Below are 115553 nucleotides of genomic sequence, written 5' to 3'. Positions count from 1 at the left end.
GGGAAAGGCAGCACCGGCCCCGCTGCTGGTCCTGGGCAATAAAGCCATTCCTGGAGCCGTTCCGTCCCAGCAGGGCATCGTCTCCAGCCCCGGAAGGGTCCCAGCCCCGTGTCCTTTCCATCCTGGGTTGTCTCATCTGTTCTGGCTGGAGCAGCTTCACGCCCACGTGCACGTGCAAACGCACCTGAGATCACTGCAGTCCCTAAAAACCAGGGTGTAAAACATCCCAGGGGGACGATTTGCTCCCAAAACCCGTGCTGTGTCGCTGTGAGAGCATCGGTCCCTTGGGCTGTCTTTGCTTTCAGCCATGATTTTCATTATTATTGTTTTGATGATCCCAATTTCATCATTGTATTTACACCGAGGTTTAGTTTTTGCAGCCAGACTATGACCTTGTACTCAATTAAGATGTTTTGTCTTTTTTTTATATATAGGCTGTCCAAGAAGGAAACCCAACTATTTGCAATGCAGCTTGAAGCGGCACTGAGGTAAAAGTTAATTTTTATCTTTACACAAAACTAGTTTTCATTTCTCATCCCTTTATCGCCCAGACCTAATTCTTCTGCAGGAGGTTGGTTGTATTACGCAGAGTTTCTCCATTAACATTTAGCAAAGGACAGATTTAAACATTTCCGTGCCATTCAGCCATTTTACACCTTTTAACACTGTTCCTGGATTAGCTCAAGCTTTCATTCGAAAATTTCTCTGCGATAACTGGCCACACAATTCAGCAGACATCGCTTTACAAGAGACCTGCTGTAATGACCCTGCCCGCATGCAGAAATACTGCCTGGAACCACAGCTGTGATAAACCCCATCCCCGCTCTTCCTGGATATAATTATTTTTAATAATATCTATTTGTACCTCAAATTCTTTCCTCTTCCAGCTCATGCATTTTTAAATAAAACAAGTAATTCTGCCATATTGTTACAAATTGTGGTCACTGAGGTCTGCCTGCTCTTCTGCACATAGTGGCTACGAGAAACTTTCCTCTGACAGGAAGGATAAAGATGGGTTCTCCTGTTTTAGGTAAAAGAAACGTTCCTTCTACTCTTTTCATTAGCAGAAGCTGGTGATCTTCAACCCACAGCCTGAAGCAACAACTAATATTGCTTGCAGCAAGATTAGCAGCGGGTTAACAACCGGCGAGCGGGAATTATTGGAGAGGAGTTTGCGTTTTGGCAAGTGTAAGGTATAACCCTCCCCGCCGGGCTTCACAGGGAGTTTGCTCATCTGTAAATCATCCCACGGCTTGGGTTTTTTCCATACGCTGTTGCTGTTTCGCCTTCCAGCTTATTTTTAGCCTGCCTGTTCCAGGTACCGCTGGGATACATGACCGGCACAAACCCGAGGGACTTCACCCTGCAAACGGTCGTGCCTCCGCTGCCCTTGGCCAGCGGGAAGCCGAAGGACACAGGGACCTTCAGACTGGTTCGGCTTCCTGGTGGGGTGCAGTAGAGTTAAGGATTGACCCTCTTCCCCAAGTTCCACGGTAGCCCCTTGCTTCCCACGCCGTCGTGTCTCCCTGTGCCCCGTCCTTTGAACGGAGGCTGCTCCGGGGTCGCGTGGGTGGGATACACCGCAGGTTGCCCGCGGACCAAAGGGATGAAGTTTTACAAGCTGTTGCTGAGGGTTTGGAAGAAGGAAGATGTGAGGGCGATGTCACGCTGTTGGACCAGAGAGGCTGTTCTGGTACGAGCAGGGGGCTGCCAAAAAAGATGTTGGCAACTGGTGGCATAGAGCTGGCAGAGCTGTCGAGCCCCAGTTGCACAAAGAAACTGTGGGGAAGTTTTTCCCATGGTGAAACATCTCTGGAAGGAATGAATTCCCAGCCCTGGATGACCTACAGTCCTTTGAAGAGGAAGGAAAATGCCCAAATCCTGTCCCCCTTGGAGATGGAAGTTTAGGTTTCCTCCTCTCTGGTCCCCTCCTGACCAGAGTCCCCCCCTCCTTCGGCTAACGGTGCCTTTGGTCGCTAAATGCTTTTCTTTTTTAACGTAAATATAAAAGATTAAATGAGAGCGGTGTGTGTCGAAAGCAGCAGAAGCCACCTGATCTGATACAAAAGGAATCGGGATGTTTTAGCCAACTGAGCTGGTAAATGGAAAATGCAGCTGGATGTAGACGAATTAGCAAAATGCTAATTGGGGGCAGCGAACGGAAGGAGGGTGTGGATTAGCGGGGGCATGTGGAAAGTGTAACAGCCACGGAGGGGAGGAAGGGGTCACTGCAAAAAATCCTTGGAGTGATCCACCCAAGGCGGGGTGGAATGGAGTGAAGCGCTCCCGGCCCCCAGGTACGTCAGCAAAGGCACCGGCGAGTTTGCGGAGGTTTCCCGTGTACATCTTTGCTCTGGCACCTCCTTTTAAGTAGCGAACACGGCTCGTTTCTCCAAGTGTGTTACAAATGTCGCTGAGTTAATTCGTTGGCTTTTGTGTGTGTGGAGTGGCGAACAGGAAAGCAAAGGGGTTCAGGTTTGCCTGCAGCCACCTTTTATGGTCCCATCAGCCAAATTTCTGTGTAACTATAATAAATCACAGCAACAGACACATGGGATGGCGTTGCCTTTATGTAATTATTCCATAAACCGCCCCATTGTCTCCCCTAGAAAGCCCTTCCGATTCCTTCCCTTTGCCGGAGAAGGTTGTTATCCTGAACACAATAGGACAAACGCACTTGAAGAACTTATTTTGTAAGCAGAGGGTAAAGAGATGGAGCCTGCTCCTTTTTCCAACGCGCGGCTGTTTGCTCCAAGGGGGGATTTGCAAAACGAGGGAAACAATCTTACAGCTCGGGAAATCAAGCGTGAACTCCAGGACTGAAGCAAAAGCATCTCGCTGAAAAGCCAGTCAACACAGAGCTGAGCTGCCAAGGGCGGCGATGGGGAGAGCAGCCGGCAGGCTGGCGGGACGGGGGACGGCAGGGGCCAGCGTGGTTCTCCCTCCGCGTTTCGTTTCGCCTGGGCTGCGGGTTAGCGATGTCTCCTGCACTCCGTGTAATTAGCTTCATCGTGGCATTCGGCTTCTCTGCAGAAAAACACTTTCTTTTCTGGTTTTTTTTTTTTTCCCCCCACGATAAAGTTTGAAGTCCCTCGCTGCGATGACAAAGGCAAGCTTTTGCATCTTTACGTTGTCTCTGCGCAAGCGACATTTTAGGGCACGTTGGCTTTCCAGCTGCTGCAGATGACACCCATCGCTGGCCAACAAAGTCACCTTGCTGAGCAGCACAAACCAGCCCAGCTCCTTCCTGCAAACGGCACGCTTTGCCGCAGATTTGCTTCTGAGAAGCTTTTAATTCTCTTCTTATTCCTTTTCCATTCCCATCCCCTGGCTAACTTCTGTTTCAGACTGCTTAACAGTAAGCACGCAGAGCAGGGCCGGTTCTGCCTGCAAGGAGCCAGATAAACTATTCTCCTGTGGGCACTTGCCGTTATAAAACCCACACAATTTGTGTACAGCAAGACTTTGGGGACCTCTTGGCTTGGCTAGTGTTTTGATAACTGAGCTTGTGTTGTTTCTCCCTCCCCTTGCCCTGTAGAAGATACTGTTTAAAATATAGCAAGTGGGAAGAGAAAAAAGAAAAGAAAAAAAAAAAAGAAAAAAAGACCTTTTCCCAACAAGGATATAAAACTTCCATCAAATCGGCCATGCCACTAGAGACTCAAAGCTAATAAGTTCATCTTACATCTGTACAATAAACTCATTTATTAGGTTTTTATTTTAAGAGTTGGTGGTATTAATTAGATTGATATGGCCCATAAATCACTTGATTTGGCTGAGCCCTCAGATACTTGTAATTTAAATTAATACAAGTGCAGCTTAATTAATCTGATTAAATCCTGGGACAAGCAACGTACTGTTTGCAGCATCCAGGAGCAATTTACAGGGAAAAGGAGTATTTTAAGGGAACGCAGCTTCTCCATCGGAGGGTCAGATCGGCTCAGCGGGTGTATCAAGGTACAAGAGAGAAGACGCAGAAGATGCAACCCAAAAAACCAGCGCAACGTGCAAGGCGGGAAGCTAGACCTGCAAAGCCAAGCATCTTTCAAACATTGTAAAGCCCGGCCGCTTGCAGGGGCTCCGTGCAAAAGGCAGGCGCGGTACGGCCGCTCTCTGGCTCTGCCCCGAGACCTGGCAGCCAGGCAAAGCTCATCACAGCTTCAGGGCCAGGCGAGGAGCTGAACTTCACAAACTCACAGCAACCGCTCTGGTTTTGGGGAGTCCTGATCCTCTTTGATCCGTTGGCACCAAAAAATGAATTCGCCAGAAGGTGAGTTTAAGCCTTTAGTGAGCGGAAGCCGCAGCCTGATCTCCTTTACGGTCACTGTCTTGATATTTCTTCTCCCTTCAGTGCTGCTGAGGGGAGAGAACATTTCTTTCCAGGAGTGAATAACTCGTTAATTGGTTCTTCCTTGCCCAAGGGACTACGTCCCTGCCTCGTTCCCCAGGACACCGGCAACGAGCAGACCAGGAGGAGCGAACAGAGCGGGCTGATGCGGAGGTAAGTCGATGTGCCCCATCTGAGACATCTCCCTTTCCAATGCGTATTTCTCCTCTGGTGATGTTTCTGAGTCGTGGTAGTTGGGATTTTATTGTGGCTTACCTGTACAGAGGGCTGGATGCACCCTCCTGTGGGATATACATTGCAGGGTGTTCTCGCTTCCCGGTGTTGAGGGTTCCTAAACCTTTACCAGGCGAATAACACCAGATACTCAACGGGTGTTTCCATCTATTTTTTTTCCAGAATGGTCTGGGCTGACAGCTCTGAAGATTGATGTTCCCTGTCTGTCCAGCCCAGACAGCTGCTGGGCAGCCTTCTCCCTACACTCCTGCTAATTTGCCTTAATCCCGAGTTTAAGTGAGGTCCCCAATGGATAAGAGTGGAATTCAGACCCCGTGGTCCGCCCCAGCCTTGGTTTCTCTGTTGCCCACAAGCAAGTCCACATGGGACGGTGGCACAAGTCTGATATTTACACCAGTTCCCCAGAAGCCGGATGAAAACTCCTTCCACGGAGACCACGGCACGTTTAGCAGCAAAGCACCAGCCCGGGGCTTGTGCAGCCGCAGGTTGTTTCCGTTAGAGTACGGCTGCCATAAAATATGTTTTCTTTAAAAGCAGGAGATAATGCTATTATAGCAGTTGGATTAATCTAATATTCTCCTTCATCTTCAAAAGGGAATTCCCTAAATAGCCAGAGAGAGACACATTTTATGAGTCCTTCTTAAGGGCTATCAATCAAACTTTCCAAGAAAGGCATTGATGCCCTTTTTGCTCACGAGAGGGAAATCAGATTCCCCACGGCTTTGCTTTCAGCCTGCTGTAGCCATGCAGTGTAATAACTGCATCGCAAATGGTCTGGACATCCTTTTCTTCCACTTGTACGGGGGGAAAAAAAACCCCCAAAACCCACATGGAGGAAACCTGTAAGAAGAGAGGGAAACCAGCCCAATTAGAGGCAACGATCTCTTAGCTCTCTGCCCTCTCTCCCCCCTCCCCCCAGATGAAGCAGATGTAAAACAATAGCTTTATTTGTGAAAATTTTAATTGGGTAGTTCAAAGGAAGCAGCGGAGGCTCTTTTGATCTCTCGGTGTGTTTGAATGCCACGTTGCAATGGTGCCTGCTGGCCACGGTGGTGACCTCTTGTGTTAATTAGTGTTTATCTGAAATCGAATTAGCTCAGAATTGGGAGAAAGCAGAGTGAAAATCCGAGGATAATCATAGATTCGTGTGATTCTCAATTGGAAGTAAAAGCAGGTCTTTGGCTGCAGCAGTTGACATTAAAATAACTCTGTGAACATTACGGGTTTTGCTTTGTTTTTCTAATACTCTTCGTCAGATGGTACTATTTCTCTTACTAATACCCCGTGCTGCCTTCATCTTTGCTGAGTCTGCTGGTCCGCGATGCTCATTGGAACTTAAACCATAAACCAACACCGAACAATGATGCATTATTTATAGCAGACCGAATGCTGTAAGGTTGACAATAGTGCAAAGCTTCTCTTTCTTGTGGTCAGTAATCCATAAATAAATACATCATCTATTTAGGTTTGCGGAACTGTCTGACGGATGGGAATAGCCTGCATTATACAACGAGGGCACTGAGGATGCTGTGAAGGCCGGCACCTGCTTTTTGGTGCAAACTGGCCATTTCTGAGTAACAGCATTAAAACTCTTTATGTAGACGGGGGGTGGGGGGGTGTCAGAGCTGCCCAGTCACCTTCCTGGTGCCCATCTGTGAAGGTAAAGGGCAAGAGGGGTTCTCAGTGCAGGAACAGAAATGCATAAAAGCATCAGGTTCTCTGTCTCTTGTGAAATATTAGCAAAGGACAGCATTTTATAGCTAAAACTATCTCAAGAGGCAGGTATATGGTCCCAGTTTCTGAGTAGAGAATAGCCAGAGACATGGAAGTCAAACATCTGTCCACGCTGAACATCTGCAGACCTTCAGCGTGTTGGACTGAGATGAAATCCCATCCTCAGAGCAGATCCAGATCCCAAAGTTTCCAAAGTGCAGGAATGGTTTTATTCCAACCTTGCTTTTTGCTCCGAAGCCAGCTCCAACTGACACTAAGTTAGAGGTGGACCTTGCCGCTTGCCCAGGCAGCGTGCTCGTCAGCCTGGAGCACGGCACGCCGAAAATAACCTGGTGGCTTTTATGCCACGTCCTTGGGCACACATTGCTATATTTTTATATTTTCTGGGGTTAGCCACAAGAGGGTGGCATGATGATGTGCACCAGGCAGCCTCCCTGCTTCGGCTGTTTCGCTTCTAGCATGGCATTTTACAGCCAGCTCTGTAGATCTAATAAAACTTCGGAACAGATCCTTGTTTTTGGCACATGAACACATTTCCCACTACAAAGGAGCCTGACGGGTGTTTCTGAAGGCAGCCCCGACGGTGCAGTATTCCTTGATGTTACATGTGTTCTTTATGCCTAAAACCAACCTTAGTTAGTAGGTACCGTAGCACCGTATAAAATTTAGACTATTTAGGGATCAAAACTTTTATTGGTACTTGGTAACTGCTGTAGGGAGAAGTCCACAGATGTTGTTTATGAGCAAATATTATTTTTCATAGTCATGCATGTTTACAAGACAGTGATGTTCTTATGCAACTGCTTTATGACACATCAGGATGTTTCTAGTGGGTCTTTATTTGATCATAGCTGACGGTGAACAAGCTGATTAACAAATATGCACAAAAAAGACTCACGTGACAGCAAGGGAGACTAACTTAAATGAAACAGATTCATTTCATCTAAAATCTGCCCAGCCTGGATTGTCTCCGCATGTTTTTCTAAATCAGACCGTCAGTATTCCAAACCCATGTCACTCGAATAATGAATCGGATGATGTGTCTCTGAGTAAGGCAAGTTAGCGTTTGATTTTGCAAAGCCTCGCTTGGGTGACAAGTCCCAGTAAGAGCAAGGAACAGGGCATAGGGGACGTCCAGGTAGGAATACAAATCGAAGAGACAAAAAAACCCCTCCAAGTTTTCTGTGCAAAGCTTTATAAATGCTAGAATTTTTTTAATGTTAACTTTAATGCGATAACTTTCAATATGCAGACAGACAGGTGATGTTGATATTTGGAATACACCTGAGCTTCACTGTTGTTTCAGAGCCTGGCACCCATCTAAATCAAAACTCCCCGCCTTGGATCCATGCAGTTTCTGCAGGGTGCGAGAACCTCCGCTCACTCGTGGCTCTGGCTGTAGGGCCAGGGCCCTTCTTTGCAGAAATCCCTTTGGCCGTGAACATATTTTAAATCCAAGCTTCCGAATCTCATTACTTGCTGTCTTTTCCTCTTCCATTCGTTTTTCTCCTAACAATGCACCTGCCAATATCTGCCCCTGAGCCCCATTTTAAGTACCACTTTCCATAGTTAATGTCACACTCTTGCTCCCTATCTATCTTTGGCAACTGCCGACCGCCTGCAGCAGGACCAGAGGAAGAGGGAAAGCCTTCCCTGGATATAACAATAACACAACACCCATTCCTGGAAGAATGATGAGATAGGCTGCGTAATAAATATTTATAAGAGCAAGCGTAATGAAATGAATGTGTAGTATACTGAGGCTCCCTTAGGGTTTGGTCATCGCATGTTTTTTTCCTCTTTTCTTTCTTCTCTGTTATACAGAATTGTCCTGATGTCCCTGGGTTGTTGAGCAAATTGCTTATTGTGTTGCTCACTTACACAATGCATGTTATTATGTGCAACCAGCTGCTCCTGTTTGGCATTGCTCGCACATACAGAACAGGAGGCTACCGTCACTTTTCTCGTCTGGAAGTCAACGTTCCCTCTAGCGCTGAAGTTGCTGCCAGACCAGAAGTCTGGCAACAAAGCGAGTCCTGGTGGTAAAGGTCCCTGAGAGACTCCTTTTCTGGGAAGACCGAGGTTGCAGTTTTGCAATGAGTTTGAGCTGATCCAGCTTTGTGCTGCCGTTGAAAGCTTCCTCGTGCCTCTGTCTGTATATTCCCATCACTTTTCTCGTGCTGGCGCTAACTCCTGGGTGATTGCACAGGGAGCTGGAGCAGGGGACTCATTTTGTTGTTACTGTTGTTGCCAATTAAGTTTTCTGCACCATCCTTTCCACTGTCCAGCTCTGGGCTCATTCAAGCACTAATGCTGTCACAAAGGAAAGAGCAGCCAACTCTTCTGGTAATTAGAGCAGCTTAAAACCATCACAAAACATCAACCTCAGTGTTGCAGACCTGTCTGGAGTCAGGGATGGTCAGAAACCAGAGCAAGGCTGTATTTCAGACTGGGAAGTTTAATCCTGCTTGAGAAAGCATGGTCCCAAACACACCTCAGGTACTGACCCCCTGCAAGATAGGGGTGGATAGCTGTAGGCAGCACTTCGTACCTGCCAAACTGGAGGGCACTAACCCCCGGGGGGGATGCTTTCACTGAGAAGAAAAGAAGAAAGATGAACCAGTGCATCCACAAAAGCTTCGATGTGCTCTGACTCCAGAGCTATAGGGTTTGGCAGCATGGGGATTTGTGTCTGAGCTGCTGTTCCTGATCAGCGGTCTGGGGGGAGCACGCTAAGTCTTCAAAGAAAGTGGCTATTCCAAATTTAAACTGTCCTCTTCAGTGTGAAGTGGATTAAACTGAGAGAATATAAAGCAGTCTTCGCCTGGAATAAGAACATCCTCATTGTGATTTTTAAAATAGCTATTCTGCTTTAAATTGCGATCTCCTTTAACATTGAATTAACTTCCATTTCTTGCATTAGCTTTAACTGCTCTGACCCTGGACCACAGCTTCTCGACGCTCTGAAGCCCACGGGAGGCAGCCAGGTAGCATTTTCAGCGCTAGGATTCAGACTGAACCTCGAACTGGGACAACACCGCACTGCCTATTTAATAAAAATACACAGTGTGATGTGAATCTTCCTTTTCCTCGCTGCTTTTTCTCTGAAACAGCTCTTCCCTGTTCTTCGTGTTTCTTTTCTTTTAGGGGGTCTTCTATAGGAGCAGGCGTTGTTCTTTACCTGCGTTCGTTTAGTGTCTTGCACAACTGGATCCGGGTAGTCCGAGTCCTACAGCTTCCAGCTGGAAGTGGACATGGGCCAGTTCGCGTGGGTTTGGATTCAGAGCCTGGAGAAATTCTGGTTCAGATACCTCTGTGACACGTGCTGTTGTGCTGTGAGGCCTCTTGCATCTGCACTAACTTTTCAAAAGCATGGATCCCCCCTTGGCTACAGGCATAGGAAAAGCTGCTGAGCTGGATAAATTTATAGAGGCTTTTGCTGGATTTCCCTAATGAGCTCTTCATTGCTGGGATCTTGTACAAACCAAGAGATGTGTACGATATACTGTCCACATACCTGACTCACCAAAGATTTTTTTTTTTTTTTGATCACAGAAATAACGTCTCCCAAAGGGGGAACAAAAGCTGAACTACAAACACCTGCCACTTGCTGCTGCTGCTCTTTGGCATTCGCACTTTCTCAGCTCAAAGTATCAGAGGTTTGCAGCTATCGAAAGGTAGAAAGAAACCCCTCACCGCCAGCAACGAGAACATAGGGGAGTCTGCAGCACATAAATGGGGGCTTTTGCTTGCCGTAAGTATCGGGGCAGAAAAGCCATTATCTGCGGAAGGGATGTCCCTTCTGTTGGCACAGGTCTGCTGTCACTTTGTTCTTTGGGGACTTACAGCCAGGGAGTTATCCCATCCTTGCCGAATCTACAAACTGGCTCTGTCTCCAGGCTCTCCTTCCTCCGTAAAGGCTGCAAGAAGTTATTTCATGCAGCACAGGGTATCCCTGCGGGTGGCTGCAGCAACTAATGCCTACCCGGGAGGTGTGTGTGACACCAGGAACGCCTCCCTGCAGCCCCAGGACCGGCTCCTGCGAACGCACACGTCAGCCAGCGTTGGCTTCAGCTGTAAAGGAGTCGCCCTGCGGGAACACCGGCTGCGGCGAGCTCAGTTTGTCTGTGCCGATGCGAGTGGGAGAGGTGGATGGTGGGGACTTGGTGTTACTCTCACAGAGTATGTGTGCCATCAGTGTGAAAGAGCTGGTGCTCTGGGTCATGTTACCGGTGCTTTCACAGTTCGGGGGCTGTTTGCTAAATCTTTTTATTTCTTTTTTTTTCTTTTCCCCAGGGATAGATATTCACAGAATGTATCTGTTGCAAGCTGAGGTTTGTCAAAATGCTGCTTTAATTCCTGTTTCCACTGACACATGGGAAGACAGAGAGGTGCCACGGAGGAATTTAGTAACACTGTAGTATCAGGCAGAGAGCAAAGACAAGAATTAGACCTGGGGCTTTCGAAGCCAGTACCTGCTTCTAACCCTGACCTGTTAGGGAGCTGGGCAGGGAGCTGGGTCAATGCCTTAACACAGGCCAGTGCCATTAGCCAGAGCAGGCAGTATTTTGCAGACCACTAGCAGTTTTCATTATTTATATCATGCCAGATTTGCTTGACTTTTAGGTAAAGGTTTCCTTGCTTAAAGAGAGGGAGAAATGTCTGGGATTTGATGAAAAAAGAGCAGGGGTGTGTCTGAAAGAAACCACTGGCAGACACAATGAGGAGACATTCCTCTACAGCCTCCTTACAGCAATTTGACAGCACCTTTAAAACCACCTCACGCAGAAAGGAGCAGGTGGGAAAGGCCCACAGAGAAAGGAGGGTTTGTGGAGGGTGTTAAGCTTTAGCTCCATGCTGGAGTAGTGCAGAAGGAAGCATGGCTATTGCTATCCCCTTTTCTTTCCGCAGGGAGGTAAGCGTACGGATGGTGCAGATACAGGGTCGGTGGGTTTGCTGTGGCCTCGTTGCCCCCGATGCCAGGCAAAGCCTCGCTGCACGTCTGTCCAGAGCAGGGGGCTGCTGGCTCCCAGGGCTTGTCTGTGCTGATAGTGCCAACTCATACACATGGGAACCCTGCTTCCCACCACGCAGCCTTTCTGGTTTCATTTAGGTTTTTATAGTTCATTATACAAGCTAATAAATAGGAGGGCCTGGATTAAAAAGGTTTCTTTTTTCATATTCTGCATAGCTGGAGCCCACATAGCTGTATTCCACACTGCTGCGATAAAACATCCCCATGTGCCACGCAGGCTCTTCTGCTTTTGGAAGCCAAAGCAGACCCCATCCTACCCGCTCCGGATGCGCCTGCCCTTCTGCTTGGCACCAGCGGCTGAAGGAAGGTCTTGGTGTCATTTGTCCTCAGGACTAGACCTGCACCTGCGGCTTTACGCGCAGCCGTGCAGCATGACTTTGTGTCTGGGACCCAGCCAAGCCGGGGAGGCAGCAGCCTTGGTCTCCATCTTTCAGCACCATTCACCTCCCCGCCTCATTTCCACTGCTTGGCTCAGCTGGTGGATGGGTCCTGCCTCTCTCCGCAGCGATGGAGTGTGGACAGGCTGCACCTTGTATTTTATTTGCTTTCTTTTTAAAGACAGCTGAGAAGCATAGGCTAGACTTCAATGCCTGAAAAGCCCAATGAACGATATATACCTGAAGGAGTTGTGCTTCGAAACGAGCCCCAGTGGGACTGCAAGCTGAGGGTGATATGGTCACTGGTGTGTGTTTGCCGCGCAGCACAGATAGGGCGGCAGCCTCATCTCCTCCCCACGGACACGGGCCTGCACCCGCCGAGAGCAAGGCCTGCGGGTGGGTGGCCGTCAGCCCTCCGGCTGTGGCGGTGCGAGCCGCTGGGTGGCTTGTGCCTGTCCGTCTGTCAGCGGAAAGCGGCAGGCAGCCGAGGGTGGGCGCCGCAGAGGGCTCCGGCAGCCCTGACGGGACAGAGGGGCTGGCAGAGGTGTCCCCCCGCTGGAGCACCGTCAGGGGGAAGATGACGGCTGGCGACAGCGCGGTATTCTCCACACTCACCTGCGGCAAAAAAGGGAAAAAACCCAAAACCCTAATGAGAAGGGGGAAAAAATTAATAAAAAACCCACATAAAATGTTTATAACCCCCTGTTTGCTGGCCTGGGGAGCTGCCGGCCCGGCGGACGAGGTCCGCACCTGCCGCGGGAGCCCGGCCCCGCTTCACACACCCCCCCCCCCCCATCAGGGAACGGGGCCGCTCCCCCCGCCGCGGGCTGGCAGCAACCTGTTGGTCCCGCCGCTGTCGAGGAGGGCGGGAGGAGCCCCCCTCGGCTCGGCGGCGAACCCGCTGACAAAGGCGGAGCAGCGGCAGGCCAGGGCCGCCCCCGGCAGCGGGCCCGGCGGCGCCGGCGGGCAGCGTGGGGCTGGGGCGCTCGCACAAGATGGCGGTGGGGCGGCGGGAGAGCGCGCTCCCCTCTTAGATGCGGCCGCGGCGGCCCCTGCTCCCGGCGCCCGGCGGGGCTTACATGGCGCTGGAGGACCTGCTTTGTCTCTGCTTCTCCGCCCTCGCAGTCCTGGCCGTGCAAGGTGGGTGAGGAAGGAGAGGGTGGTGGTGGGGGTCGGTGCCCCCCCGAGCCCACGGACGGTCGCGGTCGCGGTCGCGCGTGGGGCCGCGGTGCCACCTGCCCTTGCACTGCGCCCAGCCCGGCCATGGGCAGCGTCCGGCTCCCCGCGGGGATGCGCTCCTCGGCCGGGACCCTCTTCCCCGCCGTTTCTCGCTCCCCCCCCCCCCCCCGCCTTAGCAGCCCTCTCTCCCCCTTCATGACCGTTCCCCCCCCCCAGTCGCCCTTTTCCCCCCCTCAGTGGCCGTGTCCCCCCTCCCGTGGCCATTTTCCACACACCCCCCTCCATCCCCTTCTCTCCCCTAGCCACTTTCTGTCCCCCTGAGTCAGTCGACAGCCACGCTCCTGGCCGTGTCTGGACAGTGCCTCCTTTGGGGGTCACCTTTTGGGGGTGACACTGGGTGTCCCCTGCAGGGATACCCCCTCAGAGGGCTTGGGGGGGGGGAGCAGGCCAGCAGCAGCGACCCCCGGGCCTCCGCCTTGCCAGCGCTCAGCGGCAGTGCTCAAGTTTCCTCTGGAAACTGGCTGCTGTGCCAGGCTGGCCCAGGGCTGAAGCGCTTGTCCAGCGTGGGGCTGGCCCGGAGCAGGCCCAAGTGTCTGGCAGGGCCATGGTGGGGACCCTCGTCTCCCCTCGCCCCGCTCTGGCCAGGGCAGGATGCGTTGGTGGGCAGATGTCCTGTTGGTCAAGGAAGTGACCCAGGAATAGCCGTGCTCCTCGCGCCCTCCGTTTTGCAACGGTTACGCAAACAGCTCCGTGTGTGGGTACACGTACACTTGTCGAGCCGGCCGACTTTCTGTGTTCACCATTGAAGTTTGCATCGACGGTCGTTGGAGCTGCAGACCTTGGGGCGCGTGATTTGTTCCCTCTGCGTGCACAGACCCGCAACAGCTTTTGTCCTCGTCCCTGAGAAGGGGTTGGAAAGGTGTAGGCTGGCGGAACTGCACCGAGAAACGTGAGTCGTGTGTGTGCCTTGGAGTTCCTCTTGTTTAAAAGAGCCTCCTAAACGGGGGACTGCGGTGGAGGAGCCATCCCTATGTCATTGTACATTTTTATTCCTCTTTATGATGCATTCAGGTTTGGCAGAACATCATAACACCACAAAGGATGTTTAGTCTTTATAGCTTTAAAAATACCCTTTGGGGGGAGAATACAGCGTGGTGGGTGGCTACAGGGTTGTTTTCTTTTCTTTCTTTTTTTCGGAACATTGTGAGCTCCCATAAGGGGTAGGTTATCATTTGATATAGGTGCAGTGTTACGGTGGCTGTGTGTAGAAATGAATAACGGTCCGTGTAAATGGCCCATTGTCATCGGTGCATGTGGGTTTTTCTAGATGGATGGCGGTCTGTGACCCCACCAGCAGATGAACGGGTAAGCTGGGGTGGGAGCTGTGTCTCCTGCGTGTTTGAGCAAACAGCAAAGTGGATCCCGAGGCTTGTAATGGAGAACAATGATTTTTAAAAAAAAAAAAAAAAGCAAGGTGGTGGAGTGGATGTTGTTTTTCAAACGCACTTCAATAAGAAAACTTCAAATGCTTTGTGGGAATTTGCAGTTGTGGCTTCTCTGCTTTTTTTTTTGCAAGCAATTAGGCAACTAGTGAAAATTGTTTCTGTTTGTTTTCTAACAATGGGCCACGTATTGTGTAAAGAGGTAGAGAGTGCGTGCCCGCAGTCTGTGGATGTGCCACTCGGTACGTGCGGATGTACTTTCCAACAGGTGGGTTTGATTCTGAAAAGAAAAACATGGACTTGTTTCAATCTGAAATTAATTTGGCAGAGGGTTGAAATGGTTTTGGGAAAGTCTGCATTTGATCCCTAAGCCCATGTGTTTTGATCCAAAGTTCAGGCTTCGCTGGGTATGAAATACTTAGAAGTAGACTGGAAAACCTTCCCCCCCTTCTGTGGACTTGATGGAAGCTGTGCCAGTTCACACTAGCTGGGGATGTGATCCAGTGTTTTGAAAGCCTTCTGCCTGTCTGTCTTTGAGACTGTTTTCCCTGCAGTAGCAGGAAAGGGTTTAAGAAAAAAAACAAAACCCCAACAAACCCCTCTTCAGTTGACTCTGGCAAGGGGGTTGTGTGAGTTGCTTTCCTTGGGGCTCTCGATAAGGGACGTGTTGGTGGGAAGTGGGCTGAGCTTTCCATCTGAGTGATCAGCTGAAATCCATCTGGGGTTATGTCATTTGGATTTGTGGTTGGGTCCTCTTGCTGCAGAACAGATTTCTTTTTTTGACATCACCTAACTTTAGTTCTGATTTGTTTTATCCTTCTTGTCGCGTTCGTCTTGGCGGCGTAACCCCGCAGCCTGCCGTGTGCAGTTGGTGCCTTCGCCTAGGGAAGTCAGTGTTGCCATTGTTCAGGGATCGCACGTCTCTGCCGCTCCGGTCGCCTGCGCTTCGCAGGACGTCACCTGCATGCAGATCCGCTTGCCCCGTTGGCTGTGGTAGTGTAGTGTTGCCTGTCCGTGGGCTGGGTTGCAAGGAGGCAGGAGGAGTGGTGCAGGGAAGGGGTTTTTCTTATGGTCCCCAAGAAATGAGAGGCGCTGACAGTGCCAAACACTCCTAGTAGTGAGGTTTTGCCTGTATCGTGTTTCCAGGGGCAGTTTCCTTGTGCGGGAGCTTGCTGCCGCTGTGCTGTGGCTGTCATGACAGCCAGTCTCCAAGCCCTGACTGCAGAGGCTGCTCGAAAGTGGGGAATGTTTCTGCTCATGTGTCCCTGTTTGTCTTATGGCATGTGAAGCTGAAAGAGAAAACCAGAACCAAGCCTCAGCGGTTTATTTTCCCTGTTTTCCCTAGCTTTTTCCTTCTCTTTTTCTTTTTTTTTGTGCCCTCTCCTTTCACTACCTTGAAGTCCAAAGTGAAGCAGAACCTGCTAATTTTCTGATGTCTCCCCCATTTCTGCAGCAGACTTTCTCCTGGCAGCTGTAGAAAGTTTGATCTGCTGCAGGGGGCCCCACGCGGGGTGGGTGTATCGCTGATGGTTCGCGAGCCGCTTCAGAGTGGTGCAAGTAATAATTTAAAAAGAAAATGTTTGGCAATTTGCCTTTCCCTGGGGAAGAAGGGAGACGATTCTCCCTGCTGCGTGCTTGCAGCCTGATTTGGAGCTGGAAGCAGCTTCTGTGGTACGGCGCAGGTCTCTGTGCATCGGCGACACCAGAGCCACCAGCGTTTGGGGAACTGCTGGGGTGGGTTGGACGTTGCCGTGGCACACGGGATGTCTTGCTTGAGAGCCTGCTGTGATCCTGGGCCAGTTGCTTCATCTGCTCTAGTGTCCTCAGGGGCTATCTTTAGACAAAAGTAGAGATGTTGCGTGCTTCTCTGTCGAAGGTGTTGAGAGGGTAAAATCCATCAATGAGGATGAAAATCTATCAATAATTATTCTGCATGTATATAGTCTTTGTCACTATAGTGTACAACTATCCCGAGGGCAGGGTGCTGCATTGTCCAGTGCTGGCTCATGAATCTGTGACTCCTGAAACTTTATTGCTTGCCAGGTGATTTGAACTCTGCCCCCATCGGAGCAGCCTTCCCAAAGTCTGGCTGTTTTCCCAGGGAAAAAAACCAGGTGCTTGTGAACTAGTTTGAGCATTTGCAGCGCAAGAGATGTTGCTTGCATGATTTACACGCTCCTCTCCTGTTTAAATGGCTGCCTGGCCATTAAGCCTAGTCATGGTTATATAATTAGAGATGGGAATTAATATTTAATGTGATTGTAATTTGTCACTGGAATCCATCCCAAACTCTATCTCTGCGTGAGGTGAGTGGGTACCTGAGGGAAAACTGAGGCCAGCGTTACACGTAGGGGATTTTCTGCTTGGACACTTAAAATTATAGGATTGCCTTGGGTGATGGCAGAAACCCTAACCTTTACAAACCCAGAGCGATCATAGTCATTTTGTTATCTGTAGGAAGCAAATGTTTGCTTTATAGTCAGCTGTAATACTACAGGGGATATGGTAAATCCTTGTTATCAGTATTTGCCAAGTGCATGTTGGGCCAAAATCAACTCTGGTGCAATTTCGTTGCTTTCTGAAGAGCTGGATCTGCTTGTCTGCGGTATTTTTAGTTTGGTTTTCTAAGGAAAAGAGACTTAGGTAGTCATACCGTTTGGTTGTCTGTCCATCTCCCTTTTCCAAATAATTTTTGGACCTGCTGGTCAGTCACAGCTAGTGTGGATATGGATAATTCTGAGGTTTTGAAAAAAAGTGATTCAATAAAGGACAGAGACACGGTTTCTGCATGGACTGAGGCACTGGAAAACCCACCTAGGGAAGGAACCTGACATGCTTAAACTGCAGGAAGAGCTTTGAACAGAGCTTGCACCTTGTGACTGGATTACCCTGTCCCACCCAAACAAGACACAAAGCTGCAGGAAATCACAATGTCAATGTCCTTTTATCCACTTGTTTATTTTTTAAGTCTTTTATGCTTTAAAACATGCTGTTGTTTTATGGTTACACCACCATTCACGTCACAGGGCTTGGTAGCTGTTTTGCTTTCCTCTCTTCTTGGGAAGGCATTTTCCAAACACAGGACTTGGAGCTGCTGTGACATTGGCTGTTTCTGTTGTCTTTGTGTTGGTCACTTGCTGTCTTTGCCTCAGTTTCCTCGTTTGTTCCAACTGGGCAGAAGATGCTGTTGCACACTGTAAATACATGAACACCACCGTCACTCTAAGTACCCTTCTTGCATTTATTAAAATCCCATGAGTAAGTGACATCCAAGTGCTGCTTATGCTTTTCTGACTTAATGGCTTCTTGGTGAGAGGATCCACAGTTGTTAAAACTCAAATCTGCCATCCTCATAAAAAGCAGAGTTGAGCTGTGTTTTCGCGAGCCCTTCCAGAGATGCTAAACCCCACACCAGACATGAGGGGAAGGACTGCAGAGCTCCCTTCTAGTTTGTCTGACTTTTGCTGGTATGCTGAAGTCATCCTTGAAACATCATTGAATTTTCCTAGTTTCAAGGACTACAGAGCCTTCATAGGGACGGAGGGGAAGAGCTGGTCAGTGTTTATTTCCAGGAAGGTACATACCTGCTAGAGTTGCAGCTGTTGGGAAGAGAAATTCCCTGAGAGAACCCAAACACTTGTCATCAGCCTTTTTTGAGCATATCTAACGCTTTCTTGTTTGCAGGAGTCAAGACACTTTGCTTGTGAGCATGTAGGTCATGGTGCTTCTCCCTCGGATTTGTTTTCATTCATGTCACTGGTGCCCTTTGGTGTCTCTGTTTGAGTCAGATCCTCTCCTGCTCTTAATCCCTGGGATCCTGCTGTTGTGATACGGGCGTGCTTTATCTGAGAAGTCCAGCAGATGCAGTGTGTTATCTCCATGGGTAATAAATGTACTCTGTGGTGGTTATGATAAGCAATTACTGTATTCCACCGAAACTTTCATATCAGATGTTCTGGAATTATTTAAAAACCCATATCTGCATTTTAAACACAATTGCTTGTTACTGCCATATTAAATTTGGCTGAGCTATTGAATAACCTGGTTTATTCTATGCTTTCTTGTTTTTTAATGTTGTAATTTTTTTTCAAGCTCTCTCGTGGATTTCTTGTGGACAGGTCTTTAATATTAAAGGTGTGTTAATGAAATGTGAGCATCCCCAGAGGTTGCTCTCAGCCCAAATTGGTGGGAGGATTAAAACCTAGTGTGTGAAGCTATTGCACCTGTGCTCAGTCTGCTGTGGCCCCTTCCCTTATTCTGACTTCCCTGCTCTTACTTCCTGATTGGGTTGTTGAACCACATTCCCCTTGGAGTCAGGATGGCTTAGCACCTTGTTAAGTGTAAGAGTTTGGGAAATCAAACAGTTAAAACAGAACTCCAGAGAAAGGTGCTGGGTGGCAGAACTTGGAGCAAACCTGAGATGCAGAAGTGATGCCAGGCTGGCAGTGGGTCGTGGGGAATGAGATTAAGGTCCTGCTTTATGTTTCATTGCCTGTGCTGGGAAACATGTATCCCTGATAGTTTCTAAATTGACTGTCGATAGATGATCGAGTTAATTGGTGTGACCAAAAAGGTCATTACTTAATGGGATGGATTTCCCATGCTGTGTTGTGTTAATACACCAAGGGTTTAGGCAAAACCTGGCTGTTTATGCATGCAGGGCTTTGATGGATCTTCTCTTTCAAAAGCATCACTAGTGCTTATAGACTTCAAAATTACCTGAAGTTTTGCACTTAATTCAAGACTGTCCTCTCTGTGTCTCTTGGCTGGCTAATTGATCTGATTTGCAGAATGGGTGCATGTATTTTCTAGATAAAAAGGGAATTGTGCCTGATACTGAAAGAAAACTAGAAAAGTATTCACTGGTTTTATTTTTTTTTTTATTTGTTGTTGCAACTGAGAAGGCTTTTATGTTCCTCTGGAAATCTTTGTCCCTTTTTTGTCCCTCTTTTTGGAGGTGGTGTAGTGAAAAGCTCCAGTGTGCTCCTTGTAGTGCCAATGTGATGTGCAGTTACCTTTCTGGAAATATTAGTGCTGTAGTAAAAGGATGATACACATAGTCCTCTTAATCGTGTTGGCCCAGAGGGACTGGGCTAGTTGCAGCCCATTTCTGTGCCCTGCCAGTCCCGCTCGCCTGTTGGCTCTTGGCAAAGCCTTGAGAGAGCATGTAGGAAGGAGACATGGAGCTTTTCGTGACCAAAAAAGACAAGGGTAAGGGAGGGCAGAGAATTAACAGGTGTTCAGGTTGATGTCCAGGGGGTTTAGCGTGTGGTGTTGGGATGGGACCTGTCACTGTGTGGGAGATAAGGCTTGTGTTCGAGGTGCTGGGGCTTGCTTGAGGTTATCTTCAGCAGTGGGTAAGAAGTGTGGCATGGGGTGGAGGTTCTGAGGCCACAGGCTTGACTTTCCATTATTTCCTGCTTGATAGATATTTTCCCTGCCACAGAGGCTCAGGCAGCCCTGCTGTTAGAGAATTCCTGTTGCGATAGGAGGGCAATCGTGTGTTCCACAGGTTTGTGTGCCTTGCGAAGGCACTATGTGCTGTCGCATAGCAAGGCGTCTTGGCAAAATACACATAGAAGATAAAAGGGGAAAAAGAAACCCAGCATCTGATCCAATACCAACTCCTTTGCTGGGTTGGCAAAAATTGTTTAGATCCTCCTTCCCAAGAATGATTTTGTAAACATAATGCTGCCTATTAGCCATGTAAATTACTGTCATTGGTGGCAATTGTTGCGATGGAAAGATAAGTGTCTTGAAACTCTGGTTTGATTTACCCCTCCTGCCCCCCCCCCCCCCAGCTTGCTAACCAGTTGTTTATGTCAGCACTGATTGCGGCTTTTGTCAGAGAAATCAAAATATTGATCAAAATTATTTAGCTCTGTTTTTCCTAGGTCACAGTAAATGCAACTTTTCTTTTTTTTCCTTTGTACTCCTTTTCTCGAGGAGATGAGCCGTACGTTCCTGAAGTCAAATGTCACCCGCTTGAAGAGGGTCCTTAGGAGCAGACTTCGTATCTGGAGGCTTTCCTCAAGAGTCTGTCAGTTGAAAATCTGGCTAGCAGCATTACCTCAAGTACTATTGTGGGGTTTTCTTTACGTGCAAAGTGGGGAGAGAAGGAAGTTTCTCCCAGCTGCTGGCAGAGAATAGCTTCCCATTTACTTAACGCTTGTGGCTGCTGCCAGGATTTTCTGTTTAGCAGCCGAGGGAGTTAAGTGCGGGGTGAAAGGCTTCAGTAACACTTCAGCATCCAGGCACGAGGCTGAGCTGTCAAATAATTCTTCTCACTCTTTGGTTGGTTTTTTTTTGTGTGGTTTTTTTGTTTGTTTGGTTTTTTTTTTAAATACCAGTCAAGGCGCTTGGATAGTTTTGTAGGTTGAAGACTAGCGAGGTTGTGCTGGCTTCGTGTGTACTGCAAGAAGCTGAGAACATTTCTTGTTTCAGGTTTAACGGGTGTGCTTGAACAAGAAAGAGCATCTCTTAAAGAGCAGCACCTGCTTCTGACTTAAAAGTGTCTTGTGGGTGCTTGTCCGTCACAGCCCCTCAGTAAGCTGGTTTGATGTCCTCACTCACTAATGCGCACTTTCATTTAGTCTGAATTTACCTAGCTGGGGTTTATAGGTGTGTATGAAGACAGGTACTGGTGTGAAAAGCCTCCCTGTGAGTAAGTGTACACTGAGTTTCCTGGTAATCTGCTCTTTACTGAGCTGAATACGTGCAGATCCTTGAGTCTTTCACCTGTTTTCCATCCCTTAATCTCTGCCTTGTGTAGCTAACACTAGTGTATGTAAAAGCCCTGCTTTTCTCAGCGGTTAGGTGTTTGCTCAGCAGAGGAATTTCTTAGCTACTTTGATTCAGAGCCTGACTTCAGAACTGGACCCTGCGAGTCTCTGGGGGCACCTGTTCCCCCGCAGCTTAGGCAGAGCTGCTGTTCAGCTCGGACAGCTGGTGCTGGATGCGGCTTTCCAGATGTGATGGGACTGGAGCCAAGCAGAGGGAAAGGTAAAGAAACCTTCAGCTTCGAGAGTGCCTCTTTGGTGAGCAGCCGAGCTGTTGCCAAGGCAGATTTTGGATTTTGCAGCGGAAAACATGCAGGAAACCAGAGGAAGGATTGGAATGGGGCACGTACGTGCAGCTTCCGTATAGCTTTTAAAGAGAAAGGCTGCTATCTAAGCTGGAATCACACCATGTAGTTACACTTGTGTAGAAAAATACTCAGTCTTACAGCAGCTTTCACCAAATAACATCTCAGCCACGTCCTCCATCAGCACTTCAAATACAGGTGGAGCATATGGAGCTTTGCCCTCTCCTGCTCATAAAGATTCCTCTGCCCTTTTCCATGTCACCTACACAACATGGTTTTTATTTTCTTGTGTAAATGTCTCCAGCCTCTGCCCAGCTGTGTCCACGAAGCAGCAGTGAGCCTTCAGAAGTAGGAAACCAATAGTAGGACTTCTCAGGCTTTAGGAAGGAGACATGTGGTTCCCTGCTGCATGGCACACTTATGAGTGGCTTCAGGCAAGCCTCTGCATCAGAGTTTTTAATTTGTAAAATGAGGTATTAAAATTCCTCTCAGAGGAACTGAGCATGAGTACATTTGGGGTGGAGGTGTCCAGACGCTGCGGGGCAGCATATTTTAGATGGAGAGGCCTGTAGAGATGGGGGAATAGGTGCTGGACAAAATGCATCCGTGTACGTGGCTGTGCAGATGTGGTTGTGCCTGCCTGTCTGTGGTGCATCAGCACTGGATGTGTGCGGGTGCAGTGTGAATGCAGAGATGTGTACGTGGTATGTGCAGGCCTGTCAATGAAAAATCCTGATTATTTGTGTATGTATTTTAAAGTTTGTGGGTTTAAAAAAATACTGCCCTTGTAGGGAATATTTTCTTCTCACCAGAAACTTGTTAGACTAGAAATTTCACAGTATTAATTTTTATGGCATTTCCTAAGCTGAACTAATTGGGTATTTTGGAAGGGGGAAGACAAGGGTGTGGATGTGCGTTTTCATGTAGATTTCATTAAAAATGTGACTTGGATTATCCTGCTAACTGAGTGATGTAAAGGTCTCTGCTGGAAAATGCAAGTGATTATAGGCTGGTGACTAACAAATAATCCTTGGCTAATATGAGGTGGGCACAATTAATGTTAATCCCTGCTTAGCAGTAGTGAAAGTTGGATGAAGTCAGGGAGATTTTGCAAGGCTGTTACTGACCTGAACATGAGAATGATCACCCAGCACTCGCTAAAATGAAATTGGCACTTTGGAAGAGGCATCGTTCTCATCATTTCCTTCTTACACTAGAGAAGGAGCTATTCAAAATGGCCCAAAATTGCCTGGTTATGAAGATGAGAATTTCTCCTGCACTGATGTTATGTGCTGAGGCACACAGGACCTCATTAAAAGAGGAGCAGCAGGAATTAGTCTAGATTAATGGAAATAAATCTGTTTTTACTAACAAATGAGGTTGTTCCTTGGTCTAGAGCAGGCACCATCTATAGTGCTCATCTAGCAGTCTGATGCACAGAGACAAAACCTTTCTTCACTGTGGAGAGGAAAAAAAAAAACCACCAAAAAAAAAAAGGATGATTTGGGCGTTTTTGCTGAAATCTCAGTATACTCACAGGTGTTGTTTTTAGATGTGTTCTGGTGAAATAAACAGAAGTCCGGAGACAGCAGGGAGAAGTATCGCATCCGAGCTTGGACCCCGTTGATACAGGAGGGCCCCAGAATGGTGTGATGGTCCCCACAGGCATTCTGCTGCTTGGGTACCGTAGCGTTGAAAGCGTGTCCTTCACCATTTGGAAGCAGACCCAGTCCTTTTACTGCTTTGTCCTCAAACTGTCAGGTTTCAGCTGGCTGCAGCTTTGGAAAAAGGAAAGATTTATGTGCTCTGAAGTGAAACTTGCCCTGACAGTGGGTAAATGCACTGTAGATGTTGGAAAGTTAAGCAGCCAAGTAGGTGCAAGGGATTTTGGAACATAGGCTATTCAATATATTCATGTTACTGTGATGTAAGTAAGTTTAAATTTGGAAATGGGAGGGCAAATTCCCACCCGTTCTGACCCTCAGTCCTAACCGTCTTCAAAAGGTGGTACTGCTCCTTGTTTTCCATAGATACGGGTGTTTTCTTGCTGTTTCTCTTAACATGATCCCTGAGCTGTAAGAGCTCACTTTGCATTTTCAATAACTGAGTTTCCAGATCACAATCAGATACTGTCTTTTAAAAGTGGACGCGGTGAGAAGTTATGCCAGGAGGATGCAAAGTCCTGAGACGGTCAAGTCCTTGGTAAGATCATCACATTGTCTAGCTGTGGGCACTCCTTTGACTTACGCAGTTTAGCATCTCATATTTTATTATTTTCAATGTCTCCTTCTCAAACCTACCCTCTTATCTGCTGTTGTCCGAGTAAGGCTGGTTGGCTAGCTGTATTGATAGCGTACCTTTGTGGGTTAAGTGATAACAAAAAGGAGCAGAGCATGGCTAGATAAAGCTAGGGGTAATCCGCACCCACGGAGAGAGCTGGCGTCAGACGCTGCAGCCAGGCAGTGAAGCACAGATGGGGTTTGTGACTTCCCAGAGGCTGTGTGGTGGATGGTGACAGAGCTGTGCCCGGACAGTCTGGTGCTTTGTCTGGACTACCCACGCTGTCTGTTCTCTGCAAAATTAACTCCTGGGCTAAGCCCCGCTCACCTTTCTCTTGTGTTCCCATGCTGTGTGGGTGGTGTGTGCACTCTGTGGTCCTTGTGTCCTCCCACAGAAGCAAAACCTCTCTTGGGATGATGCAGGCTTGCAGTGGCAGTAGTCTGCAGTGAGCTATTAAAACATACTTTCCCATTAGTTTTCTTTGTTGCTGTTCTGAATTGTCATCTCTTCTCTTGTGTGCTGGCTCATTATTTCTCATTAATTCATGGTTTGTGCAATTACCTGGGAAATGCAGGAGAGTTGACAGGAGTTTGATGAGCCTGAGTTCCCTTCTCAGGGGTAGGTGACTTTGTAACGATACAGTGTGTGAGTTGGTTCTTGTCTTCTTGGAGCGGCAAGTCGCACACCGAGGCCTTGCTGCTGGGGTCCGTGGGACAGGTTGGCTGTTGTGGAGAGAGCTGGAAAGCAGGAGGAGCAGAGAGAGGGGCTACATATGCAGATTTCTTGGGTACCTGATAGGACTGAAACCAGAGCCGGTTTTGACATTTTGTGTCTGCTCTGCATTATGGCATTTTATACCCTGTCGTGAAGAGACGCTCCAGACTTGAACCCCAGCCTATCAAGAAAATGTGAGCAAACAAGGGAGGCCCTTTGCTTAACTTTAAAAAACAGAAATATACTATATAATAGTTCTAAATACATGCTAGGGGATTTTCTTTCTTGTGAAAGCTTTCAGCTCAGTCTGAGGAGTGCACACGGCTTGGGATGTGTCAGAGCAGTGTCACCACTGCAGAAGGGTTCTTTGCCCTTCTTCTTTGCAGACAGCATTTCAGGTAGGAAGAGAGATGTGATCTGGTCCCTTTTTGTGAGGAGAAAGCCAGCACACAGCAAGATAAAAGGGCTGTCACTGACTAAAACATCACAGTTTCTCTGCTTGTAGCTTGTGTTTTAGTGGCAAATATGTTGTGCCACTGGTTCCCCCATACAAGTGCTCCTCTTTTTTAGGGATTGTATTCATACGTGAACTTCCTAGCTACTAGGAAGGACCAGCTTGATGGAAGCTGGACTGATCTGTTTGATGGATGGTTTCACAGTTAGAGTGCAGGCTGTTGGTGGAGAAGGGGTTTTACCTGCTCTCCTCCTTCTGTTTTTATTTTCAGGTGAACTGCAGAATCTCACTACCAACGGCATTGGCAGGGCTTTGAAGATTTCTGCCCTAATTATCTTATTTGCGCTGTGAGTAGCAGTGAAATCCATGTGCTGTCAGGGAGATTTAACCATTGTGCCAGCTGTACAGAGGTGGGAGAGCAAGGCCTCATGAAAGGGGTTGTGTGGAGAGTTGGTTTCTGATGGCATGGTCTGGCTTGGGCTGCGTGCATGTTCCCCAGCTGTACAGGTGTTGTGGGATTTTCTGCAAGACCTGAGTGGGGTGAATGAGGTGCAACTGAGAAGTTACCATGTTCTGGACTCCCTCCGTGGCCCTGCAGATGCCTTTTCTGGGTAATGCTTATGAAGGTCCAGCTTGCAAGGTTGAATTCTTTCTTTGTCATGACTGTAAAAGTAGATTAATGTTATGTAGAATCTGCCATTTGGCTAAACATTATCTGCTGTCCCTGGAGAAGGTTCAGGCCTGCTTCTGTGTATGCGGCTCCCAATGGCTTCCTCAGCAGGAAGTTTTAGGTACCTTCACCTAATTACCAACACTCTTATGTATGGAGGGTTTTGGCAAACCGAATCTTCCCCTCTTTTCTATTCAGCTTCTATTCTATTTCTATTCAGCAACGCTGTAACCTTGAAAAAGGTAGTGGCAGAAGGAGCTTTGTTGGGGGCAATGGTCCACTGAACACATCGAGGGCTTGCAAATTCTCTTAGGATAGCCAGAGGCCACCTCTGGAACTAACAATTGGACAGGGCACAGCTGATGGATTGTGACAGGAAGTGGCCACAGATACCCAGGAAGGGAAGAGGAGATGTTTGCTGAGGCTACGTGAAGCAGTTTCACAAACTCACTTAAGGAGCAAAACCAAGATGGATGTTCCCAAAAGAATGCAAGAGGACTTCCCAAAAGTCCTCTTTTTGGGAGCTGAGGCAGGATCTTGGAGCCATGAGAGCTAGGCAGCTCCATCCTCGCTTTAGATGTAGATGTTTCTCTTCTGTGTCAAGGTGAGCCAAAGCGAGGTGGCAGCGGGGACAGAGCTGTATCTAGCCTGGGGGCTTTCCCCTTGCCTTGGGTAGAAAGTGCTGGGTGCTTCTGAGAGGTCTTCTGTGAACATGGGTGCCTAGCTGCTGCTGCAGAGATGTATCCCATTATCCCTCTCTCTATGCAGGGACTGTTTGGTTGTCGCATAGTTTTGCATGCTATGCCACATAACTACGAAGGTGGTGGGTGAAACATGTAAAGTTTCAGTGGGGGGTGTGTGTGTGAGGGCTGCGGTAGAGCCGTGTATTTGCACATCACCACCGAGCCTGTGGTAGAGTTGTATCTCTGTATTTGTGCTTGGGTACAAGGGTTCTTCTGCTGTTTGAGTGAAACAGGGGTCAAAATACTATTAATTCCAGCTATTCTCATTCTGAAGCTTTAGCAAAATGTTGCCACATCTCTTGTGTAGGCAAGGAATTTCTAAGGCAGATACAGTCTAAGTAACACTAAACGGTGCCTAGCAAGAGGGCAAGGAAAAGTAGTACAGGAATATTTGATGCCTTGATCATCTGTTGAAGGCAGAGGGATGAGAAAGATCTTTGATGATTAAGATCTTTAAGATAATGAAAAATTCAGGAACACTAGAATGCACTCCATCCTGGCACAGTTCCTTGGGTCTTCTTTGAGTCAGTATCTCAGTGCTGTCCTCTCCTTATGGGAACAGGCACAACCATGTCCAAAAAGCATCGACGATAGTAGCTTGTTTTTCAGATGTTACAGGTAATGGGTCACTGAGGAGTTTATAAGAGCTGTTTTCTCAGCTGTTGTTTGGGTTCAAAGTCATCTTCCAAGTTTATGTGCAGTTGTGGCTGGGTAGAAGGCAATCAATCGATCCTGTGGTAAGCTGACCTGGCACACAAGCTTGGCAAAATGCTGGTTCCCCCTTGCTTGGCTTGAGGGCTCTGAGTGAACCCTCCCTGTACTGCTTTGTAGGTGAAGCCAAGCAGTCTCTACAAGGCTATTGCCTACTCCTAATCACGCTCCGTTTTGGCTTGCATATCCAGAACACCGATTGCTGAGTAAAATGGGTGGGCAAAGTCAAGTAGTCCTTGCACATCTTGAGTATTGCTTTTCCTTTCTGTGGTTCCAGATAGCAGCTGGGAGAAAGTTGGTTTGGAAAACAAAGCTGTTGGAAACCGTTTGTTTAGACACAAGGCAAAATGAAAGTGGAAAACATAATCTGTCTGTTCCCCTCAGCCTCCCACCTTCTTTTTGTTTAAAATGTCCACATGCCATTTACTTTCAATAAACAAAAGATGTTTCTTATAAGCTGGTGTTTACTAGTAGGGGGATGTGATTTATTAGAGAACAGAAATCCCTGCTCGTGCCTGTGTTTTCAAACTGGAGCAAGAGTTCATAATTTTATAGACCTTTCAAGAATAGATTTCCTAAAGCAAACAGTGAGGAACTGTTAAATTATAGCTGTGTAAAACAACAGTGTTGTACTGTGATTGCTCAGTACTAATGGCTTTATTATTCTGTAACAAATAGGAGTGGTTTGGGCTGGTGGGAGATAACATGCCTTTGCTGAGATAACTTTGGAGCTGATTCAGGAGAAGCCAATTTTAGATCCTTGGGCAACTTTTTTTCCTTGTAATGTAGGAGATAAGGACTGTGTGGGTGTTCTCGTACCCTAGCTTTCTTCCAGGATCATGCAAAGAGGAGCAGCTTCCAGAAAAGCAAGGTGTGGTTTCTCTCTACAGTCTGAGAGCTACTGAAGTCTCACGCTGCCCCTTTGAGCTTGATAGGGTCTCAGCTTCCCCAACATTTGCTTGGGGTGTCTCTGTGACCTGTTTGCTGTTTAAAGGGAATAGGAGAGTGATGTAGACCCCCCCAGAATCATGGGTGGTGGGGGTTGTGTCAGTGCCTCTCCTCAGCCCTGTCTGAGCTCACGAGCCCCGCAGGACTCCTGGGCACTCGGAGCACAGTGTTCAGGCCAGGGGCTTGGGGACTGCTGAATTCTTCAAATCCCTAGGCATAAGCAGAAATGAGCTCGGAGTGCCTGGCACTGATATCTCTGGATCCTGTTGAGACCCAGGTTTGTACCCCATCTAGCCTTTTCTTTCCACAGCTGCTCACATGGAACTTAAGCAAGTTGAGGTGCCAGATGCCTGGTCTTGCCTCTGTCTTCCATGTGTCTGTCACCTCCAGGTGTTGGTGGCTCATTGTTGTGCTGACCTTGCTGTGAAGGAAGCTCCGAAAATAGCGGCCCTTTGAGGAGGGTGTGTGCTCCCTTGTATGGCTCTGCCAGCCATTGCCTCCTTGGCTCTGCCAGGCAATTTGCTGCTGCAGGTAGTGAGAAGCAGAAGAGTACGGCTGGTCTCAGCTTGAGCTCCTGCTTCCTGCAGACTTGCAGTTAGCATGTGTCTGAGGATGCCTGCCTGGAACCTGGATGGGATCTCTGACAGATACTTCCACGGTGCCCTGGCCCTCCTCCAGCTCAAAGTCATTGCAGTGACCTCTGCTGAGATACGTATGTTGAAAGGGACCGATCTCCTGTGTTTCTTGTTTTCTTTCTCCTGGTTCTCAACTTTTACATGATATATATTGGGCTCATTTCTGACTGCCCTACACATATGCATGCTGGAAAACCTTGTACCAGCTTAGTTGGGCTCTTGAAAGAAACTGTCTTTGCAAAGAGAGCTGTGGCTTGTAATGAAATAGCTTTGCAATGACATAGTTTCAGTGCTGCAGTATGTCTGTGCTGGCTTTCAGGTTGTTCCTGGGCTAAAAATACGGCCCATTAAGACTTCTGGAACAGGATGTAACTATATTTTAAAGATACTTTAGTCCTTATGGTTTTTTTGCTAAGTGATTTAACTAATACTGCATTTGGAGACCTACTTTGTAAGCTCACTTTGTCTGAAGTGGAAGTTAAGAAAAGAATCAAGTGTGTGTGTGTGTTCCTGATGGTGAGGAGGTGGTGCTGCCGTGGAGGGCTGGGAGCTGGGAAGGCACACTTGTGTCTGATGCCGACTGATCAGGGCCACTGGACCAGCTATTTCCATTTCTGATCTCTGCCCCCAGATGATAAGAGATCCAGAATTGCATTGAAAAGATTAGCATTAGGAGTTTTACCACCTACTTCATTTGAAACTAGATGCGCTTGAGATGTGTTGAACAAATGGACAGTGGCCTTTCTTCTCCCTGGGGAGAGCTTTTACATGGATGGGAAGCTACAGATGGGGCCCAAGGCAGAAATGCAAATAGGCAGGGCTGTGATACGAAGCATTTGGCAGCATCACAGGCTTAAAAGCTCCCTCCCCACGGCTGCTTGATCCTGCTTTCTCGGTTGTGCTGACACAGCTGGTTGTGGGCTGCACTGTGAACTGTGCGAGTGGAGCTTTGGCCTCAAAACTGTGGGATTAGGGCCTGTGCTGCTGGCAGCGTGAAGCTGGCCAAGCCCAGTCTGTCCCAGTGCTTCTTGGAAGAAGCCCTCAGAGGTGTACTCACATCAACATGACTGTGGTGATTATAGCTTGCAGAGAAGCATAGTAGTGAGTGCGAACAGCTAATGAGTTTTTATAACCCTCTTTTGTTTGCTTTTGAAGACAGGAGTCCCTCGTTTGCTTTCCTGGCTCCTGGATCGGTGTCGTGACAATGTCAGCATGAGTGTGTGAAGCTCATGTTACGCGGGGAGAGTTCAGACAGGTTTGGTTTCAGCACAGGTCTTGTCCCCAGGCTGTTCCAGCACTTTCCTGACAGGAGGCAATCAGTGCCAGAACAGGTTTGGCCCTGAGACTGTGAACAAAACAGTTTTGAGGGGCAGATCTCCCATGGCAATGAGTTCAGTGGTGGGTTGGCTGGGTTTTTTTTAGATGAAAAGGTCAGATCTGTTGCCTGGGTTATGTAGAAAGGTTTTGTTCTGGAACAGCCTGCTCCTGATCAGCTCCCGTCTCTGCTGAGCTGCCAGGCACTGGTCTAAGCAGTGTTTTTCCTACATTTTCCACGTCGGCAAGTGTTGGAGAGTTTGCTTTTTAGGTGAGTATCTTCATTTAAGGCTGGGAATTTCTGAGTTTGGATCAGCAACTTGGGTAAATTTAAAACGCCCCTGATTTTCAGCCTGCCCTACTTGGAGTTTGGTTTTAATCACAAGTTTTAACAAATTGAGTCTATTGAAAACATTCTCAGTGAAACGTCCTCTTTTTTTCTCAGAAGCCGTTAGCTGTCTTCAAGAAACAATATTTTAATTGAAGTCATGATAAAAGCCGAGTGGCAATGGTTGTTGTAAAGCTTAATTTATTAAACAGCCTTGTTTTTAATGCAAAAAAAATCTATAAAGAAAAAAAGCTATGTGCTTTCAAACTGTCAAAATAAAACCTACAACTTTGAAGTCTTAAAATACTTTGGGAAATGCTGAATGTTTTTGACTGGTTATACGGAACAGCTGAACTGACTTAACTGGAACAAAATTAGAGGAACAAAGAGGTTTTGTTTCCAGAGTGTATTCTTTGCCCTTTGACAGCACTGTCTGGCTCACACTCCCAAGTTAAGATACCCAGAGCAGGTCACTGTCAGCTTCCCTCCTTTGGTTAGGCTTTTCCACATAACCAGTCTGCTGGAACAACAGTAATACGCTTATAAATGAGTAAAAATCACAGGAAGATTCAGGGGCAAGAGCAGAACTTGAACCTCCTGTAACTGTTGTGGTTTTTTTGAGGGAGTCTGAGTCTCATATTGATGGTTCCTCTTTGCCAGTGCCACGTGTTAGTGCTGAGTTTGAGGATACTGCAGGCTAGCGGGGCTTTTCCTGGCTGCTGATTGATGTTGCATCCTACACAGCTAGACCTTCTCAACGTGGTCTCGAAGTAAGAGACTCACCTTCCATGGAAGATGCTCTGAAAGTCTCTCAGTGAGTGCTTCCCACATACACAGCAGCTTTCATCAGCAAAAGATGAGGTTTCTGTGCACGTGTGGTATCCTTAGCACAATGACTGGCACAGTGGTTCTGGGAGGTGTTCATGGGCTCTGTTCTTCTGTAGCCTATTTGCATGAAAACAGGCTCTCTGTAAAGTCTGTCTTCTGTTGGGGAAGGATCGACAGCAGGTGGAGATGAGCAGCTGAGAAACTGCTTGTTTCCATGCAAATATCCTATGAAGAACAAAAGAGGGCAAGAAGCATGCTCAGAGATGGGATCTGCAAGCAGAAAGGCTCCACAGTTGTTTTTCATGAAGCAGCATCAGGTCCACGTGAATGTAATTTTTACACTAGTATGTTGTGGGTCTCACGGGTGAGTCACAGATGCTGCTTGGGTTTTGAACTTCTCCAGAGCTAAATCCTCCACTCTGTTTGCGGGAATTGTGGTGCTGACTTCACTACACTAGAATTAGGGCTTTTAGGGTCTGCCGCTGAAATGATGCGAGTTACCTCTTCTTCCCAAATCTCAGCTTGTATAGGAGGTAGGATGTCACATAACACAAAAGTTGCCTTGTCTGCCCTGTGGCACTCCTACTGTGGCTGGTCCTGAGCATCCTGGGGACATATCTCACTGTCTTTAGGACTGCCCTGTAGTTTCTTTCCCAGTGCATTGGAGAGGACGTATTTCTTTCCTTGGCACCTGAGGGTGATGGGAAGCCCTGCATCCCAGCTAAGACCACCAACAAAACGGTGTTGTGACCACCATCCTCACTGGAGTCGCCTTGAGCTTGCAGCACTGCCAAGCTTGACGGTCTTTGAGAGGAGGTGGGACTGGAGATGGGGACAGCCTCGCAGCGTACTTGAATCAATGTGGCAGTGGCAAAGAGCTCTTGGGGACTGATTGGCATTCACTGCAGCAGACAGCTGGGGTGGTTTGAGACTTGGCTGCTCAGAGCCACCTGTCGCTGTGGTAGAGGGTACCAGCTTGATAACACAGGTAGCAGGAGCAAATGGATGTCTCCCTCTCCATCACGGCCCCGAGCAAGGCACAAACCTCTGTTCATCAGCATTCATGTCCTTTTGACCTAGAAGTATTGAGTTAGTTGCAAGCCAGTGCACTGCCTGAGCAGATGCACACTGAATTTAGTAGCTTGCTTAGAAATAAGTATCAGCAAGATGTCAGAGAGGTTAGGCTCATTACTAGATCTCATTAATTCCATGGAATACCCTGTAGAGAATATATTAATATTCTTATTCTGTTGACATATATTAACATATATAATAGTTGTATAATTGTTACTACTAATGGTGATAATAATAAGCTTCATCTCATAGACAGTCGTCAAAATGGATATTCAGAGGTCCCTGCAGGTACTCTTAAATCACCGCTGATGGACAGGAAGGTGCTGGTTTGTGTACAATGTGGTGAGAAATGCCAGTTTTCTGCCTGCTTCTGCTTGGCAGTAGTGTAAGCCTGGAGGCCAGATTTCACAGGTACAGTTGAATGTGTTTATTTGTGCTGGTTGGTTGGGTCAGGCAGTTTGGGTCAGGAAGTTCCTACGCTTTTAGCTGGAAATTATTGTTCCCTACCCTGGCATTTGTTGCCATTCAGCAGAAGCGCAGTAATTTGATGTGTGCATGCTCCTATGCCGCTGCAATGATGCAAAGGGACATTGCTTAAGTCACCTTCAGCCTGAAGCGTCAGTTTGGAGAAGCCCATTCTGCTTTGCCTTACAGAAAGATCAACGTCAGTGATAGTCTTATCTGGGGGTGTCCTTTCTTAAAGCACTCTAACTCCAGACTTTTCAGATCACTACCCTAGATGAGATAAAGCTCTTGGTTGTGCATGTTATGTTTGCCTATATAGTTGCTACTCTACTAGGCCAAATCTTGCCATTAATTATAAGAGAAACCCAGAGGATGCCCTGATTTTTAGATCATTAATAGAACTCTAAGACACACGGAACTCAAAAGGTTCTGCATTAAAATGTGTTCTCCTGTTTTCTTCAGAATAAAAATGCTAACAAGCACATGGAGACCCACAGCAATTACAATGCAAGGCTTGGCTCAAAGGGTATAACTCAGGGAAAATAATACCCTGTGGCATATTTGAAAGCCAGATACCAAGTGTCAAACCATCCTGATTATGGCGAAGTAATTATGGCCAGGGATGTCAAGGGCAGCAAGAAAAGCTTCTATAGTTATGTCAGCGATAAAAGGAATACTAGGGAAAATGTGAGCCCTCTCTGGAAGGAAACGGGAGACCTGGTTACCTGGGATATGGAGAAGGCTGAGGTACTTAATGACTTTTTTGCCTCAGTCTTCACAGCAAGTGCTCGAGCCACACCGTCCGACTCACAGAAGGCAAAGGCAGGGACTAGGAGAATGAAGAACCGCCCACTGTAGGAGAAGATCAGGTTGGAGACTAAGGAACCTGATGGTGCACAAGTCTATGGGACCTGATGAGATGCACCCGCGGGTCCTGAGGGAACTGGCAGATGAAGTTGCTAAGCCACTATCCATCGCATTTGCGAAGTCCTGGCAGTCCAGTGAAGTTCCCACTGACTAGAAAAGTGGAAACATAACCCCCATTTTTAAAAAGGGAAGAAAGGAAGTCCTGGAGAACTATAGAGACCAGTCAGTCTCACCTCTGTGCCTGGCAAGATCATGGAGCAGATCCAGTTTTCCTCCTGGAAACTATGCTCAGGCATGTGGAAAATAAGGAGGTGATCAGTGACAGCCAACATGGCCTCACTAAGGGCAAATCGTGCCTGACTAAATTGATGGCCTTCTATGACAGGGTTACAGCATTGGTACGTAAGGGAAGAGCTACTGACGTCACCTACCTAGACTTGTGCAAAGCATTTGACGCTGTCCCGCATGATATCCTTGTGTCTAAATTGGAGAGACATGGATCTGATGGATGGACCACTTGGTGGATAAGGATTTGACTGGATGATCATACTCAAAGAGTTGCGATCAACAGCTCAATGTCCAAGTGGAGATCAGAGACAAGTGGCATTCCTTAGGGCTTGGACAGTGGGATTGAGTGCATCCTCAGCTGACAACACCAAGCTGTGTAGTGCGGTCGACACGCTGAAGGGAAGGGATGCCAGAAGAGAAGCGTAACTACCTTCTCTTAGAGGGAGGGGATTCTGCCCCTCTGCTCCGTTCTTGTGAGACTTCCCCAGGGGCCTCTGGGGCCCCCAACATAAGACAGACATGGAGCTGTTGGAGCGAGTCCAGAGGAGGCTATGAAGGTGATCAGAGGGCTGGAGCACCCCTCCTTTGGAGACAGGCTGAGAGAGTTGGGGTTGCTCAGCCTGGAGAAAAGAAGGCTCTGGGGAGACCTTACAGCACCTTCTAGTACCTAAAAGGCCTACAGGAAAGATGGTGAGGGACTCTTTATAAGGGCAGGAAGTGACAGGCCAAGGGGAAATGGCCTGAAGCTGAAGGAGGGGAGAGTTAGATGAGATATGAGGAAGAAATTCTTCCCTGTGAGGGTAATGAGGCCCTGGCATAGGTTGCCCAGAGAAGCTGTGGATGCCCCATCCCTGGAAGTATTCAAGGCCAGGTTGGATGAGGCTTTGGGCAACGTGGTCTAGTGGAGGGTGTCCCTGCCCATGGCAGGGGGGTTGGAACCAGATGATCTTTGAGGTCCCTTCCAACCCAAACCATTCCATGACTCTATGATAATATTCAGGGTTGTCCAAAGAAAGATTAACTTTTCAAGCCAGCTTTTACTGATGCAAATTGACAGCCACTGTGTTGCAATAAAGAGTAGAAATAACTAAATATGAAATGCTGACTTGTAAAGGGAAGACATCTAAAGTGCTCTGTGTTGCAAGATTTCATGAAAATGGTTTTGAAACGTTTTGCTGCATTTACCTTACAGAGAGGCCAGTTCTGCCAGCTGGCAGGTGCTCTCGGCAGTGCATCATCCTGGAGATGTTCGGGGTGGAGCGTGTGCGCTAGAACATCCCGTCCGTCTCACAGGAGTCAAAACAGGTTTGTTCCCAGTAGTGCCTTTTAAAAAAAAAATAAAAAAAAAAAATATTAAAAGGGCTTTGTCCAGTGCAGGTATAAAAGTCTCCAGCTTGGTTTTCAGTTTCTTTTTTCTGGGCAGCAGTTCCAAATCACTACCTTCCCTGGCAGGGGTACAGCTCTCAAATATATCTTAGGGTTCTTGGTCTGTAGGATCAATGCAAGTTGCATTCAGTGAATGTCTCTTTCATTAAATTCATATTATATAATATAAAGGACATTTTTCTTCCTTCCTAGTGTGCCCCAGGATTCCCTTGCATCTGGTGCCCAGTGTTACAGCTCCTGTTTTCTTTATGAATTGCTCTTTCTGCTGCTTCCATTGTTATCCTTACCTCGTTTGGGTTTTTGTGGGTTCTGTCTGTGGTTTTGTTGTGGGTTGTTTGTTTGTTGTTTTGTTTTGTTTTTTTAATAGCCCACATTCAAGTTGCACACTCTTTGCAGCAAGCATCTTGGGCTTGATTTTTATTTTGTGTTTGTGAAGCATCCAGTTTTGCCTTGATTTTGAGCAAGACCACCCCAAGCAAAATAACGCAGCCTCCAGTCCTTACCTTGCTAAAGCTTAGAGGTTCCAATTTCCCTGGTTTTCTTCCAAGACCCTGCTGGGCTGTGTCCAAAAGGTGAATTCAGGCACCGCCCAGCTTCTCCAGAACTTTGTTTCCAGCTTCAATCCTTGCATCCTCTTCCCTTAAGTCTAATTAAAACCCACTGTAACAAATGCTGTGAAGCCAGCTGCCGTGCTTTGGCAGGTAGCAAATGCAGGGCAGTGAAACCTCCAGCTAATCCATCCATGCTATGAAGTCATAAGAATCTTGTTAATTTTTAAAAAGCCCTTGATGCCCACTAATCCAAATCAATTTTCATTTCTTTCATAAAGTCGTGCTTCCATTTAGGCTTCGGCTAAGAATTACAGCTAATTTGTTCGATTTTATAACAGTATAATTGAAAAAGTGATTTTAATGTCCTGGCAACCATATTCCCTTTCTTTGGTTGTTAATGAAAGAATCCATTAAAGTTAAATGATTTGGGCACAGATTCAAGTTGAATCGTCTGAATATTCTAGGGGAGTGTTTCTGACCATCTGCTGCTCTGTCATTGGCGTTTGTGTTGTAAATGGGACTGAGAGAAGGACTTCACAGGTCTTGTTTGAACCATTAAGCGTAAAATATCATTTTAATTTTCTGATCTCAGTGTAAATAGTGGAAATACTCAGGAGAGTTAGGACTGTTCTGGTCTGCGGTATCCTGCGCTCATAAATGTCGCTGCTGAGCTGTACTTCCACATCCTTTTCTGTGGCTCTCATGGCTATTTGTATTGATTACAGTACATCATTCAGCAGCATGTTTTAAGTTCCTTTTAATGACAGGCAAGACAACTGGAAGCGAAGCTTGTGAAGGGGAAAGTACACGTGATGGAGAGGTGTTTCTCCCACTGCCTTGAGTCACACTCATTGTTTCCGTCTGGTTGCAAATGGAGCAGTACGTCCTAGTGCAAGGCTGGTGAGCGTGAACAGAGACAACTAATAAATTAGAGCAGCTGTTGTCATCGCCTTCCTTCTTTGCATATTGCCGTGGTGGGTGATGTAAGGCTGTTGGGCCACGCTGACGCTTGGAAGCACAGGCCTCATTACCCAAGCAAGGACAGAGTCGTAGGGCTTGCATCCTCCTTTCCCGACGACACGCTCTTCCTCTTTCCTTTGCTGCCGAGCTTTCTCGCTGTCATAGAATCACAGAATGGTTTGGGTTGGAAGGGACCTTAAAACCCATCCAGTTCCAACCCCCTGCCATGGGCAGGGACACCCTCCACTAGACCAGGCTGTCCATCCAACCTGGCCTTGATACTTCCAGGGATGGGGCATCCACAGCTTCTCTGGGCAACCTGTTCCAGTGCCTCACCACCCTCATAGAGAAGCATTTCTTCCTCATCTCTCATCTAAATCTCCCCTCCTTCAGCTTCAGGCCATTCCCCCTTGTCCTGTTACTCCATGCCCTTGTAAACAGTCCCTCTTCAGCTTTCCTGTAGGCCCCCTTTAGGTACTGGAAGGTGCTGTAAGGTCTCTCCGGAGCTTTCTCTTCTCCAGGCTGGCCAACCCCAACTCTCTCGTGGTCCTTGGTGATACATGACATGGCTGACCTGCTGGGAAACAAAACTGACAATGAACCAGGCCGTGAAATCCAGTGGGGATGGTGCTGGCTCTCATGGGGTTTGAGCCCGTGCCTGGGAGGTGGATGAGTCTTTGGGTCGTCCGTTTAAAGCTGGAAGCACGTCCGTCTTGCTAAGGATAGCTCAAGCAGTCATCCCCTCGTTGCCACCTCACGCTGCTTATCACAGGGTTAATACACTACCCACTCAGCCAGGGTGGCTCTTCATCCCCCTTTCAACAGCCTTGCAATGTGGGGGGGGGGGGGGAAAATACAGGTGGCGTCTTTCTTTGGAAATTACAAAGCTTAGCCCGAGTTTCTGGAGGACTCTAAAATGAGGGAGGGGCAGGATATGTTCTGTCAGTTTGGTCCAGAGCTTTATGCTGCATTTTGCATGTAGAAGTTTGAGTTGCAAAGGCTGAAGAAGTGACTGGTAGAGAGGATGGGATTTATTTGCTGGGAAGTTTGGCTGCTAGTTTCGGACCTGCAGTGGGGATGCTGTTTCATTCCTCTGGGCATTGACTTTTCCCAAGGTTCGAAATTGGATATGATGCATTGTGTTTTTTATTTATTTTTTTCTCTGTAGGGTGGTGAGGAATTGACAGATGAAATATTCACTATGGGAGCTGAACATTATTAAATTTAATGTGTTTGTAATGTATCTTTGGCATTTACAAAGCCACTAATACCAAAAGAGCTACAAAATGTACTCAGTTTTAACTGTAGCCCACAGCTGAAGGATCTTTGTCTATTTTGTTTGGTGATACTAGCTTCTAGTTAAGTGACTATTCTCAAGAGTCACAGTTCTGAAGCATGTATCATATTGCATACTTCTAGCTTTCTCAGGGGTGGAGAGATGAAAGTGTATCCTAAAAATATGCTAAACTTAAATAGTTCAAGTGCAAAAATAGGTAACACTGTAACAGCAGATCTTGTTTCAGGCTCTCCTGTGTTGTTTGCAGATCAAAAATGTATATGATGCATGAAATAAAATCAGGAACTTCTGCATCTAACAAAAGCAAAATGACTGGGTTTCCTTTCCAACATCGGTGAAAAATGCAGGAAGTAGTTATGTGTTTAAATGTTGTCTGTGAAATCATGCAAATCTAAACCAGTCCTTTAAAATGGCAAATATCAGGCTTATTCAGCTCGGACCGCTGCTCAGCAGCAAAATTATAGTCGCCGTGGCAAATGGGCCCTCTAATGTTAACACCAGCAGATAACAAAAATAGCATTTAATAACTTTCATTAGAGTTAGTGTTTCTAGGGCTTTGGGGCTTTGCTCTTTCAAATTATTTACATAATTTGCAGGTACAGGCTGCTGTGCCAGACCGGCCGTCTGATTCTCTCTCTGATCGGAGCATACTAATGCACTTGTTTGATGGTCTGTTACCAATAATTACCTTGGATTGCATTAGGAGCATTTCCAACATTGCAGCTGGTCTGTATTTTTCACTAAGTGTATTTCAGGGCCCAATTACAGGACTCTGATGTGTTATTGTTCCAGTGCACTTGTTCAAGCTTGTAATTTTAATATGCTTCTACACTGTAAATTTATGAATGCAAACCCAAGGGTCTGTCCTGAGTTCCCCATGCATCCTGTGCTTGCAGCAGCTTCTGCAGAGATAGTCTTGGCTGTTCCTTGTCGACTTTTTAAGAAAGGAAAGATGACATCTAGGAGATGGAGGCTCCTTCAGAGATGTTTATAGAGCAAAGACTGAAATTTGGGGTGCTGCGTGCTTGGCGTGGAGTGGGTGGGAAAGGGACAGAAACAGCTCAGCCCTCCCTGGGACAGGCAGCGTGGGGGATTGTGAAGAGGTCTTCAGTGATTTTAGTGTTTAAGTCACTTTGGCACTTTAAATAAGCATCCTTCAATGCAAGGGAGGCTAGTGCTGATATTGCTGTGCACCCAGATGGCTCACCCTGTTCCGCTTCAGTAGTGCGAGACATTCTGGGGAGAAGACCTGAAAAAGGCTGAGTTGAACCAGTCTAGGTTTTGGCCTGCTCTAGACTTCAGCTGCTGTTTCAGAAGCCTTTCTGGGGTCAGAGAGGAGAAAATACAAAGGCTTAACCTTTGCGAAAGAGTCAAGCACTTTACTGTTATGATTGCCATTGACAATTCAAGACGATGAATAAATTATTACTGCTGTTGATTTGTTTCATCTTTCTGGACCATTTATTTGCAGAGAATACATCAGAATAATGCACATCTTGGTGAAGCTGAACTCAGTCCAGAGAGCTGGTTTTGTGTTTATCCCTATCTGCTAGGCATCGTCTGTAGATACAGATAAGATGTTTGGGCAAACCTGGTCCTCGTACAGAAGCGTGAGAGCATTTAGTACTTTACTTGGTTGCACTCTAAGGGTCCCCTCAGAGCTTCCAGGGTTACATCAGCCATGGGTTGGTGGCTCTGATGGTCTTGGGTGGCTGAAATGAGCAGCTGCAGTTGGCTTCAGCGTTAGGAGCATCAGAAGTGTCTTTAAAAATACTTAGAGACCTTTTCAGCTGTTTTATTTCCTTGATGCCTGGTATGTTTTATTTATACACAAAGATATTCATTTACACAGGGCTGTGGCAGCCTTTGCTTTTATCTAAGTGAGTCTAGTCATTAACCTGTTTACCTTAATTACAGCTGTAGATAATATCAGGCTCTTCAGGTATGGCCTATAAACAGTGATGTGGCATTGCATGTGTTTTAGCTAATGTTTCTTTCATGCCATCCCTTCTGCTCTCTTGTTTTTAACGGGGGGTTTGGACAGAGCAAAGACAAGAGGCTCTTGCCCAGCATCGTTCCTCAGGGAGAGCCGCATTTGGAGCATGCTACAACAAATGGATAAATTATGATTAATTAAACTTTTAAATGGAAGGGCTTAGTATACATATGAAAATATAATAATGGACCACTATGAGGTGAATGGGTTGGATCAATGCTCCAAAGCCACAAAACCTTGTAAAGATTTGTTAGATGCAAAGATCTTTATAATTAAGTGAAGTAGAGCTATAGGAAGAGGGTATTTTTGTGTGGGCAGCACACTCGCTCCACTGTTTTGTTGCAGTACCTGGGCTCCCTTTTGACCCTCCCAGGGATGCACAGCTCACCTGCTTGGACAGATGCAGTTGACAGAGCCCAAGTATGTTTGCTCCTATGTGACACTTTGCTCAGAAGGGTGTTTGAACCGTGACCCTCCTAAAACTTTAGAGCAATACATGTCACCCTGAGAGCATATTAGAAAGTATTTCTGTCTAAAATTCGGTTCTAGAGCTGTCTGTAGCAGTTGAGCCTGGCCTGGGCTGTGGGATGGCCAAGCCTATGCTCAGCAGCCAACTCCAGGGCATTCCCACTGGACTGTGCATGGATGGAGCTGCGCTTGTCCTGCCAGTGCTCATCCTGGGTCCCAATGTGTACCGGGACATGAGGGACACTACCGTGCTCCTGAGCCCAAGCTGGGGACTGTCCATGACACTGTGCACTCCTCCCCTGCAGCTACGTCTATGCAGGGTGTGAGGGGATCACTCCTGGCATGGCTCGTACCCTGCCGCTCGACGCGGGGATGGTGTGACAGCCTCTGAGTGCGGTCTCTTGCTGCACACAGTGCCGGTCCAGCACCCAGCTGCTCATGAAAGGCTGGGATCTGCTTAGTGACGGGGGATGATCTGAGAGTCCCTTGCTGCCAGCTGGATAAATATTCCTGCAGCAGTGGGAGACGCTGCATTATTAAATAAACCGTCGAGCTTGCATATATGCAGGATTAGGATAAGGCCTGCTTCCCACTGGTGAGCCACTCTGCTGTATGTGGATGTCAAGTGTTAATAAAATGGTCTTTCCAGCAGCCCTGGAGATAGTTTTAGGAGCCCTCTGTTCCAGAGACGCTAAATGCAGGCTGAAGGTGTAACTTTCTTATTCTTAGCTTGTTCCTGTTCCCATTACAAAGTGGAAAGTTCCAGTAACATCTGCTAACTGGGAAGGGAATGTAGGGATCTTGACCCCTCCATCTCACGGGCCTTGTTATGGTTCAGTCGAAGAATGTTTCCTGTTTTACTGTGTCATGGGGAGGCTGCTGCACAAGGGGATTTAGGTGCCCAGCTCCTCTTTCAGCCTCTTGTTCTGTAGAGATCGTGCGAGTCGGATGCTCCAACCCCAGAGCTCCTCTGGTTCTGCTTTCAGTGCTGGTGTTGCTGAGCACCCAGAATGCAGACTTCGTCAGAGACCTCCATCCAGATTTCTTTCTGGGTCACCACTTGCCAAGTGCAGTTGCCCTAAGAACAGGCTGAGACCAAGCTATTGACTTTTAATTGTCAATGCATAAAGTTTCCAAGAAGAAAGAGGGCTTTGTGTTGCTTTAATGGGGACGCACTGAAGTATAGTCGCTCTTTGAATTAGACAATGAGAACGTAAAGATTTTCTACGCTCTAAGAGGGTCTGAAGAGCATCAGCAGAAGGTTACATTGAGCAGAACAATGGCACAGTAGTTGGCTTGCTGAGAGGTAGGAAAACCCTTTGGAAGTAGTAACTCCACTTTTCTTCAGTGTTGTTCGCTCCTGATTAAATGAGATTAATTGTGCTGTTGAGTTCCACGGGTTCAGCATCCAAAATAAATACATAAATTAAGACAGGCGACAGTGCAGAGGCTCAACTGCAGTTTGAATTCCTGCCACCTCCTGCGGGATGTGGAGGGCAGAGACGAGCCCCTTCCTCTTACTGTCTGATATCCCTCAGAACACACATGACGACTGAGCGCTCTGCTCGCCTCGTCTGAGCCGCTTTCCTTGCTCCCAGGAAGGTTTTCTTTGGCTGGAGCTCTGCAAGGTGCACAAGCCAGTTCCAAAGTGCCAGATGTGTGTGGAATAGGAAACGCGCTGGCCGGGCTCCAGGCTGTGGGACCTGCAGCACAACAGCGGCTCCCCAGGAAAACCTCCGGCTGCCAAGAACTAGAAGTGATGTCAGCTCTGGAAGTGTGTCAGATTAGAAACCCTTGTACTTTGCTCTCTGTGAAGTATTAATCTCCCAAGGCCGTGCTGTAACGGGACCTGTCTGGCTCGGCGCAACTTTATTTGTTTTGGGCTGGAAGTGTTTGAGGTTTTTTTGCGCGAAGGCACTGGAAGCTGTCAGTGGTTTAGCTGCTTTGGGTTGGGTCCTGTCCTCGAGTTGATCCTGGGGCCTCACTCAGCTGTGCTGAAGATGGGCCTCCCCTGCCTTGAAGTGAAGGTCTAAGCCTTGTAATTGCCGGGCCGGGTGTTTGTAGGAATGGGCTGGGGTTTGTAGAATGATTGTGCCTTGGGACCTTGGATCTTTGTATGTGCTTAAATCTCTTTGTATTCCCCCAGCTGAATCAGTTTGTTGAAGAGAAGATAGTACATCTCCCCCAAATGCTACCTTTCTGTCTGCCTTTGGGTGGTGGCTTGGTTGGTGACAAGGTTGTGGTGTGATGGGGAGCTGCTGGGGCTGTCCTCACACCAGCTGGAGAAGAGCCTGAGCTCTGCTGCATAACTGAGATGGGTTTATCTGCTGAGTTTATGGCAGTGCTGTATTTGCAGCTGGGACATACATGTCTGTCTGAACCAGCGTGGCAGAGCTGCGTGTCCACGTGGTGATGTGCCGTTCGGGAGCTGGCAGTAAGGTTATTCATGGACCTTATCGGGGATTGCGAATCAACTCATTCCAGCTGTGCTAGGTACTGTACAAAAAAAAAAAAAATCATAGTTATGTCAGTGACTTACATAGAAATGCATCCCTTTTGGTTTATGCCTGTATGTTTTGTTTTTAAAGTGATTACTAAAACACAACTCCTCCTCCTCTGAACAAAGCCATTTGTCTCCTGTTGAACAGTAACCTTTTATTTGCTCGTGCTGTGTAATGGAGCTCAAGGACGTGTTTACTGCTGATAGCCAAAATTTCACCAGAACAAGCATCTCCCTTGTCTAGGTCTTTCCTCCTTGATTGAAGTGGTTAAATCCCAGGGAAGGGAAATAACCCTATGTACAAGGAGACAAGCGGGGTTTTGTGCTGTTCTCAGCCATGGAGCGCAGCTCCCAACAGATCTATGGGCTTGGAGAATTGTGTGTGCTGGATGTGAAAACACTGCTCTGAGAGTCTTGCCTCTGACCAAGTAATTACAATGTCAGGAATCTGCCAAACCTTGCTGTGTTGCTAGCTCACACTTCACCTGGTTATTTACAGTTTTGAAACTACAAAAATAAGAGAATTGATTCTTTTTCCCCTTTGCTCAGTAGTAAGTTGGGCTATTCCTGTTTGATGTAGGGGAGAGGAGATGATAGGAGTGGTTTTGGCTTGTGCGTTGAGATGTGAGATTTGGGAAGGGAGATGTTGGCTGGTTTAAGGTGGATTTTCAGATGCCTGCTTTGCATCTGGAATCAAGCCTGCTGCTGGCAGAGGCTGTGCTCCCGTTGAAGGCAGAGGACAGCTTTGTGCCTTGAAGATTTTACAGCCTTTATTCACCCGAAACGCCCTGGTTTTTATGCCACTCAACAGGAGACTTTTTCATTTTGTTCACTGGGCCTGGACCCCAGAGGTGGATGGCTGGCCGATGGAAGTGAGGAAATAGATGGGAGGAAAAAGAACGTTTTTCTCCTGGGCTGTTTTTGTGCATAAGGTAGCCTAGGGGTTAGCAATATGGCAGAGAATAAAATACCTCTGCAGAGCCTGGGTCAGAAAATACAACTTTCACGGGAACAAAATGCTTTTAACTTGCTGCTTCAAAGACCCTCCATTTCAGGGCATGCTCTACACTTGAATACATCTGCATTCCCCCAGAACTCTGCATATGTGAACGCATGTGTATGTGGTATATATCTGTGTGTAACTTTGTATTTGCACATACATTTATAATTGCAAAGCTGCTACTGTCCGCCTCGGAGTAGCTCGGCAGTTTGCTGGCCTTAGTGGAGTTTAGGATGAACTCTGCTGGTTACCTGGGACTGGATGGGCAGACACTGCGCTCATCCTCTCTCCTCACAACCCACTTGCTCTGCTTTTGGCCCCTTTTCCCTCGGAGAAGTATTTTGAGATGTTCTCAGTTGTGTCGGGTCGTTTCTGAGGAGTTGGTAGACAGGCGGTTTTGTGTGCTGTGATGTAAAAGCCTGCTTCGAATGTATATGTGATGTTGCTATACAGGATCCTTGGCCTCAATTTAGAGATCCATGAGCTGAAAACTTGCAGTTCTGCCAGGCTTTAATGTTTGAAGCCGCATCCAGGAGGAGCCAAAGGCGAAAAGCTCTCCAGCTCCAAAGCACAGATCTGTAGCTGAAACACCTGCCTTGAACTGATGCATGGAAAGACCTTCTGGCTTCTGACTCGGAAGCCCACCTCCGTGTTGTTATTGATGTTCATTGGAGTGGCTGTATTTGCTGCGTGAGGCGAGTGGCTGTTCTGGGTATTCTTCACTACATTCATTGCAGCATTACCTCCAGCAGGTAAGAGGGAGCAGGAGGCTGCGTGAGCGTGTGACTGTGTGTTTAAACAGGGTCGTATCCATTTCTGTCACTATACGATGAAGAATGGAGGTTGGAAATAGTCAGTAGCTTCTGTAAGCACTTAACATTCCTGATTTCATTTGTCTTTGATCTCACTTGGAGTAATTTTACTCTCTTCTGATCCTTTCCCTTGAAGGGGCTTTTATCTCATTGTCAGGCTTGCTAATTTAGTGCAGTGTTTTGAACTAGACCTCCTCCTACGTTTCCAGAGCCCAGAAGGTATTTTTTCCTTAATCGAGGAGTGTTTATACAATTCTTTGAACATTTTAGGACAAGAGTCATAGTGGGGCTTTTTGCAATGCCAAGTCTGGGTCCTGGGCCCTGCTGCTCCAACCTCTGTACGTGCAAAGGGCCTGTCCCCAAAAACTTGCAGTATTTTGGGGCCAAAGGGGCAGGAAAGAGGGCTGGATGATTTGGGGCAGGTCTGTGCTTACCTACCAGAGCAGCCTGGTGTCAGTCGAGGGGTTCATTTGCCCAGCTGGAAGCCTCCCCAGGCTGCATTAAGTGACAGTGATGGGTTGTCATGCGTGTTTGGCCTTGCCATGGTCTTCTGCCAGATGTTCAGTTAGAGCCCTGAGGGTTGTGAGTACATCTGGATTTTTACTTGGCTTCTTGGTCTAGAAACATTTTTGGTGCTCCTGGAATAAAGGGCAGTGGTTTAAGTATCATCACAAGCTCTCACCATCTCGTGTGGAGCCTGCATTGCTTGGCAATGCCATACACACTTGCGAGTAGAAACATATTGATACCCTGGAGGTTGGTTGCTTGTAAATGGTTTCTGCTGTTACTGGGTGGATTATGTGGTAGGAACAGGTTTCCAGGAAAGGAGTTACTATTGCTCTTTAAAGATGTTGTGCAATCATGTGTTTATCAGTGTGAAAGCATGAAAGAAAGCAACCTCCTCCTGTCAATAGCCAGTGAGTTGGTATTGTCGTGACCTGCTCAGCAAGTGCACCAAATGCTAACAATAGAAACAGACCGCTCTGGTTGCTTGGTGAAGGATCCTTTGCTCCTGGTGCATGTTCCTTGGTGAGCGTGCTCCCAGGCTGTGGCAGAACGGTCGCCTGTCAAGTCCGATTTCAAATGCGTTTCCCTCCAAGGGTCATTTCTCCTCTCTTTGTATGGCAGGGAGAGACCTGAACCAGGCTGTCAGGCTTGGCATGGGTGAGCTCTGCAGTCTGCACTGAGTTTTGTAACTGGCCCTTTTTCCTCTAACATACCAGCCAGAAGCTTGGAACCAGGTAGGGTTTGACTATGTGGAAAAGAGCTGGGTGATATTTAGGGGTATAGAAACATCACATGTTTTTAAAAAGCAAGTACTTCTTCTGCTGTGGTGCAAAGTATGGAGCTGTCTGTTCGTACTCCGCTGCAAGCAGATTGAGTTGATTTTAAGGGACTGAAGTTGAGAGGCTGATAATTGCTTCTTGCCGACCTGTGCTGGCGTGGGAAGCTGCACTGCAGATCTCTGCTCTATTCCTGGCTGCCTGAGCCAGCCAGCTGTCCCCTTGTGCTTCACCTTCCAACGAGAAGGAATATTTTCAGCAAAATACCTTTTTAATTGCTGTCTGAAGAAAACAGAAAATAGGACAGATACACGGGCTCTTTCCCCCAAGTAATGAAGAGGAGTGCCTGGCACAGAGCAGGAGCCCATGGAGAATATAGAGGCAAGAGGACAGCCCGTGTGTGCGGTGGCAGAGGGCACAGAAGACATCCAGTGTGCAGAGCCAGCTGATTCCACGTGGCCGTGCCCACCCAGCCCTGCTGCATTACGGGAGGGTGAGAGTAGGCACAGGCAGCGTTGGTGCCCATAATGCTGGTGCTGCACAAGAGCTGTCCCAGATGGGTTGTTGTGTTGTTACTGGCACTGACGTGTAAAGGAGGGGTTGAGAGCAAGGGCGCAAAGAGTAAGCTGGAGCCATTGGCTAAGGGGACTGACCTGTGACCTGAGTTAATTCCTTGTCGCCTCAGTCTCTACTTGTGCTTCCAAAGACAACAAATTTAAGGAAAGCTAAAGGATTAAGACTTTAGCCAACAAAGTTTCAACATCTTTTGAAATAAACTCTGCCTCATGCCTCAGCGTTTGCCTTAGCAGCCCTACCTCCCTGGAGGTGGTGTATACAGGCTGGCTAAGCCCCGTGTGACATGCTGCCAGGAGCAGCTGCTACAGGGAGATCCCTTCAGAGAAGTGTTTGGGGAGTTGCTGCTCCTCCATGGATGGGGGACAGGACAGCGTTGTGGCTCCTGTCCTTAGCTCAGCTGAGTTTTCCCCACCCTCCAACTATTAACCCTCTCCTGTGTTTGGACATGTCACCTTCTGCACATGTTTGCTGGTAACTTGTTATATGCTCAATTTCTCCCTATTTCATACTATTTTTTTGTGCCAGCTGTGTTGAATGGAAGGCTTCCAGTGGCAGAGTCTTTTCCAGAGCATTTGGGGCAGCCTTTCAGCCTCGTGTTCCCCTACTTCTAGCCTTCTGTGGAGCCAGTGAGTGAGTTTTGTAACTTGCCATGATCCTCAAAGGACTAATCTTCCCTAGGAGATGTTAATGGGCACAATTGCCCTTACAGGAGGGCATTTGGTGACAATCCTTGCGTAGTGGCGTTCCTCAGCTTGCTCCCTGGCCTGAGGAAGCTGGGCAGAGGAACCTGCTAGCACTGTGCTGGCTGACAAATCCAAAAATTACATCGCAGTGTATTCCTGTTGGGAGCTCAGTGGCTTCTGCTGCTTCTTGCTGTGCCTTCTTCCTGCAGAGTATGAGTTAGTGGCACAGCAGAAGCATCCGTGCAGGAAAACCCTAAATCCAGGGACTTGCAGGCAGCTTTGTGTCAGCCATAGCTGTCCCTTTGTCGTGGAGTGCCCGGCTGTTGCACAGTCTGCGTAGCATGGTGTGAAATGAGCATCTCTGCATCCTGCTGGGGTTTGGGGCCTGGAAGAGTGGCCCCTGGACGTCCTAGTGAAGATGGGGGTGCTTGGAGTAGGGTCTGTTCTGTCCCGTAACGATGGCAATTGACAGGCAGAGGACAGGCAGGATTCTTGTGTAGCCTCCTCGTCACTGAAGGAACATAGCTGGCCAAGTTCTTGGTTGTCATTCTGCAAACTGGCAACGAGGGCAAACCTGATGGGTCCCCACAGGCTTGGGCGGGCACCGAATCAGCCCCGCGCGTGGGCAGGGTTAGGCCCTTTCTTTCAGGGGCACCTGCAGTTTCCGGCACACGCCTTGAAATAATTTCCATCTCCCCACATGTGTAATTTTGCGTGTCATTGCCCCTAATTGCATGCTTAACACACACTCTCTTAAAATGCAGCCCTTTTATCAGCAGTAGGTAGTAGCAGGTTTAATAGGGTGTTTGAATTCCTATAAAATTAATCTGTAGCCTTCTGCGATAGGAGACGGGCAGGGAGCCATGTGGTTCATATCCAGTGTTGATAAACTTGTTATAGAGGCAGGAAACATTTCTGATTGGAGCAGTGACAAAATAATTTGGAGTGGAGCCATAAAAAGAGTGGATGGTGATGGTTGGAGCACAGCAGAGATTGAAATTGCTGGTGTGTGGAAGCAGCGCTGCCAGCTAACATTGACTTAGTGTCTCTGGAGAACTCTAACGGCAAATGCATTTTATTAATGGCAATATTCTTTTAGGAAATGCTGAACCTTGTTGCAGAGGTGGAGCTCTCCTATGAGTATGTGGGTTTGGAAATTGGCCAGACCAAGACCTGTTCAGCTTAGCTCGCTGCTGGTCACTGCTCTGGCCTCTGCCTGCGGCAGGCAGGTTGTCTAAGGGCATGTTCTGGGTAAGACATCGTGTGACTGTCCATTTGCAGCTGGAATATCCTTTTCTAGTGGGGAAAATGCATCCATTCTCATTCTGGATTCAGTTATATGGGATAAAACGCTCAGAGACAGGAGGTCACATTTTGGCTGTTCTCTTGTTATCTTTCCTTTGAAATGAGTTTCCCAGTACATGAACGTCACCAGCAGGCACTGCCTGTCTGGGTTCCCAGCTGGGCTCCAGCTCTTACTGCCAGTTCCCCCGTTGTAACCCATCCTGCACCTCCTCTGGAGGAGTTTGCTGCTTTGCTCTCTAGATCTTGGGACCTCGGCTTGGCCTTGTTGCCGCTATGCAGAGTGCACTGCTCCAACCGGCATTGGTATTGGGGTACCAAGTTGGGCTTGAACATCTTTGTGCTTAGCTGTCTTGTGGGGCTTGATCAGCCTCAAAGGAGGCTCTGGTGTGCAGGTGTGTGATGGGGAGCCCTCACTTCTCATGGGCACCGGTGGCAGGTGAAGGAGAGGTTGGGGCTTTGGCTGCATCTTCTGTGCCTGCTCTTGCTGTCACTTCACCTTCTTCCATTTGTTCTTCTCCGCCTCAATCCAGCAGGGAAAAAACAAGTGTGGATAGAAGGGTTGGCTGCTGGGCACCATGGCGGGTGGCAGAAATGATGCAGGTTGTGCTTGCGGCCCTAGGGATGTGTGATGGAGAATGCAGTGTCTGGTCACTTAACAGGGCTGAATTTCACCTGTTATCTCCAACCACACTCATGGAGAACTGTGCTTCCTTCACTGTGTAAAACTGGGATGTGAATAACCAAGCAAAGCAACCCCCGCTGCAACACTGTCTTTTCTTTGCAGGGAGGCTGGTGGAAGGGGATTCTCTGGAGCTGAGCTGTAGTGCTGGTCCTGCAAAGGTGATACTGGAGCCAAACCAAATCGTGGTTTTGGACTGTAACCTGGCCCCTGTTGAGCAGGTCATCAATATCACGTGGAAGAAGAATGGGTTTCCATTAGTGGAGCAGGAGCATCTCCATGTGCTTCCAAATGGATCACTCTTCATCTCATCCCAGGCAAAGGACAGTAAATATCCTGAGAGGGCTGGCGCTGAGGGTAATTACTCCTGCGTGTCTCACAGTTCCCTAGGGGCTGTCACCAGTCAAACGGCTGCAGTCAGATTTTCAAGTAAGTGTTGGGGTTTTTTTGGTTGATTTTCTCCCCCCCCCCCCCGCCCCGCCCCCGGTGTTTATACAGACCATCTGCCTCCCAGAGAGTTTGAGATAAAGTGTCTATGAAGTGAAATTCTATTAATGCTGTGTAGGTGGGATTTGGGATAACCCACAAATAAGCAGTGGTGTCTTTCTATTATCCCACTGTTAACATCCTGTGAAACTCTCCCAGGTAAGTGCCATGAGCTATGAATTCAAAACAGGACCCTCATACCTCTCCAAAAACCAGTGCTTGTTTTTTCAGAGAACTTCACACCTCACAGCCCTGAGTGCAGCATCCTCTGCCTGGGGAGATGGCCATGGGGGTCCGGCTATGACAGCTCTGGCTCTCCTGGCCAAGGCTGTGATGGGCTCGTTGCCCCAGTGACATAGATAAGGAGCACCGCTCTAAATCTGTGAGCACCAGCTGAAACTAAGGGGCTGAGTGATGGGGAAGGGGTTGGGAGAAAGCACCCATTGCCTTTCTTCTGCAGGAATCACTTCTGGATGGTGTGTGCAGGAATGCACCCACGTTACTTGTGTGAGACAGCTGGAAGTACTGGCTGCGTTTGGGATGGGACCACTTGCATTGATGTGCTGTGTGCTCCCAGCTCAGTGGTGCTGAGCCCTTTATCCCATCCACACCCCAGAGGTGGCAGTGGGTGGCTTGCGACTCTGTCCAGATCAAGATCTGCCCTGAAGAGTGTGGATACAATGAGAAAAAGAGTTAATCATTGAGAGACAGTCAGGTGGATATGGGTGGTCACTTGAGGGGCAAAAAGCACTGGAAACAAGCCAGGCTGTACTCAAGTGGTCCAAGTTCCCCCTTGTCCTTGCTCTCAGTAGCTAGCTTAAGTCATAGCAGGCTTCCGGGGCACCTACTGCTCTCCCCATTTGTGACTTCTGGTGACTTTGACAGCTTTAGTGGTGTCTGAATATGGCCTTGTGAAAATGATAAAGACTGTGAACATAGTTAGGAACTGATGCACCGAGGGAGGTCTTGGGACCTTTCATCTTCTGCGCTGTGAGGTCCTCACGGACAGGATGTTGGACGTCTCCCCTTCTGATGGCTTTTGTTTCTGAAAGCTCAGCTCTGCCTTTAGTGCAGTGAGTGCAGCCGAACAGCAGAAGCTTAATCTTTGGCAAAGCAACTTATCTGACGAGAGTCCAGGCTGGTGGCTATGGTGAGCAGGAACGTTGTGGCTCTCCGTGTGCCTGGTGGGGCCAGAGGAGGTACCAGGGTCCCAGCACTGAATGTCAGTTCCCAAACGTGCTCTCTTAAAGCACAGTGTTGCTGTGCTGATTTCAGGTGTGGGAGGAAAGCAGGTAAGCCAAAACAGTTTTACAATGCTTTGGTGCCAGTGAGCGTGTCCCAGCATGGAAGGATGTGTCCAGCACCCTGCTTTTCAACTGCCTTATCCAGCAGGAGAGAGCACTGTGCTCACGGCTTCAGGATAAGGAAACTTTTGTGCGTGAGCATGGTCTGAAATGCCTATAGCAAGATCCTCCCCTCCCACAGAGACCAGACTAGACTGCGGCATTGGGCTTCTGCTCCCAGGCAGCCTTCTACCATCATCTCTTTCTGTGTCTGGCAAACCTTGCCAGGCTCCCACGGCTGGGCAGGACAGAGCTCCTGGCCCCACGGCTGCCTCTCCTCTCTGATGCAGGTCACTGGGCTGTTCTTGTCTTTGAATTTCTAACAGTGCGTTTGAGTGGTGTCGGCAGTGTCAGCACTGCAGAAGGGGGAGTTTGAACAGGAATGGCCAGGCAGGGCAGGATAACCTTTTCTGATACCTTTTCGCTAATCTGAAGGTTTTCCTCCAGTCTCAGTTTGTGGTGCTGGGCCTGAAGCGCCAGTGCAAATCAGGAGTTGAACAAATACTTTCCCAGCCTGCCCTGCTGTGACAGAGTGGTCTGGTCCTGTGAGGACTTGGAAAAGCTCTTCTGTAAGGAGCTGAGAGCAAGTTCAGCTGGAAAGCTGCAGGGAGGAGGTCATAGCCTTGAGCAGAAAGGATGACAGCTCTGGGAATAGGCTGTAGGGCTCACAGACTGGATTTGGCTGTGCACACCAGCTCAGCTGCCTCCAGGTCACCGTCAGTCTGGGTTCCTGGGTGAACAGTCAGTGCAGTTTGGGAAAGAGCATGGAGGGGACTTGGGGAGTTCCATGCTGAGCAAGGAGAGGTGAGAAGAGGGCAGAGCCAAGCAGCTGTAGCTCCCTCGGTAGCTGGTGAAGGCAGTAGGTGCCACTGGGTTTGCTCAGATGTTCCTGCAGGCGAAATTTACCCCATCTCGGCTCGGTGCAGATCTCTAAACTCTGGGGTAAACTCCAGACAATGAAGAGCAGTGCTGGAGGCTGGGACAGACGCCTGTCTACATGACAAAGAGTCTGTGGCTCCGCTTATTGTCAGGACTGTCTTGTGAGGTGAATATCTCTTTATAATGGAAGAGAGGAAAGAAAGGGCTCTTCAGGCTGTTTTTTATTTTGGTCTCTGAGAAGGACACTTCAAGATCTGAACCACTCCAAGATCTGAGCCACTGAATCTTTGCACAGCATTGAAGAGTAAAATTCCTTTGTATTCAGAAATGGCTCCTGGAGCTATTTTAAGTGTGTGAGTGCGGATAGATAAATGATTCCTTGACCTACCAAACAAGTGAGGTTAGAAAATAATGCAAATACAGCAACACTTCTCTCTTGTGCAGCGACTTACGTAAATGTCGATGGATGCAGCTGCACAGCACACCATGAGACACAGACCTGAAATGCATTTCCAATCTAGAGAAATCAGGGCCAAGGTGCTTTTGCACTTGCTCAGAGCTGTGGTAGGTGAAGAGGGAGAGTGGATATCCTAGCACCCACTCCTAGCACCCCATGATGTATTTAACCTCTGGTACCCCAGGCAGGGGGGCCCAGGTCTGGCCAAGCGTGTGTTTCAGACTGTGAGCACTGTGCTGTAGAAACCAGCACTCCTGATGGCAGGTGAAGATTTTGCCAGATCAGGGGGAAATCTTTGACCTATGCAACGTGTCCTCCTTTTCTGCGCAGAAGATGTTCAGCGTGCAGCACCCACAGAGCTGGTCACCCATCCCTCCTGTTCCCCCCTTTCAGTGATTTGTAGTGCCAGATAAATAGCTGGTTCCAGTATTTCATTAAGTGAAGGAGCTCCTGAGGGCTGTGAAGATGGAGTCAGGGATCCTGCATGTGGATACTGTCTGAGGAGGTGGGGGACCTGGAGTAAAAAAAGGCATCATTAATCCAAGAGGATTTATTTGGATGCTCCTGACTCAATCCCAGCCACCCTAAATTAGAATATATTCCCTTTTAGGGGTGACTTGTTGAAGTTTGCCCCATGCCTCTTGCCTGGTGGCAATGGTTTGTGCCTCTGTTATGGACCTGGGTTTATTGCTTGGTGTCTCAGGAGTGAGAACAGTGGAGACATCTCAAAAACAGGAGACTGACTTAAATTGCCCTTCTCTACCCCTGGACTTTTCCAGAGGAGTGTACATAGCTGACGCATCTCCATCCTGTTCTGGATTTCTCCCAGAAATGGGAAATTTCAGGTGAATTCTCTCCTTGTGTGTCCCTATATGTCTTCTTTTATTACCATCTGCACAGGGAAAGTGCTGTGTGCACCTGACATAACATTCATTTCTGAATGGAGAGCAGCGAGGGAATTGATTAATGAAATACATCTCTCGCTTCGATTTGTTTTGTGGGTTGGGCAGAAACACTTGGTCCATTAGCATTCAGCTGGTGCAAATGAGGACTGTAAAGGCCTTTTTTTTTTTTTTTTTTTAATCCCTGCCGCTGAATACAGTAGCCTATCCAAGGCTGTTTAGGTATAGATGGTGTTATTCTTTGTGCTGATTGCCCTGGGTACTGCTGATGAGTACCAGCCAGTAGAAGAAAACCTGTTCAGGAGGTGGGATATATTAACCCTGCCATCAGCCTGTGCTTCTGACCAGCAGTTCCTTTCCCGGGCTGGGGATCCATCCATGGTTGGCTGTCCACACCTTGTGGCAGTGGTGGCCGTGGCAAACGAGGAGGAGCGAGTCTGTGATAGCTCTTGGTGTGAGCGTGCCTGTTAAGTGAACAGCCGCCCAGGTTGATGAATTAGGTTTGCGGGTTTCTCTGAGCCCTGCGTGCTCCCATGTGGAAATACCAGCAGCGTTATTTTAGTTGTGGGAAGGTGTAGGTTTCTACCTGTTAATAACTACATCTGTGAAGATTTGTTAAAGCTGTTAATTTAGCTTAAACATTTTGTGCGAGGGAGGTTCTAGAAAATTACAGTAATTGTGACTGTCAGATGAAGATGTTTGCTGTGCCTGGAAGGAACGGGCCTGCATCGCATGGCTGCTGGCAGCAATCAGAGGAGAGGTTTGGTGCATTGCTGCACCTGGAGGGACAGGCCACAGCTGGAATCAATGCATACGGGCTCTCCTGATCCACTCTCCACAAGGAGAGCATCGTTTCTCCGTGATGTGCCATGTGTCTGGGATTTGAGGAAAGGCAGGCTGGGATTTAATCTTATTTTAAGGATTTATTTTGGTGACTGTAGGAAGAGCCAGGCTGGGCAGGGAAACCTCTAGCAGACTAATGCACAGGCTCTGGACCATCTGCAGATGGGACTTTCAGTGCTGTTTCGAGTAGGTGGGGAACCAGCATCTTTGAGGAGGCAGGAGCAAGCCCTGTACGGGATAGCTGAGCAGCACAGGTCCTGTGCTGCCAGATGGTCCTGCAGACCGAGCGCTGGTCTGGCTCTGCCTCTACCACGCTGTCGGGCCGTGGCAAATCGCTCCCATGACTTTCTGTGCCTGTTTCCCTTCCTCCCCCTCCAGCCTGTTCAGAGGTGAGCCGTTTGGAGACAGGGCGTCTGGGCAGTGTATGAGATCTCAGTGGGAGCCGAAGTTGCCCCCAGCTTAGAAATACCTCCTAATAATTGTAAAAGATCCAAAGGGGACGAGCACATGGAGAGTCTAGGGGCAAAGTGCTGTGGGAGAGAGCAGCAAGCCCGTTTCAGAAGGCTGAATTCCTTGCATAGACTGCATTTTCTGCCTGGGGTGTAGTGTTGCTGGCTGGCAGTCTTTCCAAGCTCACGGCCTCCTGCACGGATCAGGCTGCTGGGAGAGGGGGAGGGTGCTGTGTTTCACCATCCTGCAGTCACCCCTGGGTTTGGGGCTAAAAGCCTTGGCACACACGGCTTGGCTCCAGCTGGGTTTAACGTGTCAGCAGGGAGAGAGCTGCGTGCTCCATTCCTGAAGGCGCAGAGCCTGGTGCTTTGGCGTGTTGCTGTGGGCAATTTTCTGTGAGGCTCCTCACCTTCTTGCCTGCAGTGGGTAATTTTTACTGAGTGGCCTATTAAGGTGTTCAGGGTAATCAGTGTAACAGGGCTGGGAGGTGTTTTGTGGTTCGGGATGGCTTTGCAAGCTAAACTCTAGCTGAGAAGTTGAAAATAATGTCCAGTATGTATCCGTCATCTTTGTTTCGTCTTTTCCCCACAAGCATCCTCTTTCCCTGCCTCCCTATGTGAAAACCTCTCACTTTGCAGCACTTCTGCAGTAACCCCTTCCATCAGAACATGTTTCTGGGAGGAGAACAGCCCCTCTTAAGGTTCCCAGTGGCCCTAGGGTGAGCAGTGTGTTGGAGCCTGTCTTGTGCTCGCTGTGACCCACGTGTGTGTCTGTGCAGTGCGTCAGAGCAGCAGGACCTGCTTTCCAGTCCTTCCCTTCCACAGCAGGCTTGCCTTGCTCTGGCTGATTCTCTTCTTTCCTCCCAGCGCCAGCTGTTTGCAGCACAGCTCTGAGCCTAGGTTGGGTCATGCTGTAGGTGCTGGATGTGTTCTGCCTTCTCCTTTCTGCCTTAGTACCCCTTGGGATGACAGAGGAGGAACACAAGGGATCGCAGCATGTTGTGGTCTTGGCCCCAAGCTGAGGCAGAAGGTGCTTGTGGAGCAGTGATGAGCTTTGCCAGCAATTCTGTCTCTGCCTGAACCTCACCAGTGCTGAGATCCAGGGTTCTTGTTTGGTCCCGTGTCAAAGAAACCTTTTCACCTTTCTTATCTTGCTTTGGTGTTGCTTTCTGTGCCCAGAAGATCCCTGTTTATGTTCCCTGTCCTCTCCTTCACTGGGCAGGCTGCAGGCTCCTTCTTTCAGAGCTTGCAGAGGTGATTTTTTTTCAGCCTGTCCTCAGTGATTCCCACTGTCCCTATCCTGATCCTGTAAAAGAAGAAAACAGCTGCTCAGCCTCTGAATCCCACCCCAGGAGTTATCACGAGAAGCTGCTAAGAGACACAACAAGGTTTGCTCTGTGTTGCCAGGGTTGGACCTTCAGCACCCACTGAGCTCTCAGCCTTTGCTGGCTCTACCGGGGAGCTGTGACTCTGCCTGGGAAGCCTGCCTGTTCCTGCGTGCCACTTGGAGCGGGAGGGACACTGAGCTCCCTAATCAGGGTCACTGTTTAGTCACGCTCCTCCACATCCTAATGAGAAATCTGTCACGGGTGCATTTCTTGGCTCTTTGCTTTTGAAGAGCCGTTCCGGAGCCCAGCACAGCAGGCAGATGGGGCTGGGTGGAGGTGAAGGGCAGGATCCGGTTCTCAGCAGGGAATTTCAAGTTTGCAGACACAGGTCTGGCAGGTGATGGGGAGGAATAGCCGACAGCCCTCTGCTTTGGGACAGGTTAGTGTCTGGGTAACCCCGGGGAGTCCGGGAGGCACCATCGCATTTTGTACTGCTTTGTGCTTCATGCCAAAATGTGCAGAGGTAAGCCTGGCTCACTAAACGTCCTGCATCTCTTACCAAACTGTACAACATGTACGTGCATGCCGTGAGGGAGAGCAAAGAGAGCAGGGAGCTGCCCACTGGGATTTACGGAGCTGTTGGTGACAGTGGCGTTGCTGTTTGTGCACACCATGTGCTACTTAGGCTCTCCCGCCTCTGGAGACTGGTCTAAAGGTTGTTTTGATGGTGCCATCCTGAACGTGCGCTGGCATTTGATGGATTTTCTTTTAAACTCTTGGGTTCAGCAAGTTTTATTAACATGAGCTTAAAAGATCTTGTAATCCGTAGAAATTACTCGGTGTTAAAGTGGTCTGTAGTGTATATTTGAAAATACTACAGCAGTTGACTGAATTGGGGCCTTACATATTAATGTCTCTTTCAGATTTTTCCAGGAAAACATTTTTCATTGTCATTTGTATTGAATTGAAAAACTAGACTTGGGGGACAGCTGGTGGGAGAATTCAGTCTGTAGCTGCTGCAGAGAGCAATGAGTTGCTTTAAACACGTGATAACTATTTAAATTAAAGAAAAAACACTAATGGCAGCTGAGAATATGCTGAGGTTAAAATGGGTCGTGTAAAAGCATTTAATTTTCAAAACTGTACATACTTTCTCAAGCTAACACTACAGTAAAGTGCGTATGTGTGTGCATGTATCTTTGTGTGTGTGTGTGATGCAAAGAAAACTTCAGTTTTGGAGTCCTGTGAAATCCAAAGCAAGCTTCTTGGGAAGTGGTGGTGGGACAAGCACATGATTGTGTTGGAGGACCAGAAGGTCACTTGGGGTCCTGCTGCACTTGGCGCAGCAGTCAAGCCTGTTTTCTGGGTGAAATTTATGTTTATTGTGCCACGTTCAAGATTTTTGGCACTTTTGTTATAATATTGCTGGATAAATTTGTACGGCAGGGTGGGTTTAACAGCAAAGGCAGTTTAACAGAGACTTATTGAAAGCAGGAGCCAGGTCTGGTGGAGAAGAATACAAGCTTTCTGCCCCCATCAAGGAGCCTGCATGCATATTCAAAACTCCACCGTGTGACTGAGATGCCTTCGGGTTATGCTATTGATAGGACAGATGCTGACAGCCCCAGGGGGGAGAGTTTCTGCTCGGCTGAAATCAGCAGGGTTTTGCAGTGTACTGGAAAGGGAGGAAGATCAGGCAGCTGTGTATGAAGGATGGGAAGGGTGCGGTCCGAGAGCAATCACAAACATTGCTTTGTCTCCGAAGCAAGTTCAGCCTCTGTAATACAGAAAGAAGCAGATAGACGGAGGTGAGCCTTGGAGAGCAAACAGGTGTCCTGGCATGTATAAAATCTGTGCTCCTCCTCTTAGCAAGGTCTGTATCCTCCTGGCTGCATCTTATCTGCTCAGGTAGGATGAAGTTAGTTTCTGCAGGCAAAGCTGTTCGCTATGGAGAAGGAGGATCATAACTCTTACGGTCTCTCGCCCTAGTCTCCAGCATTGCCAACCTGTGGGCAGTTGTTTAGTGTCAGTAACTTGACATCTGACTTTGTTCTTCCTCTTGCCTTGTTTTAATTTCCTGTGGCTGTGGGAATGCCACAAGGCAAGGGGAAACTCTCCTCTCTCAGGGTTGTGGCAGTTCCCCTCTTCTTTTTCTCATTCTACGTGTCCTTCCCAAACGGAGCAAGTGAACAGACAAGGAAGTAATTTAGGAAGGCAACTGCCGAAACCAGCTAATTGCCTCTCTTTTCTCTCACACTGTTGCCTTAAAGGAGAAAATGAGGCAAGAAGCAAATTTGCACATTGAAACCTTTCAGTTAGTGTTGTTAGGACTGCTGAGGGTCTGTAGAGCGTGGGAAAGTGAGGAATTGCATTTCAGGCTATCTTTAGGAGAGAAAGCCTTCCTCTTAACTCATGTAACAAAACAAGTTTGCATTTCTCAGCAGAAACACTGAGTTATTAACTTTTCTTCCCTTCTTCTTTCCCCAGCATTATCACGCTTTTTCCAACAGCCGGAATCGCAGACAGTGGAAGAAAATGGCATGGCCCGGTTTGAGTGTCGGATCGAAGGACTGCCCTCCCCTGTCATCACATGGGAGAAGGACCATGAAGCTGTTCCAGCAGAACCCAGGTGATTCCCTGATTGCTTTCTTGGGTCAGCAAACCAAAACCTGACCATTTAGGATGTGGAGATACTTCATAAAAAGGTAGAATGGAGAGAGAGAGATGATAGACCAGATTTGGACCTGATAATGAAGTGATGTAAGAGGAGGTGTTCAAATGCAAACAGGTCCAACTCAGTTCTCCAGTGGTCTGGAAAGGCTGTATGCAAAGCCGCATGATTTCAGCACAGTTTACATCAGCCATTTACTCCCTATCCAGAGCGTTGGAGGGAAACCAAGACTACGCGGAAAGGCAAACAGCAGCATAAAAGTGAATAGTGAACCTTGAAATTGTGCCAGTTCTTCCAGCACAGAACCTGCGCCCTGTGAAGGCCTGTGTGTGCATGGAACAGGGCACAGTGGGCTGTGGCGTGGGCTGCCTTTGGCTTGTCCTCTTGTGTGAAGTGAAGTGAGGTAGAAGTCTTTGGGGGATTGGGCCTGGCGTGAGGAATATTTTTCCAGCTGACTGTGAGGGTGGAGCACTGGGGATACTGGGCATACCCAGCTGAACTCCATGATGTGTTTTGTCTTTCATTTTGGTTGTGGTTTTAGAGACGGTCATGTTCTTCACTGTTTTCCCGCACAGATTTGTCTCAGGGTTAATGATTCTTCTAGAGCACTGCGTGTGCTCAGTAACCTGGGAGGTCTTTCCATTTGTTTTATTCCCATATTTAGAGGTCATCTAGAAAAACCCCTGAATTTTCTTTTTTTGGAGGGAAAAGATAACAGTCCTGCAGCATGGTATCTTTTCCTTAATGAAGGTCAGTTACAAGCATGAGAAGAGGATAAGCCATTAGTTGGCTGTTGGTCTGTAGATGTCACTCCTGCAGGGGATCAGTGGCTGCATTGTCCTTTAGTTCTTAAAAACTCATTTTCTGTTCAGCAGAAGGAGCTGTTTCCCTCCCAGGGAAGTTAAGCCAAGAGGCAGGAGGAAAGGAGGAAGGAGGGGTGGGGTAAGGTTTAGGAATAATTTTGCAGCAATGACTATTTCTGTAAGAATAACCGCTTATATCCTTGAGTCTGAAGCGTGGCATCTAAAGGTTTATAGGAGGCTGTTGCTTTGTAATGAGAAGAAAATTATTTAATTAAAAAGAAAGAACAAACACAAAAGAAAGGATTGCAGAGGGAAGTGTGCCATAGATAGGGCAATGGCTTTTTAATGAGACAGCTCGATGGATGTTGTGAAATTACTTGCTTGGAGATTGTTTTCAACACGGGCAGCCTGAAAATTGTTTTGCTTGTAAAAGCCAGACCATAATCTCTGGCTGCAGATCTTGCTTTTTAAATCATGTTTTAGCTAATGTGCTTTTTCAGAAGGATTTGCTTTTTTGTTGTTGTCTAGTTTTTGTTGTTGGATTTAATATAACCGGCTTTCGAAGGAATTAAGTGAATTCCAGGAAACATTGGCTGCCAACCAGAGCTCTGTTATCCTTACCCCATCATGCCTAAGGACCAGATCTCAGGCCAGCCTCTGATTACTGTGGACTCCCTCCTGCGCACGCATCTGATGAGCCTGTGAAAATGCAATCATTTGGATAGGTAGGTGTCAGGATGATGATTTCATATTCCAGAATAGCAAGGTTAGGTTTATGTACAAAATCAGGCTCTGGGGCTATGGATACAACCCTTGAGATAATGCTGCAACATCAGTGTTTATGATTTATTTTAGGAGGGATAGAATAGTCATGGCAAGCCAATACTGCTTTTTTTTTTTCCTTTTTCATTTTTTTTTCTTCTTTTTTCTTTTTTATGTTGATCTTGCCTTTGGGGTCTCTCTTCAGCCTTTGCCCTTGGGCACAGGTTCTAGCATTGTGCCACCTCTAACATGCTGATGGCTGAGCTTAAAAAATGCTTAGACAACCCAAAGGGTAGAGAAGTGCTTGTTGATGATTTCAGATGATTCCTGTTGAAGTTCAGGACAAAATCGAACTTTCATATGTGAGTGAGTAAGTCACAGAAGTATTTTGCAGTTCTGGCTCTGAAGTACTTTTAAAAACCATGGTCTTAAATCTGCAACAGCTGCTGAGAGGTGGCTTGCAGGATTTCTCTAGATTGCAGTTGCTTTGGGGTGTGTACCTCATCTCTTGGCGTAATCTCTTCTCTGGTTTAGGTGCTGGCTGGGTTTCACGCCAGGCTCCAAATTACTGTTTATTTTCTCTAGAGCCAAGATGAGCACTTGCTAAGAGCTGGAGGTCTTTGGAGGTCTGCACATAAACACGTACCCTACACATCATGTGGTCTGCAATCACAATATCTTTTTCCATGTTTTGGCTGAGGGTTTTATCTGTGTTGAGAGTTTACTTCTGTCATGTGTCAGGAGTGCCTTAGTATGGCTCTCATGCATGTACAGAGCTCCTGAGCTGTGAGCAAAAGGGCTTGTAGAATTTGAGTCTGCAACAAAGCTGCAGGTTCCTAACTTGTCCCGAGGACTGGTGCTTTAGTCTGTTTTGTGTACCTTCAAAAGGATGTGAGGAAGGATGTGCCAGCAGTTTGCTGGGGAGAAAGTAAGAAAGGGAACTGGGCTGTTAATACTTAAATATTGTCTGCTATACACACAGCACAGTGCACTGAGCTGTAGGGTTGCAGGGCTTCGACACAAGGCAGCGGTGTTTGATTTCAGTTCTTGAGCTGAACTGCCCTCACGTTGGTCACTGAAGTGGGCAGCCGTTGGTCCCTCTGCGCTCCATTCTCTGCCCCTGCTCTCCTGTATGAGTCTGCCTGGGGAGGAGCAGAGAGGGGAACAGCGACATGTCTGTGTCCTGTTGCACTTCATCTTGCTGCCTTCTGTGCCCACGGTAGTTGGGCCCTGGTCTGTGCGTGCTGCCCTTTAACCAGCTACCTGTGGCAAGTGGGGGGCCTGCCTTTCGCCTCCATTCAGGGTGGTTGTCTGTGAGATCCTGGCACTGTAGCTGTCAGTGGCAAAACTCCTGACATTGCCGTGGCACCAGCGTTTCTGTTTCTCCCAGGGTCTGTGTCCTTTGATTTTTGTTTTCTGCTTATTCCATAGTGAAGGTGAGCAGACAAAAAGATTTGCCCTTTGTGTGGTAGAAAAGCTAGTGCCAACTGTCTGCTCTGAATCATCAGGCAAACTTGGCATCCTTGCAGAGAGCCTGGGGATGGAGCAGAACGCCCTTGCAGGCTGCCTGGAGTCTTCTGGTCCAGGGCTGCTGGGACCTGAAGAGCTGGAGGCTTTGAGCAGCTGGGAGAAACTCTGGCTAGAGAAATCCTGCCTTTCTCCCCTCCTTGCTTCCCTGGGAGAGCAGTGCTCGCCATAGGACATACTGCATGAAGTAGACTTCTCCACTGCTGGTCTTGCCGAAAGGACCATCTTCAGCTATGTGTTGATCGAGTCTCCTTGCTCACTCCCCCTTGCCTCCAGCTCCTGCTCTCTTTAGAAACACAGTGGCTTGTTTTCTGCCCTCAAGAGAAGCCGGGTGTGTTGCTTGAGTGTGACCGTGGACATGGTCCTGAGCTGACCCTGCTCTGAGAGTGGAAAGAACAGACAATTTTCAGACGTCCTTCCCAGCCTCAGTGAATCTGTGATACATAATTGGAGTGTCTTTTTGTGGCTGGGAGATGCCTCGTCTAGTGTTTGAAATATGTTGATATTAATTACAGACTCAAATAGCAGATGCACGACAAAAATAAATATTATCGCAGTGGGAGGCTTTCCCTCCACAGAGCTGAGAGGATGCAAATATTTGTCTTCTTTCTCCTGAGTCCTGATGAGGCATCCTGATGAGGGCTTTCTGGGTACCACCTCCTCTGAGGCCTCTGGAACTTGATCCTGAGAAAAGCGTCTTTGTATGTAGCAGGAACGTGGCTTCAGGGATGCAGGGCAGTTGCCCTGGTGTACGTGGGAAGCTTCAGCAAGTCTGTGTCCATGAATCAGGCTGTAAGATTGTGCCAGTAGAGACAGTGTGGTCACTGGAGGAGCTCTGTTAGCTGTTCTGTCTCTTCATTAGCTGTGAAAAGGACGAGAAGTGATGAGCTCAGATTGCAGCAGCCGAGGTCCAGGATAGACGCTAGACTCACAGCAGAGGTATTTGTCCATGAAACAGACTGCTTAGGGCAGGGGAGGTATTTCCATTGCTGGAGATTTAGGATAAATGTTTGTCGGAGCAGGTGTGCTATTGGTGCCCATGGCTTGAACACAGGATGGGTGATCTCTTAAGGTCCTCCTGGTTCCATGACCTTCACTCGTGGCACTCCAGCTGTCTGAGCACCTGGACAACCACAGTTTTACTTATCAAGTGTACTTACTGGGATCTTTGTGGATGGAAGTACTGGCATTCATAGTTATAACTTGTCTTTGTGCTGTTCCCATGGAATAGCTGCTATCCCTCCTCTTAGCAATTGCCTTTGAATGTGTCCTCTTCATAATGAAGACTGATAACCCAGAGCTGCCTGTCAAAGCTCGGCAGCTCTGTTTATAGAGGCTTGCAATTAAAAATGGATCTCATATATAATTAAAAAGGATCACGTAGGCTTTGCGCCTTGCATTCAGGAATAAAGAGGCTGCCATCTAGGAATCCAGGCAGAAAATGGAGATGCTGACAGCCAGCTCCTACTTTTATGCTAATTGCTAATCATCTGCTTTGTTCAGTAGAATGCGGCAAGGATTGTGTTCATGTTGTGAGCCATGTAGCCATTTCACTCCATGGAAGTGTTGCCCAGTAGCACGCCATGGGCAAATAGGGGGATGCTGAATGCCCGGCTGTAAGTTTGTCAGCTTGTGAAAGCCAGAAACTCTTGGAAGAACAAAAGCAATCAACACAACCCAGGAATGGTGCAGCTTTACGTGGCTGTGTCTGGCTGCTTTGGGCCGTGAAGATGTAGCTATGTATCAGTTGGCCCCTTCACGTATTTGAGGTGCAACAGGAGAAAGATGTTCAGACTTCTTTGCAATGTATTTTTTCTCTGTCTACCAAACCTTTGTGAAAATGAAGTGGTGAAACTGGCTGTAGCCTGTGTGAAGGCACTTGCACATCTGGAGATGTCTACAAATCTGCACGTAGAAATGCGTATGTGTGTATGCAGTTGTTTTATACTGCGCAGTTGGCTTGTATCAGCAAAGCCTTGTTGGTCTGGTCTACCAAAAGCAGATCCCGTGTTGTGAAAACTCCAGTGCCGCAGATAGGTCTGTATCTGTTGCTTTTTAAGAACCATCAGTGGCGTGGCTCAAAGGTTTGTCGGTCCCACTCTGCTGTGGTTACCAGGGTCTGTACATGATACATCTGCAGGAGAAAAAGCAGGGATAAATGGGCTTTGAGTTGATGAGGAGCTCAGGTAAAGCATAGCCTGTCTCACACTCTTCCTTTTGGTCACTCAGGTTTATAACCCTTCCAAATGGTGTCCTCCAAATCGTGGATGTGCGGGAGAGTGATGCTGGGGCTTACCACTGCGTGGCAACCAATGCCGCCCGAAAACGCTACAGCAATGATGCAGTCCTCAGTGTCCTGAAAGGTAAGGGGCAAGCAGGAGTGTTGGGCTGGGCACATGTCTGCCAGCTAGCCATTGCGCGTGATGGCAAGCTGAGCTGAATTATCAGTGACAATCTCTCCTGCTGGTGTGGCTCTGCACATGGCAGGCTTTGTTTAAAACTTGCAGAGAAGGCATTTTATTAAAGATTTCTCTTTACCCTGATGGGGTAAACAGGCTGGCTTAGGAGGTAGTGCCACCTGGGAGTCACAGCTGGCTGTTCTGCCCAGCCCCAGGACCAGGCAGCCAGCAGTAATAATGGGGGTGTTTCTGTCTGCACCAAGGTTGGTTTTTTTTTGCAGGTGGATTGTAGCAGCAGGTGGATTATAACAGCCCTAGGCTCCTTTACGCTCTGGGGCTCTTAGAAGGGTTTGGGCACCCTGGTTGCACCTTGGGGAGGGGGAGGTGCAGGTTGTTGTAGTCTTGTCTCCGGTGGCCTTGGATGGCAAGACAAGCAAAGGAGGAAGACGCTTGCCCAAGCTAGCAAGAGAAACAGTTGGAGGCTGGAGTAGTTGGCAGGGGTGCGTCTACCCTGGGTTGCGTAGCAGTGTCCAGAGGAGGTTAGGCACAGTGATGTCTGGGTTGCTGGCTCTTCGCTGAGCTGTTGGGTAGGCTCTGGGGATCTTTTTGTGGTGTTTGGGAACAGCCTCAGCTGGGATTTCTTCTGGTGACACACACCATTGGAGCAAGGCTTTGGATCTGAGCTGTCCTTTGCCTCCCAAGCTGGGCCTCAGTCTCTTAGTGCATTTTTCTCTGTAAACCAAGAGTGCAGTGGGCAAGTCTGGACATGAGAATGTAGCTGAGAGCGTAAGTGCAGCGGAGGTCTCCAGACTCCAGCATCTTTCCCAGCACGCCTGGCTGCCTCCCCAGTTCTGTATAATCCCCGTCCTGCAAGTGGACAATCTCAGGAGGGCTGGGACACGGTGCCCTTCTCTCGGGACAGTGCCCCTCTGCCACCTCTATCTCCTGTTCGTGCTGACCCCGGTATATTTTGTAGGCAGCTTTAACCTTGAAAGCTCTGAAATCCTTCCCAGCCCTTTTTGTCTTTGTTTAGGATTGTGTTGCTTGGCATTCTGCTACCAGTGTATTTTCACAGAGATGGCTTTGCTGTTCATCCATCAGCAGGGAGTGTAATTAACTGTGGAGCCTGAGAATACACCTCTGATCAATGGATTGTGTCGTGGAGGTAATCTGTGTGGAATCTGCAGAGAATTCGTGAGCGGTTGAATGCTCTGTATCTAATTGCCAGCCCCTGCCAGATCCTCTGTGTGCTTAATGAAGCACGGAGGTGAGGGGAGCGCTTGCTATGGGCAGTTCCACACTCCGGAGACGGCTCCTGCGTTGGGTGTGGTTCGCTATCGATAAGTAACATTGATCAAGCTACAAAGGTGAATATGCTGTCCTTGGCATCATAACTTGTTCTGCATAATTGTATCTTGTAACTCTGCAATGTTTAATCTGCTTTGCAAATGGAGGCAATGGAAGAGGTTAAATGGGAAGCATTCCTTCTGGAGCACCAGCCGGCCCGAGCAGATTTCTGCCTGGAGTTCTCACCCAAATCTCGCTTCTGCAGCACCACACCACCCGCTGGCTGCAAAAACAAATATGCGAGGTTGAGTTTTTCACCAGATTGAGCCGATAGCGATGAAAAACATGCCTGTTAAATCTCTGGGGTTTTTTATAATTGGGGAGAAGTATCTCTGAGACAGATGGGAAACTGCAGTGACCTGTGCAGGCTGCAAACTCCTCCATGAGTGACTGGCATGGTATTGATCCTTTTTTGTTTCAGCACTTCACCATCAGAGGCACATTTTTGGATGCCTGGACTGGCTTGAGGGGTCTTTTCCTCCCTGTTCAGAAGCAGCTGATAGTAGCTGGAGTGAACTGGTCAGGCAGAAATCCTTTGCCAGTTGTAAAAAATAAAACCAAGTTAAACCAAAACAAACAAAAATTCCCAGGGGGAAAAAAAAACCACAATAGCCTGAAATAGAGCTATTTAGTGTTGCTTGAGTTGCTTATTTGGCAATTTTAGGGACTGACCAAACTCCTATGTGTCTGCAGGCAGGAGCAACTAAACTACTTCTCCCCTCCCTGCTGATGGGTAATGAGTTATTTGCTGAGGTAAGATGGGAGTCCAGTCTTTCAGTCCCGCTGCACTGCCAAGGCTCCTGGGAAAGGTTTCTGCAGTGGGGACCGAGTGTCTCCTTACCAACGGTGCCTGCAGCTTTGGTGTCCCAGTGACGGCACCGAGCAGTGCCGTGTGATGATGACTGAGTCTGTGTGCTCGTGATGGATTTTGGGGCAGTGCTGGTTATAACGCAAATGCTTCCACTTGTACTGAGTTGCCAGCGCTCAGGCCTGGGAATGTCTTGTGTTCATGCCTCTGCCCCTGCCAGACAGCGCTGGATTTGAACTGGCTGTGCATAGCAAAAGAATCCGTTTCCCTATAGCTCTTCTGCCCAGTTGTCCTTTTCCTCCCCCCTCTCCCCCTTGTTCCCGATGCGATGACTGGGAATTGTTCCATCTCCCTTATTAAAGGCCTTTTCCCAGTAGAGGCAGCAATTAGTATGACCCCCTTCCGTCATATTTGCATGGCCTAAAAACCCCCAAAGTGTCATTTCCCTTGACGGTGTGACTTCCCCATCGCGTGGGGAAGGCTGTGCGGTGTGTCAGTGGCTAAACTCACGCTGGCCTGACACAGACGGGGAGAGAGCGGCACGGTGGTGCTGTAAGTGCTGCAGATGTTTCGGCTGTGCAGACTTCATGGTGCAAATTTCCAGACGTTCCCTGGGGAAGCGGGGTTTTGAGTTGGAAGGGAAGAGAGCAGACGGAGAGGGGGGCTACAGTCACGCAGGCCTGAAACAGAGCCTGCTGTGGAAATAAGGATAACTTGGATTTTCCCCTTGGATCTCCACTGCTCCCCGGCGGACAGAGCGCCAAGCACATCTGGCAGCTCCGTCCCTTCACCCCTCACCTGGTCAGATGAATGCTGCAGCCCTGCTGTGCGCTCTGCCAAAAAGGGCATTAGGAGCTGGCTGCAGGATGCTTTTCCCAGGCACTCCATCTGTGTGTGCTGCCTTTGCTTGGGGTCAGGTCTCGGCAGGGCTGTGGCTTGTTTCTTGTAGCTCCTTTTTCTGGAAGCAGGCCCTGGAGCCCTACTCTGAGCTCGTATATAAAGAGTTAATTCCCTGTGTGTCCCAGTCATGCTCCCAGGTCCTTGACATACACAAGGAAGTGCTGCCATGCTTCATGAAGCGGCTCTCAAAGAAGAGTAGCAGACAGGCTTGGGGAACGTCATGTTGTGTGGTCTCAGCAGATCACCTTGCCTGTCGTTTCGCTTTTCCCTTCCACGTCATGCACATGGCTTGCTCTTTGTGTGTTTTCTTGGGCATAGGGACTGCCTCTTGCTATGTGTTTGCCCCTCATTTGATACAACATGGCTTACATCGCCGATGCGGCACATATAACCGTCAGAGGCTGTGCTTCTGCTAGCATGGTACGTTTTTGCAAGGACTTCTTCCATTCTGTTTTTAAATGACACAAGGAGCACGGCTCCCTCTAACTCCCATTACATCTTCCCCATTGAATGGATACTGGGATCTCTGTTCTCTGTAGCTAACCCAAATTTCACTTTCCTGTAGTTCATCCTATTATTTTTAGTTGCACAGTGCTGGGGATCTTGAAAAAAATCTTCTTCCTCCTTGTTTTTTAATCCCTTTGAGTATGTATTGGCAGCGTGGTGTCCCCTAAGTGACCTAAAGAAAGTTAAAGATCTTAGCAATTTTAGAATATAATAGTTTTGACAGGGCTGGGAGAAGTACAAGAGATTAAAACATGACCATCCATTTTGAGATCCTGATTTCACAGCTCCTTCCTGAGGATGTCAGTGTTTGTATCTCTTCACGTTCACAGGATGGTCCTTGCAGAAGAGTTAACCAAGTGTGTCCTGGGAGCCAGCACTCTTGGGTTCTTCTTTCCGCTCTGTTGTCGGGCTACAGAGGAGAATCAGTTCCTTAACACTTCAATTTCTGTCCCTATAAATAGGGATAATGTAGTAGCCTTGGAGTTGCCCTCTTAGAAATGATGCTTCAGTCTGGAGAGTGATTAACTCCTGATCCACGCGTGCAGAGTAGCTATGATTGCTGTGGTATGTCGCTCTGGTATATGGGTAAAACCTTTGCCTCAGACCAGGCTGGCAAGAATCAGAATGTGCACCAGCCTTCCCCCGACACTGACAAAACATCTGTGCAGTGATATTTGTGTGGTGGTCCTACAGTCGTGCTCCACGTGATCCTGTGCTGCCGGAGATGCAGGAGTGGGGAGAATGGATCAGGGCGATGGGCGTAGGTACAGCAGGGCTGAGCTCTGGGCTGAGCGTGCCACTGAAGTCTTCCAACAGATGAGCACGTCCCCCGTGAGTTGGGATTTAGTACTGTGTTATTAGAGATGACACTGCGAGATTGCCGTTGGCAGAACATCATTTACGTTGACAGTTGTAGCAGCTTGCTGCAGCAGTGTCCCAGGAAATGTATTTTTCAGCCAAATATTTGTATGAAATATGATAACAGGGACAGAGCTTGGAGGCAGTTGAAACACCTTCACGTTTTTTTGTTCTTTTGGTGTTTGTATTGTGGTGGCTTGCAGGTACCCAGGGAGAGCCTGGCTCTGGGTGCTGGGACCTGGGTGGTTCCTGCTCCAAAAGGCTGTAGGAGAATACAGCTATTGAATGGGATGAGCTTTGGGGATGGAAGGGAAGGTGGTGATGAAGTGAGCAGCACTCGCAGTTGGCCACCACCTCGCAGAAACAGACGTGCTGTTACCACAAGTAGATTTTCAGTCCCTGCATGTGTGAATGACGTGCTGGATGCTGGCTTGGCTCTCAGCCTGAGCCCTGACGACACGCGCCGTGCTCCCCTCGCAGCTTTGAACGCAGGTACCGTGCAATCTAGGGACAAGGCAGTTCAGATTCGGGTCAGTGCTGCTCTGGTCTGACCTCCCTGACCGCAGCTGGGAGTTGATCCCGTTGTGTGTGCTGCCAGTGATGGAGAAGGGCAGCGTTAACCAGAGTGGGGTGATGGTCCCACCTGATCAGGGATGGTCTTCCTCCAGCAGGACCCCAGGTGGCAGAGGCAATAGGGCCCTGCGGTGTTGTGGGGGCAGAGCTAGCCACAGCTGTGTTTGTGGCCACAGGAGACTGCTTAAGGCTGTGCTTTCTGGGAGGCTAGCAGGTCACGGAAATGCATAGGGAGAGAAAACATGGAGTGGGATAAGGCAGCTGTATTTTTGCTGTGAGTTGTTGGCTTAACCAGCAAGTGATGCTTCACCTCTGGAGAAGGAGGCATCCGAGTTCCAGCCTGCAATTGCTGCGTCCCCATTCCTTGTGCCTCCTCCGCTGGGCACAGACCTCTGTCGCTTTTCCCTCTCCTCCTTTAGCATCCTCCTTTTCTTTGCCCTCTGGTCTCTCGCTTTACTAGCAGTTAAGCCAGGAACTTATCTCCACTTGACATCCGAAAAGCTCAGCCATGAGGACTCTGTTTACGTGTGTTTCGAAGCTCCGGTTTCCGGGGCGGCAGGTATCTGAAGCTGTTTACACAAGCCAGCAGATGCGTTATGCAAAATGCTCTTGATCCTCGTCTGTGGCAAAGGATGCTAAGCGAACCAGAGTAAGTGTGAATTCAGAGGATGGCAAGATCAAGGAGGACATACACAGCATTTCTAGCTTAATAAATAGATCTTTAAAGCTAGAAGTGACTTCCTGCCTTATGTGAGCTGTAAACTTTCACTCCATCTCCGTTTTACTGAGCCTAGCAATGCTAGTGATTTCAAGCACGCACAGAACAGGACTGAGACCACAGATTTTGGGTGAAACTTGTGAAGGACTGGTGCAGACACGCGTCAGGCACCCACCCAAACACACAGCTCTCTCTTTGGCTGGAGTTCGTACGGGGCTAGCATGCATCACACCACTCACATCGCCGAGGAAAGCTCCTGCTAGCTCAAGTGTCAGCAGCCTGTTCCTGGGAGCCGCAGGGGGAGTTTCAGCTCAGCTGTCTGTGAAGTTTGGTGGGGCTATGATATGCCACGCTCCTGACAGCTCTAGCAGCCTGCGGTGACAGAGAGTTTGATAGAAAATTCAGAGCCCTCACCTTCCATTAAGCAGAACAGCCAAGCCCAGGCTTGGCACTGAAGTGAGTGGCAACAGAGGTGTCAAGGATAATAGAGCAGAGCAAGGGATGTACGGCTGGGAATAGGTGAGCTGTTTCCAGATCCTGAGGGGAAACCGGTCTCTCCCACATGCTGCGTTGGCTGTGCATGATGTTTGGAGCTGTCAGATCCGACCAGGCTGGTGTGTTACAGGCAGCTCTGCCTCCGACTCCTGAAGACTCGGGATGGCTGGATTCAGGGATGGTTTGCGATCCTCCGGTGTTCTCCACGTGCATCTCTTATTAATCCAGATCTGCTGCGCTTTTGCAGTTTCTTGAAATAAGAGCTGATGTTTGGTAAGGGTCGGTCTGAAGCAGGGTTTGAGCGGCAGGCTCGATTCAGCTCTCCTCTTGAGAGTCTTTTGGTGGTGGTGTAACCCTGTGGTGTGTCAGCACATCTGCGCTACAGGGATCACACCTGGTCTCTCCCGGAGGGGACTGAACAGGCTGTGCCTGCACGGTGAGGCTGGAAGGGAGCTAAGAATAGAGATCATAATTAGGTCACCAGATTGCGATGGGCTGCAGGACAGGAAGGTTGATGTGGTTGGGTTCCTGATGGCACTTGTTAATTATTAATCGTCTGTGTTACAGCAGAGCCTCAATAGCTCTCTGAGGTTGAGGGCTAGCAGTGCCCTACAGTGCTTACAGCATCCTAACAGCCGGAGTGAAGATGTTGCAAGTGTCCAAAGGCATAGCAAAGCTCATGGTCCTGTTGCTTTAGACATGGGACAGACGTATGGAGAAGGCTTTTCCCTGTCGCAAAGACCCACCAGCGTCAACAGGCCCGGTGGTGCTCAGGAACAAGAATGGGGTGAGTTGGCCCAGATAACCGGGGAGGCTGAGTCAAGAGCTGAGCCATGCTGCTCTCAGCCCTCGCTTGGATATCTCGGATGCCATGGATCGCTCGGAACACAGCTGGGAGTTTGCCTTCTGTAACTGAGAGATGCTTTTGCCCAACTCTGTTTCCAGTGCAACCGAGGGGCAATGCCACATGGATTGTGGATGAGAGTAAGGAGCGGGAAAAGAGAAGGAGGGGGTAAGGAGGGGGGGCAGGTGGTTGATATCAAACACCATGTCTTCAGGCAGAGCCTTAGACAGATCGGGGCTCTCTGCAGCACTCAGCAAGTGTCCAGCTGAAGGGCTTGACAGAATCTGTGGATATCACTAATGATCTTTCCCCATGGAAAGCCAGCTTTCCTTCCAGACTTTTCCTAGAAAAACAGATTTGCATTGTACTGAGTTAATGCAGATGCATCCATCTGCTTTTAGTTCTTCCTTCCAAGTTGGCAATCTTCATTTGCTGCCAGACTGTGTTACTGGAGCCTCCCAGCATGTTGTGTGTTCGAAGCGTAGCTTGTAGGAAGCATTCTGTGTACCTGGCATCAGGGAGACAACGCTACGAGGTGGCTTCCCATAATGTTTCTCTTTTCAAAGCCATGCATGACAGTAATGCGAATGGCCATCGCTGGCAGATGGAATGGGGCAGAGCACAAGCCCTGGTCAAAAAGAAAGCAGGTTGTATCCTTCTGCACAGCCCGGGGCCTCCAGCCTGCTCCCTCTCTGCTGTTGTGAATTGCAAATAGATCTGGTGTTGCAAATAAATCTGAATTGCAAATAGATCTGATGAAATAGGTGTCAGCCCCTGGGAAACATCAGCCTCTGAGCAGAAGGAAGAAGTTACTGGAGTGAAATGGCTCCAGTCACTGAGACAAGGTGAGGTGACTGAGTAGGGAGGAGTTTCAGGGCTTGTGACCTGTGAACCAGAAGGGTTTTCTGTTGACCCTGTCTCTGTCTCACTTCTGTGCAAGAGGGAACAGAGTATCTTTACCTGCCTTACAGCTTTTTTCTTGGAGGTTTCTCCTGCATCATCTTGGAAGGTGATGTGCTGGCCTAGGATAATGACAGAGCTGATGTAATGATCGTTACACAGGTGTGGGAATGTTCCCACAGAATCCCAGAGGCTGGCAAGTGTAGGTCACCAGGAGTTAGTAGTAGAGACCAGGGGAGACTCTTGTGAACCGCTGGACCAGAGCCTGGCCCTACTGGGAAGCTGGGATGTGGTCCTGGCTGGTCAGGGCTGAGGCACTGTGCTGGAGGCAGGCTGAAGGAGTGGACTGGAGCAGCACAAATTGCATCAAGGACGGGGTCTGGCTCTGCCCTTGTGCTGCTGAGAACAGCATGTTGCTGTAGCATCAGTGTTGTCAGCTGTGGGACATGCCTGCTGTAGTGTGGTGGTTCCTGTTGCTGTGATAGCTTTGCAAAGCATCCTCCTGCAGCCCTCAGCCTTCTTGTCTGTGTTCGTGGCAGCTGCTGGGGAATGGCTGGGGCTTGCAGTGCTTTAAGGGTGCAGCTTGAGTAACATAAGCTGTCTGGGTCTTAGGGTTAGGGCAGGGAGACTGCTCTGCCATTCTCCAAACTGCTTCAGAGACGCTGAGGTGCCTCTGCTTCTATCTTCACTTCTTGTTGTTGGCCTCTCATCTGATCTAGAGGCTTAACACTGCTGTACACTGAGTGACTTTCTTTTAAGGAGTTTGTTTGCATTGAGGTCTGTGGAAATGTGCCAAGAATGGTTAAAGGCTTGTTGATTAATAGTTATTGTCTAAAATGGTGGCATTATCAGTGCTACTCCCACATGGTCCTTCTGGTAGGTCTTAGTGTCCGCTGTGCCCTAGGCTTGGGTTTCCTATTGCCTCTGCCACGTTCCAGCTCGTGATCTGCTGCTTCTGCCTCCCAGAAACTCTCGGCAATGTATCTGCAGGCTTCCGAGGATTCAGATGCGTGGCCTGAAGTCTCCAACCCTTTGGCTAATTTGAGCCTCCGGCAGAAAAACCGAAGAGCCCTAATTCTCGTAAGAACCCGCAGCTCTCTGTGCAGCGGGGCAACAAGGCTGCATGGCCGCGGCTGTCGGCACAGCACCTCCTGTTTATTTTGCCTAGCTCCTGCTCGGAGCAGGACAGGTGTCGGTGCTTCCAAGCGCTCACTGGGGAAGCGAGCAGGAATTTGTCGTGCAGTCTGGCTCCCATCCCTTCTGGCGTTGTATTGGGTTCATTTCCCCACAGCAGCCCTCAGTGCTGTGCTGTGGATCTGTAGCAGCAAGGTGTTGGTAACACACCGGTGTTTTGGCCATTCCTGAGCAGCGCTGGCGCACATCAGGGCTGTCTCTCCAACATTTCCCCCCCCTCACCAGTAGCCTGAGGGTGGACAAGATCTTGGGAGGGGACCCAGCCAGGACAGCTGACCCAGACTGACTAAAGGGATGTTCCGTTCCATATGACCTCTGCTCAGCAATGAAAGCTAAGAGAAAGGAGGAAGAGGAGGAGGGGACATTCATTATTTACAACATTTGTCTTCCGGAGCAACCCCTACATGTACTGAAGCCCTGCTTCCTGGGAAGGGGCCGGACATCGCCTGCTGATGGGAGGTACAGAATAAATCTTTGGGTTTTCCTGTGCTTCTGCGTGTGGCCTATTGCTTTTGCTTTATGAAACTGCCTTTATCTTGACCCACGAGGTTTTTTTCCTATCTTATTTTTTTCCCCTCCCTGTCCTGCGGAGGAGGGGAGCGAGATAGCGGCTTGGTGGGCATGTGGTGTCCAACCAAGGTCAACCCACCACAGGCGTGATGAAGAGCAGTTCCAAATGCACGTGCGCAAACAAAGAGCTGATGTTGACAGCTTTACAGGAGGTGGAGTGGTGGGCAAAGCACACTCCGACTGCTTTGCAGCAGAGCTAAACGTACCCTGGGCATGTAAAACTCCGTACTCTGAAGGATCAAGGGTTTGGGGGTAGGGGAAGACCCCCCCAAAAATCTAAGGCAGTTCCTGGAAACCTTCCTCTTTCTTGGCTTCTGGTTACATATAGTTCAGGGTGTCGAGTTATGGCTCAGCTAGTACATTAAAGGATTTAATTCCTGAGCTGAAATCTGTCAGCTGTGTAAAGAAGTCGAGGGGAATGAAAGAGGACTGATTGCCTGATGGCCCCTCTGCCTGTCTGGACCGGATCCGTGTGCTTCCCAGGCTTCCAGACACGGGACACAGAGCTGGGGAAAATGTTTAACAGGGTATTTATCTCAGTTCCTAGAGCAGCTTCTCCTGCCACACTCGGCATGAACGTGTTCCATGGAGAGACCCCAGAAGCTGTGGCAGGTGCTGGTCTGAGGAGTGTGTCCAGGTAGTCAGTGAACACTCCTCATCCAAACTCATTTATCTCCTTTTTTTTTTAAAAAAAAAATTAAATCATAGAGTGTATTTCATCTATTAAATTCTCAAATTTGCATGTGCGTATATGCAGACATTAAAGGAGCAGGTTTTGTGCCTGCTATTAGAAGTGTAGGTTGCACTGTGTATTTTGGGATCTGTTTGCTGACTTCTTTGGGGATTTTGCGATAGTAGTTTGAGATACAAGTGCTGTATGTGGAGGCCTCTTAATAGGACTAAGAAAGCAATTGAACTTCTATATTTTAATCATTTATGCCTGTTTCTTTGTATTCTGCTTTAAAGATGACAACGTGTAGCTGCTCTGCTGCAGCACTAAGTAGGAAGAGAGACTCTGTCCCCATTCCAAAATGTGGAGATAAATTCTTCCCTGTCCAGCTTTTTAATTAAATCTTTGCATTGACAAATGCATAACTGCTTACAAAATGTTCTGAGGTTGTGAGGTAAAAAAGACAATACAAAACTGATTTACTGAGCTCATTTATGTTATTGAGCAGACCCCTCAGTGTCACTTGCACAATAAAAGCCGGGTTCCTTTCAGCCCCCTTCCCAGGATGACTCGTGTGTGCACCCAGGCACGCTGCAGCTGCCTGGAAAGGGGAAGAAAGAGGTATTTCTAATGAAAGAGGCTATGGGCACTGGTGCTGCCAGATTGCACTGGGACAACCTTTGCAGTCCCAGTACTCAAGCATGGTCCGTGCTGGAGTTTCTGCTGAGGCACCTGTATAAAAGCTCCTGGAAGTCTTGTGAACCAAAGCCCGATCCTCTGCAGAGGAGGAGTTTTCAATGCTGAGAAGCATCAAAGCAGTACCAAATGTTTGATGAATTCAGTCCTTAATCTTGTAACCAAAAGTCATCCCTCCCCAACTTCAGTGATGGAAGAAAACAGAACTTGGATTCAGACTGCCACAGAGACTGGTATAGCAAAAGCGGGGTGGGGGAAGACAGGTGGAGGTAATTTTCGGAAAGGACGTGTGGTTGTGAGAGCTGTGTTTGGGGAAGAGGCAGCGTTTGACTTGTGATACTTTGGGGAGTCCTGAATCGTAGGCTGTCGGAAGGGCAGCATCCAACATCTTCTGACTGTCAGCGGTGCTGGTCCTCTCTTGGCTGCTTTGCTTTCCTGTTTGCAAAGCTGTGCATTGCTGCGTTCAGATGAGAGCAGTTACAAAAGAAGAAATGTTTGTTGCTACGCTTGCTCAGGTTTGAGATCTGACATTGTTTATGTTGTCCCCAAAGCAGATATGCCAAAGCGTTAGGATACAGTTAGGCAAGTGTCCTGCCTAGAGATTTTACATGTGAGTTATTTCCTGTCCTGGGTCTAGCCCAGAAGTAAAAATAAATTGTAGATAAATTTCCAGGACAGCGTAAAGGGAGGGGAAGGCAGGTGTGGAGGATGTTTTTTCTCCTCCATGGTTGCTGTCATCTTTCTCCCTGAACAGTCCAGGAGGTCTGTGAGTTGTCTGAGAAAAGAGAGTGAGCTAGGGAGTGGGAGTAGGACATGCTCTGCAAACACAGCGCCTGCATTTTTGAAGGTGTGTGCTTTGCAATGGGTAATTTGCTCCTTTATTGTCTGCAGAATAACAGCAGTGACAGCATTGACTTTCTCTAATGAACAGCTGCTCAGTGCTAGAATCTATTCCCGGAGGAGGCTCACAGGGATGAATAAGGTTTCATGCTCCTCCTCCGGAGAGGGTGAGAAAGTTCGCAGAACAGAAGATTGTTGCTTGATTGTTGGATATCTCCAAATCTTGGACTGCTGACAGCTGAGAGCTGAATGTGTCACCGTGCAAGTCATGTTTAACCTTCCCGCACTCGTCAAGGCAGGGTGTTTATGGTGTCGGGAGAGAGGTGTTAGTTCCCGTCCAAGAAGTCATCCTCTTGTCACTGCAAACGACCGTCACAAATTGACTGAACAAAAACCATTTTCCTCCTGTTGCACTGCCTGAATTCTTTGCTGATGCTCTGCACTAACAAGAGCAGGGAGGCAGGAGAGGAGAGCTAATGAATTATGGATGCATTAGAGGCAGACCCAAGTTGTAAACTCTTAGAGTTTGAAATCACTCGTGTATGTTATAACTCAAGCTATAACTTCAAATAAACAGTTTGAGCTTTGTCCCCAGCAGCTCCCCATGGTGCCTCCTTTCACATCCCCTCTTACAGTTCCCCTTCACTTTGAAATGATACAGATTAGATTTTTTAGAGGTTAGCGTGCTCCCCTCCCCATCTCCTTTTGGTTTTATACTACACTTGATCATAAGCGATTTGTTGTAGTTCCTCTGTGCCTGCCCAGCGCCTGGCCCTGGAACCAGCTCTGTGGGTACGACGCCCAGAGGTGCCCGTGAGAGCAATGCTATGAAAAAGTAGGGCCCCCAAATTTGGCCTGACTTTCCAGTCTCATGATAGGAAAGTGGAAAAACGCATAAACTGCGATGTCTGCTGTAGTGAGTCGTTCATAAACAATAAAATCTGGGGGAATATTTTGAAATATTTCTACAGATTATTGGTAAGTCTTGTCTCTTGCTCTGTGATGGCTCCCTTGCCGTCTCCCTGTGCAAACACAAGCACACGCACAGGGTGATGAACTGTGCAGGAAAAGAGCTGTTTCTGTAACTCTTTCAGTGCCCAGAGGATTTCTCTCAGTCCTAGTGCACTACTCCGAGTCATCCCAGAACTGCGTTTGGCACCCTATGGGCATTTTTTTTCAGTAAAAGAGGGTAAAATTGATCCATCTGATTCAGAAGGGCAAAAAGCCCACAAAGGCCATCAGTGACAGCGAGTTTTGATAGGAATCCACGGGTTGTGCCTTGGGCTGTGCAAAGCTTTTGCCTAGAGCAGCTTTGCTGCTTGGAGAGACAAAACAAAGCTGGGTGGGGAAGAAATCTCAAAGCCGAAGTTTTAAATAGCAGCAGTGTAAAAGCTTTTAGTGCCACAGAACGGACAGCATGGCACGTGTGCATTCAGTGACCTGTTTTGTTCAGGCAGCGAAAGCTGTCTTGGAAACTGAAGCTCTCTTTTTTCTTTTTTCTGTTTTGTTGGTTTTTTTTTTTTCCCTTTGGTTCTAACAATATTGTCTCTTGACCTGAAATTATCTTAATGGCAGTGGAGGCAAAAAACCTCACGTTGGTTTGACACTTTGATGTTTGTTGGAATCCCCTGTGCGGAGGTTTTCATGGTAAGCTTAGTTCTGTTCATGGGAACTCTTCAAACCAAATGAAACCTTAGCAGTTTCGTAGCAGTTAACCTGTGATCCGTCCTATCCGACCAGCTATTGAGATAGCAGGTGAAAAATATACTCTAAAAGGGGCTCAATTTAAAGAGGACCTTGACTTGTAGACTTGCTGTGACAGACCCACACTGAAATACAAAGCTGGAGAGAAAAGCGTTTGTGTGTGCCAGAGGTATATGGGGCATTCATCCATGCACACACCCAGGAATGTACTGGGAAAGCAGGCAGAACTGTTTGGGTTTCTAGTATAATTTCAGTAATAATCAGTGACAAACAGACATGGCATCTGGGCTAATATGTTTTCCCAATAGTTTTTCAAGGCTGAAACCAGAGTTTTGGCGGAGGGAGAAGGAAGCAGAAATGGATGTTTGAGCTACAGATCCCTGTGGCTGTTGCCGCTCGTGGTTGTCAGAGAGACCTTGAGTTGTGCCCTTGGATGTGACTGCCAGGGAGCCCCAATATCAGCTCTCTTTATACCTTCTGCAGAGTAAGTATGGAGCCAGTCAGTAGCTAGTGGTCAGCCCTTCTGGTTCCTTGGCCACCAGCGAGCTCCTTGCTTTTTCCCTTCCCAAGCACCCAGGGATGGGCAGCACCAGAGAGAAGGGCAGCATGGGATGAGGGTGGTGAAGCGTTTTGTTGGTCCTTCCCCAGCCAGGAGAAATTCAAGGCCCCGAGGAAAGGTGAAGCTATAGGCTGTGCCTTTACAGCAGCGCTTCACGGTGGCTCTGCTATACCAGGAGACTGCAGAATCCTGCAATCCGGCTCCTGGGGCTGTTTCAGAGGGAGGGTTTGTGCAGCTCCTAAAATCCCTCTCCTAGTGACTGACAGCACTATAAGGCAGGTGTCGAGGGACCGAGTGATATGGGACAAGTGCCTTCACGTGAAGTTTCTATAAGCTGTGAAGTCCCTTTGCCAGCCGGGACCTGGTGCCACACATCTGAATGCAACAGGCAAGTGCTCAAGTCAGGTTTGAAGAGCTTTCTCTCTTCCTCTGCCCTAAGCTTGGTAGAGAAAGCTGCTTGGAAATCTGGCAGGGAATATATTGCCATCTGGCTGGTGTTATTTTTTTACTCTAGATTTATTTTTTTTCCCCCAGCACTGCAGAAAACAACAACTTTATGCACACAGACACATTTCAGCCATGTCCTGCCCAGCAGGTAAAGCAGCTCACTCCTGTGGTAGACTGGAAGTCTGTCCACATCTACTCCTGCTCCCAGGACCTGGGGTGTAGGCTGCTGCCCTCTTCATTTTCATCAAAAGCGGCTGTGGCCCCCAGTGGGTAATGGGTCTCCAGGGGGAGTGGGGCCTGAGCCTGTGGTCTGTGGAGATGTGCTGCCACGTCCAGGCATGCTGCCAGCCCCTCAGCACAGAGCAATTCCTCACCTGGCTCCTTTGCACCTCTTTCCCCAGCTCACTCTTAAAACCAACTTCACCACAACTTGTTGGGTTCTCCACTGTCTTCCTAGCGCTGTGGCCTTCCCTGTAATGGCTGCTGTAAAAGCCTTTTCCTTTGCTTCTGCTGCTTTCTTACGTGTTTCTTTCCAAATCCTGGCTGGAAAGCTCCTTCTCCTTGTTCTTTCTCCGATGTTGCCTCATCCCCCTCTGCCATATGGGGTAGAGGCCTTGCATTAGCAATGTGCTGGGCAGCCTCACCCATCCAGCCGGATCCCTGCGCTCGGTTGTTTTGCAGGACTCATGGATTGCTTATGGATTTCAGTGCTTTGTTGGACTGGAGCTGGAGTTAAAAGAAAGCTGCTGTTTGAAAGAGCCATGTGTTTCTCTGATCCTTCAGTTTATGTGCCTGTTGTGGAACCTCTTGTGCCTGATTTTACATTAAGCCCATTTTCTGTCTCAGTAGTTCTCAAGCCCAGCCTTGGTGCCACAGTTAAGACTGGCCAGGACTTTGATCTGTTTGTCAGTGAGGTCTCTGAATCCATAGTCTGATGCAGTTTCTTCTTGTCCCTATTCTGTCCCCCAAGTTGTCCTGGTGTGGCTGGACGTGATGGCTGTGAGGCTGAAAGTGTCTGTAGGCATGAACGACCTGAACAGCTAATGTACGTGAATGTTGCAAAGCCCTGGCCAGCCCACACCGTGCTGTAAGCACAAAAGGAGATTGCACATGCCTGTGCACACCGGACCCTCTGTGTAGCGTACTTGTTCCATGGGAAGGAGGATAGCTGGCTTGGCTTTTCCTTCCTGCCCCATGGCAGCTCTTATTGCTGGTGTTTGCCCAGGGCTGGGGTTGCAGTTCAGTGTGGTCCAGCCGTTGCCCCAGGTAGGAGACCGCGGGCGCTCCTTGGTCTCTGCTTCCATCTGCTGGACAAGGACTGGCTCCTGCTCTCTCCTGTTTTCCTTCAGTGCCTTGGGGATTTTACTAGCTCCTTTTAAACTGTGCTCACGTAATACTACAGATGGAAATCCCTTTCATGCACGTATGGACTGCAAGAAAATTTCAGTGTTGAACCAACTCTCTTTGGCAAGACTTCTGTGTGCTAGAGTAAATGGCAATGAGCCTGGAGATGGGCTGAGCGCAGTGCGTTCGGTGCAGCGATGTGCAGCCTCCGGCCATGCAGGCAGGTCGGCCTGCTGAGGCCAAAGTTCCTCTGGTTTATACTCACAAGAAAGTCAGGTATGAGTGTGTTGCTTGGATGCCACGTGGATGGCCAGCGCGGGTCAGGCCAGAGGTTCAGTCTCCAAAAGTGCCATCTCCAAAAGTGACCACAGCAGACGCTAGAGGAAAACATGTAAAAAAACCGGGCAGGGAGGATATGGTGCTTTCCTTGGACATCTCCCTCAGCATCTGACAGTCAGGGATGTGGGAACATCTTGGGCTGGGGACTGCAGTGAGACTTCATATTTAACAGTCCCGGTAAATGTGTCCTTCACAAGCTTGTCTTGAACCTCTTGGTTTTTGAACTCTGCAGCATCTTGAGGCAGTGAGTTTGTACTGTGCAAAAAGGTCCTGCTTTTATTTGTTTGAGACCTGCTGCCAACAACTTTCTCTGCTAGATCATGGGAGCACCTGAAGCAGGCCTGAGAACTACTTGGACTACGTGTCTCCTCTGCAGTTATCTCTCCCTTCATGAGGACAACAACAAAAGTGTCCCTCGGGGTTAAATGTATTTGGGCGAGCTGGAAGAACAGGGTTGCTACTGTTGAGGGTCATGAACAGTCTGGTCTGCACAAGAGCGCTCTGGTTGTTTTCATCTGACAACAGAAATTTGGCTGCTGCAAAGGCATTTCCTTAACCTTCCCCTAACCTCTGCTCAGCAGTGGGCAGACACAGGCAGAAGGTTCATTTCAAGCAAAAAAATCCTCCTCCCGTTCTCAAGACGTTGTGCAACACAGCCTATAGATCTTCCTGTAAATGTTGCTTGATTTACATGTTGGCTGTTCATCTGTGCACGTATAACTAAATAGTGCTCTCTCCTCCAGATGTGTAACGACTGATTTAGTCTTTGTGCCGTCAGGTGGAGGCCTGGATGCAGAGGCTTGACCTCCCTTTGTTGCAGTTTACAGTACAGTGCCTCGATGTTAGAATTTCTTTAACCAAGTTTCTAGATTCTTTCTGAGCTGTTCAGTGCCATGGCAAAGGGTGTGTTGTGTGGCTGTTGCTCTGAGGATAGCGATGTCTTGTTTCATCTCATTAACAAACATGCATTTAGCAACAGTCAATGAAGGCGCTGGGTTGAAACTCTACTTATTTTCCATGTGAAAATCCTGAGATTAGTTTTCGCTAGGGTTGGCATGATTCGAGTAAATCTGCAGGGCACCCCTTTGTTCATTTCTTTAGCAAAAATAGCATAGTCATGTAAAAGCAAGACCTGCTTTTCTCTTCCAACTGTGCATGAGTCGTTACCACACGTGAGACTACTCACAGCCAGGGTGTCTGGGCTCTTCATTCTGTGTTCTTCCAGGGACTTTGCAATTTGGAATGACAGACTTTTCTGTTTTGATTTTTGACATTAGGTTCCCAGTCAGCAGGAGGAGATGTCACCATCGTCGCCGCACCGGAGAACACCACCGTGGTGGCTGGGGAGAGCGTGGTGATGGAGTGCATGGCAGCTGCCGATCCCACCCCCTTCGTCTCCTGGATACGACAGGGTGAGTGCGAGGGACAGAATTAAGCTTTTGCTGTCAAGAGGAACCTGTGGACACTTTATTTTAAAAATCTATTGAAAGATGTAAAAATCTGTGGCACAGGAAGGGTGCTTGTTACGTCGGTACCTTATGAAGCAGGTGGTGTCACAGTGTAGGGTGTCCTTGCTAAACTGGAATTACTAATTAAATCTAGAAGGTTACAAAGCATGCAGCTTACTTTATAGCTGTTTGACCTGTGAAATATAGGAAGTTCTAGTGCCTGGATGCCTTTTGATCTAAATTAGTCATCCTTATTGTACGAGCTTGAGCAGTGAAGGTCGTGAGATGGGGTCAGCTCTATGCCACTCCTCCAGGGACTCAGAATGTTAGTGGGAATTCTGTGGAATCTGCCACTGCATTGGAGAAATAACTTGTATTATCTTGCAGGATTATAAAACATGATAAGATCTGTTAATCATCGGAGTGGCTGGGAGTGTTTCTGGGAGGGTTTTATTCAAAAACCTTGCTGTGGTCAGACTGGTAATGGAAGGATTGAGAAGATGCTTAGGTCTCGTCAGAGGTGTACAAATGAGCCAGACCCAGGGCTGATAGCCCAAGACACGAATAGGATGCTGGTGTCACTTCACCAAGTGTCACACGCATCAGATGCATTTCAGAGTGTCTGACTGAAGACGTTCTCAGCTCAGGAGTCGAATCTCCCCCAGAAAAGGCTCATAGTCATTTTCATAAATCCGGGTCACGATTTAAGACTCCTCTCCCCTGTAACCATTTATTGTGGTTGGTCTTCAGCCCAGACTTGTCCACAGGCAGTGATTTTAGTGTATACAAATATTTCCTCTTCCCCACAAAAAAGGAGAAAAAAAAAAATCTCAGAGGACACAGCTTTGGAAATCAAATCAGCAAGGATTAAACCTTCTGGCAGAAATGTTTCTTGTTTATCCTGTGCACTTCACAATTACAAATACTCAGCTTTCCCATGCTAGATCACTTACTCATTGTGTTACTGGGAGCTACTGATGCCCATAGTAGAGTAGATATTATCAGAGTTAATTATCACTATGAAAGCTTTTTGGATGGGGGTGAGGGGGGTAGGTTGGTGAAACAGTTCCTTGCCTGCTTTATTTTAAAGTGTTTGCTTGGTCCCCCTCTGCTTCCTGGTATGGACACTTCAAATTAGAAAAGATGGATTAACTGTGCTAGCAGTTCTGTGTTATACAAGCATGTTTCTTTCCAAGACTTCGTTAGGGAGCAGGCTGGGTTACTGGATGATTAGTCATGTAGGTAACACGGAGGATTGTACCTTCAGGTTGCCAGTTTGGCTCTTGCCAGCCTTGGTGGTGTCAGCTAATTGTCACCATCTGGAGTCAGATTTTCAAACCACTCCAGTGCAAATGGGGTGCACAGATTTTTCTCGTCCTCTGAGCACACAGCCGCTTAACTGTGAGGCCATCTGAAGACCCCCAAAATGGATGGAGGGGGCAGAGGATCTGATCTCAGCTGCATTCCCTGCTGATGGTGCTAAGCAGGTACAGCTGCTCACAGTGAAGGTGGACAGCCTGCTTCTGTCTCAAGATACAGGCTTAGCTGAATCTGTGAGAGGCAAAGGCAGGCGAGTACTGAGTTTTTGCTGTCTGAAAGACATCTGTGCTTCTGCAGGTGGTGAGGGACAAGGTCTGGTATTGCACAGGTCCTGCACAAGCCAGCCGTCTCTCCCAACCCACTAACTCGTGTCAAGAGCTGGCCTCAGCCAGCTGTGCTTGCCTGTCCCAGCTCTTGATTTTGCTCGCCCACACTCATTCAGAGGTACCGATGCAAGGGTCCCCATGCTTCTCACATCCGAGTAGTGCTGAGAGTAAGCAGTACTCAGCACCAGCCTACTGTCTTGTCCATGACATGCTGAGGAGCCTAGGGCTATTTGAAGTTGTAGAAGGATGGCTCAACTTCTGGCCAGTGGGCTGGAGCCACCTTTCCTCCTTCCCTACTCAGCAGTGCTGAGCATCTAGTCAGGAGAATGGGGAGAGGGCAGCTCAGGGCCCATGTCTCTGACCAGAGCCCCAAGGAGAAACAGATGTCTTCCTGATACCTTACAGATCAGGAGCCAAGCTGGGGGCAAAGAGTGAATCGGGAAGCTCAGTAAATTTGGGTTTGCCTCCAGGACCCGGAAAGGGAAGGACCCCTGAGTTGTTGGTGATTCAGTGCTCTTGCTGACATTTACATTAATGAGTGAGGGGAGGAGGTGTGTGTGTTTGTGCACGGGGGTCAGCAGGCAGATCCAGCAGCTTTTCCAAAATGTGTGTTAGCATAGCTTTCCCTTGAACGTGCTGTTCCTAGGAGGTCTCACTGCAGGCACACCCTAGGCATCAGAGACTATTTTAATCCAAAACAGAACTTTTTCAGTTATTACAGGCTAAACTACACCTTGGGCCAATGCTGGCTTGAGCTGGCTGATGCTCAGTCAAGCACTGAGGAGTGTCCCATCAGGAATCCTCCTCTGGGCTGGGGTTTGGGATTTGGGGGTCTCTCTGCTCCCCAGCTGTAATCCTAGCTCTAGTAGATGTATTGTTTACAAGCCCTCCTAAAGGGCAGCTTGGGGCTTCCTCCCACATTTGTGCACATTTCTTCCTGCAGATGGAAAGCCTGTTTCCACCGATGTGATTGTGCTGGGCCGGACAAATCTCCTCATTCCTTCCAGCCAGCCCCATCACTCAGGGGTGTACGTCTGCCGTGCTAACAAACCCCAGACCAGGCAGTTCGTTACAGCCGCAGCTGAGCTCCGGGTCCTTGGTGAGTAGAGAGCAGGATATATGTTCCAGGTAGAAATGCTGGCCAGGTAGCTGTGGATTACCTGGACCAATGTCCAGGAGATCCCTAAGAAACTGCGTCTGTGGCTCGTGCTGGGTAAGGTGGGAGCCAGGTTAGAGCCAGGAGGCCCTGGGTTGGGATAGCTCTCAGTGGGAGTGTCGCCTCTTTAATTTGGGGTTTAGTTCCTTGTATTTACTGAACCGTTTTATGCCTTATTCTTGTTCTCCAGGGTTTTTCCCCATGGAAATCTGTATCAGCAATTAACTTCCAGTATCGTGGAAGCCAGCAGGGAGAGCAGCCTAGGATCAGGGAACGCAGCACATGATTGATACAGAATTTATTTTTCCTTTTGGACAGAGTCTAAATTAAGCCTCTAGAGTCTGCCTGGCAAATCCTATCTTGTAAGCAAAGCTGCTACTGAATAAAACATAGCACCGAGCGGGGAGGAGAAGGGATTTGCTTTGCTATCTTTTCCTCCTCCTTCCTGCATTAATTTGTCCTCTCTCCTCCCAGCTACACCCAGCATCTCCCAGGCTCCTGAAACCATCTCACGCACCCGAGCCAGCACAGCCCGGTTTGTCTGCAAGGCGGAGGGCGAGCCAGCCCCGACCATTCACTGGCTGAAGAACGGCGAGTCCATCCTCTCCAACGGGCGGGTGAAGGTCCAGAGCAGCGGGAGCCTTGTGATCAATCAGATCGGGCTGGAGGATGCCGGCTACTATCAGTGCGTGGCTGAGAACAGCCTGGGCATGGCTTGTGCCACTGCCAAGCTCTCAGTGATCGTGCGGGAGGGTTTGCCCAGCGCTCCCAAGAAGGTGTCAGCCGTGTCCCTCTCCAGCAGCACAGTCCTTGTGTCCTGGGAGCGGCCAGAGTACAACAGCGAGCAGATCATTGGCTTCTCGTTACACTACCAGCGGGCTGTGGGTACGTGTTACCTGCCTGTGCGACACAGCCGTGTTGCAGGTGCAAGACACAAGGAACAGGTTGACTTTCTTCCCCAGCTAGTGACGTGTGAGGCAATTCCAGTTAGTTTAGCCCTTTTTGTTGCAGATAAAGGAATTTTCTCTTGGAGTCAGCATCAGCCTGTGACAGTGCCTGTGGATCAGCTGACATACAGTAACTTGTTGACCAGCAGTAGCGTGTCCGCGTAGCAGAGTTGTCTGGCTTCTAGTGGGACTGGGCACTCCTGGAAATTTATTTCTGTTCTTTACTTTTTCCTCCAACACATTGCTTTTATATGCAAAGGGTGTGATTATTAATGGAGATATTAAACAGCTACATTGTGTACAGGGGTAATCACTAAATTATTCACACTCAGGATCTGAAGTGAGGCACTCGAGTCTCTTGGGGTCTGTCTTTCCAAGCAGCCAACAAGCCAATATTCTTGCTGAACTGTTGCCAAAACTCCTCTGAAAATTAAGCCAGTAACTTCAGCTGCCTTAGCATGAATTAAGAAGCTTGAGTCAAAATGGGGATGTTAACGTTGAGGTATTGAATGTTTCTGCCCAAAGAGTTCACATAAGAGACAGGTTTTGTGCAGGTGCTGGGGAAACTGGAGAAGACATAGTGATTTTTAAGGTGGATTTACACTATGGACCTTGTGGGTTAAGTGATATTTTTCGAGGAGTGTCTTGGTAGTTCACTGACCTTCTGATCGGTGTTTCCTTGGCTCTAGGAACAGATAACGTGGAATACCAGTTTGCTGTCAATAACGATACCACTGAGCTGCAAGTCAAGGACCTAGAACCCAATACCAACTATGTCTTCTACGTGGTCGCGTATTCTCAGCTTGGAGCCAGCCGGACATCCTCTTCCATTATTGTTCAGACCCTGGAGGACGGTGCGTTGAATTAGATGGGTACTGGTGCCTAAAACATGTTCTTGACCTGTTTCATGGTGAGCGTTGAATATACTCTGGAGAATAGTATCAGCTCCTAGAAACCTAAACCTACTGCTCCTACAGCTTCTTCTCAAAAGCCCTTTTTAAAAAAACCCCAAACAACAGACCAACCAAAACCCAAGCACCCTGGTCTGATCCTCAGCTTGGGTGATGAAGAGCATGAAAATGGCCTCACTGACACCAGGGCCCGTGACAATCCTGTGGGAACTGCAGTCAGCTCCTCTGGGCTTTCACCTAGCTAATGTGATATTGCTCCAAACTTGACTCTGGGCCAGACTTGATTTTAGCTCAGAAGACAGACATCTATTGCAATTTGTAGGGGTGGGAGCAGCCTGGAGGTTGGATCTCTTAAGAACCAGTAGTTTGTGTTGAATTTACCATTTATCACATTTCATGAGCAATAAAGGCAGAGTGCCAGAAGGACAGCTGCCCAACAGGGAAGGACATGGACAGCTTTCAACAGACTGCAGGACAGAGGCAAGAAGCAATGGTTTTGGCAGACCTCGTGCAAGCCCCTGCTATGCTGCAGGGTGCATTATGTGCTTTCAGTACTCCTGACATAGTGAACTGCGTGGTCCCACGTGTATCTGTCTGAAGCCAGAAAAGCTGAGTTGAAAGCACGAAAGCTGCCTGCAGCGCAGAGCTGTGATTCTCGAGGGGATGGGGATTCCCGGACTGAAGTCTGGATCTGTGAGCTGTTTCCTTTAGTATCTCCTTTGCGCTCCACAGTACAGCGTAGGCCCACTAGCTGCTCTGTGCTAACCTGCCCAGTTTGCGGTCGACATTTTGCTTCCCTGGGGAGCAGTGTGGTGTGGCCAGCAGGCTCTGAGCAGCCTGTTGAAGCTGCGCAGCCCGCCATCGCCCCTCCCCAGACACCCTGTCGATGATCCGAGCTGCTGAAGAGCTGTGGGGTATTGGTTCCTCCTGTGACAGACAGCATGTCACCAGCGTCTGGGCAGGGCCAAGACCAGGTAGTGGCCTCCAGCCAACAGAGAGAGCTGGCAAAGATGTGTTGAGGTCTTGCCCCGGTCTTTGCTGACTTCCCATTGTTGCTTTTGTCCAGTTCCTAGTGCTGCCCCTCAGCTGTCCTTGTCGAGCATGACTCCTGGTGACATCCGTGTGACATGGCTGCCTCCTCCTCCACAGCTGAGTAACGGCAAGATAACAAAGTACAAGATTGACTACTGCACCCTCAAGGAAGGTGAGCGAAACACTGTTTGGGGGTTGTGTGTGTCTTGTGCTCCAGCAGTGTTAACAGATCATGTGGAGGGGAGGGGGAGCAAGGCTGAAAATGGAGGGACCCCTTTTTACTCAGGGGAGGAGAACAGTCCTCTTGTAGCCTGGCTCTGCCGGTGGTGGTCACAGCAGTGCTGGTGCCGTGCTACTTCACACCACGCTGAGGTGCCTTTTCCTGTGATTGTGGAGGAGCCTGTGCCCCCAAGGGAATGGCCCGATGTTGCGTGTTTGTGCTGCCCCGTGAATGTCTGCGTGAGCAACTGTTTGGTGCCATCTGTGCTGTGTGTGTTGGGGAATAGCTTTATGCTGGTTGGGTAAGAAGGGTAAATGCATTTGATTCCTTTAAAATGGAGTCTAATCAAAGTGATCCTTGTGGAGAAAAAGCAAGTATCCTGGCCAGGCTGTGTTGATCTGTTTCTGAGTTTTATCCGGTTTTATTTATATTGTCAGACACTCCAAGAAGCCTTCAGCGGGGATAGTAATGTTTCCCTATGCTGGATGCGGCTGTTCCAATTCCGCGTGTGCTTGCTTTTCAAATCCTTCTGGGTATTTGCTCTTAAAACCGTCAAAGCTCTGCAGCTTCTCAGTTGCCAGGGTCATGATTTTTACTAAGAGAAAGATGGGAAGTGTGATGAAGTGCGGGACATGTTCCCGTGTATTTGATCTGGATTAGTAGTCTGCGCTGTGACTCCTGAGCCTGCACGTGGCTCTGTGGCACTGTAAAACCTTGGAAACGTTTGCAGTCCAGGGATCACACTCAGCAATACACTGTTACATAGCAGGGACAGCGCTCCCAGCTGAGTTTACGCCAGGTGAAGCTGAAAAGCAAGACCTCTGCGTTCACCAAAGAGGCAATGTGAATCTTCAGCAAGACCAATTAGTTGTTACAGTGAAAATCCCAGGCTACTCTCGGGTTAAATTTCCTGTTATCTCCCTTATGAACTTGGGCGGGCTGAAGAGGGAGCGATAAAACCTCAGTCTGGAGTGAGTGAAGGTGTGAATTTTGCAGAAAGCAGGGCTGCTGGAGAGATCTGGTTCAAATTAAGGTGAGGATTTAAATACAGCAGAGAGCAGCACGGAAACGTACCATCAGCTGTGCTCGTGTTCTGCCATTGTGTCAGCAGCAGCAGCAAGGTTTGACGGCTCCCCTCCAGGCAGGCTCAGTGGTGCTGACGGTGACCTGCAGTTTTGAATGTGGTGAAGGGGGTTGTCAGTCAGGATATCGGCTTTGCCCCATCTTTAGTTCTAGTTTTTCCTGGCGGCATGAGATCACACTGGGCACAGCCAAGCCAGCCCAGGGCATGCAGACCATGTGGGGGTAGCTAGGCTTTTTGGCTGCTCAGTTGGATTTCCCTTTGACTGCGAAAACCACGTTTTCAATGGTGTCGCCTTGGTTCCAGCAGATCAGGTTACCTCCATTGAAGTGGGTGGAAATGAGACGCAAATCACTCTCTACTCGCTCCATCCCAACAAAGTGTACAAAGTTCGCATCGCAGCCAGCACCAGCGTGGGCTATGGGGCCCCTTCTGAGTGGACCCAGCATCGGACTCCTGACAGAGACAACCAGACGCACGGTAGGAGGCTGGGTGATGCCTGGGATTCGGGGTGGGGTGTGAGGGCATCGGGGAACTTGAGGCATGATCAGAGATGTTTGCTTTCACGAGGGAATTGTAACTGTTGGTTTTGGTACCCACCTTTATCTTTCTGTTGAGCAGCCCCTGTATGTCTTGCTGCTTGCCTGGTCCTCCCTCCATGCACAGCTGTGAAAATTCTTAAAAAAGAAAGAAACAAACACAAAAACCTAAACCCCAATGTTAGGACATTTGGGAGTGGATAGACAATTCTGCCAAACAGAGCTGAGCCCAGGCCAGACTCCAGCAGGGGTTAAAGATGGTGTTATCTCAGAAGATGTTGAGAAGTTCCCATAGTGGCTTTGTGACATTGTTTTTTCTTGTATCACCCAGCTGGTAAAGTCAACAGTATAGCATAACTGTACCACTGTCAGACAGTGGAGACATCCCACTGCCCAGGACAGCCTTTCCTCACACTCCTCCCTCACTGCCCATGACAGGGAAGATTCAGTAGAGCAGGGAAATGGAGACAAGCAGCTGAACATTTTTCTCTTGTCTTTTTCTTCTTCTAGTTCCATTTGCCCCAACAGAATTAAAAGTCCGAGCGAAGATGGAGTCTCTCCTGTTAACATGGCAGCCCCCAGCCAACCATGCCCAGATATCTGGCTATAAACTCTACTACCGAGAGGTGGGCCCAGAGGAGTCCAGCGAAGAAAGCCCTTTGGATGGTGCTGAAGATGAGAGCTGGGACGTAGGACCCATAAAACTAAAGAAGAAAGTGAAGCAGTACGAGCTGACTCGACTAGGTTAGCTGGTTACATCTTCTTAGCAGTTGGTGTGGAAACCCAGGGTCTGTCTCTTGCACTGTGTAGTAGTCCCAGGATGCTTCCAAGAGGTTCAGTTATCTGCTTGACTGCAGATACATAAGACCAGGACCATGTGAGCTTTTTAAAGAGCATCCAAAATCATTTCTGGAGTGGGGCTCTTGGGGCTTGTTCTAAGCAGAGTTTAACACACAGAAATTTCTGATGCCAATGTAGCAGGGATTGTATTTTTAACCAAGGGCTACTAATATACTTAGTGTACGCTAATAAGTGGATCTGAATCAATTAATGTTTTTTATTGTGTCGCTATGAATAGTGCCTAGATTAAAATCTCCAGTCAGGACAATGATCTCTCCTTCCCTGCGTATTTCTAAGAAGCTCCATAATTGAATGCTATTTGAAATCTCTCTCTATTAAAATGCAGAGATGGGTTAATTCACAGCATGCTAATTTTGGGTCAGTATTCTCCTCCACCTGCCCCTGAAGGAAAAGGGATAGAAGACTGAGTGTGTGTGGCTGGAGAACAGTCTGCATCACAGTCAGATCTGCCTGCCTGATCGTACTAATTAGTTGGTTTATCCGTTGATACAGGATGGAGAGAGAGAAGAGTGTCATGGAAGATGCATCCTTGAAACAGGATTCTGCTTCTTAGAGTTCTTCCATCCCCCACTGCATGCTTCATCCCTGGTACTGCCCAGTGAGCTGAAAGTGCAGGGCGAGCGTTTCTCATGCTGGTTCATCTTATACGTCTAGCATATATATTATGCATGGTGTAAAGGTCAGGCTGCAGCACCTGGAAAGACAGTTTGTGTCATCACTAAGTAGGTTTCCAGCCATTTTGCAGCCATCCTGCCACTGAGAGGGTGTTAACAGTTATGAGTTTCTCTGAAGAATTTAGGTCTGTAATTATTGCACCGAGGAAACCACATGTGAACATCATCACGTGCTGCACTAACCACTGGCAAGTCAGTTAGCGGAGGGACTCGGGAGTTGGCTGAATTGGTTCCAAATGCTCTGGCGCAATGATGCTGAGAAGGCTGCTTGTTCTTCTGTAATTACTTCCTTAAATTTGGGCATCCGTCAAGCCCTAATGGTTTCCGTATGATTCGGCGGTTGTGTATCGGCTATCAGTGTGTCAGGAAGAGAGTCTTGGGTTTCTTCCAGCCGTGGATGTTCTCTTTCTCCCCCTTATGCTGTTGAATGACAGGCTCTTGCGCGTGTACAGTAAAGGGGTCAGGGATCTGGCTGTGTGGAGAAAGGCAGGGGGTCTGGACATGAAAACAAGGAGTGATTGGGAGTTAGGAGGGTTTAGGTTTATGGCAGGGACCTACCCTGCGCAGGTACTTACACCTGCATTAGGGGTCTCGGTGGAGAGTGAGTAGCAGTCCCAGGAAGGGTTGGCAGCCCTAATGGGATCTACGCTTCTGCACATCAGGGAAGCAGCTGGGGGGATTTCCCAGCTCATGGATGTCTGCCTGGGAAGCACAGCAGCAGAAACCTCTCCTAAGATCCCTCAGTAAAAACAAACAAACGAAATACCCAACACTGTCTCTTGGGAGTATCTCTTGATGTAAGGGGGTTGTGTGTGGTGAACGGTGCTGTCTGGTGGGAGACAGAGATTTGCCCAGGCTGGCCCATGGGAGGTGGGCTGTTGAAGAGGTGTCATGGCTGAAACTGCAAATTGGGTTAAGAGCTTGAAGAGATACGGATAGAATAGAATGCTCTTTGTTTACATAGAACAGAATATTTCAGTTGGAAGGGACCTGCAACATCATCTAGTCCAACTGCCTGACCACTTCAGGGCTGACCAAAGGGTAAAGCAAATTAATTATAAAGGGCATTGTCCACATGCCTCTTAAACACTGATAGGCTTGGGGCATTGACCACCTCTCTGTCCTGCAGGCTTCCTCATCCTTTGCCTTACCCCCAACATCTGGCTTCTTGATTTTGCCTTTGGTAATGCCCCAGCTGTCTCCATTACCTGTCTGAAATAAAAGATGATTTTTCTCCTATGCTTGTGTTAACCTCTGGAGCAAACCATGTCTCGTTAGAGTGATACTGTTAATGATGTGCCTCGTATCTTGTCCGAGAGTTACGTGCTGAAATCCTGTGAGAGAGGTGGGCAGCTGTTCAAAGGCACATAAGAAATACAGGAATTTCATGAGCCCACAAAATCAAAAGGAAGCTGTACTGACTGAATCACCAGGAGGGCTTTTCCCTGAGAAATTCTCATTCATTTCCATCTACATTCTAGCAGTTAGTCTTTGTAATGGTGTGCAACTACCAGGGCCATATTTTACATGAAAAATAAATGGTAAGGATCTGATCCTGTCTTCCATATTCCCACAAAGGAAGAGTGCATTCCTCTGGGAGTGACTCCCTGGCGATCAGGGTATTTTCCCACTTACGGGAAAGTATGGCATATGGCATCTGGCCAACATGAACACCTTGAAAAACTGAATGAAACAACATATTTAGTGTGCTGGATATATTACACAGTCATCCAGATTAGTGATTTGAAATGATCTGGACTAGATTATTCTGCTTATATTTAATGTATGATGGAATGCAGTGAAATACATCTGTTTTCATGCTGCCTACTAGCTTCTTGACAGCTTGATAGAGCTTTATGTCTGCATGTTCTAAGAGCTTCAACATCTGGGCCTGTGTATAAAAATTGAAGCCAAGCCTCTGACTGAGAAATCCAAAATAACCCTATTTTCAGAATGTGAATTGCTTGATCTTGTGGTAGAGCTCTCCTGGCTTCACGTGTAAGTGGCTGCTGTATTGATCCGACCCAGAGATGGAGATGGAGGACTTGTCCTTTCCTTCCCTTCGTTCTCCAACAGGAGCTGCCCGCAGCTGTGTCACATCTGTGAGCTCTTCCTCACCGTTTTCAGTCGCATCATCTGCAATGAGCTCGTGTCCCAATGAAGCCCAGCTAAATGCTCAGGCAGGAGGCGGAGTGTGTGTGCTGGTGAGAGACAGGCTCTGGGGTTCTTTGTTTCACCGAGCCCGTGGTCCCAGCCATTTGGAAGTTGAGCACCCTTTGGCCTCTTACCCCCTGTGTGGGTTTGAAGCATTTTCCTGTGGCTGGAGAGTGTGGAAATGCAGATGAGGCTGCCTTGGAGGCAGACAAAACTCTGTTTGCTTTTGGGATTCTTTTGGGGAGAAAAATGTGGCTGAACTGTTTTTATATTCTGAGCGCGAACATGTGTTGTGGAGCAGAGAAAGCCTTTGGTAATTGGTACCATTAGCCTCTGGGAGCATAATCAGTGCAGTAATAATAAAATTGGCATCAATAAGAAAGGTTTTATTCTGCTTACGTTGTCTGGCAAAGAGAGCAGTGATCTGTCAGGGCAGGGAATGAACACGCACGTCCCAAATTAACAAACTTCATCAATGCGCTGCAGCCAAGGCAACCAAAGACAGTCTGGACTGTTCTCGCTGAGCTTCTGAATGGGCTGGCTGCTGAAGGGAGAAGCTGGCGAGTGTCTTAATTGAGAACTTTGTATCTCCCAAGTTGTTTCCTCGATTAAACATCTCCATTAAAAAAAAAATAACATCAGATGTTACTTAACACAGCAGAGGAGTATTTCAGCTGATGAAAGGCCAGAGGAAAGTGGGAAGTGAATTTTGGACCGGGGCAGCACTGCTTGGAGAAGAGCGTCCTGTCCTGCAGCTCAGTTTGGGTCCAAGTGTGAGGTTCCCCATAGAGTGCCTGGCTGTCTGATGGGAAGGGTGTGTAATGAGCATCCTCAGGTTTCTGGTGTGGGCTGTGTGTGAGCTTTTCTAATTGCAAATGAAGAAATTCTGCTGTGGAGGCAAAATAGTCACTGCACAACAAAAGCTGCCAGTGACTTAACAGGGTGTGCGAGGACTTGCTGGAAGGAAGATTTTCACAGCAGTGAATAAGTCAGAAAGGACTTTAGAAATGGGAGGTGCATTTTGGAGTGGAGAGGATATCCTCAGTCTTCAAGAATAAACAGTGCAGTGCATCCGCTTCCCTGGGGGGGGGAGAGAGGAGTCATCGTCGTGCATTGGTTTTTTTAGTAGTCTGCAGGGAAGAAAGATAGGAGATCCTGAGATGATGTGCTACAGTCCATGACACTGGTTAACCCTTGGCAGCTGGGGCAAGTCTATTTGCTGCTGCTAATTTCTCTAAAAAGTAAGAGGAGAACTAGAGAGTAGCTGTGATGATACGTGCACCAGTTGTGAGACAGTATTTGAATGTGAAGAGCCTGTAAGTGGAAGGGGGGGCTCCCTGATGTTTTTTAGCAAATACAACTCTGTTCAAGCTACTTTCTTGAATGCTGAGAAAAGCTGGTCAGATCAAAGAAAACATGTCTAACTGGGGAGGGTTGGTAACAAAAATAACCCCAGACAAACCCTGATTGATTTTTCCAGCTCCTGGGAAACTCTATGAGGTGAAGCTGGTGGCATTCAATAAGCACGAAGATGGTTATGCAGCGGTTTGGAAGGGCAAAACAGAAAAGGCACCTGCAACAGCAGTAGGTGAGGAATGCCCTTCATTTGTTGTCTGTCTCTTCTGCTTGGCATGTGGCTTCAAAGGAAGGGTAGAGCTAAAGGTACAGAAGATGAACATGAAGGAGAATATGAAAATGGGGAAGGTCCCAGTATGAGGAAACTCCCTGTGACAGTCATTGCAAATTGCATTGGAGGCATTATCTTGGGAAGGAGAGAAAGGAGCAAAATATCCTTCTCATTAGGGTTGTTCTTGTTCTGGGTGTGATGGCCTTCACTGTGTTCTCTCTGGCCCCATTAGTGGGTCAGGGATGGTCTTGGAAATGCCAAATACCCCAGGTTTCATCTCTCACGTTATAAAGATCCTAGAACGGGAATTAGCAGCATGCCAGGCTTTTTGCAGTGTTATAAAGAGAATAAAAGCTCTGAAGACGTAGGCTCCATTCTCAGCTCTACTGGTGTGGGATGGTGAAGAGTCTGGGCTCCTCCTTACCCTGGTGTGGGCCTGTCAGCTGTCTTCCCATGCTCCACAGTAGTACACCACCACCTTGGTGTGTGGATCCTCACTGTGATCTTTCCGCACGTGAGGAAAAGCGTGAACTGCTGTGCGCACAGAAGGCCTGAGCCAGACACCTAGGCTTACGCTGGAGGCCAGCATATTGGTGCAGGCTTCACACCCTAGGCCTATTTTACTCCGTGTTTTCTGTGTCCGTGACGGCTGTCCCTTGCCTTACTCTCGTGTATGTCTCCACATCTCTTTTCTCTTTTTGTCTTGCACTGTAGATCCCCCTGTGCAGAAGGGTCCTCCGCTGCCTCCAGTCCAAGTCTATGCAGAGTCCAACAGCTCAACTTCCATATGGCTTAGGTGGAAGAAACCTGACTTCACAACAGTCAAAATCGTCAACTACACCGTGCGCTTCAGCCCCTGGGGCCTGAAAAATGCCTCTCTTGTTACATACTACACGAGGTAAAGTGGGATGATAAGGGTTCAGCTGCCATGTATTGAAGTTCCAGTACTGAGCAAAATCTGGGTGTTCCATGTGCTGGAAGGGTCTGCCTTGGTCACGGTTCCATTCAGAACTGGCGAAATGTGTGGCACTGAGTCTTGTCCGTGACCTAAATACCAAGGGATCATTTACTGGCTGGTCTGTGCATCTTTTTTTTTCTGCTCTGGTTGGACCTTACGTGCTTGCTTCCCTGTTAATAACAAAGCTAGGTGCAATTATGGCTTGTCTTAAAGCCTTCATGATTTGTGAGGTGGTCCTCACAAGTTTGGTTTAAAAATTGCTAGTTTAAGCAGTTATAATAATTTGGGGATGTATTTTAAATTTGGATTCCTGTGGAGGTTTTCAGCCTATAACCAGGCTGTGTTTTCAAGCTTTTCTCTGCAAGTACATCAGAAATGGTCCTAGAGGCTGGGAACGTACTTCGCTCTGTATCTGGGCACTGAGTGCTCTTGCATTCACTGGCCTGCAGGAGATGAAGATTTAGGTGAAAAATCAAATACTGTAAGAGTTAGGATAATCTCTTACAGTGTTCCTGGTAAGGTATCAAGGTGACAGTGGCTGGGAGAACCATCGAGTGTTCATGGCCTTGTGAATGTGTCCTCTTTCGGCAGCTCGGACGAAGACATTCTTATTAGTGGGTTGAAGCCCTACACCAGGTACGAATTTGCCGTGCAGTCCAATGGTGTGGGCATCGATGGGCCCTTTGGCAGCGTGGTGGAGCGGTTCACCCTTCCTGACCGTGAGTATTTATGGGAATTGAATCCTGATTTCTTCTGACTTTTGCTGAATCTTTATCAAATCCCTCCTAATGTGCCCCTGAGAGATGTGATCTCGGATCACCTCTAAGCTCTGATGCCCCTGAGTACATGCTGAGAGCCACTAAGCATCCTGGTGGCTTTCCCAAGCCCATTAAAGGAGTGCTGCTTTGTAAAGAGAGGAGCATGTAAAGAGATTTGGGGCACCGATTGCTGTTACTGTGGGGTTGCCTCTCAGTTCAGAGAAATTCTGCTCATTAGAGACAGCTGATAAGCTTAAGCGCTAGGTCCTCCCTGTGCTCAGTGTCATTGTCAGAACAAGAGTGCCTTGCCCAGCCTAGTTTTCTAGTAAGACCTCCACCTCTTAGCTTCAGGCCTGGTGAAGGCTGGGAGGCAGAGATGATCGTGGGAGCTGCGGTGAGTTAGCTCCTTACTCTGTGACAGCTTCTCTAGTATTCAGCTCCACAGAGCAGCAGCAATGGCCTCTGGAGGTGTTGCGTGTCCTACGCCAGCTGGGACTAGTTGTGGTCCAAGCAGGGCTTTGGGGAAGATAGAGGATAAAGCAACAAGGAGTAAAGGTGTGCTTGGAATATTCTTTCAAAGATGGGCAGTGTTGCACAGCCTCAAACTGAGCTGCATGGCTTCATCAGCACTGTCATGCTTCCCTTGGCTGGCTGGCCATGATGCACAAGTCCTGCCCTGGACTCGGGCAGGACTGGGGCTCAGCAGCCTTCTCTCTGCGCCCTCCAGAGCTTGTTTGGATGAGGTGTCCGGCCACCCAGGTTGCCCGTCATTTCATGCTTGCAAACATGGCTGTGGCACCACTGAGAAGGAATCAGAGAAGGCACAGACCATTTGTCACATCCTGCAGGTTAAATGCTCTCCTCTTCTGCTCTTCACGCTGGGTCGTTATTGTCTCTGCCAGGTCCCTCGACTCCTCCATCTGACCTGCGGCTGCACCCGCTCAACCCCTATGCTGTCCAGGTGCACTGGTGCCCCCCTGTCGAGCCCAACGGCATCATTGTGGAGTACCTCATCCTGTATAATGCCAACAACACGCAGCCAGATGACATGTGGACCTTGCTGACACGAGAAGGTGAGCCTCCTCGAGGTACTGTAATACCCCACCAGGTCCTGCTCCTCCTCCTGCCTTCTTCCCTGCCTGCGGAGCCCTGGTTGGTCACTTCTCCTCCCCTGATTTTTGCCTCACTTTGAGCACATACAAATAAACATTCAAGAACTCCTGCTGCCAGCTTTCTTGGAGAATGTGCTGGGCCTTGCTTCTGGTCATATAGGAGAGTCCAGGGACACAACTACTGAGAGAAATGAAATCATACATGTCTAGGGCTGAAATAGCCATTATCACCCAGCAAACATCCTGTAGACACAGGCTGGCAGCTAGTAATTCCTAGGAGAACGTGCAGTCTGTATCATCAGCTCTTTAAGGAGCAAGTTCATTCATACCGAAGAGGTGTATGAATTACCTCTTAGAGCTCATGATACAAAATCCCTCGCTTCTGAGGGTCCAACACAATTGCACTGCTGCTTTGCTGCAGCCTCTGAATACTCTTGAAACTGCATGTTTAAAACCTCTTTTGATTTGCTTTTGATCAGGAAATATCTTCAGCACTGAAGTGCATGGCCTGGAAAGTGATACCAGATACTTCTTCAAGATGGGAGCAAAGACAGTCGTGGGATCTGGTCCCTATTCAAACGTTAAGGATGTGCACACCCTCCGGGAGAAGTTGTCTGGTACGAATTTCCCCTTTGTCCCAGTGCAGAAAGCGAGTCACGTTGCTGAAAACCGCCATTTGTTAGCAGCAGCGTTTCTGTTTGCCAAGCAATTGCCTGTCACCACTCGGGATGTGCGATGTGACAGCATGTGGGCCAGCGCAGAGGATGATGGCAGAGTCCTCGGATGTGCAGCTCCACTGCCTCAGGCAGCTCCAGAACCCATTCCACAGAACCTCATCTCTCTTCCCTGTCCCAGCTCCTGCGGAAGGCCATGGGCAACCTGCATGTTGTTGCCTTTCTGTTAGGCCTGTGTAGTGTGAAATTAATGAATGTGCATAGATGCCAGTTTGCTTTAAGCTGCTTGAGATTGTCACTGCCAAGTAATCTTCCTTTACGTGTACAGAGGCATCACCTATTGGTTTTAGTGAAGCTGGTGCTTCTCGGAACATAAGACTTTTTGTACCTTCTTCCTGCTAGCGGCTGAACTGATGTATCTGTCCTTCCCCTACTAGATGTTCTGGATATCCATTCTGTCACGGGAATCATTGTGGGAGTCTGCCTGGGGCTGCTCTGCATTCTCTTCTGCATGTGTGCCAGCTTCCGCAACAGCAAGCAGAGGTAGGTGTCACCTCGCCTTTGCAGGAGGTAAAGGAGGCTGATGTGCAAGGAGACAAAATACACCGTGAGCTACTTCCCCACGTTCAGCTGGGCTGTTTGGGATGCGGTGTATGACATCAGTTAATAGAAAGATTGAGTCTTGGGAGTGCTAGCTGGCTAAGGAACATATTTAGTATAGTCTTTTTACTGATTTATTTTCTCAGTAGTTTCTGTTTAATTTGCATTGCTAGACTAATAGAGTTTTTTTTTCAGAGAAAAAAAAACAAGAAAAGGGAAAACCCACTATTTGCTGGATTATTACCTGTGTCTGTTAGTGTGAGCAGTATTTTGCTTCTGAGGTTGGACAGCTCTAAGGATGTTTGGAAAGGGTTGGTTAACTTCCAGTTGGGAAAATGATGAAAGACTTCCCAGTGAGTGACAGGCTGGTTTAAGGAGGACTGAACTCAGCCCAAAGCCCCTGTTGTCCAAGGGTTCTGAATCCTGCCACAGCATTTGGAAAGACCATGGTCAGAAACCAGCTTAGTTGTGGAGTAGAGCTTTGAGCTGGTGGCAGGAGTAGGAACAAGCAACTTCTGAAGTATCATCCTAATGTGGCCACCAAACTTTTCTGTCCTGGTGCATCTCTCATCTGTAAAGCAGAGATGACAGGAGTGACATGACTTCCTGCGTCAGGGCAGGGGCTTGGGCTTGGTTGCTTCCACAAGGACAGGCTGAGTGGCCCGGAGGGCATTGCTTTGGCAGTCTGTGGCTGTTTGGGACAGAGGGAAGTGAGGCTCTTGAGAGATGTCATGCTCGTTTTCCCTCAGGGAGGCCCTGCCCGGCCTGGATTCCCAGGCAGCCGGCAACCACACTTACTACCACCGGAGCAGACAAGGAGTGGCAGCTCCCAGTGCCACCTTGGACTCACATGAGCTAGAGTCCCTCATGTCCCCGCTGCCGGAGGATGCCCCTGTGCCCCTGGGGGACATCACAGAACTGACGGAAGTGCACAGCCTCATCCACACGAGCCTCCCTGATGACATTGTCCACGGGAAGAGGAAGGTAAGGACCCACATGCATGGTGACTGGGCTCCCACCCTAGGCAAGAGCCTTTGTTTGGCGTGTCGGTGCTGGGAAGCCAGGGGCCGATCGTGTCCTGGCTCTGCAAAGTGCTGGTAGTCTTGGCTGCAGGCTGGTGCTGGGCAGCCATGTGTTTCCCTCTGTGTAAAACTGCCTTGGCTCAGTTTGGGATCCCCGTGCCACCTCCCACCCCTTGTCATCCCCTGGGACAGCAACCCCTCATCCCCGGAGAAGCAGCTACCAAACGTACTGCTGCAGAAAGCTGTGCTGTTCCTCTTGCTGTGGCGTATAGATGGTGTGAGAAAGTGTGGTGTCTAGAGTAGGTGCTCTGCCGTCTGGGATACTCTTTTGCTTAGAGTAAAAGGAGCTTTGTCCTTAAGTAGCATGTTCACTGGAATACCCCTGAAGAATATAAGAGGTGAAATTGTGTTTTATTTGTGAACCTTATTTTTTGAAGCAGTCTTTTCCTGCCCCGCTTGGTTTGCCTGACGTTGCATTGTCTTTCACTCCTTCCTGCCCATTTCCTCTCTCAAGCTTGCCTGAACCATTTCATTCCATTAGGGAACCTTTAATTGGCCTAATTTAGTTAATCTGTTTATGTCTCTCTTTGTAGCCCAGGGAGAGCATGTAAAGTAATTAGGAGGTTCAGTAAAACAAATGTATTGTGAGCGCATGGGATTTCATGTTTGCATCAATGATGCACTCGTGTGTCCCTGGAAGGAAGGTGAGTTCAGGATACCTGGCTAACTGCAAGGCCTGTGCTTGCTGCCGGTGCAGCTGTGGTCTTTTGGAAACATGACGTCTTCTGCTGCTTTTAATAGTCCTGTGAGCTGAAGCCGTGCTCTTGGCCATCCCCAAGTGCCATGGCAGAGCAGCGCTCAGCTGAAGGAGAGGCAGTTTGCAGCCAAGCCGCATCTATGGATTTCGGTGGAATGTAGCTGCCTGTCTGGACCCAAGCCGAAGTGTGCGAGGAATTTCCTACTGCTAAATATAAGGAACAAATGTTTTCAGGGATGGTGACTTACCCTGAGAACAGGTCAGGGTGGGAGTTCCCTCCCTCGGGAGGCCTTTCTGGGGGCAGCATCCAAAGCAGCAATCCTGTCTGCAGGGGTTTACAGAAAGATTATAATGTGTGCAGAGCAGGGGCTGCAGAGGGCAATGCCAAGGCCTGGCTCAGGGCTTAGCTGAGAGCTTGGGGCCCCCAGCATCTGTTGCAGAGGCTGGCAGTGGTGTCCAGCAGTGGAGTTATGTCCAGACATCAGAGCTTCGGGGAGAGGGGCGATTCTGGCCGTAGTGTCTCTGCCTCCATAATTGGATGGAGCAAGGCTGCAGAAGAGTTAAATTCACTGAGGATTTTTGCCAGCAGAATAAAGAGCTTGTTTTCTTGATGGATGTGGGTAGCGAAGCAAGGATCGCTGAGGAGCAGCCGCACGCAGCCACCCGGAGAGAGTGTTGTCACCCATGCCGACCAGTGAGGATGACCTGGCAGGTGAAGGAGAGCTCGAGTGGCGGCTGGGAGCAACAGGCTGTTGTTGCTGGGAGTGGGCACTGGAGGGAGATGTGCTCCCACGCAGGAGGCCATGCTACTCCACTGCCCAGTTCCTGCTGGAAGTGCCACCTGAGCCAGCCCTGAGCTCCACTGCATCCTCCCTGTACTCTGACATGTATAATCAAGGGTGAAAAGACTCAGGCCAAAAACATCTTTCTGCTGCAGTTGCCAAGAGGCCACGTGTCTGGATGGCGATGTGATTTTACCTGGCTGGGTGGTCAAGGAGTTGGGCAGGTCTCATGAGCATGGCCAGACTGGTGCACACATGTCTGGTCCCCACAACAGATGTAAATCAGAGTCTGGTGCAGTTGCAAGTGTGTGCATCTCCCTGCTTGTAGACAAAATGCTACTAGCCAAGGCCCGGGAGTGGGTTGTAGATTCCTTGGGTTGTCTTGTGTGCTGCAGATAGCTTCTTCCAGCAGCCATTTAAGCTAGGCTGCCAAAACCCCCCAGGGACCCTGTCTGGAGCCGAGTGTTGCCAGGAGCTTTGTACCCTACAGTGACCAGCTGCCTTTGTTGCCTTCTCTTTTCTTCTCTCATGCTGTGTGTGGTTGGGGCTGTGAAAACCCACGGCAAGGAATGTGGTGGAGCCACAGAAAAGAGAAAATCCTTGTGGAAGGCAGTTCCTGGTCCATCTAGGTCAGGTACCATCACTTGCAGTCCTAGTCAATAAAAGAAAGGGAGTGAGAAATGTCTCAAGGATCCCTTTGATTTAACAGCATATCATGTCACCACAGAGCTCGGGATGTTGGCTGGGACAGACTGTTAGTCCGATGCTGCTAGCACTGTTGGACAGGTTTGTCTAGCTGTGATGCCGAGGGACCTGGTAGCTCCAGGCCTTTGTGACCTCCAGTTGCCTGCTTGCCTCTCTGTCCTCAAGTTAACGCTCCTGAAACCTGGTTTGTGGTGGTTGGGTGGCACTTGCCGTTAGCAGCGGCAGTGATAGCTGCTCCCGTGCTTGTAGGCTTTTCGCATGCTGGCTCATTACTTTGCAGTTCATGGATTATTCTGCATTGGTTTTATTCTTGTGGCAGCTCGAGGTTCCACTGGAGATTGGAGGTTCCGGAGCATGGGAGCCACCTGGCCGCCCTGGCCCTGCCTGCGGGACTGCAAGGTGCTGCTGCACAGCCGAGCTGTCGGCACGGGGCCCCTCTGGATGGCCGACAGCTCTGTTAGGAGTTCGCTTTAGCACACCCTTTTCCTTCCTTTCTCTGCGTTTCCCAGTGGTCACACACAAGGATTTGTAAATACACTGACAAGTGATTTTCCTCTGTTACTCTCTTCCCCTTTCAAGTGACCCCCAGACCGATGCCCTCAGTAGCCCGCGTTATAAATGACACCGTAATGCACAGGCTGTAGCGAGGCAGCTCTGTTTCCCTTGACAGATGGACTGAGGATGATAAAATGGCTCTGCTCCAGACATCTCTGTCACTGCTGCTTTTGGGCCAAGCAATTTAGGGGGTGGGGGAGAATGTTAAAAAGCATCTGCTTTCCATGGAAGACTTCAGCTTTTCATTGAATGAAGCCAAACCCAAGCGTTTTGGCTTGGAAATGTTTGCCGTTGTGCTTCTCGTGAGCTGGAACCTTCCTTGCTTGCTGCCTCACTTCTTCCCAGTGGGCCTACTCCCCGTGGGAACTGCGCTTCCCATGAAGCATCCCTGTGACTTGGAGAGCAAAAGCCATAATGCATCAGGGAACTTGAATCTACCCAGGTTCTTTGTAATTTTCATGTTGACATTTTTCTGCGTGGAAAAAAAGTCCCAATGTTTTCTGAAAAGTCGTGGATGAGCGCTGTGCTCCCGTTGACAGCCAGCAGAGATTTTCCTTTATCTGGTGGGGGAGAGGTCTGTGTTATGTTGCATCTTGTTTAGAGGCGCAGGGATGCCTGTATGTTTTTTTGCATGACATGGAGCTTTCCCGCTGCTGTGGTGCCGTTCAGAAATGATTCCTTTCTTTCCCTTAAAGCTGGTCACATCTGAAATGTCCCCAGCCTTGTTTTGCACAGGATTTCAAGCTACTTTAAATAACCGTCATCATAAAACAGGGAAGGTTTCAAGATCAACATTTCCTACATGTTCATTCTCAGCTCGTATATTTGCATGAAATCATTACTTGTCACTGAAAAGGTAACATGATCTAGGCACATTTTTACCAGTCAGAGTTTCTATAAAGAGGCTAAAATGAAAAGGCTTGTTTGCTTTGATAAGGATTTAGCTGTAATGGAAACACCTTTTATAGGAAGATGTTTTTATTAGTTTTCATTCTTGTGTTTGCACTGAACTGACAAAGGGATTTTTCCCTCTTTAAATTAGTATTAGACTGACATTCCTTGCCTTCGTTACTCTATTGTAAAAACCGAGAGAACGTTTCCTTGTCTTCCTTCAGCCATTCACCAGCCCCGCACAAGTAGAAATAAATAGTATTGTTTATTACACCAAAAGATACTGCTTAAAAAAGCAGAGAAGATTTGAGGCACACAAGGCCTTCTTCAGGTCTGTGATGAAAACAGACCTGAGTTAATTGCTGCTGCTGCCCAACCTTAGAGACTGAGCCCCAAGAGAGTTTGGGGTTTTTTTCCCTCTCAAACATAATGTGCTTGAATAACATGTGAGATATAGGCCATGTTGTGTGGCTGATGGTTTTTTCTGTTTGTTGAAAGTTGCAAACTGGTACAAAACAAGTTTGTTCTTCATTGCAGCCAATTTCAGCCAGAGCTGAACAGGCTGTTCCCAGAGTCATCAAAACCTATGTAAACATGGCAGATTGACATTTCCGCTAACAGATGGTCCATTGGGGATTGCAGCAGAGCTGCCTGTTTCTTTCCACGTTTTTTGGTATTCACAAGATGCCTGCAAGAAGGTTTTCAAGTTTGCTCTCTCTCTGTGTGTGTGTGTGTGTACGCGTATGATGCTCAGATCTTTCTGATGGCAAATATGCATGTAAGCATCTATAATAGGACACACATTTGTGTGCATGTGTGCATATTTGTGTAGGTTCAACGCTGAAATTTCCAGGCAGTATTTGCTCAGTAACGTATGTTCCTTGGAAAAGGCACAGAAGCCATCAGTCAGCGATGTAGCTGCAGAAAGCCTTTCAGATGGCAGCAGAAGCAAATCGAACACGTTCCTCGAGCACTCGCATGTAGCGATATTCCTTATTGTTAGCTGTGTGTGATCGCTTGGTTGATTTCTTGCTATTAAAGCGTAGTTTAATGATTGTCCACTTAGAGAGGAAGCAATTAGGGAATGCTCTTGGCTGAGAATATATTGTTGAGGATTGCAGAGAGAGGAATGACGAAGACAACGCCTCCAGCATCCACTTCTAAATTAGCAAATGCGTGATATCCACAGCGCTGGGTTTGGATGTCACTGTTCTGCAGGGTGCTGTCATATAAATGAGGCCCTTTACTACTTGCTTTCTTAAGGTTTGATCCTGAGGCAGCAGCGAAGCTCCTGGGACTTGAGGTTGGTGCTGGGATGGAATGCCGCTCTTCTTCCAACGAGGTGTTAGAGCCCCTTTGGTGCTTGAGTCGGGGTGGACAGAGAGCGCTCAGGGAAAATGATTCAGCGCGTACGTGAGCACTTTAATGCACTTTCTGCCAGCACCGACAGCACGAGGTAGCATTTGCTTCTTGCTAAATAGCTGACTTAGGAATGCCTGGCTCACATACAACATCTGGTCATGTATTTCTACCTAATTTCCAGCCAGATGGACCGAGGCACAAGGAGGTCAAATGACTCACACAAGGTCAGGCTGATGTCAGAAATCTCCTTGCCATCTCGGCTGGACTCATGCTCTGTTGACTGTTGTTGGAATAGATCTGGCCTAAATAGTGGCCGCACATGCAGAGCAGAAACCTGGGTTTCTCCTGCCTGACAGTGAGCAATGGGTGGTTAGTGGGTCTGAATGGCTGTGCCATGTATCTTCACCCTACGCAGCCATTGTGCTCACGCCACCGGTATTCTGTACGCATACGCACACTCGCAGTTGTGTCGGGTCAAGACTTTTTCTCTTTCCTTCAGCCTTGCGTTGGCCTCTCACTTTTCTCCAGGCAACATGCAACATCTGTGGAACGAGCCCAGAGAAAACTGGCTCATGTCTTCCTTAAATCTGAGCACGTGTGTGTGTATATGTATGTGTACGTGAGTTAGTAGCAAGGCTGAGCTCAGGTAAATGCAGGACAGACCAATAAAATCAAAACCTGGAAAGAAAATACTTTTCTGCCTGTGAACTAATAGTCTGAGCTGTTAAATAACTTCAGCTCTTAAAGGCACACATTTCCCATACACAGAGGTGTGCATTCAACAGTTTATTGCAAGGGGAAGCTGAGAGAACCCAGAACAAATTGCGTTCAGCCCATATAATTTAATTAGATCTACAAACAAGGTAACACTGGTTGCCCAGGGGATTTAAAGCTGAGCTAAGAATTGCTTGGTGGTCTGTTGCAAAAAAAATAAAAAAATAAAAAAAATAAAAATAAGGCCCCCAATTTTGTGCCTCGGTGTTGATGGAGAATGGCAGAGTTTTTACCCAAGCCGTAGCTTAGAGCAGGAAATCTGTCTGCACTGCTGAGCAAGCCAAAAGCCAAAGCAAAAGCCGTAATCATTCTGCTCCAGATCTCCACCGTGCCTGTTCCTTTCCTTGCAGTATTTCTCAGCAGGCTCATCCTGCTCTGCCTTGTTTGCTGCTTTGCAGGGAGTTGATTTCAGTGGACCTGTAAGTGATGTCTTGTGCCATGATATACCCATTGGCCTCAAAATTTGAGAATCAGTTGAAGACTCCTTATGAGACCAGTTGTAAAGTGTCTGGCAACTTTATCCACTCGGTCTGCATCAGGCCATGTAACAGAGCAATAAAAAAAGCTTGTTGTAATGCAGCGACCGCGTGAGTCCGTTGCAGCGAGCATTTTATTTTGGTACCATCAGAAGTGTTCTCCGCGTTTAAGTTGCTTCTTCTAACACCATGGTATTTTCCCAGCTTGCACTTTCCTTTTTTAAGCTGCTTCTTATTTCAGGTTTATGAGGATAAGAATCTGTATCTGTGATAATTGGATCTTTTCTTCTCCCGCTTTTCTTCTGCAGTCTTCATGGAATAAATCAGCCAACCAGCCCTGGACAAACAGCATAGCCAGATACGGGGACACTATCACAAAAGAGCCTGTCTCTGCTGTGAACGGATCACTGAAGCTCCCTTCCAGCGCGGGACAGAAGCTTTTGTTACAAGCTCTGGTCTACGATGCTGTCATGGTGGGTGTCTTCGGTGGCTTATTGACTTGTGTATTCTGATGTGGTTTTTCCATTTATATTCCCTTTCTCCTTTTTGCAACGCAGGAGAAAATGTTTTCTTCTCTAAGCTAGGTTTAGTTGGCTGATCACGGGCTTTATTTTTTTTCCCATGGATATAGGAGTGTATGCCAGTGAGACTGATGGGATTTGAGTAAAAGCTGTTTTTTCTAAGCATCGCTCAAAACTTCAACTCTCCCCTGAGCTTGTGTCTTAACTCCAGCCTTAACTTGAGAGCCTGTGCTGTGGGCTTGTTCTTTTGGTGATGGCCCAGTGGGGCCAGACAGCTCGGTTGTCAGCAGGGTTGCAGCAGTTCCTGAGGACCCGGAGCCCCGCACCAGCCGTCTGCTCGGAGCCTTTGCTGTGGCCATGCGGCAAGCAGCCTGCCGAATGAGTTAGGAGCTGCAACGCTCAGCATGGTTATTAAGATCTACCGTGTGCTCACCCAAAGGAAGGATTGCATTTTTGCCTGTAAAAGGAGTCAAAGATCAAGGGTTGATTTAAATTCCGTCCCCAGAGAGGGTAGAGCAATTTCCACTGCATTTGTCTTGTGCATAGATTGGGAGGAAGTCCTGTTTCTGATACTCCTTCATTAGAATAAATATACACTCCCGTGTTTTGGAGTGTTTGTTACAAGGATGATGATGTCTGTGCCACAGTCTGAGCAAAGCAAACTGAAACCTGCTCAGATTGGCTCTGCACCAGAAGATTGCTTTGGTTATTGCTTTAAAAAGTTCACCTCCCACCCTCCACCCCCAGCAAATACTTCCAAGTAACCCACCTATGTTTCCTTCCTAGATAGTAGTGTGAAAATCAATTATACACAGGATGTAATTAACATTCTGGATAGAGTTAAGACAATGTTTTACAACCCAATTACAGGGCACCATTTAAAGCACAGCTTACCCATCAGAGTTTGTCAACAAAAGGAGAAAAGTGTTAAAATATGTAAATGATGCACAAAGTTGGCTTCAACAGAGAGCGCAAATTACACGTGGGATATCTCACTTTCGTACTTTGAATTGTCTTCTTGCTACTAAATCACGCTCAGCCCAGAATCTGAGCGCTGATTGCCTAGAGAGCTCTTTGTGAGCTTCCAAAATAATTTGTCTGTTAAATTATTGAATGATAATCCAGCAGAATGACCTCCTTGTTAGCCAGATTTGTGGGGACTTGTAGCCTGAACTCCACTTGAACACTGCAGAGAAGAACCAGTTGGTTTCTTTCTGAATTAAAGTGCTTGAATTTAACCAACTTTACCAAGCTGTGACCAGGGCTCTAACGAACAAACATTTTGTGATATGTAGCCGAGATTAAACCAGGAAAATGAAGGGAGCCCTGGTATTTAGTTGTGGGATTGTATCATGAGCTGTCTCAGCTGTCCACTTGCCCTCTAGAAATCTGGCCCTTAACATGGAAACAAACTGGTGAGTGTTGACAATTGTGGTCTTTGACAGAGGCTTGGAGGGATGGTTGGTCCAGCCTGCCAAGAAACCACGGGCAAATAACTTCACTCCGTTGGGACTTGCTTTCCCAAATGTAAAATAGGAATAATGATCCTGAGGTGATTTGAGATGCTTTTAAGACTTCAGCTCTGAGAAACATATCAAAGTAATGCTTAATGGACACATGTGTACATCCCATGGCACTCTGTGGGATTAAAAAGAAATACATTTCAGTGCTTGGTTGGGTCATAGCCCCAATTATCTGAATTTCATTTACTTTACCTTTTTTTTTTTTTTCCTCTTTTTCTTTTTAATTTTCCCCCTGTTTGATAACAGAATGAAGCAAAGAAAAGCCACCCACCAGCCAGCCTCCACCAAGTGGAAGCAGAGGTCATCGTCCATTCTGATTTTTCAGCCTCTGACAGAGACTACGATTCCCAGCTGCACACCCTGGAGAGTGAAGAGACAGAAACCAAGGAGCAGGAGCCTGACGAGCTCCCCTCCGGACAGCTGGCTCTTCCCGGCTCTCCCAGCACCCAGCAGGATGCTAGCCAAGCGTTGGTGGGCAATTCTGAGGTTCAGACCCAGGATGAGCTGTTATGTACCGACAGAAAGACTAACGAACCAGAGGCCGTTTGCATCCAGGGGCTCACCAATGGCTTCCACAGGCACAGAGAAAGTCTGGATTCAGTGGAGAGCGGAGATTCGGACTCCATCCAGGAAGGCAGGGGTGACGTGCAGCCAGCCAAGTGCCAGTCGCTTTCCACGGCCCCGGAGGAGGCCCCGCTCTGTAGTAACTCTGGTTTAGCCAGTTCATCCTCAGCATCTGAGAACATGGCACGTGTCCACAATCACTAAAGAGTGAACTAATCTGATTTTGATCATGGGAGAGCTAGAAGCACTAGTGAGGGCCCGTCCCTGTGAGGTACTGCGTGCCTTCAACTCACTGAGCCCAGCAGGAGCTAAGAAAGGCGCAGCATCTCACCAGAACAGGATTCAGACCTGTCAGCTGTACATACCGCCTTCAGGAAATCAGTAGGTAGAGCGGTAAGGGCCCGTTGTCTTCTCGCTGAAGCTGATGAGTAACTTGGTTTTCATGGGAGCGGGACTCAGCCATCTGCCAAAGTCTGACGTGAAATCGTGGATAGAACAGAGCCTTCTGCGTTAGGCTGGGGCTGTCGCTTCGCTGTAGTCCTTGAGGCGACTGGCAGGATGTCTCTTAATTCTGGGAAGAGGCAGGGTACACCGAGCGATTCTTCTCAACTGTCTCTTCGCCAGGGAGCGCCTGGCACTTACCTACTGTCTTGTTGGGATGAATTTTGTCAGAGGAGTCCCACAAGGGGTGGAAGCCAACACAAACAAATGCAGTGAGCTGTAACCACCAGCCTTTTCTGCCCTCCCGTGGTTAAAAGGATGATAAGGCTCTCTTTGTGTGCTATCGCAGTAACTATTACTAGCAGGCTGATGTAGTGGCCTTTTATTACACACTCTACGAGTGCCTCTAACAACTTGTACTATATAGAACCTTCTTCAGTGTCTGGGTCATTTCACCAACCTGGACTTTGTTTTATGTAGGTTCTTGTACCTAATATTTTAGGTACACATCTGTCCTTTTAATGTACAACATGTATTTTTATTTCCTTGGAACATCTTTATATTATTTAATTTTATAAAGTGGAGTAGCGTGTGGTATAGAGTAGCATTTTTACTACTTCTCTCTTTCTTTATTTTTTCCTCCCTAACAACACAACTACCTCATGTCTGTTGGAGAAAAAAAAGCAGTAGATCTACTCTTTTGTTATAGTCCATTATAGGTTTTAACTTATTCTTATACTGCCTTTTTCTAAAGAATACGTTTGCACTGGTTGTTGACTCTTTTTTAATGCATAGTGCTGCAGATCTGATGTCTCTCTTGCTTTGTTTCTAAGTGTCGCTGTAGGACACCTTCCCTGCAGCTGGAGAGTTGGGTTGCGTTTCTCTGTAGGACTGTGTTTTGCAGGAGCTGGTCAAAGGAGACCGCTTCAGCTGGCGGGTATTGATCCGTCTTTCCTTAAGAAGCTTATACTAGCGAAGAGGAAAAAGAACCTACAATTGCAAAAGTAACTTGTGATCTTGGGGACATCTGTTTCTTTTTGTTTGTGCCCAAGTGGAGACATCTCAGATGACTTTGATTTCCAGAGAGCAGCGCTCAGCCTTCTGTAAGCAGTGGGCTTGCTGAAGGCTTTGGGTGAACAGGTGAAATTTTCCAGTCACTTCTGAGAGTCCTGGCCAAAGTACTTTTGGGGTTTTTTTTTAGGGTTTTGGAGGGGTTTTTTTGTAAGAGCAGAGCACCACCAGAGCTTAAAAATTAAAATAAAATCTTTGGTCTCATACCAGTCAGTCTGGTTTGAAAATCATCCAGTGACTCTTCCTTGCTGACACTGTGTGCTTACTGCTGACGTGTCTCTCGGCCTGGCCTCTGGTGTTGGGTGAACTTTTCTCTCCCCTCTTTTTAGCCTGTCTCTGCCCTGTTCCAGGCTTGCAGAGTTGGACTGGAATGCTACAGATTGGACCAGCTCCTCAGGGGTAATAAGGATCGGTAATTCTGTTCATTGAGGGTTTTGTAAATGTTCTGCCTTCCTGGAGGATTCAGACGTCTGGCCATTTGTTTAACAAATGAGGGAAGAGAGGCCAGCCTCCCTCTTTTCCTACCAGATCCCCCAGAGGTATACAGGGAGCTGTGTGCTGATCTGAGATCCTGTAAAAGGCTTCAGAATTTTTTTGTGGTGAAATCTGGACTGAGATACCACTGCTTGCAGCAAGGAGAACCTTGCTCCACCAGCACCCTATCCCCACTCCTGTTGTGAAGAGCCGTGTCACAGTGTGCCCTGCGTTTGGAGCTGAGCCGGACCAGCCCGTGTCCTTGCGATCCTCCAGCAATCCCTGTTAGCTCCGGGTCTTCAGCAGAGGAGTTACCTCCAAGCCTCCACGTACCCTCTTGGGAAGGATATTGGAGCTTCCACCTCTCCCCATCCATCTCCTCCCAGCATGACACACTGTTCTGGTAAATGGCCATATTTCCACTCGTTGCACTTGCTCCATTGCTCCAGCTGCTGCTTGGTACTTTGAGAAATGCTGTTCCGTGCTCGGAAGCACCATGACTCCGAAAGGCTGTGGCACAGAAACTGGAAATCAGTGCCAGGGAGCAGGCTAGGCAGGAGTTAGTGCAAAGACCGAGAAAGGCAAGAAATCATAACTCGGCAGAGGAAGTACGTAATTAACCTCCAGAACTCATTGCCACAAGACTTTGAAACTAATGACTTAGCAGGGTTACAGATAAGGCAGTGAAGTGTTATTGCAGGCAATAAGGGCAATTCACAGTTGTATGGGAGCGGATGCAATTGCAGAGGTATAAACCCTCCAGCTGGGGAGTATCGGGCACTAGCTGCGGAGGGAGATTTCTGTAGCTGGCCCTCAGTTCGCAGTTAGTTTCATGGAAGAGCCCTTGCCCTTCCCCAGAGACAGAACAGACCCTGTACAAGCCACACTGCTGCCTTTGGTGTGCAAAAAGGGAGAAGGACCCTTCTCCACAAAGCTCCCTGGAACCCCCGGTGACTTCCTTTCACCTCCAAAACCAAGTCATCCGCCTGCAAGCATGACAGCATGCCGAAGGATCGCTGCCGCTGAGCGTCTCGGCTGCCGGAGGCCAGCGCCACGAGGAGTTTGACCAGCAGCAGGCACGACTGGGCCACCGGAGTTCTCCTCCCAGCTCTCTGTGGTGACGCTACCTGGGGCAGGTCATGTTACCAGCCCTGAGCTTTCCACCCAAGGGTCTGTGGGGATGGAGCCATAGCTCCTGGAGCACTCCTTTGTACCTGCACCCTCTGCTTCGTCCTTGACTTTAGCAACCATATAGCCATGGAGTGAGCAGCACTGATCTGCCTACAAGCTGCCCCTACCTGTCACTGAAGCCAACGCAAGCAGGCACAGTGTGACACCATTCTCCTGGATCACCTTGGGCCCATCACAAAGCCACCAAGGTAGTTACGTGCTCCAAGAGCTTTTGGGGGGGGGGGAATGCAGCAGAGTGCAAACAATTCTGCTTGTGCATCACACAAATGCTTTGTCTCTTCACGCTGAGACTTGGTCTGATCTCATTACAACCCACCGAATTGTACCAGAGGGTGAAGCTGGCGGCGTTTGGGTGTCCAGGTACTGCGTGGCCGTGGACTGGTATGCCAGACCTTGGCTTCAGAGACCGGGGCAGTTCCCTGTGAGCCAAGAGATCCCCACCGATGGGCGGCAGCGAAGCCGTTCCCTGAACGGATGCGTGTCCATGCAGAGTGCTGCGTGTCCTTGTCTAACTTGGCTGTGCCCAGGTCCCTCCTGTCCTGAACACACGTGGGACCTTTCTAGTCTCAGCTAGAAATGAATGGAAGAAGACAGATAATAACACATTTTATGTGTAAAGCTGAAACAACCAGTGCATATATTTTTTTATCATGAAATAAGTAGCTTTCTTGCAGATTTCTCACAGACACACCAACTGTTGATACCTTTAATTACCCATCATACCTAATATATGTTCCTGTGCATCAGACTCCTTTCTCCCTTTTCTTCCTTTCAGTAACACTAAAGATTATTGCTGTTCAACTTTTTGCTGGTGTATATTGTTTTACATTGTTAAAATGTCAGGTTTGTCTCACTGGCATAATTTTGTAGTATTAATGTTACCGTTTGGCTACACAACTGTATATTCCCATGCTGCTGCGAGAGTCACAGTTCTCATCCTTTTATTTCTTTGAATTCCTTGTTACATGAAACACATGACTTGGCTAAAAATCTCTTTCAACTTTTAGTTGATTTGATTTATTAACAGCAAAGTTCTGGTCTAAATAGTTCAAATGAGATAACTCATAATCTAGGTTTTGAGAATTTTTTACATTATTAGCTAACAGCCCATGAAATACGCTGTGTAAGAAAGCAACCATTTTAATAGAGCACTAGGTACGTTTTTGATCTCATTAGAAATAGATGTTTTGAAGGGATCATCGTGTCTTTTCTAATCAATACTTTTGTTAGAAAAGAGGTCTTTAGTCCAGCAGAAATCAACCATCTAGTTCTGTTACTGTATTCCCTTGCTAATATTTTAAAATTAAATTTCATTTAATTTTCTACACAGTGCATAAGGATGTGTAACCAGAACTTGATCTCGTTTGAAGACTGTGTCTGTGTTTGGTTCCATGCTGTACTTAATTATAACTTGCTTTCTTCAGAGACTGTTCTTACTCCACAAATACTCTTTAGTGTTAAAGTGTAAGAAGACATTGTCCTTATATTCCTTAACTAATGGGTTATTAATAAAATATTTAAAAAAAAAAAAGTGGAATTTGTCTCACAATTCAGTCGGTTACAGCTCTTACTCCAAGACAAGGTTGTTGTGGAAGGCAGCTGTGCTTGGAGCGGCTGGACCCTGGGAAATCTGCTGGTAGGTGCCGTCCCTCAAAACACAGGACGGACGGAGAGTTCTGCCTGCGTCGGCTGCTAGAGACAGACCCGCGAGGTGTCCCTGCAGGCTGTGTCAGCCCAGCTAGAGCCGTGCCTCGTGGTGCGTTGCCGAACAGCTCAAATCCAGCCTTGTGCCTACCTTAACTCGCTTTTGGGGGGGTCTGACCATGACCCTGCAGCTGGCGGGCGCGGGCTGGTGGGGTGGAGCAAGGTGGGGAAGCAGCGGTGGGAGCGGGACCCGGGATGTGCCCACTCAGTGCCTGGGCTCATAACCGTGGAGGTTGGGACGTGGGATGATGGGGGGTGCCTGGTTCCTTAGGCAACACTTCAGGGATTTGGGGCGTGGGCAGAATTTGGGTTCATTAGGCATTTCTTGATGGCCGCTCATTCCTCAGTTTTGAACTGATTCCTATAAGAAAAAGAAAATTGTCCAGTTTCATGCTTTATCTTGCTCGGGAAATTTTTAATGTGAAAAATAAGCAGAAGCATCTACCAAATGAACGGTGAGGGGTCTCTCGGATGCCGTGCTGGGCTGAACACTCAGTGGCTTGTGTCCAGCCAGATTGGCGAGAGGCTATCCGGCAGTGCCCGAGGACGCACTCTTAACCTCCCATGCATCTCTCCCTCTCCCTACGACACATTCCCTGCTTGAGCAGATAGTTTCCATTATTACTTTATGCTGCCAGGACTACAGAGCCATAAAATCTCATTTTATCTGCATTACAGAGGTAATAAATCTGCACTTAGCACAGTGTTCTCTGATAGGGGATAAAGGGAACTCTGTCAGACTGCGTAACTCTGATGAGTCTTTCTCCTAATGACGGGTAACCCCACAAACGAGCAAGGAAGAACCTTGGGGGCGGGGGGTAACGGGTGGCTGCAAATCCCACTTCCAGCTCTCGGTTCACAGCATGAGGCGCTTGGTGGGGTGGCTGCAAACAGGGCAGCGCAGGGGTGAACAGAGAGACGGATGGACACAGCAGTTACAGGGGAGCCAGGACCACGGAGAAGATAAGAGCAAGGCCTTTGTTGCATTTCTTTCTCTTCCCAGCACGCTACGCTAGGATGCAGCTGGCAATACTGGCTTGGGTCTCGCGTGGGCTCGGGTAACTCAGTAAGTCGGAAGTGCCCGGTGCAGCACGTTGCCCGGCTCAACACAACACGAGGCGACGGGCTGCGTGATGCAGCGAGGCGGCCAGGGGTGCTCCACGGATGCTCAGCGGACACCAGTGGTGGAAGCTGCGTCTCGGGGGACTCCTCCGACCTCCTCCCCTCCAGCAAAGCACCGGAGCAGCGGTTACACCACCACAGTCAGAGCTCCGTGATTTGCGTGGCAGGTACAATCGCGTGGGTCTCATCAATCGCGTGGGTCTCATCGTTCGCGCTGGCTCCCCGCACTCATTTCCACTGATGGCAAAACCGCCGGATCGGTGGCACGATGGTTTTTAATTAACGGAGAACACGTAGCTCCTCCTCAGCCCGGAGGCATCCCCTCGGTGTGGCGGGAAGCGCTGGTCCCTGCCACTACAACAACTGTGTCCTTATGCAGCCAAAAGCAGACAGAAAAAGGTTTCTGTTAGTGAAAGCAGCTTCCCAGAGCACATCCCGGGGCTGTCCCACCGCTGCTGGGACGGCTCCCGGCTCAGTGCCTCGAGGTGGGTGCCGTGCGTGATTTTTTGCTCCCCTCCCTGTTGCTCACCGACCACAAAACAGATGCTAAAACCCCGCGTGTGTGTACATAAGTGAAAAGCTCCCGGGCTGTTAGCAGACAGGGAAACCACAATTACACATAGAATAATAAATGGAGTGAATTCAGACAAGTTAATCTCCCACTTCATCCGCTGAAACTACTAATGGCGTCTTGGGGACCTCAGTTTGCAGTTAATTGGTGTAAATCAGGAGCACTATTGGAGCTGATAGAAATTCAGCTGTGTGAGGGGTGAGCAACACCCTCCGAGGCCGGCTCTCGTGGAGGATAAC

General features: G+C 48.3%; 1 protein-coding gene across 6 annotated transcripts; it reads left to right on the top strand.

Moving 5' to 3' along the window:
* Nucleotides 1-12654: 12654 nt before the first annotated feature.
* Nucleotides 12655-113411, top strand: IGDCC4 (immunoglobulin superfamily DCC subclass member 4). 6 transcript variants are annotated; one of them, XM_075764575.1, is made up of 20 exons: nucleotides 12655-12868; nucleotides 49354-49677; nucleotides 58423-58564; nucleotides 63928-64061; nucleotides 81688-81822; nucleotides 84448-84603; nucleotides 85135-85545; nucleotides 86297-86461; nucleotides 87585-87722; nucleotides 89161-89331; nucleotides 89901-90134; nucleotides 94560-94667; nucleotides 95421-95604; nucleotides 96256-96383; nucleotides 97325-97495; nucleotides 98014-98151; nucleotides 98646-98751; nucleotides 99558-99792; nucleotides 106441-106605; nucleotides 108423-113411. In XM_075764575.1, exons 1-20 carry the CDS (start codon nucleotides 12763-12765, stop codon nucleotides 108942-108944), a joined length of 3873 nt encoding a protein of 1290 aa, XP_075620690.1. In that variant the 5' UTR covers nucleotides 12655-12762; the 3' UTR covers nucleotides 108945-113411. The 6 variants fall into 6 exon arrangements, with proteins under 6 accessions (XP_075620690.1, XP_075620689.1, XP_075620692.1 ...); XM_075764574.1 differs by having other exon boundaries at nucleotides 89158-89331; XM_075764577.1 differs by lacking the exon at nucleotides 89161-89331.
* The last annotated feature ends 2142 nt before the right edge of the window (nucleotides 113412-115553 follow it).

Source organism: Balearica regulorum, chromosome 12 (genome assembly GCF_011004875.1).
Source record: "Balearica regulorum gibbericeps isolate bBalReg1 chromosome 12, bBalReg1.pri, whole genome shotgun sequence".
NCBI classification, from domain to species: Eukaryota; Metazoa; Chordata; class Aves; order Gruiformes; family Gruidae; genus Balearica; species Balearica regulorum.
The sequence above is the reverse complement of the archived record's forward strand: the minus strand, read 5'-3'. Positions and strand labels throughout refer to the sequence as shown.

Excerpts from the sequence above, each read along its gene's own strand:
- IGDCC4 (XM_075764574.1), top strand. The coding sequence starts at position 12,763 with ATGCGGCCGCGGCGGCCCCTGCTCCCGGCGCCCGGCGGGGCTTACATG. Across the intron at positions 97,496-98,013 it reads GACCTTGCTGACACGAGAAG|GAAATATCTTCAGCACTGAA; the intron begins GTGAGCCTCCTC and ends GCTTTTGATCAG. Across the intron at positions 98,152-98,645 it reads CCTCCGGGAGAAGTTGTCTG|ATGTTCTGGATATCCATTCT; the intron begins GTACGAATTTCC and ends TTCCCCTACTAG.